Raw genomic sequence first — 144,179 nt, 5'->3', positions numbered from 1 at the left:
GACCCCCACACTTCCAGGAGGCTGCAGGCAAACCTAACAGAGTCTGCTGTGCGACCATTGGGAGACATGTTGGGGCCATGTAGATCCCATTAAGTTCCTGAGACGCCACTAAATTCCAGTGGGCTAAGGGATAATTGTTCTTGAGAAGCTCACTAATGACATCCTGCTGCTGACAGGCAGAATTTTCATCTCAGGCCCTTCAACTTAACTGGAGACAGCTTTCCTGAAGCAGCAAATCCAATGTGGGTACTCCTGCTCAATTCTCCAGCAGCCCCTCCCAACCCCACCATGCCCCTTATAAAGGGCTCAATTAAATTCCACCCACTGTGTCAGGCATTTGCCCTTCAGTAATAATGTCTTCATTGAAAGCTGCCATCTGCTTCAGCCACAAGCAACCACAGAGCAGGGTGAGGAAGGCTTTGCCAGTTGCTGTGAAGGTGACCCTAGCAATGAGCCTTTATGTATTGGTCTCCTTCCCAATCGAGAGCAATGGTTATTTTCAATGCCTCCCAGTTTGTCATCCCCTGTAGTGTTAGGGAGGTTACTAAAGCTCTATATTTAAAGAGAGTTGAATACAATTCATTCTCTATTGCCAGAGAGAAGCAGATAGGGTCAGTGTACAGCTTCTCAATGTACAGACGACCCCATTGACTGCTTTGCAGCTGTTATATGTCAACTTTGAGATGTACTGCAACCAGAAGAGATTCCACTCCCTCAATATGCAGTTGGGATTTAATAGGTCTCGCATGGCTCTCTCGTGCCTCCTCAAGGTAGCCCAGCAAACCTTGTCGGGCTTTCCAGCAGCCTTGAGGCCGGGGGAGTCACTCACTGTCAGGCACTCAGTGTTGAGGGACTCAGCTTCATGAAAGGTGTGGGGGGGGTGGGAAGCAGCTGAAAGCCACCCGCTGCCTCCTCCTCGCTGGTGGCCCCCTCCCATCCAACTCACCTGTATCCAGGAATCCAGTGACAATCTTGGGGCTGGGCCTTGGAGCATTGTTGGCAGTGGCCATCCCTCCCTGTGGTGTTCCTGGTCCAGAGAGCTGCCGGTCTCTGGTTGGCTGGCAGCTTTGGGAGGAGAGAATGTGTCGGTCAGTCAAATGCCTGGTGGATACTTCACGACATTGGGCCACCCCCACAGAAGCGACGCAGGGTTTCCACTCATTCTCCAACTGTTGGGGAGCACCCCCCCACCCCCTTGCTAGTACTAAATACCAGCCACTGTTCTCTGATGGTAAAAGAGTTGCTCGCTGTGTATCATAGTCATAGTCATAGAGTCATAGAGGTCTACAGCACAGAAAAAGGCCCTTTGGCCCATCGAGTCTGCATCAGTCAAACAAGTACCTAACTATTCTAATCCCATTTTCCAGCACTAGGCCCATAGCCTTGTATGCCATGGCATCGCAAGTGCACATCCAAATACTTCTTTAATGTTATGAGGGTTTCTGCCTCTACCACCCTTTCAGGCAGTGAGTTCCAGGTTCCCACCACCCTCTGGGTGAAAAAATTCTTCCTCATATCCTCTAAACCTCCTGCCCCTTACTTAAATCTATGCCCCCTGGTTATTGATCCCTCCACCAAGGGGAAAAGTTCCTTCCTGTCTACCCTATCTATGCCCCTCATTGTTTTATACACCTCAATCATGTCCCCCCTCAATCTCTGCTCCAGGGAAAATAACCTCAGTCTATCCAATCTCTCCTCACAAATAAAACTCTCCAGCCCAGGCAACATCCTGGTAAATCTCCTCGGTTCTCTCTCTAGTGCAATCACATCTTTCCTATAATGCGGATTCCAGAACTGCACGCAATACTCTAGCTGTGGCCTAACCAGTGTTTTATACAGTTCAAGCATAACCTCCCTGCTCTTACATTCTATGCCTCGGCTAACAAAGGCAAGTATCCCATATGCCTTCTTAACCACCTTATCTACTTGTCCTGCTACCTTAAGGGATCGGTGGACATGCACACCAAGGTCCCTATGATCCTCGGTACTTCCCAGGGTCTTACCATTCATTGTGTGTTCCCTGGGTGCAGGTTATGCCTGGTACCTGGCAGAGTTTGCTGTGCCAAGTGTACTTGAGTCACCATGACAAACCAAAGGGTGGCTACTGGGTGACAGGGGCATTCTTGATGGCGATGCGCACAACTCCGGCACACAAACCATGCACAAGTGGGAAACATGCATAATAGGAAAGCCATGCTCCCACAAGGAATGTGTCAGAGCAGAGCAGTGGGGCTGAAACAATGCTTCAAGGGCATGAGCCGCTCTGGAGGAACCCTGCCTACTCAGCAGTGTGTGTTCCAAGATTAGTGGTGGTCTCGTTGCATGCTGCACAATCTTTCCATTATGAGAGCACAGCCCTTGCCACCAGCTGTATGGCGACCAGCTGAGAAAGCGGAGGAGGAAGAAGAGGAAGAGAGAAGGCAACTAACACACCCTTTTCCTGCCAGGATGTTGTGGATGACTCATTTGAGTTGCAATACTTGTAAAAGCAACCCCAATTCCCCATTCACCAACAGCCCTACGACTTATCTTCCCTCTATCATTGACCGTCACAGCTTCCTCTTGGCCACAACGCAAAAATAAAAGCCAACAAAAAATAAGCTTTCCAAACCAAATTTTAAAAAAATCAAACATGCCATATTGCAACTAATCACCCTGCTGCATTCACCTTAAGGGAATTCTCTGTCTTTTATGTCCCTTTATCTGTTTTAGACCCCATACACAGTGCTTGCCCAGCATGGCTGGTAGAAGGCCGTTGAATTTCAGTGGGGGAAAACTTCAAATAGCCTTGGGGGATGATCACAAACAGCCCAGGCCCTAGCAGGTCTGATTTCAGGCTGCATCATTTTGGCATGGGCGGCAATTAGTCTGGGCTGACTGACAGGCAGCAGTACGTGACAGAGTGGCAGTAGTGGGAGGACAAGTGCTGGCTTCTTAAGAGAGGATAGCAGATGCATGCTCCACGGGGCCATAGCCACTCCTCAGGATGGTGCCTCAGCAATTCCAGAAATCTATTGGAGGACAGACTGCGACATTGCAAGCCCCTTTGAGCACTGGTGACCACAGTCATGGTGGCAGCAGTATAAGCTCAACTGGCAGAAAACTGAGCTTCCATGAGAGCAGTCTCAGTCTCCATAGCAGCAAGCTAACCTTGTATTACACAAGTCTGAACTTCTACTGCAGCAACCAACAGTGGGTGGCATTTGCTCGGACTGACATGGTGTATAATTGGAACAGGAGCTGAGACAACAGCCAGAGATGTTGCATTACGGATGAGCCCACAGATGTACTAATGGAATTGGCCGCCATTTCCATGCTGAAAATGATGGGCTCCAAACTCTGTGTAAAGACCTGGGCCAAATTGGTGCTGGACTCCTCCATCAGGCTTCCTGGCAGGCCTCCCAACTCACCAAGCATTTCCATCAGGCTTTTTCTGTACCCTGTCACATCAAAGTCCTCAACCGAGCCCTTAACAGCAGAATTTTAGTGCAACCTCGTCATCCAGGGAACTGGCACCTGCACTGTTCTTTACCCCTCGTCATCTTTTACGCTTTCAGTCCTGATGTTAGCCACAGCCTCAGGCAGCACCATTTCTTCCATGGGCATGAGGATATGCAGCATTGCTTGTTCCCCGCCGGTTAGGTTCTGCTGCCTCTGCTTGTGCACCACCTTGTCTTGCAAGAGAGGGAGAGACATGTATCAGTGGGGTGCAATGTGTCTGGGTAACAGTTGAATAGCTGAAAATGTGTTCCAGATAAGAGATATGTGTGCGAGGCTTGCAGCACTGCTAAGTATGCAAGGATGAGGTGAGGCTATAAATGGTAGGAATGAGTCATGCTTCATAGATAATGCTGGTAGGTGAGTGAATTGCGGTGGTGAATGGGTCAATGTGTGACTCTAGTGGTTCATTTGTAAGGATATGGCACTTGAAGAGGGTTTCACTGACCCTGGCCACTCATATGAGGCAATGCATCCAGGTCCTTGGGATAGACTGCTTGCATTGACAATGATGGTTACCTGTTCCTACTATCCTGAGTATCTGTCACGGGGGCCCTCCTAGTCCTCCTATGGGTATAGGACCTCTCTCCTCCTATCCATCTCCTGCGCTAAGGCCACCAATGTTGTGTCAGAGAACCTTGGAGCATGCTCTCTGTCCCAATGTACTCTTTGCATTGTTTTTGCTGCTCAGGGACTCATTTGCAACCAGTTCCAGTGCCTGCTGCAACCAGAATGCAGCTCCCCTTTACAAAGTGCAGGCTGCCTTTTCATAGTGCAAGTTAACTTGAAGTGGTGCTAAGCTTGCATAAACTTGGGCCCCTGCTGAGGTGTGCAGCCACTCAGCAGCATATTTAGTGCTGCGCTGCATGTTACTATCATTCAAATTAGCAGACAGTACAAAGATTGTATACTACTGCATTGGAAGTGACTAGGGTAGATTAATCGTTCATTGTGATCCCTGTATCTGTTTTTGGACCTTATCCACTTTTCTTCCCCCATCATTTTTTATCTTGGGGACAAAATTGTCAAGATTTTCCATGATATGGTTAAAATGGCCACATTTATGTCCACGGATTCTTGAAGATATTTGATTCACGTTTCATATTAAAAGTGCAAAGTGATGCCATAATGATTGAAATATGAAATCATATTCTTCCTGTCTAAATATCATCAAATTTCCCTCTCAATATTTTTAAAATTAAAAATCAGCATTGCATTTGTTCTTGAGTAATATATACAATATTGTCAAACCATATTTAGAAGAATAAAACATTAAAAAAAAAGCAGCTGAGAGACTTTGAGCCCTTTCCACCTACGCTCCTTATGTCTCCTGAAATGAATCATCCCTGCACAGCATTATTAAGAAAACTGATGTCAGTGGAATGCTGCAGCCTTGTGGAAATATTACCAAGAAAGGGCCTTTAAAAACAATGAACCATTATCTTCCCTGTTGGGTCACATTAACACTTTCCCTCTGTTGTTTTAAAATAACACCAGTTTTAAATTAGCATCTAATTTTGAAGAAAATTCATCACTCAGTTTAATGGATGTGCACAATGTCCAATGTATTTGTTTAATTTGTTATCTCATCTTGTAGTGTCCACCCCTCCTATTGGCAAAACTATAATTTAAGCCAGGTGGCAAAACAAACTGCAGGTGTATCCAGCGCGAGTAAGATTTCAACAAGCTTCAGATCAAACCACTTCATTGCATTAAATCACATTTTAATTAAAGGTGCCATTATTGAATTTCTTTTTATTAAATGGTTATCTCCCTCCCCCTGCTGTGTAGGTGAACAGCCAGTCTCCCGCCAAAGCTGCTCTTGATTGAGTTGCACAGGAGTCAGTCCACCCCCTCTGATTTCCACTCTCCCTTCACATGGAAGAATACTGACACCTGACTCCAATATTGTCCACCATGCACCTGGAGGTGATAGCGCACATCACCTTACCTCCCCTTTTGTTTGTGGGTTTTCACAGACTGCTGGAGTGGTGGGGGAGGCAAAATTTGACAGCTTCCAAAAACAGATGCAGGGATCTGGATGCACAAATAATCTGCACCCGTTACTCGCAAACTTGGTTTCAACCGTAGCTCAGTCAGCATTACTCTCATCTCTGACCCAGAAGGTTGTGGGTACAAGTTCCACTCTCAAGACTTGAGCACAAAAATCCAAGGCTAACAATCCAGTATAGGAGTGCTGCAGTGTCAGAGGCGCCCTCTTCTGGCTGAGGCGTTAAAACTGAGGCCTAATCCGCCATCTCAGACGAATGTGAAAGATTCCGTGGTGGGGGAGTGGCTTTCAGTTGGCACCTCCGCTTCATGAAGCGAGGAACCTCGAGCAAGGGAGTTGTCCCTAGTGGCTTGATTAATATTTATTTCTCAATCAACATCACAAAAACAGATAACCTGGTCATTATCCCTGGAGGATGCGGTTGCACTCAAGTGCTGCTGAAGGGTGCTCGGTTGAGGACTTTGATGTGGCAGGGTACAGAAAAAGCCTGTTGGACAATGAAATGCTTGGTAAGTTGGGAGGCCTGCCAGGAAATCTGATGTACCATCAAGGAGCTTGGAGGAGTCCAGCACCAACTTGGCACAGGTCTTTACACAAAGTTTGGAGCCCATCCTTTTCAGCAAGGAAATGGTGGCCAATTCTATTGGTACATTTGTGGACTCAACCGTAATGCAGCATCTCTGGCTGTTGTCTCAGCTCCCAGCTCAGTTTTCTGCCAATTGAGCTTATACTGCTGCCACCATGACTGCGGTCACCAGTGCTCAAAGGGACTTGCAAGGTCACAGAGCAGTGTTGTTTGGGGGAGTTTGCTGTGTGCAAATTGTCATCTTTCCTCCTTTACAATGGTGGGGAGGTTGAAGGTGATGCCAGGGGGTCGACAGTGATGGGAGAAAGGAAATGGATGACTGGGGAGGAAAAGGATGAGGGAGCCAAGAAAAACTGTAGCACTACCATGCTTGCTAAATCATAATTGAAACGATAGTCGTGGTGGGTGAGAACAGGTGCAATATGGGAGTGTGATCAGTTGGGGTTGGGGGGGAGCGGAGATGCAGGTCAGCTCAGATGGTCAACTGAAAGCGAACCTCAGCAGGCAGCATTGAGATTGCTCACGACATTGAGGCGAGTGTGGTGCAGCAAGTATCCGGGAGCATGGGAGAATGCTTGCATGAGGCTCCAAAAGGCCCCCCCACAAACACACACTTCTCCCTCCTGAATCACTCGTGGGCTGGCTGTGTGCAGCTGAACTGCTAGTTGGTGGGCAGAGGGAGATGCAGTGGGAGGACTCGCAAAGCCTGTCAATGAAGCTTAAAGACACAATTACACATTATTCAGTGAAAGTGAATATATTTTCAGGTTGTAAAGTGACAAAATGTGTTCATCTGTGCAACCAACTGTGATCAGAATTTCTTAACTTTTGAACGCCTTACACTTCCAGGTGCTTCCCTGACATCCGCAGCAGGGGTGGACACAGCATGTGCAATGGTTGGCCCTGTTGCATCTGATGACTTTGGCCGGGGTCCTGTGGAAAGCCAAGGCCTTGGAGGCTCCAGCTTGTTTTGGCTGTCCTCCTGTGGGTCAGCTCCTTTCTTTGCAGTGACAGAGGATGAGGTTGAGGGGGTCACAGGCAAAGGGGACTTGGAGGGAGGGGACAGACTAAGATTCCTGAGTGGATGAGCCAGGGGCGTCAGCTGCTGCTCCTCCTCCCTCCAGGTGTCCAAGGGCCCCGCTCTGACTCCTTGAGCGGAACAAGCACCTAGAGGGGCATTGAGGTGCTTCATTTCGCTTTCATGTTGCCACTGCAGGAACTCATCCACGGTTACCTCAATGCAGTGCAGGTCTGCACACATCTCCGTGTTCTGCTGAACCAGGGTCTCCATGGTGTCTGCCATTGTCCCCATGGAGACCTCCATCCACGCACATGTGGGCACTGCTTCATCAGAGAGCAGGCAGACGCACTTCTCCAGCTCGCGCGCCACTCTGTTGAGGGCTTCTGACAGCTCAGCGTGATGTTCCTCCGCCTTCTGCTGAAACTCCAGGGTAAGTTGGATAGCCAAATCCAGAGGTTCATCATCTGACTCGTACCTCACAGATGCCTCTTCCCCAGCAGTCCTCTGGACACAAGGCACTGTGTGGAATGTTTGTGTGGTGAGTGGAGACATGGATGGGATGAGGATGCGAGCTCCAGAGGATATGAGCCTGAGGAAGATGTGAGGGTGTGTGCAAGAGTTAGTGGTGTTGTCCCTGAGGTGTGAAATCACTGTGGATGTGTGATGAGTTGGAGTGTGTGAGTTGAGAGTGATGATTTAGTTACCCTGGTGGAATGGATGAGACCATTCATCCTGTTGTGGCACAGGGTGACTGTCCTCTTTTGCAGGGCACTGGCACTGAACACCGCTGCCACCACCTCCCATGCTGGATTAGTAATGTTGGTGCCCATTCTGCGCCCGGAGCAGGGGTAGAGGACATCACAGTGGGCCTTCACTGCGTCCAAAAGGCACTCGAGGGATGCATCATTGAACCTGGGGGCTGCAGTCTTCTTGCCTTTTGCGGCCATATCTTCTTTGCAGTAGTCATGAGCTGGAAACATTGAGATTTGTGCGTGTGGCTGCACTTTAAATATGGCACCCAGCATGATGAAGTGGTGAGGTGATGGTGTGGTGGGCGAATAAGAGCCCACCTGCCATCAAAATGGTGTGTTTCCCGGGAATGCATAATTAATGAGGTGGGATTGGGATGATATGGTGTGAAAAGCCACTGTTGCAGATGAAATGTCCTTTTTCCAAAAAGTGCAAAACTGGGGTGATTCTGCCCCTTATGTTTTTCCAGGGTCCAGTATTGGTTGTTCAAAGAGTCTTCCAAGGATACAACTTCTTTGTGTACTTTTTCTGCCTGCTGTTGTGCCTGCCTGTGCAGCTGGTTGAATTTTCCCAAGCTCAACTTCAATTTGCCACCTATGGAATTGAGGATCATTATTTCTCCCTGGTATATTTGTGATGTCTCTGAAGTGTGTTTGTTTAGATCCTGAAATGTTTGGTTCATTGAAGACTTTAGTTTACCATACATTTTCGAAGGCATATACTCATCTCGTATCTTGCCCTTCAAATCTTCCAGTTCAGCTTTGATATGGACATTTTTGAGCCTTATCTAATTTTCCTTCTGTAGGGTTGTTTATTTTGGATTTCATCAGATAGCTTTCCATTATACACAGTCAGCTGCTTGTTCTGCACTATCACCTGTTTTCGTAGCTTTACTGGGGATTTTCTATTCCTTCTTAGAAGGTCTGTGCATCCCAGAACTTGAAAATAAAAAAAATCATCAAAGGCGTTTAATATTTCATTGAAGCTGGTTGAGGAGACATCAATGTATTGCATAAGCATTACTTCATCAGCACGTTCACCAAGCCAGTATTAATCTGGACTTCAGATTTTTTACTGACACTCAATGTTCTCCAGTAGCTTAAAAATTCCATTCCCCAGGACATGCAATTTTTCATTAGGTTTGGCTCTGGGATGAGATTAAACTGATATGGAAAGTTTCATTTTTGATCCACGGTCATTTAATATTTTTCTGCAACCACAGCTTTAAATGGCTGTGCAGTAACCATTTTCTTTCTCTGCTCCCCTTGCAGCGATTCTCCTATTGCACCAACAATAGTCTTTTTTTCAAGCTTTTTTAACTCTGCAGGAAAGTTTCAAAACAAGAAGCTTGTGCTATTGAGGCGTTTTTAAAATTGGTGAACAGTGTTGGAAGGTGATTCCTTGCTCTGCTTTCAGTGATTCTTTTTTGAACTTTCTCTGATGCTTTACCTGGATTTCAACATGCCGTCACCATTGACCGCGAGACAAAGTTATTACCCGCACTTGCCGGTTTTGGCGGCTCTGCAAAATGGCAGTACTGTACCAAGTCCCACATTAAACCTGTATGTCCCAGAACTTTATACTACACTTCCCACCTCATTAGTGCCACCTTCCCCTTCACACCGCTCCCACCCTCCACCAATGTTCCCTCTCAGTTTTTCCATCTGTATGCAGAATGAAATTTGTAATGTGCACCAATATCATGATAATGTGCAGATGTGTGCCACCAGTAGAAGCAAGAAACCCATAAATAATATATATTTTAAATAGTTATTTTTAAAAAGTTACCATAGATATGGAAGAAAGGGATTATTAAAACAAGGGATAATTAACCAGGTGCACCACTGGGGATATTAATTTGATTGAAGTCAGATAAAAAGAAAAATAATATGACAAAATTTTCAATAACCTTTTAGAACCTTATATGTATCTATTCCTTTGAGGCATAAAACAAAATGATCCACTTTCTTGACATAGGAAACAAAATATTTTATCAGCATTGATGCATGAAATAAAATAGATTTTCTGCTTTCATTATGTTTGAAATTACCAACTCCTAATAACTTACCTCCTGCTCACTGCTTCCTGCCTCCAGCTTACCACCTCTCCTGACTTGCCGACTCTCCCTACTTGCCACTTCCCTCCTGCACCCTCCCGCTCGCCGCCTCTCCCACCTTACTTTCGTCCTCAGAGTTCACAATCCTTCTAAATTTTGTGTCATTTGCAAATTTTAAAATTGTGGGTCTTTTACACCCAAGTTTGTTATTAATATAGATCAAGAAAAGCAATGGTCCTAGTCCTGATCCCTGGGAATCCCCTTGTATGGGTTCTTGTGCCCTCAACCATGGCGAGTTTGGGTGGAAGGTGATGGGGGGAGACCCTGCCACCTTCCCATCTCAACCCCAATTATGTCTTAGGCGGGAAGGCCCGTGGACAAATTAATGCTCACTTAAGGTTCTCATCCCACTGCTGCTGTTATCTACCCAGCAGTGGGTGGGGGACCAATAGGCTCCAATGGGAGGGGTGTGGTCCTTCATTCAAAGGCACTCACCGCCTGATTAAGGGACCCCGCATTAGGAAGTGGGGGATGGGGGAGCTGCTGAAAGTCACTTCCGTTCCTCTTACTGCCGACCAAGCTAACCCACCCCCCACTTCAACACCCACCCACAGCCCCTTTCCTGTCATCATTCACCTCTGCCTGGTCCCTCCTCCATCTGAGGCCTCAGGTTGATGTAATACCAGCAGCAGCCACCACCTCCTCAGTGGCACAGCTGAGTACAGAAGAATTGCCTGCCTCTGATTGGTCAGCAGCTCTTGGCGGGTGGGACTTTTACCCAAGGTGTCCTTGATCCCAGGGGAAGGCCCACTGTTGACTTGTTAAGTGCCTGAGTGACGCAAGATGTGGTGGGCCTTGCCAAAAAGGTAATGCGGGGATCCCTCCAGCTCTCCAGCCAGCGGCTGAGACCTTGTTGCCTCCATAAGATTCTGTCCTATACCTTCTTCCAGTGTGAAAGACAAACGTTCGCCACTGCTCTGTTTCCTGTTACCCAGCCAACTTGCTATTCCATGATGTGGCACGTTATCAAGTGCCTTTTGGAAGTCCACATACATGGCATCACTTGTATTACCTTTTTTTTATTCATTGATGGGATGTGGGTTTCACTGGCTGGGCCAGCATCTATTGCCCATCCCTAACTGCCCTTGAGAAGATGATGGAGAGCTGCCTTGTTGAACCGCTGCAGTCCATGTGGTGTAGGTGCACCCACAGTGCTGTTAGGAAGAGAGTTCCAGGATTTTGACCCAGCAGCAGTGAAGGAATGGCGATATATTTCCAAGTCAGGATGATGAGTGACTTGGAGGGGAATGTCCAGGTGGTGGTGTTCCCATCTATCTGCTGCCCATGTCCTCTGTCCTTCTAGATGGTGGTGGTTGTGGGTTTGGAAGGTTCATCAACCCCACAGTACCTCATCAAAAAACTCAAACAACTTATTTAAACATGATATGCCTCTAAGAAATCCTCTGGCTCTCCTTAATTACGTTATATTATCCAAGTGACTGTTAATTTTGTCCTGCGTTATCATTTCTCAAAGTTTGCTAATTACCATGGTTAAATTGACAGGCCTATAATTGCTGTGTCAATCCTTAAACACTTTTATGAACAAGTCAGTAAGGAACAAAACCGGAAGGGCCACCTGACATTACCTTAGGCACTGGAAAAGACAATGTCACTCCCAGTCCTGTCGGCCCTGCAAAGTCCTCCTTACTGATACCTGGGAGCTTGTGCCAAAATTGGGAGAGCTGTTCTACAGACTTGTCAAACAACAGCCTGACAGAGTCATACTTACAGAATCATACTTTACAGCCAATGTCCCAGACACCACCATCACCATCCCTGGGTGTGTCCTGTCCCACTGGCAGGGCAGACCCAGCAGAGGTGGTGGCACTGCAGTACACAATCAGGAGGGAGTTACCCTCGGAGTCCTAAACATCGACTCTGGACCCCAAGAAGTGTCATAGCATCAGATCAAACATGGGCAAGGGAACCTCCTACTGATTGACTACTGCCCTCCCTCAGCTGATGGATCAGTACTCCTCCATGTTGAACAACACTTCGAGGAAGCACTGTATGTGGCAGGGACACAGAATATACTCTGGGTGGAGGACTTGAATATCCATCACCAAGACTGGCTCAATAGCACCACTACTGACCGAGCTGGCTGAGTCCTGAAAGACACATCTGGCAGACTAGGCTTGTGGCAGGCGGTGAAGGAACCAACAAGAAGAAAAAATCTACTATACCTTGTCTGCAGCAATCTACCTGTTGCAGATGCATTTGCTCATGACAGTATAGGTGGGAGCAACCGCTGCACAATCCTTGCGAAGACAAAGTCCCATCTTCACACTGTACCCTCAATTATGTTGTGTGGCATGACCACCGTGCTAAATGTGATAAATTCAGAATAGATCTAGAAGCTCACAACTGGGATCCATGAGGCACTGTGAGCCATCAGCAGCAGAAGAATTAAAGACAACCACAATCTGTTACCTCATGGCCCAGCATATTCCCCCACTCTACCATTACCATCAAGCTAGCTGATCAAACCTGGTTCAGGGAAGGGTACAGGAGGGCATGCCAGGAGCAGCACCAGGCATATCTAAAAAAGAGGTGTCAACCTGGTAAAGCTACAACACAATTACTTATATGCCAATCAGAAGAAGCAGCATGCGATAAACAGAGCTAAGCCATCCCACATGTAATGAATCAGATCAAAGCTCTGCAGTCCTGGCACATCCAGTTGTGAATGGTGGTGAACAACAAAACAACTCACTGGAGGAGGAGGTTCCGCAAATATCCCCATCCTCAATGATGGTGAAGACGAGCACATCAGAACAAAAGGTAAGGCAGAAGCATTTACAACCAGCTTCAGCCAGAAGTGCCATGGGAATTCCATGTCAGCCTCAACCTGAGGCTCCCAGCATCATAGATGCCAGTCTTCAACCAATGCAGTTTACTCCATGTGATATCAAGAAATGGTTGAAGGCACTGGGTACTGCAAAGCCTATGGGCCCATGACAACATTCGGCTATAGTACTGAAAATTTGTGTTCCAGAACTAGCTGCGCTCTTCGCCAAGCTGTTCCAGTACAGCTACAACACTAGTATCTAATTGGCAATGTGGGAAATTGGCCAGGTGTGTTCTATCTACAAAAAGCAAGACAAATCCAATCTGGCCAATTACCGTCCCATCAGCCTCCTCTTAATCATCAGCAAAGTGATGGAAGGTGTCGTCAAGAGTGCTATCAAGAGGCACTTATTCAGCAATAACCTGATCACTGATGCTTAGCTTGGGTTATGCCAGGGCCACTCAGCTCCTGAGCTCATTACAGCCATGGTCCAAACATGGACAAAAGAGCTGAATTCAAGAGGTGAGGTGAAAGTAACTTCCCTTTACATCAAGGCAGTATTTGACTGAGAGAGGCAACAAGGAGTCCCAGCAATATTAAAGTCAATGGGAATCAGGACTAAACTGTCCACTGATTGGAGTCATACCTAGCACAAAGAAAGATGAGTTGTTGGAGACCACTCATCTCAGCCCCAGAACATTGCTGCAGGTCAGTGTTCCAGGCCCAACCATCTTCAGCTGTTTCATGAATGGAAGTCGCTTCATCATAATGTCAGAAATGGGGATGTTTGCTGATGATTGCACATGTTCAGCACCCTTTACAGCTCGTTAGATGCTGAAGCAATCCGTGTCCATGTGCAGCAAGACCTGGACAACATTCAGGCTTGAGCTGATAAGTGGCAAGTAACACAAGTACCAGACAATGACCACCTCCAAGAAGAGAGAATTTAACTATGCCCTTGACATTCAATGGCATAACTATTGTTGTATCTCCCACTGTCAACATCCTGGGGGTTACCGTATGCCAGAAACTGAATAGGACCAGTCATATAAATCCTGTTGCCATAAGGGAAGGTCAGAGCCTGAATTTTGTGGAGCGTAACTCACATACTGACTGCCCTAATCCTGTCCAGCATCTACAAGGCAGAAGTCAGAAGTACAATTGAATTCTCTCCATTTGTCTAGATGAGTGCAGCTCCAACAACATTCAAGAAATTACTGACCATCCAGGACAAAGCAGTCTGCTTAACTGGTACCCCATTCATCAACTTAAACATTCACTCCCTCCACCATAGTCACACAGTGGCAGTAGTAGCATCTACAAGATGCACCACAGCAATTCACCAAGGCTCCTTCGACAGAACCCTCCAAATCTGCGCCCTCTACCACCAGGAAGGTCAAGGACAGCACAAGTGTAGGAACACTACCTGCCAGTTTGCCTCCAAGTTACACACCATCCTGACTTGGAACTATGTCACCATTCCTTCACTGTCACCAGATCAAATTCCTGGAATTCCCTTCCTAACAGCACTGTGGGTGTCCCTACACCAGATGGACTGCAGCGGTTCAAATAGGTTGCTCCCAAGGTTACTTAGTGAAGGGTAACAAATGCTGGCCTTGCCAGCGATGCCTATATCCCATGAAAGAATAAAACAAAATTGCAATTCTTCAGTCCTTTGATATCGGGCAGAATTTTGCCCTCGGTTGGCGGGCGGGCCCCACCAGCTCGGCGGTGGGCAGGCAGCTGAACTCCGCCGCCGAAACGGGGCCTGCCGCCATTTTGAGTGGGTGGGCCAATTAAGGCCCGCCCAGTGGCCTGCCTGACAGGGAACGCTATACGCTTCCTGTGCGGGGGGTGGAGGGATTCCCCTTCTGTCAAAGTACACTCTTTCGTGCGCATGCGCACTGCTCCCTGAGACTAAGTGCTGTCTCAGGGAGATTACTGACAATCTAAAAAACTTTAAAAATAGAAAAATTAAAAAATTATTAACATGTCCCCCTCATGTGACAATGTCACACGAGATGGGACATGTTAATAAATATTACATAAAATTTATTATAGTTTTTAAAAACGGACATGAAACCTCATCCCGCCAGTGGATGAGGTTTCACGTATTATCAGAAGCCCACTGGGGCTCCTGGCCTGACCGTCAGCCTTAAGATTGGACGGGCAGGGTCTTTAGTTATCTTAATTACCCTGTCAATGTCCTCAATTGGCCATTGACAAGTCGGCAGGCGGACAGCTGATTTCGTTGTCCGCCCGCCTTCCTAAAGATTTAAGTGGACCAGGATGACGTTGGGGGTTCCTCTCAACATCATCCTGGTTCATTTTCCCGTCGGCGAGCGGGCCACTCAACCAAATCGCCGATGGGAAAGTTCAGGCCATCACCTCTGTTTCTAGGGAGAATTGGAAGGTTGTGGCCAGTACTCCACAATTTCCACCCTTACTTCCCTCAGTGTTATCAGATGCTTCCCGTCCATTTCTGGTGACTTATCAACTTGAAGCACTGCCAGAATCCTAGTACCTCCGCTTTGTTAATTTTTAGCCCTTCTGGTATCTCAACTACCTCTTCTTTCATAGAAACATAGAAAATAGGAGCAGGAGTAAGCCATTCGGCCCTTCGAGCCTGCTCCATCATTCATTATGATCATGGCTAATCATCCAACTCAATAGCCTGCTCCCGGCTTTCTCCCCATATCCATTGATCCCTTTTGCCCCAAGAGCTATATCTATCTAACTCCTTCTTGAAAACATACAATGTTTTGGCCTCAACTACTTTCTGTGGTAACAAATATCACAGGCTCACCACTCTCTGGGTGAAGAAATTTCTCCTCATCTCAGTCCTAAATGGTCTACCCCATATCCTCAGACTGTGACCCCGGGTTCTGGACTCCACCACCATCAGGAACATCCTTCTTGCATCTACCCTGTCTAGTCCTGTTAGAATTTTATAGGTTTCTATGAGATCCCCCCTCATTCTTCTGAACTCCAGCGAATATAATCCTAACCAACCAATCTCTCCTAATATGTCAGTCCTGCCATCCCAGGAATCAGTCTGGTAAATCTTTGCTGCACTCTCTCTATAGCAAGAACATCCTTCCTCAGATAAGGAAACCAAAACTGCACACAATATTCCAGGTGTGGTCTCACCAAGGCCCTGTATAATTGCAGCAAGACATCCCTGCTCCTGTACTTGAATCCTCTCACTATGAAAGCCAACATACCATTTGCCTTCTTTACCGCCTGCTGCACCTGCATGCTTACCTTCAGCGACTGGTGTACGAGGACACCCAGGTCTCATTGCACATTCCCTTCTCTCAATTTATAACCATTCAGGTAATAATCTGCCTTCCTGTTTTTGCTACCAAAGTGGATAACCTCACATTTATCCACGTTATCCTGCATTGGCCATGAATTTGCCCCCTCACTCAGCTTGTCCAAATCACACTGAAGCATCTCTGCATCCTCCTCACAGCTCACCCTCCCACCCAGCTTTGTGTCATCTGCAAATTTGGAGATATTACATTTAGTTCCCTCATCTAAATCATTAATATATATTGTGAACAGCTGGGGTCCCCGCACCGATCCCTGCAGTACCCCACTAGTCACTGCCTACTATTCGGAAAAGGACCCGTTTATTCCTACTCTTTGTTTTCTGTCTGCCAACCAGCTTTCTATCCATCTCAATACACTACCCCCAAATCCCATGTGCTTTAATTTTACATTTATAATTTTACACTAATTTTAATTATGGCTATTGCAGTATCCTCTTCCCTAGTAGAGACAGATGTAAAGTACTTATTTAGCGCCTCTGCCATGCTCCCTGTCTCCATCCAAAGGTCTCTTTTTTGGTCCCTTATCAGACCCACCCCTCTTCTTACTACCTTTTTATTATTTTATACGCTGATAAAAGACTTTTGGATTCCCCTTCACATTAACTGCCAGTTTCTTCTCATACTTTCTCTTTGCCCCTCTATTTCTTTTACAATTTCCTCTTTGAACTTTCTGAATTCAACCTGGTTCTCACTTGTATTAACAAACTGACAACTCATACGTCCCCTTTTTCACCATCATCTTACTCTATCTCTTGTGCGACCCAGGGAGCTCTGACTTTGGTTGCCCAATTTTTTCCCCTTGTGGGAATCCACCTTAACGGTACCTGAACCAGCTCCTCTTTAAAAGCAGCCCATTGTTCATTACAGTTTTGCCTGCAAATCTTTGATTCTAATTTACATGCGACAGATCTGTTCTCAACCCGCTGAAGTTGGCACTCCTCCAGTTAAGTATTTTTACTCTAAATTGTCCTTTGGTGTTTTCCATAGCTAACCTAAATCTTCTGAATCAAACAGTGCAGCTGCAGTCAGTAGTCAGCAGTCCAACTGCCCTGGATTTTGAACTCCTACCAAAACACAGTCCTTTTGAAATAAATGGCTTCAAAATTCGCTAGCAGCCAAAAACGACTTACCAATGACCTCCCACAATAAAAGCGGAGACTCCTTTAAATAGCTCTGGTTCAGCCAGCTTCCTGACTGTTGTAATCAGGCCTATGAAAGTTTACCAGGCAGTAATTTTGTAATTGGGTCCTAATTACTGCTATTAATACATGTTTATGAGACAAACGTTCATTTCAGGCAATTGCCAGTGGCGTTATTGATGTCTTTATAAATATGGTAGTTTCTACTTTTTATTTTTTCACGCAAAGCCAGCATTTATTGCCCATCCCTAACTGCCCTTGAGAAGGTGCTGGTGAGCTGCCTTCGTGAACTGCTGCAATCCATGTGTTGTAAGAACACCCAAAGTGCTATTAGGGAGGAAGTTCCAGGATTTTGATCCAGCAACAGTGAAGGAATGCAATGTAGTTCCAAGTCAGAATGGTGTGTAACTTGGAGGGGAACTGGCAGATGGTGGTGTACCTTTGCATCTGCTGCCCTTGTCCTTCTAGGTGATAGATGTTCTGAGATGGGTCCTTCTACCTTGGACTCTAGGCATGGGACGTGGTTCTCAGACAGACTGTAGACATACTCTGGTATTTGCGTAATGTTTGTTCATTAGTACTACCTCTAAACAAGTTACAGAGTAGGCATGTTTCCCTAGGCATGATTCCAACCTCTCTCTCTCTCAAGAGTCTAACACATGACTGATTGATGTCAGTCATACATCATCATCTGTCATACATTAGCATATCTCATCTGTTAACCCTTTACATTACGTCTCCCCCCGCCCCCCCACCTTTTAACCTACCTTTTAACAACATGGAATTATGGGCAGAGCTGTCCTAGATTTTCACAAAGTGCAGTAGCAGGTGGGAAAAAGGATGTCTTACCTGCTGGCTGCAAGGGTGGGTTTTCATGCCATGTTGCCCCCTTCCTGGCACATCCCATCTCATTGGTAATGCATTCCTGGGAACCACGCTGGATCGCTAGCAGGATGGCCTCTAATTCGTCTATGCTGCTGTCACCTTGGGTCTTCAGTAATCTGGGCACCATATTTAAAGGGCATGCAGAGTTAGCACTCTCTAGGGATTGGACACTACTGCAAAGTCATGGCTGGCAAAGGGAGGAGACATGCTGCCCCCAAATTTAGCGATGTCTTCCTTCGATGCCTACCAGACACAGTGGAAGTCCTCTACTCCCTCTCTGGGTGAAGACTAGCAAGCAAGGTAACAAATCCAGAACAGGAAGTGGTGGCAGCGGTGGTCAGTGCCAATGCCCTGCAAAAGATGACAGCTATCCAGTGCCAAAAGAGATGAATGATTTCTGTTCCACCAGGGTAAGTCACTCTTCTCATCACTCTCAACTCACATGCCCCCTCAGACATCCACAAGGATCTCACTTACTGCCAGTTCAGGGGACATCACCATTCAGTCCCTCATACACACCTTCATCTGTCCTGTGGATTGTGTCCTCATCCTATCTACGGCACACTCACCATCTACACATGCCAGGCATCCTTTTCATCTGGTCTGGCAGGTGTCCTGCTTACAATCTCTCCATCTGTTTTCATGCAGGACAAGCTGGCACACAACAAAAGGGGCAGGTCGCAGACTGGTGGAGGAATGCCTGACGTCAAGGTCCTCATAGACTTTGAAAATAGAGTCATCCAGCTGGCCGGTGATGATCTGGACCATTCCTGTGCTGATGCTGAGGTTGGTGGTGCTCAACCAAGTGAGGATCCAGCAGTGCAACACCTATCAGACAACCATGCCATGAGTGAGTTCTCTTGTTCCGCAGTCTCCTGCCATGCTCTAATTATCTTTCTTTGCTTTTGCAGACACATCTGGGAAACAGCCAAAGTTTCCATGAGCCAGGTCCTCGACTCCAGCCCTGAAGAAACCTCGGAAGAATAATCTGATGACACCGTAATTGATGACTCATCACAGCGCTCACCCACACCCTGCACCAGTGCAGAAACACACACCTTGGTGGGACCTAGCTCCAGGGTAGTTGCAGGGTCACAATCTGGTGAACACATCACACTGTCTGATTCACAGCAGGCGGTAGCAGGGACTTCCCAGATTTCTGGCACTCGGAGGACTGATGAAGGCCGGAAATCTGCTGAGTCCAAGTCAGTTGAGGAGCCTCTTGACTCAGCCGTACCTCAGTGGCTGGAGCTGCAAAGGCAAGCTCGGAAACATCAGGGATATCCGCTGCACTCCTCAGATTACAAGGCATGATGGAGAAGTCCGTCCACCTTCAGTCTGAGGTGATAGCGTCGGCATGCCAACACACTGAGGTCAACACTGGTAGGATGACGGCGGCCATGGAGTCCTTGGTCCAGGACATTGGTCCTGCACTGTTGCGCAGGCTCAATTCCATCGCTGACACCATAGTTGGCCTACAACAGTCTCAATGCGAGGGGGGTGTGGGGCAGCTCAATCTCACTCCAGCTTTCCCTTCCCCTTAATCTCTCACACTACCCTCAACCCTTAGGAAAGACATCCTGGAGACATGAGGATTTTCTTCTGCGTCCGGTAGAACATCATCATCTGCAGAATAAGACAACACTTTAGCAGCACAGCTGTCGGCATTGCTAGGAAGCAGAGTGTAGCTTTTGGTGGAATTATCCCAAATTTGCACTAAGTGCAGTAGCAGGCAGAAAAAAGAATGTTTTACCCGACAGCCGCAACGGTGGCTTTTCATGCATTATTGTCCCAATCCCACCTCATTAATCATGCATTCCTTGGTTTCGATGGTGGACGTCACCGCTGCTTTCTCACGCCGAGTGCCATATTTAAAGTGCAGCTGCAAGCACACCTCTCAGTGCTTCCAGCCCAGGCCTGTTGCACAGAAGACATGGCCCCCCAAAGGTAAGAAGAGTTCAGCCCCCCGATTCAGTGATGCATCCCTGGAATGCCTTTTGGGTGCCGTGGAGGCCCACCGAATGTTCTCTACCTCCGCTCTAGCCACAGGAAGTCCAGCAATCTTGGTAGGCAATGGCAGTGGTGATCAGTGCCAATGTGCCAATGTTGCACAAAAGAGGTTCGCCATCCAATGTAGAAAGAGGATCAATGCTCTCATTTGTGTCAGCAGGGTAAGGCAGCCATTTCAACACTCTAAACTTATACACTCAAGCCCATCACACATTCATTGCCAGCTCAAGACTCACTCTCTCACACAATCTCCATTTGTCCTTGTCTTCTCTGAGGACTTACCTTCTCATCCCTCATCACCTTGAGGCTACTTGCGTAGATCAACATGTGCCCCCACACACCCTCTGGGATACCCCCCTTCCCCAGTACAGTCCTCACACTGCAGCCTCTTCCGTTGCTTGAGGGCACTTCTCCTCCTTCTCCAAGTAAGCTCTTGCCCTGCAGCCATTGAAAAGCCACCCTTGCCTCATGGCTGGCCTGGTAGGTAGAGACCTGCCCATAAGCCCCCCCTAAAAGTGATGTGGCGCTGCCTGCGAAGCCTGGTGCTGATGGCTGCGAGTGCTGCCTGAAACAAGGTAGGTAAACTTTGAAGTCCCGAGCAAAGTGCAAGTCACCAGGTGTACATCGCTTATGCACAGCTGTGAAACATGTTGGCGTCTGATGACGGGGGAATGATTCTGGCAAGCTGAGCTTATACTGACATGTAGATGTATTACAATGAGGTTCCCGACATCCGACGGCATTTCACAAAGTAGTGAGCCCGATTTTTGCTCACCATATTGTGTGCACTCATGCTGCCAAACATGCCTGCTACCAACTTGCATGGAAAATTCCCACCCTTTCGGGATGACCGAACTGCAAGGACAATGAAGATTTTTCAATGAAAGACTGATCCAAAGTAAAAGACTTAAGAGAATCAACCTTTGGACCCTTTGGGACCAGAAGAGAGGAACTCAGGGCCCTCTAAGGAACTTGTTGCTCCCTCGAAGGACTCTTAGAAGAAGCTGCAGGAGACCAATGATTTTCAACTCCAGGGAAGACTGTCACAGCTATATCATCAACTACTGTATCAAACACTGAAAAAGTATCGAAGATCTGAGATTTCAATTAATTTAGCCAATGAAGGAAGAAAATGACCAACTTCCTGCAAGAATGTCAGGAAAAGAAGAGATGAATTCCCAAGACATTTTGGGAGGACCATCTACTTTCTGTAGGCAATGGTAAGAGAGCCACACCTCTCTCTGTGTGAGGTTGTTCCACTACGGGCAATGGGAAGAATTGCTGAGGATATGGAAACAAGACAGCCTCATCTTCTCTAATAAGATGAATTTCCTGTAAATAATCAAGTCTGGGACAAGGTTGCTATACAGGATTCTGCAGCTTGAGAAGTGCTAAAGATTCTACCTCAGCTCCTGCGCTGACCTCCAGCTCTGGAAGGAAGAAGACTTTCAGCTGGGACTGAAGTATGGCTTTCACCCCTGGAAGGTACCAGCTCTTGAGCAGTATGATCCTCTATAGACTCTGATCTGGACTCAGGCAAAGGATCCCTTGTGGAAGATTCTTCATGAAAAACAGGAGATTAAGTAGGCAATGCATTGGTAGATTCAATGGAACTAATACCTGAATAGTCGTTTTGTAGTATAGAACTTGAGTATCTCTGAATAAAGAGACATATCAAAACATTTTGTCTTGCACTCATCAGGACATTCACAAGAATACCAAATACAAAAGGAACACCCACAACCATCTTCCTTTGTGCTAGATATGACTTCAACCAGTGAAGAGTTTTCCCTGATTCCCATTGACTTCAATTTTGTTAGGGCTCCTTCATGCCACACTCGATTAAATGCTGCCTTGATGTCAAGAGCAGTCACTCTCATCTCACCTCACCTTTGATAGTGGATATGTTTGTTGGATAAACTCAGTTTGTTGAACTGAGAGGATACACTTATCAGCAAAAGCTGAACAGGCTGGGGTTCTTTTCTCTAGAAAAGAGAAGGTTGAGGGGGTGATTTAATAGAGGTCTTTAAAATTATGAAGGACCTTGATAGAGTAGACGTAGAGAAAATGTTTCCACTTGTGGAAAACTAGAACCATGAATATAAGATAGTCACCAATAAATCCAGTCACCAATAAATCCAATAGAGAATTGAAGAGAAACCTTTTCATTCAAAGGATGGTAGGAATGTGGAACATGCTACCACAATGAGTAGTGTCAATGCATTCAAGGGGAAGCTGGATAAGCACATAAGGGAGAAAGGAATAGAAAGGTGTACTAATTGGGTAAGATGAACAAGGATGGAGGAGACTTGTGTGGACCATAGGTGCCAGCATAGTTGGGCTAAATGGCCTATTTCTGTAACTAATTCTATGTAATATCTTCTAATCTATGAATCTCAGTTGTGTTCAGCAGTGGATGTCTTCTCTTTCTAATGGCTGCTGGGATCTAGAATCAAATACTTTTTCAATAGCTTGGTGCAGTTGCAGAATCTTCTTTAAAGCACAAAATTGAAACTAATTACAAGATAGGCTAAAAGGAAGTCTAGTATTGGAAACTGATAACACCACACTGGCTCACTAGTTAAGGCATGCTATTGGAGAAAGGCAAATAGAACTTTACTCTAGATGTAATCCACACACTAGCTAGCCTGGGAGCTTTCACTTTTGACCATGGATTCCAAAGTAGAAAAGTGTTTCGTTCACCATTTTGAATACCTAATGCAAAAGCATCTGCAATAAGTAAGCAGGTCTTCAAAGTTTATAGAGATTGAAAGCTTGCTGTATGAGATCAGTAACAAATATATAATGGGTTTCCTCTGTTGATTATGAACAAAGGTATTAATCCATCAAAAATGATCATGGTAGAAATTGCATGGCACCCGGTTCAGAGCACGGCCCTATTATTATACACGTTGTACATGACTAATATATCGTTAGTGGCAGGACCATAGAAAATTGGGTCTCTGGCCTCATTTGTTGATGACTGGAGAGCCATAGGTATCAGTCACAGACAAAGAGACAGCTTGTAACACAGCTGCTCCTCCAGGCTTCACAATAGGGTAAGAAAAATAAAAATTAGAACACATTTTTCCAGTGGCATCTTACATGTACAAGGATCATTGGTTTGGCAGCCAAATGCTTGAGAACACTGACTGCAGCAAGAAAAGAATAATACATAGAATCATAAAATAATGCAGCAATTAAGGAAGCTATTCAGCCCATCATGCCTATGCCAGTCCTTTGAAAGAGCTATCCAATTAAGCCCATTCCCCTAGTCTTTCCCTATAGCCCTGCAATTTTTTCCACTTCAAATATTTATTTTGAAAGTTGTTATTGAATGTCCTTTCAGGCAGTGCATTCCAAATCACAACCACTCAGTGTTAAATTTGTTTTCTCCTATGCTGCCTCTGTTTTGTTGTCAATCACCTTAAATCTGTGTCCTTTGTTTACTGACCCTTCAACCATGGTGACAGTTTCTCCTTATTCATTCAATCAAATTTCCTCTTAAACTCATCTGCTCTGAGGAGAACAACCCCAGCTTCTCCTCTGTGCAGGTAACTGAAATCTTTTATCTCTTATACCATTGGAATATATCACCCCTGCATTCTCTCTAAGGTCTTGATAGTTTTCATAAGTGCGGGGCCGGTATACTCCATCTGGGGCTTAACTAATACTTTATGTAGGTTTAGCACAACTTCCCTGTCTTTGTACAATATGCCTATGTTTATAAAGCCAGGGATCCCGTATGCCTTTTCAACAGCCTTCTCAACATGTCCTGAACTTTCAAAGACTTGCATATGTCCGTATCCAAGCCTCTCTATTGCTGCTCCTCCTTTGAAGTTGCACCATTTCATTTATATGGCCTCCCTTCATTTTTCCCACTAAAATGAATCACTTCATAATTACTTGCATTAAATTTTATCTGCTATGTGTCCACCCATTTCACATATTTCAACCAGACAGTTTGAAAAACAAGAGCTTCATAAACTGCCGCAATACGCTAGGAATTATGAATTGAGTAAGCCAATACAAATAGGTGATGCCTCTGGTTTCAAGCAAAATATTTCTTTTCACCGTATGGAGTTATTATGACATGACTAATACTCACAAAAGACTAATTACATAAAGGTAGCCAAAGAGCCACACCAGTTACCATGCCCTATAGGGCACTTAAAAATGAAGATTGATACTATAGTTTTACAGCTTTTTGGCATAATCAATTTCTTAAACAAATTTTAGGTTTTTATGATATTAAATAGAAACAGCTGAGAGAGTGGCTGTGAAAATCCACAATGATGGAAGCTTCTTGGAAACTCTCCCTTCTCGTAGTCACTCCACAGCCAAGCGTTTATTCTCTTTAGATAGATTTTAAAGGCATGGTGGACGACTGTATAATGAAAGTATTGTAGCCACTACCCTTGATGACAGGAAGGATCAAATTGCTGTGGGCAGGAACAACAGTATAGTTATGCAGAGATATCCCTTCCTGTGATATCTGGCCCAAGTTTAATGAGTGGAGCCCAAATGGTCACATGGATTATTTCTATAACACTGCACACTTTAGAGGTTTTCCAGCTGCTACAAGATCCTCCTCATTTGTCCACCAATGCTCAGCTTGCGCTCCGCCAAGACCACTCGGCTCCAAAACTTATTATAAACATGGTCCAAACATGGACAAAAGATTTCCAGAGGTGAGGTGAAAGTGACTGCCCTTGGCATCAAGCCAGCATTTGACCAAGTGTGGCATCAAGGAGCCCTCACAAAATTGAACTCAATGGGAATCGGTGGGAAACCTCGCCACTAGTTGGAAGCATTCCTGTCACTAAGGAAGATAGTTGCGGTTATTGGAGGCCAATTATCTCAGCCTCAGCACATTACAGCAGGAATTCGCCGGGGTAGGGTTCTAGGCACAACCATTTTCAGTAGCTTCATAAATGGCCTTCCCTCCATCATAAGGTGAGAAGTGGGGATGTTCGTTGATGGTTGCACAGTGTTCAGCACCATTCACGATCCCTAAGATAAAGAAGCAGCGTATTTTTGCAAGTAACAAGACCTGGATAACATTCAGGCTTTAGTGGAACAAATGTCAAGCAACAGTCGCACCACACAATTGCAAGGTAATGATCATCTCCAACAAAAGAAAATTTAATGATCTCTCCTTGACTTCAATGGCATTACCATCATTGATTCCACCTTCAATATTCTTGGGGTCGCTATTGTTGCGACTGGTCCCCGGGCAAGTTTCCCCCAATTTGTTATGATCCCAGATGAGGTACCTCAAATTGTTATGCTCCTGGGTGAGGAGGGATGAACTGGCTCCCATTCTTTATTCAACCCTCTCTCTTGGGGAGGTCGCAACGAGTTTATTTAAAAAGGATCCCTTCTGTTTGGATACCTTTTCCTAGTCCAAATGTATTTATGTTTTAAAAGGAGCCAATTTAACCAGGCTTTCTTGAGTCAAAGAAAGAGTGAGTTTATTAGTTACCAAAAGGTGAGAAAAAAAAGGAATATAAATGCAACACACATACACATAGATTAGAAATGAGAAATTGAGTCCAAAAATAAAAGTTAAAAAAATATACAGGTCACTCCTTTGGCTTGTCCGTGAGGAGTAGATGGTGAAACTTTGCGGCCGTTAAGTTGGGGTGATTCTGGTAGTGCTGGCTTTGACAGTTGAGCAGTTGATTTGGAGGTTCTTGGTTCTGTAGGTTAGCTGAAAGGAGTTGTCCTGTTTTCTTTTCGATTGTGGCTTTGCTGACTTGCGACTTGCTTCCAGCAACCAGAGAGAGAGTTTTTTTTACCTACATGCACAGGGATGCCCAGTTGGTGTTCTTCAGCTATGATATTTACAGCACACACATACCAAAAACAGAATACCAGACTGGCACACAGAACTTGGGTTGCAGCTGGCTTTTTTAAACCTCTTTCCTTGTGTATTCCTGGAAGGGAAAAAAAAACAAAGTTGTCTTTTGCCCAGATATGTTTTCTTTTCAACTCAGTTCATGTTCACAGTCTGGGATATAACTGAATAGGAGAAGGTTTCAGCCGAGATGGTAATCATTTTCCATTATCTCCACAGTCACAGGAGATTACAGTTCACTTTGCATTGTATCTTTTCATTTAAAGTGCCTATGTCTGAAGTAGGCTATGTCACACATTTTAGGTGCGGCATTCTGTTCTCTCTGAACTAGTTAGTCAAATAATCCACATAGGAATTTTCCAGCAAGTGATTACCTTACAGTCTCAAACAGCTTTTGCTTGTGTGTCCTTATTGAAAAAACGCATGTTTTACTTAAAAGTTCAATATGTCCATAAGCAATTTGGGGCTATGATCCATGGTCATGACACTACTGACCAGAAACTTAACTGTACCAGCCATGGCTGCAGGAACAGGTCAGAGGCTGGAAATTCTGTGGCAAACAACTCACTTGCTGACTCCCTGGGGCATAAGTTAGGAGTGTGATGGAAATTCCCCCATTTGCCTGGATGTGTGCATCTCCAACAACACTCAAGTAGCTCAATACAATCCAGGACAAAGCAGCCTGCTTGATTAGGACCCCATCCACCACCTTAAACATTTACTCCTATCACACCTGCACACAAGGACTGCAATCTGTATCATGTACAAGATGTGTTGCAGCAACTCGGGGATGCTCCTTCAGCAGCACTTTCCAAACTTACAACCTCCACCACCTAGGTGAACAAGGGCAGCAGGTGCATGGGAACACCAACATCTGCAAGTTCCCCTCCAAGCCACACACCACCCTGACTTGGAAGTATATCACCATTCCCTCATTGCCCCTGGGTTCCTAACAACACTGTGCATGTACCTACACCTAAAGGACTGCAATAGTTGAAGAAGACAGCTCACCACCACCTCCTCAATAACATTTATGGATGGAAAAATGTTGGATTTGCTAGCACCACCCGCATCTGATGAACACAAAAAGAGTCAGCTAAAGTTGAAGATCATGGAATTGATGGCAAATTATTGATCTGGCTAGGGAATTGGCTGAGTAATAGGACACCTAGATTGTGAATAATGCATAGGTACTGTAACAGGCAGAATGTGACTAGTGTTATCCTGCAAGAATCTTTGTTGGGATCTCAAATATCATTATATTTATTAACAACTTAGTTGATAGAATAGAGAGCCACATTTTCAATTTTGCCAATAAGACAAAGATAGGCAGTATTGTAAGCAATGCAGATGGAAATATACAGTTAAAAAGAGATATTAATGGATTAAGTGACTGGGTAAAATTGTGGCAAATGGATTTCAATGTAGGCAAATACAAGATCATCCACTTTGGACCTAAAATGGACAGATTAGTGTACTTCCTGGATAATGAAAATCCAGAAGCAGTCTAGGTTCAAAGAGACTTAAGAGTTCCATGTACATAGATCATTAAAATGAAATGGACATGTACAAAGAAATAATCAGAGGATAATGGAATGCTGGCCTTTATACTAGAAGGCCAGAATATAGCTACAGCTATTCAAAGCTTTGACTAGACCACACCTGAAATACTGCAAGCAGTTCTGAGGATACACCTTAGGAAGGATATATTGTCTTTGAAGGATGTACAATGTAGATTTACTAGAGTAATACTAGACTCCAAAGGTTAAATTACATGAAGAGATTACACAAACTGTGGTTGTGTTCCCTGAAGTGTAGCAGGTTAAGGGGTAATTTGATCAAAGGCTGGGATTTTCCTGCCTGCCGGTGTCAGGTGTGTTCAGCGGCATAAGCAGACAATATGATGAGAAGGCCAAAAATTGGTTTCACTACCTCATGAAACCAGTTTGTGATCGTCCGCTCCGCCGGCCGTATTCCTTGCCATCGGACATCAGGAACTTCATTGTAATATATCAGCATATCATTATAAGGCCAGCCTGCCGGACTCATCCTCCACCGCTGGGTCGTTCACTCGTGTCAGCTGGAAAACATGCCGACGCGTTTCACAACAGCATATATAAGGTGTGCATTGGCAGGCTCAGGACTTCAAGATTTGTTTGCCTACTTTGCTTCGGTCAGCACTCAAAGTCATCAGCACCAGGCTTCACAGACAGCACCACATCACTTTTAGGGGGGCTCACGAGTAGGTCTCTACCTACTAGGTCAACCATATGTGGGTGGCTTTTCAACGGCTGCAGGGAAACGTCTTGCTTGGGGAAGGGGAAGAAGTGGCCTCAGGCAAGGGAAGAAGCTGCAGGGTGAGGGCTGTACTGGGGAAGAGGGTATTCCAGGGTGTTGATCTGTGCAAGTGGCCTCAAGATGGTGAGTGCTGAGGAGGCAGTCTCCAGAGGAGATGAGGCCAGATGATCATGTGAGGCTGTGTGTGTGAGAATGGGTGGTGATGTCCCTTGAGCTGGCAGTGAGTGAGATGCCAATGAATGTGTGATAGGTTTGAGTGTGAGTTTAGAGTGATGAGATGGTTGCCATACCCTGGCTGCATGGATGAGATCATTCATCCTCTATCTGTATTGGATGGCCAATCTCTTTTGTGCAACACTGGCACTGATCACCACTGCCATCGCCTACCAAGCTGGAGTGATAATGTAGCTGCCCCTCCTATGGCCAGAGCGGGGATAGAGGACATCACAGCAGGCAAAAGGTGCTTGAGGACTGCAGTCTTCTTGCCTTTCAAGGCCATGTCTTCCTTGCTGCGGTCCTGGGCTGGAAGCCTTGAGCACAGCTGTATTTTAAATGTGGTGCCTGGCGTGATGAAGCGGCGAGGGGATGATGTGGCAGGTGAATTGGAGCCAGCCTGCCATCGAAACAGCGTGTATCCCAGAAGTGCATAATTAATGTGGTGGGTTTGGGACAATACAGCTTGAAAAGCTGCCTTTGCGGCCATGGGGTAAAACTGCACTTAGCGCAAATCTGAGACGATTCTGCCCTAAGTCTTCAAGATATTAAAGGGAACAGGCATGGTTAAATTGAGAGAAACAATTTCCGCCGGTTGAGGAGTCTAGGACTGAGGGGAAAAATTTTGAAAATTACAGCCAAGATATCCAGGAGTGAAGTTAAGAAACAGTTCTATATGCAAAGAGTGGTAGAAGTTTGGAACTCTCTTCCACATGTGGCAGTTAGTGTTAGATCACTTGTTAAGTTGAAATCTGAGACTGATAGATTTTTGTTAACCAAAGGCATGAAGGTAATAGGGTAAAGGTGAGTATATAGAGGTAGGTCCCAGATCCAAAAAGGACATTAACATGATCAAGGGACTAAATGGCCTACTCCTGCTCTATATTTCTAACCACAAATCACCTTGTCCAAACAATAATTTATCCAACTCCACATTTAGCATTTATTTGCCATAAGAGAGATATCTCATTGCTGTCTGTAGAACCTTGTTGTTTACAAATTAGCTGTCAAATTTCCCATATGGCAACAGTGACTGTAAAGCACTTTGGGCATCCATAGGCTTTGGAAGGTACTATCTGAAAGGACGTTCATTATTTCTTTCTTAGGAGGGGTATAATTCCCACAACAAAAAATAATCCTGCAGAAAATGGTTGAAAAAAAAAGTATATCCAGGTCTAAGCCTAATTTTGCTTTTATTTGTTCATGGGATGTGGGTGTTGCTGGTAAGGCCAGCATTTATTGCCCATCCCTAATTGCCCTTGAGAAGGTGGTGGTGAGTTGCCATCTTGAACCGCTGCAGTCCATGTGGTGTAGGTACCGCCCACAGTGCTGTTACAGAGGGATTTCCAGGATTTTGACCCAGCGACAGTGGAGAAGCAATGATATAATTCCAAGCCATGATGGTGTTGACTTAGGGTTAACTTGCATGCGGTTCCCATGCATCTGCTGCTTGTGTTCTTCTATGTGGTGGAGGTCGTGGGCTTGGGAAGTGCTACAGAACCTTGGCAAATTACTGCAATGCATCTTGTAGATGGAACACACTGCTGCCAGTGGTGGAAGTGGTAGAGTTAGTGAATGTTTAATATTTTGAATGGGGTGTCAGTCAAGCTGGCACTGTGTCCTGGGTGGTGTCAAGTTTCTTAAGTGTTGTTGGAGCTCCACTCATCCAGATATGTGGATCATCATATTCCCAGGTCTTCCATTGGACAGTGGCAGCTGGCTAAGCCACAGATGTTTGCCCACTTTAAGCATGCTTCACCCAAAAAATTCTGCTTGGCACAGCAACCCTTACGACATAGCAGTACTGTGTGAGAAGAGATGATGGAGTAGTGGTAATGTCACTGACCTAGTAATCCAGAGACCCAGACTAATGTTCTGGGCTAAAAACAAAAAACTGCGGATGCTGGAAATCTAAAACAAAAACAGAATTACCTGGAAAAACTCAGCAGCATCGGCAGAGAAGAAAAGAGTTGATGTTTTGAGTCCTCATGACCCTTCAACAGAACTGAGTGAATAATATTCACCCTAATATTCACTCAGTTCTGTTGAAGGGTCATGAGGACTCGAAACGTCAACTCTTTTCTTCTCCGCCGATGCTGCCAGACCTGCTGAGTTTTTCCAGGTAATTCTGTTTTTGTAATGTTCTGGGCCATGGGTTCAAATCCCACCATGGCAACTGGTGGAATTCAAATTCAGTTCATAAAATCTACAATATAAAGTTAGTCTCAGCAGTAATGACCATGAAACTATCACTGATTGTTGTAAAAATCCATCTAGTGCATTAATCTACCATCATTACCTGGTCTGGACTCCAGATGTGGTTGACTCTTAAATCTCTGGAATGGCCTAGCAAACCACCCAGTACAAGGGCAATTAAGGATAGGCAACAAATGCTTGCCTTGCCAGCAAGACCCACATCAAAGGAAAGAAAAAATAAATTATCCCCTGGCAATGGGAAGGTGGAGAGCAATTGCAAAGCTCTAGCATAAAACTGTAAAGGTATTTGAGTAAAATAATTTAGTTGAGACAGATTAAAAGGACACTGCCTTTTTAAACTATTCAGGAAGTCTTACAATTTGATTTGAGGAAGGATTTTTTTTTTGCTTATTTCCCAGCTATGTCATTGTGGGTGTTTCTACATGCTAACTACATAGAAACAGAAGGTATTCAAGGGTCTACGTAAAATATGTTTATGTACAATGGATTGGCAGATGGAAAAATGAACTATGAATTTGGAATAAGGTGTCATGTCAGGACTAACAGGATTTAGTTCCAACAATAATAGAAGTTAATAAGTTTTGGTCTGTCTCCTGTACTAACTCTGTACTCAGATTTCTTATGTTGTGTATTAATTTCAATGTACCAGATGCTAACCATTCCCCAACTCCTAAACCTCCTCCAGAAAACAGGTTTAGCAAATGCTAATACATCGACCCAGTGTGGACTTTATTTTTGCTTGAGTGCTTGTTAAGCAGCAATTAATGGGAAATGGGCAAACTTCAGATTTGATTTACATGTGTCGCTTTCATACCAGGCAAAGGCGCAGAAGTGAGCTAGCAGAGTTTGAGGTGTAAACACAGCTGATGATAATCGGTGCACAAGCCAGAAGCATTGCTGCTTCTTCAAATATAGCAACAACTTATCCCTGAATGGCCTCCCAGTCTACAATCTCTGGCATGCCACCCTCTTAGTGAGTGAGGGGATTCACTTACGGCGTGTGCTACCTTCAATCCTCTCTTGGGGCTCTCAGTTGGACGTTGTTTTATTCTGCAAAGCAAAAAATAGTAGTCATTGTATGAGATGGAATTTTACAGAGGTAAAGTAAGGTTGCACACACATTGCTTGGCCAAGCAGAATAGAAAAAAGTCAAATACTTTGCTAGCAGCGGTTAGAAAAGCAGAGAACTATTTTAAGATTTCCTGTTCTTTGCATGCATAAGGATGTTAGTGAACAATCAGCTGCTACTTTGTATGCCTGACTGTTGTACTTCTAACATATCTTTATATCCTCTCTTTTTGTGAATGAATTTGAATTAACGTTATCCTTTTGAGAAATTAGTCCAACATATCAACTGCAACCTGTTTGGATATCCATTTGTGACAATGCAAGATAATTAATAGCTCTGGCTTATATGTAGCAATAGCGTGTTAGCTGTAGTTCAGTGGTAGCACTGTTGTCTCTGAATCAGAAGATCATGGGCTTAAATCCCGCTCCAGAGATGTCAGTAATTAAGTCAGGTGGATACTTCAGTGCAGCATTAAGCCCTTTCTTGCACTGTCGCAAAGGTGACATCTTTTAGATGAAATGTTAAAATGAGTCTGCCCTTTCAGGTGCATGTTAAAGATCCTATATGGGCACTATTTGAAGAAGAACAGAAGCATTCTCCCAGTGTCCTGCCCAATATTTATCCCTCAATCCTCTATCACAAATGGATATCATTAGCACAGATTACCCCGCCATGTATCACATTGCTGTTTGTGGGACCTAGCTACGTGCTAATTGGTTGCTACAGGCAGAGTTTTGAGTTTGCGTTGGGACGCTGACGTCAGGGCCAAACGGTGGGATGGTAATCCTGCACTATATGTGGAACAGTTGTCCAGCAGCGATTTTCCCCAAACTGGCCAATTAGTGGCCAGAGGGCCAGCTCATTGTCCAATTAAGCATGGCAGGCTGGAGGTTCTCCAGCTTAGAAGAAACAACAGCCTGTTTTTTTTAGGTAAGAGGGGTAAGTCTTCATCTTGAGGTGCCTTCCCTCCAACTTTCAAGCTGTTTAGTTAAAAAATGTCCTCAGCAGCTGGGTCATTATTGTGTTGGGAAGCTGTGGGCAGGCAGGTGGGGAAAGTCTAAAAGTCTACTTGGAGCAGCTGGCCTAGTCTCTGAAGCATCATGGGGCCTGGAGGCCAACTGAATGCCAATCAACATCCAACTCTAGGGGCTGAATTTTATCCGAAGGGTGGAGGTCATGGCAGCAGCAGCAAAAGTGGGTGCTATTTCTGTTTGTTCATTAAGCAGTTGGCCATGTGTGATCTCGTGGTGGTTGACCAATGAAGGAATTGGGGTACCGGGGCCACCCAATCCCTGCCCAAAGCAGGAACTCAGGTGGTGCCGTGGCAGGTGCTGGCGCCATATTTAAAGGGCTGCTAGCCTTGCCCCATTGCAGCCTGAACAAATTACCCCACCCTGCAGCGGCTGCCTTGAGTTATCTGCTTCTGCAGCCACTCCCTTCACTGAAGACTCAACCCAACCGAGGAGCTTACTGGAGAGCTACAGCAAAAATGGCAGAAGGAAGACCCCGGTTCAGCAATGCCTCCCTGAAGATTTTCCTCCAGGTTGCAAGGGAAGGTCCTCCTCCTCAGGGATGGGAGGAGGAGAAGGCGCTGCTCAACCAAGCAAGACTGGATAGAGATCACAGAGGAGGTCAGCAGCGCTGGGGTCACTCCCCAAACATGGATCCAGTCCTGCAAGTGTGCCAATTACCTCATTTGGTTTGCCAAGTTCAGTACTCCATACCTCTTTTCCCTCAGATGCTTGCATGTGGTAACACAAAAGGGTACCCTTGGTGCAAAGGGAGTGACCACCCAGTCGCTGACAAGGGGGTCAAGCAGCAGCATATCTTGTCAGAGACAGGGCTGCACCTACATGAGAGACATCCATCTATCTTTGCTAACACATACAATGTCTCTTGAGGGTGGCCACACGCAGGGGGCATTCATGTATCCCTATCATGGGCTACTGGGATCCCAGCAACATAGGTTTTGTGTTTGTCTCCACTGGGGAAACAAACAGTTGTTATGAACTCCGTAGAGACTGATAACCTTTAAAAACGAAATTTGAACTTCCAGTGAGTAGGTGAAAAGATGACATGACAAGATTTCACAGTTTAAGACTTACACTGTGACAAAAAAACACCATTGAGTAAACACTAGTTCAAAAAGCAATTTATACTTTAAACTACAAAACAGAATGATCCCCTTCTACTTTTAGCATAACTAAAAATCCCATTCCACTGTTACATATTACACTGTTCCTTGAGTTGACATTCAATTCTCCCAGATCCTGTCCAAAGTGATTCTTAGCTCTCACTCTGGTAAATTTTAACCCCAGAATGGTCTTTCACAGTGACGGTTTTTCCTGGAGATTCCCCCTCTAGCACAAGCTAGGTGAATCTTCTAGCCTCTTTTCAAATCCTTATGAATTTGGTCTCTCCAATCCAAGCATGAGCACCCACCCCGCATTCTCCCCTACATTTCTCAATCTTAGAACAGTGACTACACGTCAGAAGTACTTCATTAGCTGTAAGGCGCTTTTGGACACCCTGAGGTAATTAAGGTGCTTAACAGGTACAAGTTCTTACCTTTTATTCACTCATTCATGTGTGCTGTGCCCAAAGGCAGGTTCTTGGCTCATTGTCTGTTGACCTTAACCTGTCTTCTTGGCCGTTTTTGTCAGTGGTGGCTCACCATTGCCTTCCACTGTCAAGGGCAGGGTGAGGAGACAGATCCCAACTCTACCTCAGCCAGAACAATAATCAATCTTGTGTTGTTGGCTTTATCCTGAACTACAGGCTAGCCATCTAGCTAATTGAGTTTCTTTACCTTCTTGATAATTTAAATGTTCTTCATTGCTTGCCTTAGCACTTTTCTTCACATCATATGCTGCTTCCATGCACTCTGCCAGGTGCAAAAGGTGACAAATACAACTTCCTCTCCAACACGTTATTACCACTTATCCCTGCCCATGGAGTTCCCCTGAGAATGACACAGGGAATTTTACTTTTCCCATCAAATGTATGCTATTGCATTATGGCCCCCGACAATGAAGCTTGCCTTTCTAGGCCTTGCCTTCTCCATTTGCACCCTGCTACACAACTGAGCTGGTGCAGTCCCGATTAGGAAGGATTACAGGGAATTCAGTAGGGTTAATGCAGGTACAAATAAAAGGAAAAAGAAAAACTAATGGACTCATTAGAAACCTAAAACTGAAACAGAAAATACTGAAAATAAAGAGCAGGTTCACCAATATCCATACAGATGATTGTTTCATGGATACACTTCCATGAGTGAAGCACAAAAAGATGAGCAAACCTCAGGATGAAAAAAAGAAAAGGGGCAGCAAAAGAGATCAGGTCATTGAAAATCAGTGAAAAGTTAATGAGTTTAACGGTGTGCTAAGTTCTGATTGGCTACAGTGTCACATATTAGTTATTACATATCCAACCTCCCCCAACAAAAAAGTACCCTGAGTAAAACTGTGCATTTCTGAGAGTAAATTAAACCCAGTAACTGACAGAACCCAACTGACCAGCTTTTAAAACAAACCTTTCTTATTGTAAACTGCTAAAATTGGAAAGATACCCTTATTCAACTCTAAAGACCAGTATGTGTGTGTTAAATGGTTTGGTCTAATCAGCTGTCACAAGACATGAAGGAAAATCAATACGTGACTACACGAAAGAAATTCATGAGCTGATGGAGGGATGATCAGAGCAAGACTGTAATTTTTATAGACATTCTGTAAAATTCAGATCTCCATCATTTCCATCAAGTCTTCCTGATTTATGCAGTTTTTCTCAAGTTACACAGAAAAATCTGCCACTACTTTATCCATTGCAACCCATGAGGTATTTAATATCAAATTTTGTGACTTGTCTCCTGGCCAATATATATCTATCAATCAACATCATTAATGCAGTTAAGGTAATTAGCCACAATCCACAAAGGACTGTAGGTCTCTCTCTCTCCATTAGGGAGAGACGATTGGTTACATACAACTTGAGGGGCACCACTCCTCAAGCATGGGGCAAGGTGAGAAGGCAGGCATCCATCATCCACCACTGCCAGTATGGGAATTAAACCCTGTTGGCATCCTTCTGCATCACATTCTAGTCATTTAGCCAACTGAACTAACTGACCCCTCTGGCCATTGCTCTTTGTTTGCTCTGCACAAATTGGCTGTCGAGCTTGCTGCACCACAACAGTGATGACACTTCAAAAGAAGCTTTTCATTGACTGTTAGGTGTGTTGGGATGTCCTGAGGCTGTGAAAGGCGCTGAATGAAGGCAAGTCTTTCTTTAAGCGGTTCATGCAAAAAGGAATTTTGCCCTAACTGTTATTGGCGCTTTACTGGTAAAATAATGTGGTGTAAGTTTAAACATGTAAACCAGTGCAACTCAGTGGTAATTATACTTCTATATGCAAAGCAGATTGTGACATTTCTTACCAAACTATTCAAAGTATACTACAATCTGGGATCAGTTTGACTCAAACTGATGGTGTGTGAACCTTATCTGCACTCCTGAAGATAAAACTATTCCTTTTTCATGTTACTTCTACCAAAGTATTGTTTCTGAAGCGTGTCAATGACTTATGTCACATTATTGTACAAATAGGAGGCATGGCACGAATAAAAAAAATCAATTGACCGATTTAGTGAAGATTCTTAAAACTGAAGAGGCACACATACACCAAAGTGTTTAGGAAGGAGATGAAAAGCTAAAGAGAATGTGCTGAGGGCTCTGGTAACTGTGGAACTGAAATATACTCTGCTGAATCCCAAGAAGATCCTTTTTGGTTTCACGAGTAAGTTATTGACCTGTCATGCAAGAAACAAGTTTACCAAGATTAGAAGGATCGCAAGTCCATTGTTGAGTGCGTTGTGAAGGTGAGAAGTCAGCAGAATTTTCAAATGCAGTAAGTGAAATATTTCATCAGCTCACTCCTTTAAAATGCAGAGGGACATTTACTGCTTAAAATTCACTTCAAACATTTCTCAAAATATGTTCCTTTACAGATATAATAGATTTTTTCCCCCCATTCAACTGTATTGGTGGGTCTTTACATTACCACAGGCCCAAAATACTCCATGCACAAATTTGCTCTGTTGTAGATCCCAGTGCCTATAAACCAGAGAAGTAATTCAACCACTGTTGGATGTCTATAGCAGCAGTAATGACAGCTGACTGTGAGGCCTTCTGCATGTTGTCCAAAAACCAGAGCTAGAAGGCATCTATTCCCAAAAATTGTGTGCGGGACCTGAAAATAGACATTTATCTTTTGGGTTCTGTGTGGACTTGTTGCCCTCTCAGCTTTTTCAGTGTGAGCAAAGCTAAGATGTCTTCTGGATGTGTTCTTAATAATTGCTGCTCAATGACGCAGCAGCAAAATGAGCTGGGAGATGTCTTCACATTGCTCCCAGCTCACTTGTCTGGGATTCAAATATTCAGTTCCTGGGAGCAAAGCAGAGGAAGAAGGAGCGGAGACATGGGCTACAGGCTCTCTGTGGGCTGCAGGCTCTCTGCCACCTTCACAGCTGCAACAATTTGAGTCTGTATCCAGTGGAAATTACAGAGATCCTAGGGAAATACAAAGGGTGAAGAAAGAACTTGAACTTATAAGTTGACTTTTATGATCTCAGGATGTCCAAAGAGTTTCAGATTCAATAAAGTTACTGATGAAGTGTCATCACTTTTGTTGCTAATGCAACCAATTTTTACAAAGCAAGGTCTCACTTTCAGCATTGAGATGGGTTTTGCGCATGCTGAGTTGAGAGATAACTATTGACTAGCACGCCTGAAGAACACTGCTGCTCTTTTTTGAACAATCCTGTGGAATCATTCAGATGTACCTGAGCAGGCTGGCAGGGCCTAGATTTAACATCTCATTTGAAAGATAGCATGTCCACTAGTGTGACATCTAGGTGCTGCACTAAATCATATCGTCGCATTGATAGAAAAATAATCATAACGAAGAATTCACAGCTCTGCATATATTGTAAACAGTGACAGATATTACTTGATAGATTTAAGACAAAAACTCCTTTTTGGGGATGAGAATATTCTTGTGGTTTTTGATGTGACCTGAATCTCCATGAATGGATTATTTTTATTTTTGTAGGTGAGGTATAAGCTAACACCTGTCTCGCTCTATCTTTGCTGCAATACTTCAGATGAGATATGAAATTGATGCCCCTTCTGCCCTTTGAGGTGGAAATAAGAGATTGCATGGCACAGAAAAAGAGTAGGAAGTTCTTTTATGAGTTCTTGTTATGCCTGCCTTTTTGTGTGATATGCTGAACATTCCTTCTTCCAGTACTACACAGGTCCCCACCCTCAACTCTTTTTATGGTATATCAGTGACTGCATTGGTGCCTTTTCCTACTCTCATCCCAAACTTTAATAACTTTGCTTCCAATTTCCACCCTTCCGTCCCCTTGACATGGTTCATCTTTGACTTTTCCTTTTAGTTCCTGGACTTGTCTACTTCCATTTCTGAGGCAAAGCTGATGGCCAATATCTACAATAAGCCAATGGGTTCCAATGGCTACCTTCATTTCACTTCTTCCTACGTGCTTCCTGAATGGACCCTATTCCATTTTTTGAGTTTCTCTGTCTCTGTTGCATCTGCTTTGGTGATGTTACCTTCCATACCAGACACAATTGTCTTCCTTTTTCTCCAATCAAGGATTCTTCAAGGATTCTCCTCCACTGTAGCTAGCAAGGGCCTTGACAGTATCTGTCCTATTTCCCACACTTCTGCTCCTGCCCCTTCCCCTTTGTCCCAGAAACACAATTTGGATAGCAGAACACTGGAGTTGAAAAGATTAAATTATGAGGGCAGGTTGCATAGACTAATCTTGTATGTCCTTCAGTATGGAAGATTTAGGAGTGATGTAGCTGAGGTCTTTAAGATGATTAGTGGAGTTGAAAGGGAGAAACTATATCCTCTGGTGGGGAGCTTCTCCCTGAAAGCTTTTCCTTTGCCATTTCTGCCACTTCCAGTGTGATGTCACTATGAAACATACCTTCTCCTCCCCTCCCCTTTCAGAGTTCCAAAGGGACTGTTCCCTTTGCAAGACCCTGGTCCGCTCTTCTATCACTCCCCCAACAACCTCTCTGGGAGGCCAAACGCAGACTGGGTGATACTTTGCAGATCACCTCCGTTCAATCCATAGCAGTGACCCAGATACTTGTTATTTTAATATTCTGCCTCATTCCCTCTAGCCTTGTCCTCCTTCACTTCCCAAAACAGATGTTCTAACTTGCTTTCATGCATTTCCTAAAGAAAGACTTGAAATGGTCAACACTCATAGCACATCCCAAAGCACTTCACGGCTAATGAAGCAATTATTGAAATGTAGTCACCGTGGTAGTGTAGCAAATGCAACAGCCAATTTCTGCACAGCAAGATCCCGCAACCAGCAATGACATAATTATTAATTTAATTTTGAGTGATGTTGGTTAAGGATAAGTATTAGGTTACTGGGAAAGACCATGAGATCTTTTACATCCACCTGATAGGGCAGACAGGGCTTTGGTTTAATGTCTCATCAGAAGGACAGCACCTCTGACGGTGCAGCACTCCCTTGGTACCGAACCGGAGTGTCACCCCAGGCTTTCTGGAATGGGACCTGAACTCACAACCTTCTTAGATGCAAGAGTTCTGCCACTGAGTTATGGTTCACACTTGAAACGCTTAGCCTGGTCTCTTTAATACAACTCCTACACATGTCCCAATGTACAACTGGGGCTGAATTTTACGCTGATCGGGTGGGCGCATGCCCGACCAGATCGGGCGTGGAATTGCGCGTGATGTATTTGGCAAGCATCCCGATGTCATCCTGCGCTTGCACGATATTTTGGTCGGCAGGTGCGTGCAAAAGTTGGAAGTGCGCCCACTGACAATTAAGAAGGCAATTAAGGCATTGGCGCAAATGTCTGTCATTTTACGTAGCCCGTCCAACCTTACAGTTGGCGAATGGATGAATTGGCCAGGTGGCCTTTACATTTTTCATGAAACCTCATCTAAGGGTGGGACGAGGTTTCCATTACCAAATAAAATAAAGATGGAAATCTGTGGACAGCATTTTTATAACCGATACGTTCAGGTGCCTGATTGTGATGCTGGGACAATTTTTTTCCTGATTTTGAAAACTTTATTTCCTGGGTTTTGGGTCTTCAGATCCCTGAGGCAGCTCTCTGCCTTCAAGGAGCTTTCTGTCATTGCCTACCCTCCTCCCGCCCCCACCCTGGCAGCGCTAAGCATTTCAGCATATGCTTCATGCTGGCTGGATGTTAATTGGCCAACCAGTGTGAAATAGTGGCTGGGGGCCGATTGCAGTCGGCAGTCTGTTTCCCGACCACTCCCGGGCCCTCCGATTGCGCCCACCTGCCGAGCTGAAAATTCAGGCCCTGGTCTCTTTAACTCTGCTTCACCTCCTAGCTCTTATCTTGAATTCTGCAACTGTCTGCTTGGAGATGTGAAAAAACAGCCAATTTGACTTGTTGTTTGATTTTCACTCCAACACAATGAAAAATTTCTTTCCTTTTCTTTGCACTTTGCCCCAAAGCTTAACGGGGTTCGGGAAATGATTGTAGATAATGGCTGGAAAAGTGGCATCTATTATTTTGTGTCACAATGAAACACTCTAACTATGCACTGTCCTGTATAAAATAAGGTTGCAAGATAATTGAACTTGAAGCCATACTCAAATGATGCGCATCACATTCCATTTCTTCCCAGATGTGAATTCACTGAAGATTTGTAATATGAACAAAAGTGATTTTGACAGCTTAACAATGAATGAGGAGAAGGCACTGCACAAATTCTGTAGCTTTCCCTTTGTCATCATTTTTAATCATGGACTCTGATCCTAATGAAACCAATAACTAAACAAATGCAGCCAGCCTGAAATGACAGTGTGCTAGTTTGGCAAGGCTATGCTAACATAATCGAGCAACACCAGCTGCGCCAAGCCAATCTAAATCCAATTTCCGCCTTGCTTAGTAAAATGTCTTTTCATAGTCTATCAATAGCTCGATTCTTGTAAACAGCAAGTGTGAAAAGGAAACCTGCTAAAATAAAATTAGCAGTCCATACTGAAATGGCAAGAACTTTGTAAATGCAGCAAGTAGGAAAGTTGTGGCTGAGATGAAAACATGGCCATTGCGAATCACAGAATCAAGATATTTCTTCAAAAAAATAAATGCTTTCTAGGAATTGTATTGTATGTTATTGTTAAATTTGATTGTCCTTCCCATTGTGAAAGAATATTTTTAGAGGCAATATTTTCTTTTTGTAGCCTCTTTGGACAATCCATGCAGCTTACGAGGCAAATGAGACAGAGCATTCAGGAGACTTAGCCAGAAACAAAGTTAAAGATAGTGGAAGCAAGTGGTAAGACATGGAGGAGATCCAGAGAGTGCAGCCAAGACAGCTGAAAATTCTGTCACCAAATCGGGAAGACCAGAAGGGAGGCTGCGTAGGGATGATATGGTGTCTGCAGGAATATAGGGGCTGAAGAAATTTGCAGAGGTAAGATGGGAAGGCCATGGAGGGATTTGAAAATGAGTACAAGGATTTTGAATTTGTTGCGTTGGGAGAAAGGGAGCAAATAATGTTAAGTAGGGCAGGAATGATGAATCAGCAAAACCTAGATCTGAGTAAGATTCAGGCAGTGAAGAGTTGGACAATTAGAGAGCTCCAGAGGCTGGTGCTGAAGCGGAACAAAGAAAATGAATCCTGAAATAACAAAAAGAGATTCAACTGCAGTACATAAACTCCAACATCTGAACAAATCAACATGACTTCTTAAAAAATGTATTCGTTCATGGGATGTGGCTATCACTGGCTAGGCCAGCATTTATTGCTTATCCCTAATTGCCGTTGAGAAGGTGGTGGTGAGCTGCCTTCTTGAACTGCTGCAGTCCATGTGGTGCAGGTACACTCACAGTAGTATTAGGAAGGGAGTTCCAGGATTTCAGCCCAGTGATAGTGGAGGAACGACGATACGGTTCTAAGTCAGAATGCTGTGTGGCTTGGAGGGGCTTTGAAACAGGTTACGAAAGATAATAAAACATTTTCTCGACTGCTGCAATATTCCATGAAAATGGAAGTTATAATCTCTGCAATTCAACTTCTCTTTGTGGTAAATTATGTTCAGTAATGCTGAATTAACAAAATTCAATTACTGAATTCAGTAATCACAGAAGAGGAATGTTTATGAATTTTTAGCATGAAAATCCTTGTAGTTAATTATATCATGACAAAGGCGTTGATAATAAATCTACTCCTTCAACTTCCTGAAGATGCCATCATCTTCTATGAGACCTTTAAAGCAGTTGAATCTGTACTTCTGTTCTAACTCAGCATGGTTTAAGGGAGCTTCATCCCTTCAGTTGACCATGACATATTGGCTTTGTTTTCATGAAGTTAAAAAACAGATCTGATGGCTCAGTTTCAAAGGAGAACTCCTTTGAAGTTTGCCTCAGGTGCGGCGTCAAAACATGAATAAGCTGATTGCCACCCTTGTACACAAGGTATGACACGTTAATTCTGCTTATGCCCTGAAGCAAATGTCACATTGAGAGGTTCTTAATCCAACCTCCGTGAATGTTAGAAGAAGTGGATCAGACAGGATGTTTCCTTCACCATGATCAAAATCAAACGTGTTTGTCAGACTTTGGGCTTCTTTAAGAATATTGTTTTCTTGCCCAATAGGCCTCCAGTATATCTGACCTGTTTAGCTTAGGCACTGTGGTGGTGAAGCATCTGCCTGAGGGCTTCTAGGCAGATCCAGACAAAGGATTAGAACAGGATTTAATGTTAGGGTTAAATAAAGGTTCATGAATGTGTACAGAACAAGGAACTGTTTGATCTCCCCTAGAGTCTAGTGTGAGTTTTTTGACAATGGAAATAAAAAAAAATGCAAAAACTTGATGGTGAATCCATCTCTGTGTTGATATGCTACTGAACATCAGGCTACAATCAAGAACAGAGGACTGGAAATAAGGTGTCAGCTCACTGCTAGAAGTGAAACAAATTGGCAGCATTATTATTGGTGAGAGTGAGGAGAGGTGGACTGGTGACAGTACAAACACCATCAGCTTGAATATATTGTCCATCCCTTGCTACACTGAGAGCATGAAGAGTCAACTGCATTATAGAGGTCTTTTTTTTATTTGTTCACGGGATGTGGGCGCCACTGGCTAGACTAGCATTTATTGCTCATTCCTGTTCAGAGGGCATTTAAGAGCAAACACATTGCTATGTGTCTGGAATCACATGTAGGCCAGACCATATAAGGACAACTAAAGGACCTTAGTGAGCCAGTTGGGTTTTTACAACAATCAGCAATGGTTTGACCATCTGCCATGATAGGATTTGAACCTGGGTCCCCAAAGTATAACCCTGGGTCTCTGGAATATTAATCTAGTGACAATACCACCATGCCACCAGCCCCCCATCTATGGCATGGCATAATTAAGAAGATTAATGGAATGTTGGTCCTTATCTGAAGGGGCTGGGGGGAGGGGGCGTGCTCTGGAATACAAAATATTGGACGTTACATTACAGTTATAGAAAGTTCTGGTTAGACCCCATCTGAAGCACTGAGCTCAGTTCTGGGTACCGTGCCTCCGGTGGGATTCATTGGCCTTGGTGGGGGGGGGGTGCCGTGCAGATTCACCAGAATGATACTGGGTTAAAGGACATAAATTATGACAACAGGTTGGTTGACAAAGCTTATATTTCCTTAAGTATTGAAGATTAAGAGGAGACCTAATTGACGTTTAAGATGATTAAAGGAGCTGGTAGGATGGATAGAAGCTATTTCCTCTGTCCCTCCCCAAAGGATATATATTATCCAGTTGGATTTTTAATGACTATCCGACAGCTCTCATGATCTCTTCTGGTGCCAGCCCACAAATTAACGGATTTAACGAAAACTGCTTCACAAGGTAGTTTGGTGGGAACTGAACTTATGACCTCTGGGCTGCTAGCCCTATATTGTAATCAGAATTCCACTGTATCCAGATCTGGGAAGAGACCTGTATTTCAGCATTCACGTCATGTCCCCACTGGTTCTCCTGCAGGCGATTTTTGTGCCCCAGATGCACCAACCGTCTCCTGAGAGTGTCAGGCCCCTGGTGCGTTTGTTGTGTTTTTCAAGTCGCTTCATGGTCTTGCCTTAGGGTTGGCAGCCCTCCTGGAATGGCTGGGGAGTCCACCAGAATTGGCATCAATCTCTTGGTGGCTGTTGAAAGCAATCCGGGAGATTTTAAAACAATGCTTTACGCAAACGAATGAACACGCACAGCAACTCGTACGCAGAAGCTCACCGCTCGTGGCCGAACAAGCCATCTCGACGGTGCACTGGGCAGCCGGATGACGTAAAACGCCGACGCAGGTGGCGCATGCGTACTGCGTTCGTGTACGTCATCGCCTGTCTGTTCCCGCCAAGTGGGAGCCGCTCGAGGTGAAGGAGCCGGTGCCTCGGAAAAATTATATTTTCAAGCCTAGGAAGGCCCTCCCTCTTTCCGTCGCCGTGACTCGAGGTAAAAGGAGTGCCGATTTTAATCCTAGCTGATATTTTTTTAAAAAAATCAAACTATATTGTGTGGGAGTTTACACGGGAAGTTTTTAGTTGGTTTGGAATGGGCTTTTTGCGGCGGGTTCGGTTAGAGGCCTCGGCGCGTTTTCCCCTCTCGCTCTCCCTCAGAAGCCGCTCGTGCTGCACCACCGGCCCTTCCCTTCCCTTTACTCCCACCAGCGACCGCCGGAATACGTCCAGCCAGACATGCAACCCCACTTTTACCTCCTCAGCCTCTCCAGCTCAAAACCATCCCTCAAATGTTCCTGGCCTCATGCAATAGGTGCAGGAAATATCCTAGGCCATGGGGGAATTTATTTTTAAAAGTTGCACGTTTCAGATGACTTTTTTTTCCGCCTCACGTTCCAAACACATTCATTAAATAGCTACACATTAAACAATCACAACTCCATTCACTGTCATCATATTAGCTCCTTGAGCTGCAGCTACACCTTTTAGTTTCCTGCAGATGCAATGGATTCATTCCAAGTTACACTGCAATTGATATATTTTGTCGACACCTCAAGTCATGGCTTTTTGTTAAACCTGTGACTTCATAATGCAACGACTGCATATTTCTTAGGTAAAGTGCCAAGTCCCATCGTCAGGGTCCAACCGGTTTGCATATTGCAGCCAACTGTAACTAATTTCCGGCAACATAAAAATAAGGAGAACAGTATGCATAGAGGTGGCAGAAAAGGATAGAGGGAAAAGATTCAAACTGGGCGGACTTATGGCAAATTTAATTTAACTTGGATAAAGTGCGATATTTTGGTCAATAAAGCATAGGACATAAGTAATTAAATAATTAAAATATAAGTAATAAGTGAATGAAATTACACAGGTTAATTTAGAAAAGAACCAGAGAGCATGTCAATTTCAATATCCAGATAATTTGGTGAAGAAATTGAAAAGCTAATGATGGGTGATTATAGAGGCAGCTTGGCAATAGACAGACAATAGGCCAAGGGTCTACAATACACTGGTCAGAGAACAATAAGGATATTATCTTCCATTTTAGTTACCATTTCACAAAATGGTGAACATTTGAGCACAGTTTTATGTATTTGATTAAAAGGAAATTAAAGCTATGGAGACCATACAGAATGATACCTGGAAAGAGAATGAGACAAGATTAAGTTTGGACTGCTGAAGCCTAAGCATGATGGATAGTCTGGCTGGAAACCTCTATGGTTTCACTTACAATAAAATGATACAGAGCAGATGAAGAAATCTGAGCCCAAATGGGAAAGGGATGAATTAAGAGGAAAGAATAGTAGTGGTTCAGCCTAAAAGTGATTCATTCATGGGATGTGGCCGTCACAAGCTAGGCCAGCATTTATTACCCATCTCTCGTTGCCCTTGAGAAGGTGGTGGTGAGCTGCCACCTTGAATCGTTGCAGGCCATGTGGTGTACATACACCCACAGTGCTGTAAGGGAGTGGGTTCTAGGATTTTAACCCAGCGACAGTAAAGCTACTGGTGATATATTTCCAAGTCAGGATGATGAGTGGCTTGGAGGGGAACTTCCAGGTGGTGGTGTTCCCATGTGTCTGCTGTCCTTGTCCTTCTAGATGGTAGCAGCCGTGGATTTGGAAGGTGATGTCTAAGGAGCCTTGGGGAGTTCCTGCAGTGCATCTTTTAGACTCTCAGATGTCTACAGCACAGGAGGAGGCCATTTGGCCCATTGTGTCCACGTTGGTCAACAAAGATCTGACTACACTAATCCCATTTTCCAATGCTTGGCCCATAGCTCTGGAGGCTGTGGCAGCGCAAGTGAAATATCTAAATACTTCTTAAATGTTATGAGAGTTTCTGACTCAACCACCTTTTCAAGCAGCTAGTTCCCTCTGGGTGAAAAAAATTTTCCTTAACTCCCTTCTTAGCCTTCTACGTCTTACCTTAAACCTGGTTATTGACCCCTCTACTAAAGGAAACAGTGCCAACCCCATATAATCTTATACACCTCTTTCTGGTCTCCTCAATCATTGTTGCTCCAAGGAAAACAAGCCTAGCCTATCCAATCTTTCCTCATAGCTCAGATCCTCCAGCCCAGGCAACATCCTGGTAACTCTCCTCTGCATCTGTCCAGTGGAATCACATCCTTCCTATAATGTGGTGACCAGAACTGCCCGCAGTAATCCAGTTGTGGCCTAACCAACGTTTTGTAACCCTTGTAGATGGTACACACTCTTGCCAGTGGTGGAGGGAATGAATCAGGCAATCAATTAAGTGAGTCAGTCAAGTGGGCTGCTATGTCCTGGATGGTATTCTTGTGTGTTGTTGGAGCTGCACTCATCCGGGCAAGTGGAAAGTATTTCATCACACTATTGACTTGTGCCTTCTAGATGGTGGACAGGCTTTGGGGAGTCAGGAGGTGAGTTACTTGCTACATGATTCCTAACCTTTGACCTGCTCTGGTAGACAGAGTATTTATATGGCTAGTCCAGTTCGGTTTCTGATCAATGGTAACCCCCAGGACGTTGATAGTGGGGGATTCAGCGATGATAATGCCATTGAATGTCAAGGGGCAATGGTTAGATTCTGTCTTGTTGGAGATGATCATTGCCTGGCACTTGTGTGGTGTGAATGTTATTTGCCACTTGTCAGCCTAAGTCTGGATTATGTCCAGGTCTTGCTGCATTTGGACATGCACTGCTTCTATCTGAGGAGTTGCGAATGTTGCTGAACATTCAGCCTAAAAGTACAGAAAGGACAGGATAGGCAATAAACTTTGTCCTTGCCAGCGACACCTATATCCCAAAAACAAATTTTAAAAAATGGTGGACAACTGGTTTAGACACTCATTGCCAGTACTGGCTGCACAACATAAAGCACTAGGCCCTCCTCTCATCTACTTAAGCTGCTCATTATTCCAGGAAAGGCCTGGAATGCAAATATAACTCTGGCTTATTTTCCCTAATGCAACCCATCTTCTTAAACTCCTCTCACCTATCCCTTCCACCTTCATAGAACCATAGAAAAGTTACAGCACAGTAGGAGGCCATTCGGCCCATCTTGTCCATGCCAGCCCGAAGACACCCAGGTGCCCTTTCTAATTTCACCTCCCTGCACCTGGCCCGTAGCCCTGCAGCTTAAACAATAAGTGTGAGGAACTCATGGACTTCTTTGTCACCAAGATTGGGGCCATCCAATTAGATGTCCCTGCCGTGTCCCTCCATTCTATTGAGCACCAGACCAAATTCCTCTAAATTACTTCCCTGATCTAATGCTGAACTTGAAACTTCTTCTAATTTTTCTCCTATCTTCCCTCATGGCCGCAATGAGCTCACCTTGTCCATGAGAACCACTTTCTGCTTTCTCAATGCTATTCTCAGTAAACTGCTGACCATCTAACTTCCTCACCTGGTCCCTATGTTAGCTAATACTGTAAACTTCAGGTCTTGTCCCTCTCTCCTACTCCTCAAAAAAATAACCCTTCACTCCACTGTCTTTGCAAACTATCTTCCCATCTCCAACCTCCCTTTCCTCTTCAAGGTCCTCAAACATGTTGTTGCCTCCCAAATCCATGTCCATCTATCCTGGAACTCCATATTTGAATCCTTCCAATTAGATTTCCACCCCTGTCACAGTACTGAAAAGGTTCCTATCAAAGTGACAAATAACATGCTATGTGACACTGACAAAGATAAACTATCCCACTTCATCCTCCTTGATCTTTGACACAACTGACCAAACCATCTTCCTTCAACGCCTCATCTAGCTGGCTGGGATTATGCTCGCCTGGTTCTATTCTTATCTATCTAAACCTAACCAGTGACTCACTTGCAATGGTTTTTCTTCTGTTCCCCAAGAATCTATCAGCCATGCCTGTCTTCTGCGGCTAAGAGCTGCTGCCTCTGGTTATGTGCTACCTTGTCCTGAACGATAGAGGGAACTATGTCAGTGAGCGTGGTGCAATATGTTGTGTGATGTGGCTGTCATGGCTGAATACTGGGAATGTGTGAAAGGTCTGTGTGACTGAGAGTTTTCTACCAGTGCTAAGTGTGAAAGTGTTAAGTTTTAACAATGAATCCTGATTAGTAGAGATTGTTGGTAGGATGGGATGTGGTGCATTGAGCAGTTTGTGAGGCTAGGGGTGCAGCTGGTGGGATAAGCCATTTGAAGATGCATTCACCGACCTTGACCATTGGCAGGAGGTCACTGAATTTCTTGTAGCACCGCATCCAGGTCCTCAGTGCCAGAATCCTAGTATTGACTGCCACAGCTTTCTGGTTCCATTGCCGCCTGAGAGTTTGTCTGGAGAGCCTCCTGTGAATAGATGACATCTCTTTCATCAAGGCCTCCAGTGCAACTCAGAAAATATTGGATCCTGCTCCCTGCCTCATTATGCATTTCCCCTGTATTTCCCAGGTCAGAAACAGTTGTAGATTGACTTCCAGCACATAGTCCAACCATGCCTCCCCCTTTAGGAAGTGCAAGCTAGCTTTAAGTCATTGCCAGCCTCACGATTTTACACCCCCTGCTCAGACATGCGGCCACTTAACATAATGCTTTGTGCTGCCTGCAGTCTACAATCATTTAAATGAGCAGGCAGGATGAAAGTTGTGTGCTGTCTGCATCAGAAGAAACGGCTGTGTGGTAATGTCACATCATGAACCCGTTCCCGTTTTTGGGTCGTGTCCATTTGCACGGCCCTACAGTCTTCACCCTAAACCAAGCTTCAGAGTATCATGCACCTGGCTTACATGGTGGAGCTGAACACCAGAAAAGGGTCTGATCAAAATTTAAGGATCTAATTTAAATGGTTATTCTACTCAGCAATAGGCTTAAGAGTCTAGAAACAAGGGTAGGCAATCCAGACCCTCAAGCCTATTCCACCAGGTCATGGTTGATCTGCACTTGATTCCAATTACCCGCTTTGGTTCAGTAACCGTAAGTACACTCGCCTAACAAAAATTTAGTGATCTCAGTTTTGAAACTTTCAACTGACCGAGCTTGAACAGTTTTTGTGGGGAGACAGTTTCATATTTTCACTTTCCTTTGTGTGAAGGGATGGTTAATATACCAGTTTAGCTCTGATTTTGAGCTTATTCCCTCTAGTTCTGGACTCTCCCATCCATTCTTTTATCTCTATATCTACACTATCAACCGCATTTAATTACCTTACAGATTTCACCCCACTCAAGGAAATACAAGTCCAGTGTACTCAACCTGTCTATAATTTAACCCTTCTAGTCCCAGTATTATTCTGGTGAATCCATCTAAATTTTTCTGCCCAAAATTGCCCACCAGAAAATCTCTCATGTTGAAAATCAGCCATGCAAGTTTGGTGTCCAATTCTCTGATTCATGCTCACCTCCAGCATCTCCATGTCACATCAGACAAAGCTTTAGAAAATCATGGATTGCAGCCAAAGGTGGAAAAAATATTCCATTCCCCAAAGTGATCTATAGAATATTTTGCTGGCAAAACATAAATCGAAATAATGGGAACATTCTGTGCAAAAACCAGTATGACCAAATTACAATAATGAGCATTCACAGATTGTAAAGTAGCTAACTGTTCCTTGTCCTTTAATTGACCTGTCAATTCACAATGGCATATATTTTAGCATTGAATAAACGTATTTGTATGCTGCAGAAATGTTCATGGTATTTTCAACAGTGTTTAATAATTGGGTGGGGGATGAATTCAAAGGGTTCAAAATTTTGTCTTAAGTCATTGAGCTTCCCATAAGCAGAGAAAAATGCTGAGAAAGTTAGCCTTATTGAAGAAAAAGCTGGAGGCCACTGTATTTGACAACACAATAGCATGTTTACATGTTATGCAATGAAATAGTTTCAATAAGCAGGAAGAAACAGAACTGTAAGCGTTGATTATTATTTTGCAAGAGGACGTGACTTGCATGGGGAGTAAGCGTTCCTGTCTGTGTGAGGCTGAACCAGCTACAGCAATAGTCATGCTAGCAGACCAAATGGAAAAGATTGAGAGCGACTGTGAAGCATCACAGCATCCATGTAATAATGGTGCATCATCTACCTCATTGAACATTAGAGTTGACAAGAAAGTGATGCGAGTATGGAGGATGACATGGCTTCCCACAGCTTCATCCCTTTTAGGCTATATTTAAACTGCTATTTTTGTACATCTTGTGCCACTGAATCAATTGAAGCATTTAAAAATAACTGTGATTTGAGACTATAAACTCAAAGATGGAGCAGAGTAAAGGCAAAGTCATTCTGAGCACAGAATGGGGGATTACAGGTTTGATGCCCATTGGGCTAAATTCACACCTGCTATGATGAAGCGTGAGGAAAAAGGGAAATTGGTAGGAGTATCATTCTCCAAACCATTTTCAGAGCAACATCCCAGAGGCCGGAAGCCTGTGGACAGCAGATGGGAGGAAAAAAATATAGAAGCTAAAATTTATTCAAAAGCTGCCAGAAGTATTTTTAAGATTTTTTTCCATCTCTGGCAACTGTTGCAGCCTGGTAATTGCTCATCATACATTATTACACTCAATTGCACAAATAACATAATAGAATGAATTTTCCAAGGCACTGAATTTCTCTGTTGAATGACAATGTTCTCTCAACTACAGTAGCAGTTAAGACAGCTTTTCACATCACTAAAAATGTAGCACTGTGTCTTCAGTTCCTACACATGAGGGAAGGGATTTCTTACCTGGGCGAGATTTGGCACCCTCATTCAGCAATTAGTGCCAAGGTGACTAAGTATGACTGATGTGGGAAATGGAGATAACAGCACCATATTGGAGCAGCAAGGCATGCTCTCTGAGTTTAAGTGGGAAGTGAAAGGCTCAGGCAGAGTGAAAGAGCTTTTGCTCTGTGGCTGTGTGTGCTAAACCTGACCTGCAAACACTTGATTCCAAAAAAAGGGGCCTGAATTGGAAAGTGTTTCCATTCTCCAGGTCTGACACTCCTCACTTTGACCACACCAACTTTTATTTAAAGAAGACGTTAAAATAGTACGTCTAGTTTGTGCTTTTTTAAAAAATCAAACTTATCAATTTCTTTTTTGATGCTTAGAGAATTAAATGGCAACCGATTGGAATTTGTTTCTTTGTTACTTTTATTTTGTGACATGTAATTGAGCCTTTTGACCTGAAAGTTCGTGACTTTTTTGGGTAATTTTAGCCTAGAATTAGGACATTTTGGTTGTAAATCGGGACCAAATTTCCACCAGTTTTCTACCCCAAAGTCAGTACCCCCAGGCCCCTCGAGCTATTGGCTCTTCCCTTGATCCATCTGCTAAGACCCATCAAGCTCATTTACATATATTTTAATGCGAGCAAAAGGCACTTTAATAAAACGCCTCATAAATTTGGACACCTTTCCTAAATCTCCCCTTAAGCTTCTCCACCCTGAGAAGGCCATCCCACCTTCTTTATTATCACCACATAACTAAGGTCCCTCATCCCTTTACTATTCTGGTAAACTTCCTTTGCACCTGCTCCAGGACCTTGATGTCCTTTCTAAAGTGTAATGGCGACAATTGGACATAATATGCCAGCTGGGGCCCTAGCCATTGTTTGTAGGCAGCAAAATTCATGCACATGCTGTGGCACTACTGTTAACTGTATGGCCCTCATGGCGTTCTTTGGTGATATGGGCAGATGTAGCAAGGGTTACCAATTATGATTGAATGTATTCCTGGAGGTTTCATCACAAGATTTGCCCCCATGCTCCAGCCATTTGTCGGCCAACAGATCCATCCTTGTGACATACTGCTTGCCTGTGCCAGTTGGAAAGCAAAAAGACTCATTACCCAGTTGGATGATTCTTGACTGTTGGCAAACAGTCTTGTTTCACCCCATTTTCAATATTTTTATATCAGGTAAAGAGAAATGTCAACAAAAACGACAAAAAAACCCACTCTTTTTTAAAATCCCAGATTTTTCTCCAGGGTTGCACACAGCAGTGTCCTGGAAATCAATCTTCAAATCCTGGAGACTCCAGACTAACCCTGGAGGGTTGGGCAACCCAAGATGCAGCTGAGCCCTTGCGTGCATCCAAACATTATGGTTTGGTGCTGTCCTGGTGTCACACAGCCCAACAGGCCAGCACATTAAAATTGAACAAAGCCGGACTTGACACCTGAAAACAAATGCGTTGAGCAGGAATATGGACCCTGCAATAGTGTTATTTAAATGGAAAAGCATCATGATTGTCGGGAAATAAATTTTATGTAACTGTTTTTATTGGTGGGTGTCTGAAAACGCTTTTGAGTGTATCTGAAAGTGTCTTGATCCATTTGCCAGAGAGTATTCCTGCATTCTCAAAGGGAGAGTAGTGGAGTATGTTGTGTTCAATTTTCAATTGTTTGGTGTTTGATTGAGTGTGTCTGTTGACTACTGACTGTGCTGTGTGCTGTTAGTCAACGCAATGCTTACAGAAACAGGAACCTAGCTGTAAGCTTGAGACAGCAAACATTTTAAAAACACTTGTAATAAAGCTCCTGTTCACACATAAAACCTAGTGAGACTGTCATTTCCACATATCTCTGAGGCACAAAGCACGATATTTGGCGACAAAGATGGAGAATGGTTTAAACCTACTGGCTCCAGCACCTTTCCTTTCTTCACAAGGAGATCCACCCATGCCATGGGATTTCAAGGTCCAAGATCTACATGGTCGCGACGGTTATGGATGGTCTGCAGGTAGCAGTAACTCACAAGAAGTCAAAGTAGCTGAAGGCCAGTGAGTATTCGAGTCACTCACAGAAGACACGTCTATATTTGATACCACAGTAAGAGCTCTCGAAAAATAAGGTGGACCAAAGAACAGTGTAATGATCGAATGATATACATTCTGCCAGAGATTCCAGGGAAGTGGTGAGCCCATAAAACAATATGGACAGGATTTTCCACTCTCACCAGAGGCAGGCATCGTGGTGGGTGGGACAGGAAAATTAAGAATGCAGCAAAAAGTCAGTTTCCTGCCAGCGCAAAAATAGTTTGATATTTTCCATCCCCGTGTATCATGGTGGGTTGGGTAGCCCGCTGCGTCATGTTGAGAAATGTATTTGCATGTATTTGAATCTCATGAATATTCATTAAAAACCCAGCTCACAGACATCACACCCCCGCTCCAGATCAGATGAACACACTGGTAGCTAATAAGGCCTGTGTGATTCACAACCGGATTTAACTGACTTGCACCTGGTGAACTGCACTTCACTCATGACCTTGAGGTTTGTACATGCAGTGCTTGCCTACATTTCTCTGTGCTGGGGCCACTGCTGCTCCATCTCCATGCCATGGCTGCTCAAGCAAGACCAGCGGGAAGACAAGGTGGTGTGCTGGAAGGCAAAAGCTTCATGGGGGAGGAGGAGATATTGAGTGGAGCAAGAGGAAAAGGGTGCACAGAGACATATGACTTGGGGGTGGGGGCAAGTAGTCAGGGCCAGAAAGCATAGAAAGTCCTGGGCAAGCACATGGGGTGTAGGGGGTGTGTTTGGCAAACCTGTCCTGGTCCCATTCCAGGGAGAGAGGGGGCCTGTCCAAAGGATTCAGTCTGACAGTGCCTTGACTGAGGCTGATATCGCCTGTCTACACTCATTTAGACATGACCCCCTCTGTGAACATGGCATCATGCCTGAGGTGTTTGTGGGTGTGGGGGAAGGGGTTGCCCTACCAGTAATCCTTAAGGCAGGCTAGGGATGATCTGGGGATGGAATATCTGGATGAGTGCAATCCAAGGGCTTCGTAGTGATTCCCGAGCATTTGAATGCAAGGTGATCATTCCTGTGTAATGATCAGTCACGTCTTTGTCCAATGTTTCTGTGGAGCTGAGCAGGAGTGGATATTGGATGGAGCGGCTAACGTTGTCTTTTTCCTGGCAATCAGTCAACTGAGGAGGAGGAGGAGGCTGGGCAAAGGGAAGAGCCGTGTGCTGAGGAACATGGGCCAGCAAGCCCCCCTCAAGATCCTGAAATTGAGTCTCAGAGACCCATTCCACGGGTGTTTGGCACGACCAAGGTTGTGCCGAAGATGCCTCTCATACATGCAGGTGAGCGAGAGACAGTGCAGTAGACATCTTCTCAAGGGATGTGATGGCTCACATCTGCCACATTCTTTGGGAGGAACTGAAGCCACAGGGTTTGGGAGGCCATCCATCGCCAGTGGCTCTTATGGTGAGCATCGCATTGAACTTTTTTGCGAGTGGCTTGTTCCAGGGTAGGGGAGCTCTGCAGAATATCTCAAGCATCTACACATAAAAGCTTATGAGAGGTTACCGATGCTCTATTTAGTAAGGCACTCAATTACATCTAGTCCGCCCTGGATGAAGCCAGCTAGGTTGCCAGAGCAGTGGGATTTTCAACAATTTCCAGATTCCCATAAGTGTAGGCTTCCATTGACTGCACATGTGACTTTGAGAGCTCTCTGGCAGCAGCCACTATGAAACATCAACAGAAAAGGTTTGCAATCTTCCAGTGTGCAGCTGATCTGTGATCACCAGAAGCAGATTATGCAGGTGTGTGTGAGACACCCTGGGAGTTCCCACACTCATACATCCTGAGTCACTTGCAGGTGCCACAGATCACCGAGGGCCCTCAGCACATCCAGGGTTGGCTCCTTGGAGACAAAGCCTACCCGCAAAAGATTTAGCTAATGATGCCCAATAAGTGGCCACAAAAGTGCTTCAGAGGAGAGGTACAATGTGGCTCATTCGATGACATGCTCCTTGATTGAGCATGTTGAAGTTAAAGTTCAGGTGTCTGGACTGGTCAGGCAGTGCTCTCCAGTACTCTCCCCAGAGGGTCTCCTGCCTCATCATGGCTTGCTGCACTCAACATAACCTGGCCCTACAAAGTGGGGAATGACCTGGCACAACGAGAGATGGAGGAGCTTCACGTCTCCCCCAATAAGGACATCAAGAGGGCTGACCTCAATGAGGGTGATGCAGTTGAGGCTCCAGAGGGGGAGGAGGCCATAACACGGATCAGGCCTGGCAGGCGTGCATGTGAGACTCTTATAGCCAAAAGGTTACAGGACGATGATGAAGACTAGCTCAGGTGAGCCTCTTTCACCTGTGCCCTTAATGCAGACTCAACAATAACACCTTCGTTGCTATCTTCTTCATCTCAATGATGCACATCAATCTCAGAATGAGTTGTTACTATCTCTTGTAATGATGTCCTCATCCTTGGAATGCTAGGTTGCCTTTGAAGCATGTGGCCATTCTGTTATGGGATAATAACTCAACCAGCGCACATTGTGAGCAAAGTAGACATGGTGTAGTCTCTTCAAGCATCTCACAAACATTCCACTGCCTGTGACAGACTTCAAGAGGCAGGAGCAGCACTGCAATCCTCACTGCACTCATGGCAGTATACCGGGAGTGTTGCAAGGCACCTCAAGGGGGACAATCATCTCTCAGTGGATATTGACTTGAAGCCTGGGGTCTAATCTCCATCCACACTGTGACATCTCTTCACAAGCAATCGTTCCTGTAATACTAGTGTTCTGGCCTCCTCATCATATTGAGCCCCCAGGATGAGATCGTTCCTTTGGACTCAGTCATCTGTCATTCACGGTAATGCTTGCGAGTCGGGTCAACTTTCTGTGGACTGTTGAAGCTTTAGCAGCAGCATCGTTTGATCACTGTCAAGCACTCATGACCCTCTAATTATCTGGAGTCTCCCATGTTATTGTTCAGCCTAGCATTTAGGCATTAAAGAGTTAAATTGTTGATAATAAAAAGTACACATCAGATGTAGTGGAGCTTTGCTCCGATTCCACGTGAACCATCCACATTTTCATTTCACCCGTCTCAGATATCAATATGGGAACCAGGCATACTGATGACCACGTAACCATGTTGACTGTCCTTTAGAAAGCTGGCACAAGGTTAATGTCAAAACACACTAGCCAGACGTCCAGCTCAAAAGTAGCATCCTCCCATGTCACAGTCCATCATCTGGGCCCTTGACACACATCTTCGATCTTGCATAGTCGTTGACCTCTGGCAAGAATCTCAAGACTCATAGTTGTAAGCTAGGTCCATAGCTCTTCATCATGCAGGTGGAAAAGTAGGCACTACTATAGGGGTGAAGTGTTGATCTACATGCGGACTTGACATAACGCTGTAGGTCGCCAGCAAAGGAGCCATGAGTATTGGTGGATATGTAACCCTCACTAATGCCTGATGGGCATTAAATGGAGGCCATCGAAAGATGCGTCGACTGAGATTGACTGCTTTGTGCTTGCCATTCAATCCTCTAAGATGCACATTGAGCACTTTTCAGAGCAGGAGCACCAGGAGACTAAACCAGACTGCAGCATCTAAACTCATGAGGCCACATGATATGAACCTCAGACTCAGGTCTCAGAGAATGCATTGCCCAATCACCATGCCCATACATGCAGAGGCTTTGCTCATGTCGCTGCTGTGCAGAGAGCGGCCACACACTATGATGAGATGGTGCGAGAAACCACAGACCTGAAGCATACGATGGGATATATGTAAGGAGGGCGGCATCTGTTATACTTGTATGACCTTGGAGCATTGCATCAGACAGAAGAGATACACACTGGAGGAGAAGTTAGCAGTAACAAGACATATTTACATGTGTGCAAAGTATATAGAGATTGTGAACAACCTTTGTGCTCTTAGTATTTCTTAATTTTTCTTATTTAATTCTTTGTTTAATCTTAATAAAACACCTACCAATACCTTTGGGTGCTTCCCCAACATCCACAGCTGAGGTGAAGGCAGCCTGTTGACTGTTGTCTGTGATGACGTTGGCGGGGGTCCTCTGGAGGACCAAGGCCTGGAGGTCTTGGGTCTCATGCTGTGGAGCAGGTGCGCCTTCCTTGGCCTGAGGAGCTGGAGTTGATGGGGTCACCGGCAGAAGGGACTTGGAGAGGCTGGTCGCCCCAAGAGAGACCTGGGTGGATAGCTTCAGGGTGTCCAGATGACACTGCTCCACACTGGGGGGACTGGAGGGCCTCTCCCTGAATCCTTGAGAAGAAGGGGCTCCTGGAGTGAGATTGAGGTGCCCTACCACCCTCTCGCCGAGCCACTGCTGAAACATTCTCATAGCTGAAGTGAAGGTATGCAAATCCCTGCACATATCCGGCACAAAGTCCTGAACCAAAGTCTCCATGGCGGTTGCCAACCTTCCGATCGTGATCTCGACGTGCTAGAATGTTTGCACAATGACATCAGACTGAACCTGGATAGCCTCCTTCATCCTCCGTTCAAATCTGGTGATGACCTCTGACAATCCTGCCTGATCAGGCTCTGTCTGCCTGAAAATCAAACATCTCTCTAAGGGCTGGGTCCAGAGGCTCGCCATCAGACTTCCACACAGTAGATGTCTGAGCTCCATCAGTCCTCTGAATGTTGGTGACCTTGGCTGTCACTGCCTCTGCCTGCTGTGGACCTGAATCTGTGCCGTGCTCACCAGATGGTGACCCCCAACCCTGCTGTAAAACTACATCCCACCGAGGTGCGTGTCTCTGCACTGGTGGAGTGTGCAGGTGAATGCAGTGACAGCTCTACATCTAGTGGGTCCTCAGGATCCTCATCCAAGGTGGCCTGGACTGGGGCTGATGGGCTGGCTGGAGGTAGCCCTCTTCCTTTTCCTGCTGGTGCCTGTTAAAGAGGGAAAATATTATTAGTGATTGACTGCATAGTAACAAACGTTAAAAAGCACTCTCAGTTTCACCTGGTGACTGAGGAGCTGTTGATCAGCCCTCACTGGCTTGTTGGGTGATGCTGATCTTGCCTTCAGCACAGCCACTGTCCCGGTCCTCACTGGCAAGCTGTGTCATTTGCTCCTCGTAAGGGTTGAATGGCCTGATCTCTGGCATCCCCCCACCTGTCTGAGATCTCTTCATTTGTTGGGGGTGATCTTTTCCTGCATGAAGACAGATGGACAGACTGCGAGTAGCACGAATGGCAAAGTAGCTGATAGCACACACAGAAGTCAGGTGTGCTTAAGTGGACCTCTGTAAGGGCTAAGGACATGACTTGTGCAGGTTGTGAGAAGAGATGAAGATCACAGAATCACAGAGTGCAGAAGAGGACCTTTGGCCCATCGAGTCTGCACCGACACGTGAGAAACACCTGACCTACCTACCTAATCCCATTTACCAGCACTAGGTCCATAGCCTTGAATGTTATGACATGCCAAGTGCTCATCCAGGCACTTTTTAAATGATGTGAGGCAACTCTCCTCCACCACCCTCCCAGGCAGCGCATTCCAGACTGGCACCACCCCCTGGGTAAAAAGTTTTTCCTTACATCTTCCCTAAACCTCCTGCCTCTCACCTTGAACTTACGTCCCCTCGTGACTGACCCTTCAACTAAGGGGAACAGTTGCTCCTATCCACGCCCCTCATCATCTTGTACACCTCAATCAGGTCGCTCCTCAGTCTTCTCTGCTCCAACGAAAACAACCCAAGTCTATCCAACCTCTCTTCATAACTTAAATGTTTCATCCTAGGCAACATCCTGGTGAATCTCCTCTGCACCCTTTCCAGTGCAATTACATCCTTCACATGAGGCAATCAGAACTGCACACAGTGCTCCAGCTGTGGCCTCACCAAGGTTCTATACAACTCCAACATGAGCTCCCTACTTTTGTAATCTATGCCTCAATTCATAAAGGCAAATGTCCCATGTGCCTTTTGACCACCCCACTAATGTGCCCCTCCGCCTTCAGAGATCACATGCCAAGGTCCCTTTGTTCCTCAGAACTTCCTCATGTCTTGCTGTTTATTGAATACTTCCTTGTCAAATTACTCCTTCCAAAGTGTATCACCTCACACTTCTCAGGGTTAAATTCCATCTGCCACTTATCTGCCCATTTGACCATCCTGTCTATATCTTCCTGTAGCCCAAGACACTCAACCTCACTGCTAACCACCCGGCAAATCTTTGTGTCATTTGCAAACTTACTAATCCCACCCACCACATAGTCATCTATGTCATTTACATAAATGACAAATAATAGGAGACCGAGCACAGGTCCTTGTGGTACACCACTGGATACTGGCTTTCAGTCGTGAAAGCATCCTTCTGTCATCACCCCCTGTCTCATACAACTAAGCCAATTTTGAATTCACTTTATCAAATTACCCTGTATCTCATGTGCATTTGTCTTCTTTATAAGTCTCCCATGTGGGACCTTGTCAAAGGCTTTGCTGAAATCCATATAGATTGTATCAACTGCACTACCCTCATCTAGACACCTGGTCACGTCAAAAAATTCAATCAAATTTGTTAAGCATGACCTCCCTCTGACAAAGCCATGACTGTCTCCCTCTGACTATCCCTGATCAAGCCTTGCCTCTCCAAGTGAAGATAGATTCTCTCCTTCAGAATTTTCTCCAATAGTTTCCCCACCACTGACGTGAGATTCACTGGCCTGTAGTCCCCTGACTTATCTCTACAACCCTTTTCAAATAGCGGAACCACATTAGCTGTCCTCCAGTCCTCTAGCACCTCCCCCATGGCCAGAGAGGAATTAAAAATTTGGGCCAGAGCCCCTGCGATTTCCTCCCTTGCCTCCCTCAGCAGTCTGGGACACAAATCATCTGGATCTGGAGATTTGTCCACTTTTAAGCCTGCCAACACCTCCAATACCTTTTCACTCCCTATATCAATTTGCTCAAGAACCTCGCAGTCTCTCTCCCCAAATTCGATACCTGCATCCTCATTCTCTTAAGACCATAAGACGGGAGCAGAAATTAGGCAATTTGGCCCGTCGAGTCTGCTCCGCCATTCAATCATGGCTGATAAGTTTCTCAACCCCATTCTCCCGCTTTCTCCCCATAACCTTTGATCCCCTTACCAATCAAGAACCTATCTTTCTCTGTCTTAGGTACACTCAGTGACCTGGCCTCCACAGCCTTCTGTGGCAATAAATTCCATAGATTCACCACTCTTTGGCTAAAGAAGTTTCTCCTCATCTCTGTTCTAAAAGGTCTTCCCTTTACTCTGAGACTGTGCCCTTGGGTCCTAGTCTTTCCCACTAATGGAAACATCTTCCCCACATCCACTCTATCCAGGCCTTTCAGTATTCTGTAAGTTTCAATCAGATTCCCCCTCATCCTTCTAAACTCCATCGAGTATAGACCCAGAGTCCTCAAACGTTCCTCATATGTTAAGCCTTTCATTCCTGGGATCGTTCTCGTGAACCTCCTCTGGACCCTCTCCAGGGCCAGCACATCCTGAGATATGGGGCCCAACATTGCTCACAAAATTCTAAATGTGGTCTGACCAGAGCCTTATAAAGCCTCAGCAGCACATCCCTGCTTCTATATTCTAGTCCTCTTGAAATAAATGCCAACATTGCATTTGCTTTCCTAACTACCACGTCAGCCTGCAAGTTAACCTTAAGAGAATCCTGGACTAGGACTCCCAAGTCCCTTTACACTCCAGATTTCTGAATTCTCTCCCCATTTAGAAAATAGTCTATGCCTCTATTCTTCCTACCAAAGTGCATGACCTCACACTTCCCCACGTTGTATTCCATCTGCCACTTCTTTGCCCATTCTCCTAACCTGTCCAAATCCTTCTGCAGCCTCCCTGTATCCTCAATACTACCTGTCCCTCCACCTATCTTTGTATCATCTGCAAACTTAGCCAAGATGCCCTCAGTTCCTTCATCTAGATCATTAATGTATAAAGTGAAAAGTTGTGGTCCCAACACTGACCCCTGCGGAACTCCACTAGTCACTGGCCGCCATCCTGAGAAGGTCCTCCTTATCCCCACTCTCTGCCTCCTGCCAGATAGCCAATCTTCTATTCATGCTAGTACCTTGCCTCTAACACCATGGGCTCTTATCTTACTGAGCAGCCTCCTGTGCGGCACCTTGTCACAGACCTTCTGGAAATCCAAGTAGATAACATCCATTGGCCCTCCTTTGTCTAACCTACTCGTTACCTCCTCAAAGAATTCTAACAGATTTGTCAAGCATGACCTCCCCTTGATGAAACCATGCTGACTTTGCCCGATTTTACCATGCACTTCCAAGTATCATCCTTAATAATGGACTCTAAAATCTTACCAACAACCGAGGTCAGGCTAATCGGTCTGTAATTTCCTGTCTTTTGCCTCACTCCCTTCTTAAATGGGGTGTTACATTAGCGATTTTCCAGTCCTCTGAGACCCTCCCTGACTCCAGTGATTCCTGAAAGATCACCATTAACGCCACCACTATCTCTTCAGCTATCTCCTTCAGAACTCTGGGGTGTAATCCATCTGATCCAGGTGATTTATCCACCTTCAGACCTTTCAGTTTTCCTAGCACCTTCTCCTTGGTAATGGCCACCATATTCACCTCTGCCCCCCCCCGACTCTCTTGAACTTTGCAGATGTCACTTGTGTCTTCCGCTGTGAAGAATGACGCAAGGTACCTATTCAGTTCCTCCGCCATTTCTTTGTTCCCCACTACTACTTCTCCAGCATCATTTTCCAGCGGCCCAATGTCCACTTTTGCCTCTCTCTTACCCTTTATATATCTAAAAAAACTCTTGCAATCTTTTATATTACTGGCTAGCTTACCATCATATTTAATCTTCTCCCTCCTTATTTTTTTAGTTGTCCTCTGTTGGTCTTTGTAGGCTTCCCAATCCCCTGGTTTCCTACTGCTCTTTGCCACATTGTATGCTTTCTCTTTAGCTTTTAAGCTGTCCCTGACTTCCCTTGTCAGCCATGGTTGCCTCGTCCTCCCTTTAGTATGCTTCTTCTTCCTAGGGATGAATTTTTGCTGTGTCTCCCAAATTACTCCCAGAAACTCCTGCCATTGCTATTCCACTGTCTTTCCTGCTAGGCTCAAGTCCCAGTCAATTTTGGCCAGCTCCTCCCTCGTGCCTCTGTAGTTGCCTTTATTCAACTGTAATACTGTTACATCTGATTCCAGCTTTTTCCTCTCAAATTGCAGGGTAAATTCTATCATATCATATTCTACCTCTTGGTTGAAGATGGTTGTGAAGTATTCGTTCTACACTCTACCGATGTCTTCTGGCTGCACCCTTAGATTGCCCCCTTGGTCCCGAATGGACCCTACTCTTTCCCTGGTTATCCTCTTCCCATCGATATATTTATAGAATATCTTGGGAATTTTCCCTACTTTTACCAGCCAGACTTTCTCATATCCCCTCTTTCCTCTCCTAATTGCTTTCTTAAGCTCCACCCTGCACTTTCCGTACTTCACTAATGCCTCCACTGGTTTTCCTTGTACTTGCTAAAAGCCTCTTTTCCTTCTCATCATATCCTGAATAAGTCTGATCATCCATGTTTCTCTGGGCTTGTTACTCCTGCCTATCACCCTAGAGGGAACCTGTTGAGTCTGTACCCGCCCCATTTTCTTTTTGAATGCCCCCCACTGTTCCTCTGTAGATTTCCCCACAAGTAGCTGTTCCTAGTCTACCTTGGCCAGATCCTGCCTTATTTTACTATAATCCGCTCTCCCCCAATCCAAAACATTTTTTTGCAACTTGTCTATTTCTTTGTCCATAACAATCTTAAATTGTACCATGTTGTGGTCGCTATCACTAAAATGCTCCTATTTAAACAGCCCGCAGCCCCTATGGCTGCCTGTGAACCTTCTCCTGGGTCAGCTGGCCTGACTCCAGCGTACACCTTGTCAAAATGTTTTTTTACACCTGCCCGCTGGCAATGAGGATCCCACACATGCAGCACTTTCTCCTGAGGCAGGCAGGCCCACGCGACCTACCTCCATGATGAAAATTCAGGCCGGAATCTTTATTTTAAGGGAATGGAATTCGCTATTTTCCCTGTGAAGGAAAGGTGAACAATGCAAAGGAAACTTGGATGTTCCCTATAATGAATGACTGATTCACAAAATCAGTTTTATGCCTGGGCAGCAAGTTGAAAATCTCCCTCACTGAGTCTCATCACACCCAAGTGGATTGGATTCAACCTTTACTAATACAGGATGCTTACCATAATTTATTTGACATGCAATAATTTTAGTGTTTTCTTCAATCACATCAATACAAATTTATGGAAAGTGGCATAGTCCAATAACAAATCCAGCCCTGAAACAGTATCAGTATAAAGAGCAAATATATTTGTAATAGTCAAAGTAACAGATAAAACCACTCTTTGGAATCTTTTAAATTGTTCAAAAATGAAGTCAAAGCAACCCTGTGTGCCTAAAGAAAGCATTTGACAAAGTAAAATGTCACTTTGTTTTTAAATGGAGAAAACCATGGCATGATTTCTGTCAAAATAAATCATCAGATCATGAATATGTTGTGATAAAATAACATGCAGCTATTCAGCCTCTTCGTATTCACCTCCTCCCTACCCAGTCTCGCAAAAAAATGAAAGGAGTTGATGAAGATATTTTTCTTGATGGAAGTGCTATGTTTAATGTCAGCCACGACCAAGCTACAGTTGCTACAGAATGATATAGGATACTTCAGGAGCACTCAGTGTCCCAAAAATAATAAATAACTTTCCAAAAATAACATTAACTGAAAATTACATGCTCATCTTTGACACAACAACAGATCTGGCAGATGTACCAACTGTATAATTCTCGAGGGACTGGGTGTTGCAGTCTGTTGGAATACTATCCTTTCCCCTTTGGGACCTGGCTTTGTATGCAAACCAGATCAACAGGCTGAAATGCTCCCCTCTCTGCCAGGTGTAAGTGGTCCTACACACACAGTCACTGAATGGCAAAAGCAATTCATTACTTACAGTATTTTCAAAGCTCACTGATCTGCAGCTTTCATGGAAAAATACATGGATACATGGAATGCAATCTCTAAGTCAATGGCACAATTCCAGGAGAGGTCTGTAATCTCATGGTATTAAAATGGAATTTTACTTATTTAGTCACCATAAACTGGGCTCTGTGGGCAGGGGTGGGGCGTGGGGTACGGAGCTGTGGCGGCTCAGCTTGTAAACAGATGGAAGCAGAATGTAATCCTCAAAACCTCAGTAAAAATTCCAGAATTACATCTAAAAAAGACAACGTATACTGAAACTGTTTAGTGTAAGATAATGGCCCCTAATGCTTTCTACCCAATGAATAAAGCCTTTTTCATATTATCTTCCAGACCTAGGGTCTACAGAAAGTTGCCTTTATTTCAGTAAAGAGCCAAAGTTCTTCTGTATCCATTAAGCTCCATGTAGACCACCTGAATCTGCTTTCTCAATTACTTTCAAGTATTTCATTCTCCGTTGGTTGAAATGGTTACAGGTATGCTTTCAACTATTACTTTTAATGCATGCTGTCACCATCAAGGCAGGATTCAAATGCAAACTCACATCTTGCTATGCGCTGAAATCTGTACATCTCGTGCATATCATGAATGGGTTAATGAGTTGCAGAATTAAAGATTATACCTTCCTTGATTACACCTGGGAAGATGGATGGGATGCTAATTGTAGTTTCCTCTGCTTCAACAAGAATGACAGACCATTTATCTTGAGGTAAACAACAAAAGATTATTTATTGCAATAAAGGTAACTTTATGCAGAAGCAAAATAAATCAGAAATGCAATACTTAACTTTCACTGATACTTTAAATCCAAAATGACAATGCGTTTCAAAATTCTTATTGTTCAGAGTCCTTTGCATGGATGATTTTCTGTTTGGATTTCCATTTCACCACAGTGATATTGAATTTTGGAAACAGCGTTTATGAAACACCAAATAAGCACACCACACATCTTTCCAAAACCCTGTTGTATTTACCACAGTCTGAGAGGGCTCTGGATATAAAACCGAATTAAGCCAGATCAACAACGATGTGGGTGTTGCTGGTAAGGCCAGCATTTGTTGCCCATCCCTAATTGCCCTTGAAGTGAGTGGCTTGCTCAGAGGGCAGCTAAGAGCCAACCACATTGTTGTTGGCCTGGAGTCACATGTAGGCCAGGTCAGGTAAGGACAGCAGATTTCTTTCCCTAAAGGTCATTAGTGCTGTTCGGGGGAAATTAAAAATGCTAAAAGAGAATACAGTAAGAATTTACTGAAAAACCCTTAAAATTTCCAGGCAGACATGGCTGCTACATTGCACATCCTTGAGAGTCAGACTGGAGACAAAAGCGTGCCATAAATTAGATTAAATGTACTCCACTCTCACATAAGGAAGGGGCAGATGGTTTTAGCTTAGATATGGGAAGACGAACAATGGATAAAGAGGGGGCTTTGATGAAACATAAACAGTCTTGAGTTGTGGGAACCAAGGTCTTTGTGTACGTGTTTTAATTTTGATTGGATAATATAATTATGTATGCACCCTTTAGAATAATTGGTTAGCAAAATTACCTGTTTATATACCCAATAAGATAGAGTTAGCATGGGACTGGTGTGTCGATTATCAATTGGATGTATTATGATAAGAAAAAGTACAAATTTAATGAAATGTAATCAGTCTGGGAGCTGGGTCTTCATTCTTAGGAATGATTGTGGCTCCCTTGCATATGCTTGAATAAAACCAGTCAAAAGGAAGCCTGAGTCTCTGTGGGATTGGAGAGTGTAACTTCTCCTCTTCAGCTGGCCTCTATGGTCGTTGCGGGATCGGAGAGTGTACCATCTTCAGTGAACCCAATGGTTTTTTTACACTTGATGATAGTTGTCATGGTAACCATTAATGAGAATTGCTCTCAATTCCAGATTTATTAATTTGAATTTAAATTCAACCAGCTGTAGTGATGAGATTTGAATCCATGTCCCCAGAACTTTAGCCTGGGCCTCTAGACTACTAGTCTCGTGACATTACCATTATGCCACCATTTCCCAAGTAATCCCGACTGAATGAGCAGTGATATGCAGTGTCTGTGGCCTCAGGAACTTAATGTACTCAGTGCAGACACAGTTTAATATTAATGGGTCATCCATTAAAGATTTTAAATATGGAGCTGAAATTCCTTGGAGTTTCCACTGGTCTGCTGCTGTAACTCCGCTTTTGGGATTTCCAACATGCTTCATTGGAGGATGAACCTTTTACAGGAAAATGTCAGGATGGCACAGCCTGTGCAGAAGACTCCTTATGGCCAAGTTGCCTGAAGGATGGCAGCATTGCTGAATAGGACCATTCACTTAGGGGATTGAGGAGGACATGACTGAGCTTTGGAGAGTCTTGGGTGGCAAGGGCACAAAATGTATTCTGGTTGGGGGACTTCAGTGTTCATCACCAAGAGTGGCTCAGTAGTACCACTACTGACTGAGCTGGCTGAGTGCTAAAGAACATAGCTGCCAGACTGGGTCTGCGGCAGGCGGTGAGGGAACCAACAAGAGGTAAAAGCATACTTGACCTTATCCTTACCAACCTGCCTGCCACAGATGCACCTGTCCATGACAATGTCACTAGGAATGACCACTGCACAAAGCCCCGTCTTCACATTGAGGAAATCCTCAATCGTGCTTTGTGGCACTATCACTGTGCTAAATGGGATAGATTCGAACAGATCTAGCAATTCAAGACTTGGCAGCCGTGAGGCACTGTGGGCCATCAGCAGCAGCAGCAGGAGTGTACCCAACCACAATCTGTTACCTCATGACCTGGCATATTTCCCACTCTACCATTACCACCAAGCAAGGGGACCAACCCTGGTTCAATGAAGGGTGCATGCGGGCATGCCTGGAGCAGCACCAGGCATACCTAAAAATGAGGTGTCAACCTGGTGAAGCTACAACACAGGACTATTTGTATGCTAAACAGCATTAGCAGCAAGTGATAGACAGAACTGAGCAATCCCACAACCAGCAGATCAGATCTAAGCTCTGCAGTCCTGCCACAACCAGTTGTGAATCGTGGTAGACAATTAAACAACTCACTGGAGGAGGATGCTCCATAAGTATCCTCATCCTCAGTGATGGGGTAGCCCAGCACATCAGTGCAAAAGATAAGGCTGAAGTATCTTCAGCCAGAAAGGCCGAGTGGATGATCCATCTCAGCCTTCTCCGGAGGTTCCCAGCATCAAAGATGCCAGCCGTCAGCCAACTCAATTCACTCCACATGATATCAAGAAACTGCTGAAAGCACTGTATACTGCAAAGGCTATGGGCCCTGAAAATATTCTGGCAATAGTACTGAAGACTTGGGCTCCAGAATTTTCCATGCCCCTAGCCAAGCTGTTCCAGTACAGCAACAACATTGGCATCTACCCAGCAATGTGGAAAATTGCCCAGGTATGTCCTGTACTCAAAAAGCAGGACAATTCCAACTTGACCAGTTACTGCCCCATCAGTCTTTGCTCGATCATTGGTAAAGTGATGGAAGGGGTCATCAACAGTTCTATCAAGCGGCACTTGCTTAGCAATAACCTGCTCATTGACACCCAGTTTCGGCTCTGCCAGGACCACTCCGCTCCTGACCTCATTATAGCCTTGGTTCAAACATGGAAAAGAGAGCTGTACTCCCAAGGTGAGGTGAGAGTGACTGACCTTGACAACAAGGCAGCCTTTGACCGAGCGTGGCATTAAGGTGCCCTAGCAAAACTGGAGTCAATGGGAATCAGGGAGGAAACTCTTCACTGGTTGGAGTCATACTAGCACAAGAGAAGATGGGTGTAGTTATTGGAGGTCAGCCATCTCAGTTCTAGGACATCACTGCAAGAGTCCCTCAGGGTAGTGTCCTAGGCCCAACCATCTTCAGCTGCTTCATCAATGACCTTCCTCCCATCATAAGATCAGAATTGGGGATGTCCGCAATGATTGCATATGGTTCAGCACCATTCGTGACTCCTCAGATACTGAAACAGTCCATATCCAAGTGCAGCAAGAGTTTGACAAATCTAGGCTTGGGTTGACAAGTGGCAAGTAGCATTCGTGCCATACAAATGCCAGGCAATGACCATCTCCAACAAGGGAGAATCTAATCTTCGCCCCTTGACATTCAATGTCTTTAACATCACTGAATCCCTCACTAGCAACATTCTGGGGATTAACAGTGACCAGAAACAACTGGACTAGCCATATAAATACAGTGGCTACAAGAGCAGGACAGAGCTAGGGATCCTGCTGTGAGTAATGCAACTCTTGACTCGCCAAAGCCTGTCCACCATCAGGCGTGTGATGGAATACTCTCCACTTGTCTGTATGAGTGCAGCTCCAACAACACTCAAGAATCTTGACACCATCCAGGTCAAAGCAGCAGCCCACTTGATTGGCACCCCATCTACATACATTCACTCTCTCCACCACCAGCGCACAGTGACAGCAGTGTGTACCATCTACAAGATGCACTGCAGGAACTCACCAAGGCTCCTTAGACAGCATCTACCATCTAGAAGGACAAGGTCAGTAGATACATGGGAACACCACCATCTGGAAGTTTCCCTCCAAGCTACTCACCATCCTGACTTGGAAATATATTGCCGTTCCTTCACTGTCGCTGGGTCAAAATCCTGGAACTCCCTCCCCAATAGCACTGTGGGTGTACCAGCACCAAATGGACTGCAGCGGTTCAAGAAGGCAGCTTACCACCACCATCTCAATGGCAATTAGGGATGGGCAATAAATGCTGACCTAGCCAATGATGCCCATACTCCATGAATGAATAAAAAAAAACTTCCCATGCCAGGTTTATACCAGAATTTCTAGCTACAAGAGAGAGGCAGGCATAAGAAATGTGACTATGAAAATCAAATAAGTTTTGGCCCCATGTCTGGGGATCTGCTTTCTTTGATAAGTATCTAACTGAAAAGTGATAGAAGCCTTCATTAATTATGATGGTATCATGGTGGTTGTGTTACTGGAATAGTAATTCTGAGGCCTGGGCTAATGATCCTGAGGCATGAGTTCAAATCCCACCATGGCAGCTGGGAAATTTAAGTTCAGTTAATTAAAATAAATGTGCACTAAAAAGCTAGTATCAATAATGGTGAAGATGAAACTAACTGATTGTCATAAAAGCCCATCTGGTTTAGTAATGCCCTGTGGTTAAGGAAACCTACTGCCCTTACCTGGTCTTACCTGGCCTGGCCTACATGTGACTTAAGACCCACAACAATGTGGCAGACTCTTAGCTGTCCTCTGAAATGGCCTAGCAAAACACTCAGTTGTACAAAAACCTCTGTGAAAAGTTCCAATGGAATGAACAGGATTGACCTAAGCGTTAGAAATGAAAAAGGACACATCCTGCTCAGTCGACCCTGCAGAGTCCTCTTCACTAATGTCTGGGGACTTGTGCCAAAATTGGGATTGCTGTCTGTCTGACATATTCGTAAACAAGCCTGATATAGTCACACTTACACATACACCCAGCAGAGGTACTGTTGTATACAGTCAGGTGGGAGAGGCTTTCTGAGTCCTCAACATTGACACGACTGCCCAAAGTCTCATGGCATCAGGTCTAACATGGGTTAGGCAACCACCTACTGCCCTCCCTCAGCCTATGAATTAGTACTTCTCCATGTTGAACACTTCAAAATAAGTACTGAGCAGCAAGGGCACAGAATGAACTCTGGATGCGGGAATTTCAATGTTCATCACCAAGTCCAGCTCAGTAGCACCACTACTAATGGACCTAGCTGAGTCCTGAAGGAAATATTTGCCAGATTAAATTAGTGGCAAGTAATGAAAGAATCAACGTCAGGGAAAAACGTTCTTGGCCTTGACCTCACCAGCCTATCTATCACAGTTGCATCTATCCATCACAGTATTGGGAGGAGTGAATGCCGCATGATCTTTCTGAAGGCAAAGTTTTGTCTTCACATCGCGGATACCCTCCATTGTGTTGTATGACACTACCATCATGCCAAATGGGATAGATTCAGAACAAATCCAGGAGTTCAAAACTGGGCATGAGATGCTGTGGGCCATCAGCAATGGTAACAAAATTCTATTCAACCATAATCTGTATTCTCATAGTCCAGCATAACCCTTGCTTAACCATCATCATCAAAACAGGGAACCAATCCTCATTCCATGAGGAGTGCAGTAGAACATGCAAGGAGCCTAAAAATGAGGTGCTAACTTGGAGAAGCAGAATGCTATAGACAGAGCTAAGCAATCCCATAATCAATGGATTAAATTGACGCTCTGTGGTCTTGCATATCCAGTCATGAATGCTGATGGCCAATCTTCAAACAATTCAGTTCACTCCACATGGTATCAAGAAACGGCTGAAGGCACTGAGAACATTCTGGCTGCAGCGCTGAAGACATGCCCCGGAACTCGCCGAACCTCTAACCAAACTGTTCCAGTACAGCGACAATGGCATCCAATCGTCAAAATGGAAAATTACCCAGGTATGTCTTATGCACAAAAAACAGTGCACACCAAATCAGCAATTACTGCTCCATCAATCAACTCTCAATCGTTGGCAAAGTGATGGAAGCTGTCGACGACAACTGATACTGAGAATTATTTAGTCACCAACAACCTGCTCGTCAATGCCCAATTTGTGTTCCAGGAGGATTTCTCAGCTTAGACCTCATTACTGCCTTGGTCCAAACATGGACAAAAGAGCTGAATTCTAGGGGTGAGTTAAAAGGCACTACCCTTGACATTAATACAACATATGATAGCTTGGGATCAAGGAGCCCTAACAAAATTAAAGTCATTGGGATAGTTCAGTGATTTAAATGTCCAGGGAAAAGCTCTCCACTGGCTGAAGTCATACCTAGTGAAAAGAAAGATGGCTATACTTGTTGGAAGCCAATCATCTCAGTCCCAGGACATCGGTGCATGAATTCCTCATGGCAGTATCATTGATCTAACCATATAAGTTGCTTCATCAATGACCTTCCCTCCATCGCAAGGTCAGAGGTGGAGATGATCCATGATGATTACACAGTGTTCAGTTCCATTCACCACTATTTAGACAATGAAGCAGTCTGTGCCCGCAAGCAACAAGACCTGGCCAATGTTCAGGTTTGAGTTGATAAGTGGCAAGTAGTATTCATGCCACACATATGCTAGATAGTGACCACCTCCAATAAGTTGGAATTTACCCATCTCCACCTTAAACGTTTTACTCCTTTCACCACCAGCAACAGTATGGCCTGAGTTTTTGCCACCATGGTAAAAATGGTGGGCAGGCCCTGAAATCCTAATTCCCACCCTCAAACATGGCACTTCCTATTTTCACCAGCGTGGAGGTGGAGTTGGGCCGGGTGGTTTAGGGAGGCAGCTGAACATTTAAATCATTGAAATGTCAAAGCTGTCAAGGGATTTAACTCAGCTGGACTTTAAATAAAAAAAAAACTGGAGTTTAAAAAAAAAAATCAGTGCTTGATATTTCATTCTGTCTGTTGACATAAGCCTGAGGGTTATAATTATAGAATTTATGCTGCATGACTGATTTTGCAGCCTAACATTTACAGAGACGGCTGGATATTCAACTCATCAGTTGCCTCCACTGAAATGGGATTTTGGTAGGTCAGAAGTGTGAAACCCAATGTGTATAGATTAGACCAGGTAAGAGCTGGCCTGAACTTGGTGGATTCATTTGGATAGCCAGGGTACCCCTTTGAAGAGGTAAGGTTCCCCTTTTGGATATGGTCCCATAACACCTTTGGAAGAGGTAAATCACCCTTTGGGGTAGGTAAGGCAGTAGACATGATTTTACATAAAAATTGCATAAACTTATTGGAATTGTCAAAGCTGTCAAAGAACTATCAAAAGCTGTCAAAGAACTGTCAAAGCTCATTGGAACTGTCAAAGCTATCAGGGGATTTAACTTTGCCAGGCTTTAAGTATTTAAAAAAGTGTGGAGTTTAAAAAAAATCAGTGTTGGATATTTCATTCTGTCTGTTGACATAAGCCCAAGGGTTATCATTATAGGATTTGTGCTGCATAACTGTTTTTATAACCTACCATTATCACAGTGGGGTGCCTGTTAAGTGAGCAGTTTGATTGACAGCTCCAAGTGGTTATGGAATAGAAATGATTGTTTTCATAAGACATTAAGTCCTTAAGATAAATGTTTGTTTTGATAGGAGATTAGTTGAAGGAATTTCGATGTATTGAATGTTTTTTTTTAATCAATGAGAATATGTTTTATAAAAAATTGTGACATTATCAATAGACACACTGGGCAGAATATTATGGGGTGGGGCAGACAGCTTGCCTACCTCTGGAAGCAAAGTCAGCATGGAGCTGACCTGCATGCTAGCCCACCCGGCAGCCATAATGCACTGTGGGTGAGCTGAATTGGAACAGTGGGGACTTCCACCTCACACTGGAGAGGAAGTCCCACCCTTGGAAGCTGCTAGCCAATCCAATTGGCCAGTATCAAACCCAGCAGTATCAAGAGCACATTAGTGGACACTGCCAAAACTGCAACCAGGAACAAGAAGAAAGAGCAATGGATCCCAGAATCAGGTAAGTCCGGGGTCTTGGGCAGGGAGAGTTTGGGCAGCTTAAGGAAGGGGATGGTGGGGTGGTTGTGTGCTTAATGGAGCAGGTGGGCAGGAAGAAAGGAGGGGTACTATCTTAAGGAGGATGTGTACCTGATTCCCAAAAGATAGTGCCCCCTTCCTTTCCATCCTTTGAAAAAATTTTTAAAAAGCGGCCTGCCCACTCCCACCTGACTGCCCATGCCAGCTGTTTTATATGGGCAGCGTAATATTGGGCTCAATTGGCTTGTTAACAAGCCCAATTAACCCTTGATTATTTAGTTAAACATCGCAGATGGGCTGCTGATCTTTGATGCCTGCCCACTCCCCGTATTATGGGGGGTGAGCTCAGGAGCGAACAAGAAGGTAGTGGGTTGAGCACCCGCCCTACTTTACATGCCCCTCCTGCCAAAAACATGCCTGGCAGGGGTAGTTACAATGCAGCCCACTATTTTATGTCAGCCTGGTTCTTCAAGTTTGGCCACGGTGGATACTAGTTGAGTTGGCATGGAGGAGGTAAGGGTGGTGGGTGGGGGGCATGAGTTGGCACTAGGTTGGTGTACAGGCTATAAAGAGTCATGGGGATGATTGGGGGCATGGATTGGCATAGAGAGTATGAGGAGCCATAGGGGTGGATAGAGGAGCATAGAGTGGCATAGGGGGTGTGCTGGTAGAGGAGCAAAAGGTGACATTAGGATGCGAGGGGCCATGGGAATGGTAGAGGGGAATAAGATGGCATAGAGGGTATAAGGGGCCATGGGGTAGCTGGGGGGCACGAGATGGTACATGTTGGCATGGATGCAGCATGGGCAGAGTGCGGTGTGAGGGGTGAGGACTGGAAGGATGTTCTTTCTTTTAATCATTTTTCTTAATATCTTCAACAAAGTGATGGTGCACAGAGGCAGGCCTTCCAGCCAGTCCGCCTATGCCTCCAGCAGCGTCTGAACTCATTTGGGGGGCAGTGGGCTCTACTTTGAATGCAGCCCACCCCAGGAACAAAAATCTGACCTTCTGGGCCTCTTTTCCCTCGGTGGGTTTGTGGAGCTGGGAAATGTCCTGTCCCTGCGCTTCTGACCCGGGAGCAAAAATCTGGACATATGCATCATCTATGAGATGCACTGCAGCAACTTGTTAAGGCTTCCTTGACAGTTCCTTCCAATACTGTGACCTTTACCACCTAGAAGAACAAGGGCAGTAGGTGCATGGGAACGTCACGACTTGTAAGTTCCCCTCAAAGCCACATACCATGGACTTGGAAACATAGTTCCTCATCATCACTGATTCAAGTTCCTGGAACATCCTTCCTAACAGCACTGTGGGTATACCGACATCACAAGGATTGCAGTTGTTCAAGGAGGCAGTTCACCATCATCTTCTCAAGGACAATTCAGAATGGGCAATAAATACTGGCCTAGCCAGTGATGCTCACATCCCGTTAACAAATTAAAAAAAAGTTAGCTATAGTTCAAAATCTACTTGACCATCCAGAGGTTCACACCAGGAGATAATTTTGATTGCAATTTAACTGATTGCACTGATGAATTTACAGGAAAGCTTAACCTACATAAGATAGATGTTATATTGATGAGGTGAGATAAGGTAAGATGAGTGGAGGCACATGTGGAGCATAAACAGCATGGACATGCTTGGCAAAATGGCTTGTTTTTGTGAAGGGAATACAAGGTGAAGGACAGTGAGTTCAGAGTTCAGTGAGCTCTACACTATACATTTTCAAGACCTAAGATTAATGGGAACTTCTCAGAAACAGCTGTGTTGTTTATCATTAAAAAACCCTAGTGCCCTGGCCTTAAACGAACATATACGGAGGATTTCCTGCCAGAAGTTATGAGGCACATTAATTATATTTTCCATTAACAGGGGCATGCATCTTCAGATTAAATGCAAAAATAAGGAATATGTCATCTAGTGTATTTCCTATCATTTGTGACCTAGTGATGCTGGGCACATTATTGGCACCTGGGGTTGCTGAGGCAACAGGTCAAAGATTTAAAGCGTATAACCATGCAATCAATCGCAGTGCACTCAACTGAACAAACTGGGACTGGAATAAGATGGAAACACTTTAAGATTTTGTACCCAGCCACAGATACCGGCTGTGCTAAACTTGGGCAGAAGCCTCTGCCTGAAGATTTTTATTGCACAGAGCTAAATAAAGAACTTACAGAAAGGCCTAACTGGCCTATTCTCCACGTGGATCTCTTCCCATCTTACTTTATCTCCTCCTATCTGCATATCCTTCTGTTTCTTTATTCCGTGTGCATTAATCCAGCTTCCCCTTAAATGTATCTATAGTAGTTGCCTCAAAAGCTCCATATGGTAGCAAATTCGAGTATGTCAGCACCAAAGTTTCTCTTGTATTCTTTAATGAATATCTTATACCTTCTTGAGTTCTCTGCCCAAAGGCAGGTCCAACCCACAGCACCAAATACAGTAGGGAAGCCAGTCCCCAATCTACCTCAGCCGGAACAGGGAACTGAACCCCATGCTGTTGGTGCCAATCTGATCCACACCAGCCTTGCAGCCGACTGACTCCCCAAGGAGTTCAAATAGCTGTGACAACATACACTTTTACATGCATGTTGCAGCCTGGAGCAATGGTTAGTGATGGCAGAGGCTCTAATCCCTTTCCATCATACGGCTGACGAAGGAATCACTCCAGCTCGTATTGGCTACCATTGATGAGTTAGAAGGATTTGCAGTCTGATACTCAAGCTGTTTGGCCATCAAGTGAACCTGGAGCTTTTGGCTCAGAGGCAGGGATGCTACCCACTGTGCCACAAAACCTCCATCTTATCTCTATGACCCTAAAATTTTGGGCGTCTCACAAGTAGAAACATTTTTTTATTCTTTTATTGGATGTGGGCATCACAGGTAAGGCAGCATTGTTGCTGCCCGTCCCTAATTGCCCTTGATAGGCTTGCTAGGCAATTAAGAGTCAACCACATTGCTGTGGGTGGGTCTGGAGTCACATGTAGGCCAAACCAGGAAAGGATGGTAGATTTCCATTCCCTAAATGGGCATAAGTTTGATAGTGTTATGGTTACCATTACTGATTTTTTAAAAATCAAATTTAAATTCCACCAGCTGCCAGGTGGGATTTGAACCCATATTCCCAGAGCAGTGGCCTAAGCCTCTAACTTACCAGCCCAGTGACATTATCACTATGCTACCATCTCTTATACATCTACCCTAGCAAATTCTTGGAATCCATGATGGCGATGTGAGCCTTGCCAAATTTATTTAAATTATGACAACCTGAGAACATTGGCCAGGATTGGGGGAATTTGAGATTGTGCAAGCCATGTAACAAACTTATTCATGCATTCTAATTAAATTCCTCTGTTATTTTAACAAATTTGTTATCCCAGTTGGCTTAAAATCTCATTTTAAAAAAAAGCAGGCAAAGGAATGTTAAATGAATAGATTAATATGTTCCTAACTGATATTGCACAATGCAATTTCAGCCCATATCATTCATGCAGGATTGGGAACAGTTGATTTGGGAGTCAGATAGCTAGGTCTTAATGTCCATCATTTGGTAGGGAAAGTTTAATTTGTTTTTTTCCCCACAGAGTGCTGTCAAATCACAATGTTCTTCCACTGACCTCATTCATTTAGCATTGTTCTTGTAGCTGAGGATCTATACTCAGAGGTTCTATTTGTAACATGCTCTCTGCCCTCTACGATAAATTATGACTTTTTTTTTATATTAGTTCATAAGGTGTGGGCATCACTATCTAGGTCAGCATTTATTGCCCATCCCTAATTGGCCTTGTTCAGAGGGCATTTAAGAGTCAATCACTTTGTTGTGGGTCTAGAATCACATGTAGGCCAGACCAGGTAAGGACAGTAGATTTCCTTCCCTAAAGGACATTAGTGAACCAGATGGGTTTTTACAACAATTGGCAATGGTTTTATGGTGAATTACAGATGTTTTATTAAAATTCAAACTTCACCAGCTGCTGGGGTGAGATTTGAACCCAGGTCCCTGGATTGTTACCCTGGGTGATCAAGATTACTAGTCCAGTGATAAATACCACTTCACCACCACCTCCCCCAAATGAGTAGTGCAATAAGAAAAAATGTTCAACATAAAACATATTTTTTAAAAATGAAACACATGTGACTCAGTACCCAGAATTTTGTGTGGAACCGGGGCCTTGCTTTCCGGCTGGAGCAAGCCAGCCTCTCTTTGCCTGAGTTGCCCTGCAGACATTTTACTCCGTCAGGCCATTAATTGACTCGAGGCGGGACTTCCGCCTCCATCTGGGAGGAAATGCTGCCTCTGAGAGCTACCAGCCAATCAAATGGCTGGCAGCTGTCCAGTTCCATCAGTGCCACTGCTGAGACTGCAGGCAGTCTTTGAAGAAGAGATGCAGTGGACCCGGACTTAAAGGTAAGCCTGGGGTTTCGGCGGGAACAAATTGGCAGGCACTGGTGAGAGGGTTTGGTGTCAGGGTGGGGGTGGGGGGAGAACTACCTTGCAATGTGCCTATACAGAAATTGCGCCTCAGCTCGCATAAAGGGCATCCTGGTCATCTCCTGCTGTGGATAAAATAGCAGTGGGAGCAGGAAAAGGCCCTTAAGTCGTCAATCATTAACCCATAGATGAGTGGGCCACCTGTTGCCTCCTATGGAATAGATTGATTTCCAGCAGAACCAGGTAGGCAACAGGCATAGCGCTGCGCCATAGTGTGCAATTTTAGGCCCTCACCTGCCTGCCAAGCCTGGTAGGTGAGGTTGTAAAATTCCAGCCAAGTTTTTTTATTACAGCATCATGAAAGACTGTGTCCACTGTAAAATGAAGAGTGCAGGAGGACATGCCAGGAGCAGCACCAGGCATACCTAAAAATGAGGTGTCAACCTGGTGAAGCTATAACACAGGACTACTTGCATTCCAAACAGCATAAGCAGCAAGTGATAGACAGAGCTAAGTGATCCCACAACCAACTGATCAGATCTAAGCTCTGCAGTCGTGCCACATCCAGTTGTGAATGGTGGTGGACAATTAAACAGCTTACTGGAGGAGGGGGCTACGCATATATCCCCATCCTCAATGATGGGGTAGCTCAGAACATCAGTGCAGAAGATAAGCTGAAGTATTTGCTACAATCTTAAGCTAGAAGGGTCGAGTGGACCCATCTCGGCCTCCTCCGGAGGCCCCCAGCATCAAAGATACCAGTCATCAGCCAATTCGATTCACTCCACGTGATATCAAGACACAGCAGAAGGCACTGGATACTGCAAAGGCTATGGACCCTGACAATATTCTGGCAATAGTTCTGAAGACTTGTGCTCCAGAACTTAACTGCGCCCCTAGCCATGCTGTTCCAGTACAGCAACAATACTGGCATCTACCTGGCTATTTGGAAAATTGCCCAGGTATGATCTGACAACAAAAAGCTGGACAAATCCAACCCGGCCAATTACCGTCCTATCAGCCTACTCTTGATCATCAGTAAAGAAAAGGGAGGGGTCATCAGCAGTTCTACCAAGCGGCACTTGCTTAGCAATAACCTGCTCACCGACGCCCAGTTTGGGTTCTGCCAGGACCACTCAGCTCCTGACCTTATTACAGCCTCGGTTCAAACATGGACAAAAGTGCTGAACTCCCAAGGTGAGGTGAAAGTGACTGCTCTTGACATCAACACCACATTTGACCAAGTGTGGCATCAAGGAGCCCTAGCAAAACTGGAGTCAATGGGAATCAGGGGGAAAACTCTCAGCTGGTTGGAATCATACCTAGCACAAAGGAGGATGGTTGAGGTTGTTGGAGGTCAGTCATCTCAGCTTCAGGACATCACTGCTGGAGTTCCTCAGTGTGGTGTCCTAGGCCCAACCATCTTCAGCTACTTCATCAGTGATCTTCCTTCCATCTGTCATAAGGTCAGAAGTGGGGATGTTCGCTGATGATTGCACAATGTTCAGCACCATTCACGACTCCTCAACTACTGAAGCAGTCCATGTCCAAATGCAGCAAGACCCGGACAATATCCAGGTTTGGGCTGAGAAATGGCAAGTAACATTCATGCCACACAAGTGTCAGGCAATGACCATCTCCAACAAGGGAGAATCCAACCATTGCCCCTTGATATTCAATTGTATTACCATCACTGAATCCTCCACTATCAACATTCTGGGGTTACCTTTGACCAGAACCTGAACTGGACTAGCCTTATAAGTACTGTGGCTACAAGAGCAGGTCAGGGGCTAGGAATAGTATGATGAGTAACTCAGCTACTGACTCCTCAGAACCAGTCCACCATCTACGAGGCACAGGTCAAGAGTGTGATGGAATACTCCCCACTTGTCTGGATGAGTGCAGCTCCCACAAGACTCAAGAATCTTAACGCCATCCTGGCCAAAGCAGCCCGCTTGATTGGCATCACATCCACAAACATTCACTCCCTCCACCACCGACGCACAGTGGCAGCAGGGTGTACCATCTACAAGATGTAATGCAGCAATTCACCAAAGCTCCAGTGACAGCACCTTCCACTCCCATGACCACTATCATCTAAAAGGACAAGGGCAGCAAATAGATGGGAACACTACCACCTGGAAATTCCCCTCCAAGCCACTCATCATCCTGACTTGGAAATATATTGCCGTTCCTTCACTGTCGCTGAGTCAAAATCCTACAACTCCCTTTGTAACAGCACTGTGGGTGTAACTACACCACCTGGACTGCAGCGGTTCAAGAAGGCAGCTCACCACCATCTTCTCAAGGGCAACTAGGGATGGTGAATAAACGCTGGCCCAGCCAGCGAAGCCCACATATCTTGAATGAATTAAAAAAAATCATATTCCCATCACAACTACTTCGCATTTATGTAGCACCTTTAACATAATAAAACATTCCAAGGTGCTTCACAGGAACATTATGAAGCAAAGTTTGACAGCAAATTACATAAGGAGATGCTAGTGCAAATGGCAAAAACTTGGTCAAAGAAGTAGATTTTAGGGAGGGTCTTAAAGGAGCAAAGAGAGAGAAGTGGAGAGATCTAGAAAGGGAATTCCAGAGCTTAGGTTCTTGGCTGGTTTAGTGCATTAAAAGCACTAAATAAATGCAAGATGCTGTTGTTCTTTAGTATTTGATAGATTTCAGAATAGTGTGTTCATGAATGTTGCTTAATTCATGAAATGGCAAGTGTGTCTCAGTTGTATGAATAGTGAATGGGACACCTCCTGCTTCCAGTTTTGTATGAGTCACGCAAGATTAATGGAAGTCGCATGCTGACAGAGTCTCAAATTGTGAAGGATAATGCTGCTACAGTGCATAGTTGAGCTGCCCAAATAGGAGGCCTCTATCCCTGCATGTTTTCCACAAACTGGGTTCTTAATCTCACTTGAGACCTGCCGTGGTCTGGTACTGAAGGAAGGAGTGACACTTTACTCTGTGGAAGAGGGGAACTTGGTCACTTACTCAGCTGACATTGATCATACTCACCATTTCCCTATCAAGGGGGCAGGCACAGGACCTGCTTTTAATGCTTCTGCCAATATCATTCATGTGCCAAGATATTCATGTGCCAAGGGCTCCTGGATGAAGTACCCTTCAATTTCTTTTCATCCCTGCTTTGGCTTCCTGTGGTGTCTGTTGGCAGTAAGGCTGAGAATAGTCATTTGCCGCATAACATAGGACAATGTTCATGTGGCAAAAATCAAAAGCATTAGAAAAAACACTTTTCAATCAACATTGCAATGAAGTAGGAAATCTGAGATTACCTAAATGCAAGAATTTCAATTAATTAGCCTGGTTTTGTTGCAACTACAGCTAGATGAGATTTGGATTAAAACTGAAGCTGGGAGAGATTTCTTAACACAGAGGGTGGTTAGTGTGTAATTTGTCAAAATTTATCTTTGAAGCAGAATGCATAAGATATTTCAAAAGAGTATTATATCATTGTTTGTAAAAAAGCACAATTAGATAATTTGTTAAAAATTCATTCACGGGATGTGGGCTTCACTGGTTGGGCCAGCATTTATTGCCCATCCCTAGTTGCCAATGAGAAGGCGGTGGTGAACTGCCTTCTTGAACCCTGCAGTTCATGCGGTCTAGCTAAGCCCATAGTGCTGGTAGGAAAGGAGTTCCAGGATTTTGACCCAGCGACAGTGAAAGAACAGCAATATACTTCCAAGTTAGGATGGTGAGTGACTTGGAGGAGAACTTCCAGGTGGTGTTCCCATCTATCTGCTGCCCTCGTCCTTCTAGATGGTAGTGGTCGTAGATTTGGACGGTGCTGTTGAAGGAGCCTTGGTGAATTCCTGCTCTAATGGAAGAAAGCATGTTGCGGGGGGGGGTGGAGTCGGGGAGGAATGCAGGAAAGCAAAAACGCCTTTTAGATGCCGTGGAGACCCGCTGTGATGTCTATCTGTGCTCTGGCCGCAGGAGGGGCAGCAACGTTACTACTATGGTTAGGTAGGTGATGGCAATGGTGATCAGCGCCAATGCTGCACAGATGAGGCTGGCCATCCAATGCAGATTTCACCCGTGCAGCCAGGGTATGGCAACCATCTCAGCACTCTAAACTCACACACTCAAGCCCATCACACATTCACTGCCAGCTCAAGGGACTGCATTTTGTAGATGGTACACACTGCTGCTACTGTGTGTCGGTGCTGGAGGGAGTGAATGTTTGTAGATGTGCCCGTCAAGCTGGCTGCTTTGTCCTGGACAGTGTCAAGCTTCTTGAGTGTTGTGAGAGCTACACTCATCCAGGCAAGTGCAGAGAATTCCACCACACTTTTGACTTGTGCCTTATAGATGGTGGACAGGCTTTGGGAGTCAAGTGGTGAGTTACTCGTCGCACTATTCCTAGTCTCTGACCTACTCTTGTAGCCACAGTATTTATATGGCTAGTCCAGTTCAGCTTCTGAGCAAGAGATTGGTATTAGGCTAGATGACCCCTGTGGATAAAAGCACTGGGACAGACATATAGGCTGAATGACCAGCTTGTGCTATTTCTATGATTCTAGGTTGAATATTCATGGGGGAAGTAGATTCTTGAAGTGCAATGTAATTTTACTTTGTTGTTGTGCAGGAACATTGATCTCACTTGTTCAGATTTGGCCCAGATTCTGAAGAACATGCCATCCTTATCCCTGTATCTGAACTCTGTAGCTCAGGAGCAGATTATGCCACAGACTGCTGTTCCATATTGTTAAGATAGCAACATGATGATGGCTCATTCTGTGTACTTCCTGCACTGCTAAACCTGATATGTCACATACTTTGTTAAACTAACTATCTTCAGAAGAGGAGGGGACGTGTTTGTTAATTTACCAAATTTAGTCAGATAAGTTTTGATTTATTTGGTGCATTTGTTTAGAGATAAATATGCACATGTACATTAAAACATAAATAGTTGCAATAGTTAATTCTGTTTAATGTTCCCCATGGCCGTTTATTTTCTTTCCACCTCCATCTTCTACTCCTCAAGGCTTGCTGCGCCCGCTTATGTATTGGGCTGCCCCCATCTTATCTATGACCAGTTCTGTAAAATATGAATTGACCAAATGGCTGGGCGAAATGTTACAACTAGTTTTGAGCAGGTTTTCCACATACATGGTGAAAAATTCCTTCACATTTGTGAAGACCATAAAGGACCTGCATATGGATAGCAATGCTCTGTTCATGTGCTGATTTGACATTGCTAGCCTATTCACCAATGTTCCACTTAAGGAAACCTTACATATTTTGCTGCAGCACTATATCATGATGGTCTAGACCTACCACCATTTCTTGAATTGGTATTCTTTGAACTTATGAACTCGGCAACTCATGCAGTTGTGTTCAGTTTTAACGATGCCATTGGTGGAATCGAAGCAGATTTGCACTAACTGTGGTAACGGATGGGTAAAACAACGTTTTACTTGCTGGCTGTGATGGTGGGTTTTCATGCCATACCGTCCCAAACACACCACATTATTTATGCATTCCCGGGAAACACGCCATTTTCATGGCGGGCGGGCTCCGATTTGCCTGGCATGCCGTCACTTCGCCACTTCATCATGCCAGGTACCATATTTAAAGTACAGCTGCCCTCAGTGCTTCCAGCCCAGGATTGCAGCAAAGAAGACATGGCCCCTAAAGGCAAGATGTCTGCAGCCCTCTAACGCCCTTTGGATGCCGTGGAAGCCCACTGTGACATCTTCTATCTCCGCTCTGGCCAGGGCAGCAACGTTACTACCATGGCTAGGTAGATGGCAGTGCTGATCAGCACCAATGCTGCAGAGAAGAGGCTGGCCATCCAATGCAGATTTCATCCATGCAGCCAGGGTGTGGCAACCATCTCAGCACTCAACTCACACACTCAAGGCCTTCACACATTCACTGGCACCTCACTCACTGTTAGCTCAAGGGACATCACCGCCCATTCTCACACATACCCTCGCATGTCCATCTGGCTTCATCTCCTCTGGAGGCTGCCTCCTCAGACATCACCAGCTTTAGGCCTTGTACAGATCAACATGTGACTCCCACCACCACCACCAAACACCTTGTGACTCTCCTTCCCCAGTACAGCCTTTGTCCAGCCTCTTTCCTTGCCTGGCAAGCAAGTCCTAGCCCTGCAGCGATTGAAAAGCCACCCACATATGGCTGATCTGGTAGGTAGACACCTGCTGTGAGCCCCCCGCTAAAAGTGATATGGTGCTGTCTGTGAAGCCTGGCACTGATGATTATGAGTGCTGACTGAAGCAAGGTAGCAAACAAACCTTGATGTCTCAAGTGAAGCGCAGCCTGCCAAGTGCACGTTGCTAATGTGCTGTTGTGAAACATGTTGGTGTGTTTTCCTGCTGACGCACAATCCAGCGGAGGGAGGATGATTCCGGCGGGAAGGCTTAATAATGATATGATGATGTATTACATTGAGGTTCCCGATGTCTGATGACGGGGAATGCAGCCCACCATTGGTGGGCCGAGCGGATGATTGCCAACTAGTTTCGTGCCATTGTGAAACCAATCGTGCCATGTTGTCCACTCACACTACCGAACATACCCGACACTGATGGACATGGAAAATCCCAGCCCATGTATGCCCAAATAGATGGTATTGTCATGGGATCCCCTCTAGGTCCAGCTGTCGCAAACATCTTTGTTGGGTTCCATGAGAAACATGTCTTTGATAGAATGACATCTAACCTCCTATGCCTTGCATATTCCTGATATGTGTATGACACGTTTGTTATATTTAAATCTGCAGCTGCATGTAATAGTTTTCTTGCATGTCTTAATGGGCTCCATTCTGCGCTCAAATTCAATTTTGAAATGGAGCAGTCAAATTAACTCCCTTTCCTTGATGTACTAGTTGAGAAATCTGTCAGGGAGTTCTCTATACCATGGTCTACCACAAGCCTACCTTCACTAGGTAGGAGGTCAGTATACACGTTGGGATTCTTACGGTTCCACACACTAAGATTGGCCTTGTAAAAGGGCCCAATCCACTTGCTTATTATACAAGCTTGATGCTGAAATAGGGTGCATCAAAGGCATCCTGCAGGATAATGGCTACCCTGATCAGATCATTTCGCACTGTATATCATGCAAACTCATGAATGGGCCTAAGTCTGTTGCTTTTTGGTCTGAAAAGTTTCCAGTCTGGAAGGCCAAGATATCTCAAAAATTTGAGCAGCAGGTAAAATTAGCTGTTTCAAGCTACTACTGTGCAGTAGCGACACAAGTGGTATTCACTGCTAACAGGATGCTGCTGTCAAACTAAAAAGATATTCTGCCCATCACATAAATGAGTAATACGGCGTATGAATTTCAGTGCCAGTCTGATGCTAGGTATGTAAGCCATATGTCACAAAGACTGGCGGATGTCCCTTCTGCTGTTTGCAACGGGCAAGGTACATCTTATAGTTTAGTGCTTCTGTCATGGAGTCTCACTTGATGAGCATGCAGACCTGATTCAGACATTGTGGGCTGTGCTCCCGTACTCCTCAATTTTATGGTCATTACAATTGTTATGATGTGGTGGATGATGTGTGCCAGGAGGACCAAATCTACAAGGGAAACTTGGTTGCACTATCACAACGGTTTTGTAATTTGTATTTAATACGAGATGATGTGTGCACTGTATTTAGTAGTAATGAGTCCCCCAATACCTTTAGAGATTTTAAAAGTTAAATTAGAATATTTATTCAGAAAATAAAAGTTTTCAAACACATGCATAAGACTACAATTACTTATTACTATACAACTCCTAAAATTCCTAATTAACCTGACTCTCAGTTACACACCCCCTTTAAGGCAACAATCCAAAATAGATTTTAGATTTAAACAAAACACAGTGCCTGCTTGACAGTGGAATTCCAAATAACTTCTCCTCAACTTCAGTTACATTACATAGCAGACTTATGCACAAATGGCTAGAGACTTCTTGAAGGCTGTTTCACACACTCTTGTTAGATCTTACATGACCCTTACCTCACAAAGACTTTCATTCTCCTTTATAAATGTTCTCTCTCTTTAATATGTAAATTCTACTATTCCACATGTCTTTGAAACTGTATCTTCCTCATAATATAAAAAACTTATATGTTGCCAATATTGTCAATGACCTTTGGGAAGAAAAATAAACACACTCCTTAGCCTTGCTTACCTGGTTAGTTGTAAACAGACTAACATCCCTTTGAAATCCAAACAATCTCTTCATTTACCTAAAGAAAATTCAAATTTCCTTCAACCCTTACATGCTAAGCCAGCATCATGTTTACTTATTTGCATTTCAAGCACGTTTCTACACCTAGCTTCTTTTGATAATTTCAAGTTTGCAGTCTACTTGACTCCAAATGTAATTAAATCACATAGACAGAACCAACTATACTCATACCCATAAACCTACTTCACAATAAACCCAAAAAATATTATGAAAATTCTTATACTTTCATAACACAATGAACAGCTGAAATATCAGAGAATCATGAATGTTGGAGGCCGCCCTCTGTGTTCGTTACTTGAATCAGCTGTTCCCATTGGTGATGGTCCCGCAACAGGAGTGCAAACTCAGCAAATATACCCCTTCTACTTGGTGTGCTTCACACATTATGGATACAGCAGTGCAACAAGTGAACATCATTCAAACAAGTCTTTCATAGTAAGATTTTTTATTACTCTCTATTCATGCTCTCTGGTAACTCAGTAACAGAAAAGAAAACACTCGGAAAACAGAGTGATCCAAAGTATATGATTTAATGATTAGCTACCCACCACATGTATAGCACCAAGATCTAGTCCTTCACACACTCCTCTTTTCTTCTTAAGAACCAGTTATGCTGTATGTACACTTAAAAGAGATTGATAGAAACCACCTGCATGGTTAATTTGAGCAGACATTTTATGAAAGCCTTTTTTAAAGAAAAAAATTCTCTAGCATGAGTAAAAGATGCCATGTTGTTGAGCTACAATTCAACTGAAGTAGTGTTGCCATGAGCTGTATCTGTTGGCGACTGAGATTAAATCAAGGCTATACATTGGTGTAAAAGATATGCCACTTTTAATTGAAGCAAGTACAAAGAATACTGTTTGTAAAGCTATTGTGTTGCCAAGGATCACCAACAGAACTGTAAAATCTGTTATTTTCAACATGGCATTCCAGGCGCAGCTCCAAGTACTAAGTGGAGTGCTTAGTAAAGAAAGACAATGAATAATATATCAAATATTTCAGCTGCAAGTACTGATGTTATCATTTAATATAGTGTAGATAGAGTGATCTCAGTGATTCTTCTCATATTCAAAAAAGTGTTGTTTAACTCAAAAGGGATTTAATAATTATCTGAAGGGAAAATAAAGCAGCCTACAGGGAAAAGGCAGGGGAATAGGACTAGCTGAGTTATTCCTGCAGAAAGCCAGCACGGAGCCTGACCAAATTAAGTGCCTGTCATTAAATGGCCAGCATTGGGCCTTCTCTGGGATTTAGGACCCTGGTGGTAGAAATCCCAGCCCTGCGAGCTGCTGGCCAGTCAGAGGCTGGCAGCTCTGCATTGCCTGTCAGCAGCACCAGGGGCGGTGGCTGCTGCCAGTAATGCACACACCAGAGGCTTAGGATTGACGGGGACCTCAGGCCAGGTGAGTGAGGGCTGGATGGAAGTCATGGGGAGGGTGTTGCCAGTGGGGGGGTGCTCAGAGGTATTGGCAGGGAAGGTGGCTCCCAGCAGAGACCCCACTTCCTGACACCTGTTCCCTCAATCGGGCACTAAGTACCTTTGAAAGAGGGACCTCTCTGGGAGGCCACTGGTAAATCCAACATGATTTGTTGGGTGGCCTTCAGCAAGCATGTGTTGGGTTCCTACAACTGAAAAGAAATTCAATACAGTATATTCAAAACTTTATTTTTGCTGTTTTTTTAAAAACGGACTTTCTGCTGAACCAAAAAAGATGGCTGCTACAAGTCACATGACCACAGGTTTGGCCCTTTGTTCTGGGAGCTACCACCAGCAGTTACAAGAACAAAATAATTCTTTTCTCAGCTTGTGGGATCTCACACCACATTGCACAGACCCCTTGTAATCACGAAACCTGGGGCAGAATTTACAAGTCTGTGTGGGCCTGCGCTCAACCTGCTCGAGCATAAGATAGCACGTGATGATGTCGGTTGAGTGTCCTGGCCTCATCCCGCGCTCACACGATATTTTGGTCAGCGGGTATGCGCAAAATTCAGAACCGGGTCCGCCGATGATTAAGCAGGAAATTAAGCCCATTAAAGTTTTAATTGTCCCTGATTTTCCGTGGTCCATCCAACCTCACAGTTAGTGGACGGGCGTATCGGCCAGGCAGCCTTTTCATTTTTCATGAAACCTCATCCAAGGGCGGGGTGATGTTTCCATTATTAAATAAAAATTAATAAAAATCCATGGACAGAATTTTTATAATGTAAATGTTCAGGTGACTTTGTGATGCTTGGACATTTATGCTCTGATTTTAAAATCTTTATTCAATATTTTTGAAGTCTTCAGCTCCCTGAGGCAGCTTTCTGCCTTCAGGGAGCCTTCATTCAACACTCATCCACACTTGCATCAGCACCTGCCCTCCTCCCACCCCACCCTGGCAGCGCTGAGCATTTCAGTGCGCGCTTCACGCTGGCTGACCATTAATAGGCCAGCTAGCGTGAAATCCCGGTCCGTTCCCTGGCTGCTCTCGGACCCGCCGATCTTGCCTGCCCACCGATCTGAAAATTCTGCCCCAGGAGACTCACACATCGAAACTTGTTATGCCCACAGAGCTGTTGACAGACTCATATCACACCTGGGTTTGTCCAGGTCCATTTCAAAGGGGAACCAAGGGACACCATTTGCATCCGATAAGCTCACCCTTCTAGCTGAGTTAGAGGATCTGCCTAGACAATGGCTTCCTGACACCAGACCGTGAATATGGATGGTAACTCTTTCAACAGTTAATGTCTGGGACATTATCAGCCCTGAAGTCAAAGCGAGTTCCATATACTGCATAAACATCCCCTTTGAAGTCACTGTGGAGAAAGAAGATCACATGACTCAAGTGACCATTTTGTATCTCTATATGCCTTTGAGAACTGAGAAATCCTCAGTCTGCTGTTTAACATCCAACTGGTGAACCCCCCTCAAGAAGCAGACCTCCAAGCAGAATAACTGCCTGCTCCCCAAAGCCTGTCTCTGCTGGAAGTTTTCCTACCATCGCCTGCAGAACCAACCCAGTCTCTGTACCTATTTCATCTTGCGGTATCTGCACCAACTGAAAAGCGAATTCTCCACCTGCAGTCATCAGCCATCTGAATTAGAAATCCTCTGTGAAGAATTCCTCATTGGACTCTGACTCTGGGCCCTGGAAATCACATGAATTAATATTCATTTCTTTGGTTCTTATACTGAAAAATCTATCCCTCCCTTTACTGTGAGTGTGTATTGGAGTGGGAAGTTGTGAACACTCCTCCCCTTGGATTTTGAATGTGAAATAAACTAATCTCCAGAGTTAATAATAATGTAAGTTTGCCATGAATTATTAGTAAATTGGATCACACAAACCTAGGGATTGGGAAAACACGCCACAGCATACTTTAAAATAATTCAAATTACCTTCTTAATATAGACCAGTGGTGAAGGAAATCAGTGCAGCTTGCCTATCTCTCTTGTGTCCGTAACAGATGGGAAACCCATTTGGGAGAATCCCTGAGCCACCACTAAATCCTGGTGGGCTTCGGGGCTTGCTAATGGGCCTAATTAATAATGGCAGGTTCCCTGCATTGGCTCATTTCCATTGCTGACATAATGAGAGTCAGTTTACCTGCAGGCTGTGTGGTCTCCCCTGCAATTATGTGGGCACACACGTCATCTAGCCCGCTATGGCGGCTCCTTTAAATTCAACCTCGTTAATTTATACTTTTCTCTTTAATTGCTTGAACATTTGTTTGGGCTGTTCAAACCATAAACACAAAGATTAATTTTGCAATGGTGTGAGTGGCTTCTATGGCCTTACTCTTAACAGGACTGGACCAGAAAACTGGGCCTCTGACCTTATGCCACGTTCTTTTCAGGTCAAATTTTGCAGAGGCCCTTTTTGCGGGGGGAAAATGGGCTTCAATTTGTCTGTACACTGTGCCTGATTTCGAGGTAAAACGTGTAAATTTGATTCGATGTTGGCTGAAGTTCCATCCACAATGCAAGTTAGGGCGTTGGAACTGAGAGCCATCAGAGAAATGAAGGCTGTCAGAGCATGAAGATTTAACATTGCCGTACAATTCCATCAACCCCAGGGTACATCGGCCACATCAAGCTGTCTACAGTGCACACAAGTAACAGGGAAATGGCAACTGCTATGTTTTCTTAGGACAGCGCCCTCAGCACTTCTCCTGGGGAATAGGAACCATCAGGTAGACAGAACACACACATTTCACAGCAAGATTCTCTCATGAACAAGAAGTCACACAATGAAAGTCAAGGGGGCATCAAGTATTTTCATAAAAATCACATACCTAAGAAAGGGTTGTGCTCAATGAATGTTCTTGTGATATCTGGTCACAGAAATTCTATTGAGGTAACAGCCTGATGCCATCTGTCAGTGCTTGCCCATATGTAAAGGTGTACCAAGTAGAATAACTATAATAAGCTTTTAAAATATATATCCACATATTACTGTTCATCCTACAATAGCTATCCATGGTGAGGCCTGGAATATGGGCGACATTACCTCCTAAACTGTTCATCAGAAGAGATAAGGAATAAATCAATCAAGAAATTGTGAGGGGTGACAATGGTATGAATACGGTTTTGTTACTGATATACTGAGATGAGATAAAACTTCAGTGCTACAGAGAACTTATTGGCATTCATATGCGGAATGTCCAGAATGCAGTGAACAACCTAATACATCAAAGGCCTGCACAGCAAGTGACAGCAGTTAACCTCATCACTAAACAAATTTATGTATCAACCGCATACACAGAATATGACTAATGGTACATCTCTTACATAATGAAACCTTTAAAAGAGACAATACACTGTTGATAGGGGAGATGGTGAGGCAGTGGTAATGTCACTGGACCAGTAATCCAGAAGCCCAGGCTGCTGCTTTGGGGACACAGGTTCAAATCCCACCATTGCAGCAGCTTGAATTTAAAATTCAGTTAATAAATTCTGGAATTAAAAGCTCATCTCAATAATGGTGGTGATCATCAATCTGACATTGATTGTTGTAAAAACCCATCGGGTTCACTAATGTCCTTGCCATCCTTACCTGGTCTGGCCTACATGTGACTCCAGACCCACAGCAATGTGATTGACTCTGAAATGACCTGCAAGTCACTCAGTTCAAGGGCAATTAAGGATGGACAACAAATGCTGGCTTTGCCAGTGATGCCCACATCCAGCGAAAGAATAAATTAGCTTCCAGTGAACTTCAATCAGTCTTGCTGAGGTAGCATAAGCAAGCAAGATGGCATGCATACAATCTATTTAAGATATGCTTGGAATTACAATTTGGTACCTATATTTCATAGACACTGGAAGTATAGAATTCTGTTTTATTATCTCATTGATTTGAATTAATTAAGAGTATTATCTCAAGCATGTATTAGAGATAAAGAAAAAATGTCAATATCATATAATACATAACGGCAGTAGGGACATATGACAATATCCTATATATAATATCCTATATATTCTGGAAAATGGAAACACAGAGTTGGGAAATAACTCTTAAAAGTCCAGGGCTAATTGCACCACATAGTTGTTGATCCAGGGAGATACCCTCCTAACAGTGAGGAGGGCTTCAGGCCTTGGAACTTTTGCATAATTACAATGTATTGTATAACAGGGCATCAAAACTTGTAATTCTTCTATCTTTGCATGTGGAAATTCCCAACTTAGGTTCATGGCATCCTTGATGGACTCCCATAACAGTGAGGAACATGCACAAGTTTTTCAATTTTCAGCCAAGTGCAAGGGACCTGAGAGAGCCTGTCTCATTCAGTGAACCCTTTCCATGCAACTCGATACTGCATTTAATTGGGGTGAACTTCACCAAACAGGATCACCCCAATTCCCAGACCCGACCCTCTTCAGCTTGGGGGACTAATCTTTCCTGCATATCTCCATGGCTTCATTGTGATCAATTACTCCCATTTTTCTGACCCCATAACAACTTTCCTTTTAAAGCCTAGCCTAGCCTTTTGAAAGTTGCTACTGGCTTGGATTTTCTAATGAGCAACCAAGCACGCTGTGAGCTAACTCTCTGGGTAAGCCTTTCCAATACCTCTGACCTACTTAAATTACGAAGAGTGGTTCTCATCAGAAAATCCACCCAAGCTCACCACGGTACAATTAAACTTGCAAACAAGGTCAGTTGCACTTTTCCCATACTTGGAAAGCTGAGGTAAAGCTACAACTGAAGTTCCAACTTGCTTACAAACATATGACAACGTACCCATCTTTCAAAATCATACAATGGAAATTCAATGAAAGGGTAAATAGCTATAGATTGTTTCCACTGCTTGGAGGGGTGGAAGTAAGTAGCCACTGACTCAAGATGATCACTAGAAGAAAATGGGAGAAGGTTGACTCTTTTTCCACAAAGTTAATTATTAGATCTTGATGTGTCTCACCACAAGTGACCATAGAGACAAAGGATGGAACAGAATATAAAATACAATTGTGGAAACATAAATTTTACTTCATGCCGATAATGATGCACACTTCACGCAGTGAAGTTGAAAACATAAAAGAACTTGCCTCTCGTTGTGCATTCCACCACGCATGAAAGCCCCAGTTAAAACTTCAGTAGAAGCTGTGTAATTGGATTTGTAGATTGTACCATAAGAAAGGTTTCTTCTGCCATATCCCAGTGTTGATGATTGCAAACAGAATGGTTGCTCGCAAAGTTATTTTCAGATTAGTGATATGGAGAACTTGCATTGTGAAGAAGGTGTGCGGCTTTATATCCAATACTGATCTGAGATTCAGAATTTTTTTTAAAGAAAACCCTGACCCCACTCTTGGGTATTCATAAGGAAATCGGTGAACATCAGGATTTTTAGAGGGGAGCTTATAATAGTCTTTAAGAACATAATGTTGACTACTCAACTCTGCTGAATCGTAAATCTGGGAATGAGCATTTCCATGGCGATATGAGTATATGTGCCCATGAAGCTCTCTGCACTTTGGATAAGCAGTGTAATGCTTAGTAAGTGAGAGAAATGTAGAGCAATGTGTGGGAGGCCTAAGCATAGCCAGTGTTGGCAAGTACAACATACAAATAATTCCTTAATTAGATTATGATTATTCATGAACAGTATTTTATTCCAGTGGGTGGGCAAGACTAACACTATAATTTGGTAGAAAGTGAAATGCAAGAGGTTGCTTCATAAAAAAACCCCCAAAAATTGCAAGTGCTGGAAATCTCAAACTAAAACAGAAAATGCTGGAAATAATTAACATTGACCAATAACAACTTAAATTTAGCTCCCACATCTTTATAGCCAGACTTACTGGTAATATGGAATAAAAACAGAAAATGCTACAAATGCTCAGTAGGTCAGGCAGCACAGTGTTAGTAGAGAGAGCGAGGAAAGAGTTAATGGGCTGAATTCTGTTGTCGCAGCAGGAGTCTGGATGGACAGACTTCGAAGCTGAGGTCAACTCCACCTTGGCCGTTTCCAGGGCCCCTCGCTGCATTTTTCGGGGGCTAGGCAATTAATTTGTTGTTGTCAGGGCAGCCAAGGATTGTTGTTCATCCCAGAAGCTGCTGGCCAATGAGAGTGCCAGCTCAGCTGGCTTTGCAGCGCCCCCAGGAGAGGTGGCCATTTCTGGCACTGCACCTAGAGGAAAAGGACGTCAGGCAGCCGTCTCAACCAGGTAAGTGAGGTCTGGGGGCACTGAGCTGGTCAGGCAAGCGATAGAGGGTGGCTGGTTGGTGGGGACAAGGGCGAGGTGTTGCCAAGGAGGTGGCCATTGGTACCAGAGGCCCCTCCGTGAGCCATAGAGTGCCCAACTAGGAATCCACCCCCAAGCCTGCAAGGAGTTCACCAGGCTGTCTCCACACATGGTGGAGGAGCCATCTGCTGCAATAAAATGTCAGTGGGGCAGGAAGAAACCCTTAATTCACCACTTAAGTGACTCATTTGGCTTCTGGGCAGGACAGCTGACCTCCACCTTCCTCACCTCTGGCAAAATGGCATAGTAGCAGGAAGACAACGGTTACTCCACCCCTGCCTTCCCTCGCCATTTTATTGCCTCACCAAGTCCCAGCCTGACCGTAGAGTGCTGGTAAAATCCAGCACAACGTTTCAGGTCAATGATCTTTCATCAGGTCATTGACCCAAAATGCTAACTCTCTTTCTATCCTTACAGTTGCTGCCTGACCTGCTGAGTATTTCCAGCATTTTGTGTTTAGATTTCAGATTTCCAGCATCTTCCGTTTTTGCTTTTGTGTTGGTTGCACAGCATGGGCAAGTCAGGATTCTGGGCGAGGGATCAATGCTCTGACTCATTCCTAGAGATCATCTTTAATGCAGTAACGACAAGAGAAGTCCTCTTCCCTGAGGGCAGGGAAAAGAGGAGGTAAGCTAGCCTCACCAAGCAGGCTGCAGAAGTGGTGAGCAGCAGCATGTGGTGCCCCGGATCTGGATCAAGTGGCGAGAAAGATTTAATAGCCTCATGACGTCCGTTGAGGTGAATGTCCTACAACTCTCGGCTGGTAGCCATCATCTTCTCACCTCACTTGCATTCTCCTACACAGCACTCCTCTGATCGCTTGCTATCACATGCAATCTTTCTCCTCCCTACATCTCTATCTCAGACAACACTCACATTCACCCACAATCTGTCGCCTTCCCAAAGCCATTCCTCACAGTCACCCTCCTCAAATGTTCCCCCATCTCCTCAGCGATCTGTTCACTTCTCATACTTATAACTCCCTGCCTTTTCTTATTGCAGGAGAAGAGAGCCCACCATTCCAGGAAGAAGCAGAGAATCGATGTGGCGGGGGTGGGGGGGTGGTGGAACCGGGGAACCTACTGACATGGCCACCCTGGCTGCAATTGAGGACCACACCCTTGAGCTCGGGAGGTTGGCACTAGTACCAATCATTGGTGGTGGAGAGATGGGGGTGGCCCAGAGACCTGCATTAAACAAGGCACTGCGACTTAGCGCTTCCCATGTTGAATTGATGTCACCAATGCATGAGATCTACAGTATGAGTGTGTGCCATATTTCACCTACTTTCAGCAGTAGCTCACATCTGTCACCTCCCACAGGTCCGATCTGGGCCTCGATGGAAGCAGGACCCCAATGAGTCCTCAGAGCAAGACCAGCACTCCGAGACACACAGCTCTCCTGTGCGCCAGCGAAGGACTCCTCCACCAGTGCAGGTTCATGCATTTTGGTGGGACCAGCAGATAGATAGGGTGGAGAACAGGATGGCACAGATTATTCCAGGCTCTGTCAAGCTGGACACAGTCGCTGAGCCAGTTGCTGAAAATGCAATGTGTGAAGCAGGGATGGGAAAGTTGTATGCTACTGTCAGTATTTCCAAAGGAAGTGTGCACCCCTGCGCAAAAAATGGAGGAGCTTGTCTTTAGAATGAGTGAAGTGATGTCTCAGGCATTAATGCTAATGGCCACCTCCATGGAAATTATGGCCACCTGCCTGGAGGATCAGATGTGGCAGGTCACCAAGTACACGCTGTCCCTCAGAAGTTACCTGCACACTATGGCTGCCAGTTTACAGAGGATCAAGCAAAGCATTGCCTTGGTGGCTCACCACCTCCACTGATGTGCAGCCAAGAGCACTCCTGCTCTTGATTAGCAGGGAAGCGCCGATACTCCCTCAGAGGGATGATAGAGAAAAGGGGTATGGAGCGGGTTCGAGAAGAAGCCCCACTTCTCAGCCCTTTCCCTGCCCACCCTCAGGTGGAGCTTCACACACTGCCTCCTGTCCAATTGGTCGAGATTTCCCCTGCACAGATGCAGGTGGGGCAGTCTTTGGCGGGCCCCTATCAGGCTCCACAATCCAAAGGATGCCTGCCACGGGCATCCCATGTGTCAGAGCAGGGGAACAAGCAACCTGCCTCCAGCTCTACCGAAGCCACAGTGGCAGCACCGCATAGAAATAATAGAGTATAAGAGATAGATGTCTTAGTTACACAAAAGGATTTACTTGGATTCATATTACAGTGCCAATGCTCTATTCATGCTCTTTATTTCAATGGAAGTGTGACCTTATATGAGTTTCTCATCCTGATGGCCTCTATTTTGTTGTATTCCCCATTCGCCTTGGTCCTTTTCCTTCTGGCGAATGAAGTGATCAGCCTTGATGAAGAGGAAAGGGTTTGACTATGATGGTTGGCTGGGTGACAAGTAGGTGTGTTTGGGTGGGAGGCGAATGGGCATTGAACAAGGGTTTTGATGGAAAGTATAGATTGTTGTAACAACACTTTACAAGTGAAGCATGCCTGGATAAGTCTTGTGGGCTTCTCTGGCAGGTCTGTGGCTGCAAGCACCAATGCCATATGAGCCATCTCCTCTGAGGATACTGGGCATTCCCTACCTTCTTGCACCAGCTCTACTCCATCATCTATGAAAGGCACAGCTATCCGGGAGATCCTGAAGGATGCCTCCAAATCTGTCAAAGCACTGGAACCTCATGTTGAGCAAGCCAATGGCTAGCCTTATTTGTTACTCCGATGATGACATGGCTCCAGTTGGACCTCTCTTCTGCCTCTGTCATAGGGTTTCTCACTGGTGTCAGCAGCTATAGGTCTCCCAGGAGCCAACAGCTGATATTCTTAGGTGGTGAGAATACCAGCGGTATGTGAGACTGTTGAAGGATGAAGGAGACATGGCAGCTCACTGGATACCTGGGTGCAAACATAGGGCAGAATCATCCCAGATTTGCACAAAGTGTGGTAACGGGCAGGAAAAAGGACTTTTTAACTGTCGGCCAAAAGGCAGGTTTTCACGCCATATCATCCCATTCATGGCGCATGCCACCTCATCAGTAATGCATTCCTGGGAAAACCGTTGGATTGCTGGTGTGGAGGCCTCTGATTTGCCTGCCCTGCTGTCATTTCAGGCCTTCAGTAATCCGGGTGCCATATTTAAAGTGCAGCCCTGCACAGAGCTAGCTCTCTAAGGGATCGGAAGCTGCTGCAAAGTCACGGCTGCCAAAAGGAGGTAACAAGCTGCCCCAGATTTAATGATGCCTCCCTCAAGTGCATACTGGATGCACTGGAGGCCTGCCATGATGTCCTCTACCCCGCTCTGACCGCAGGAGGGGCAGCAGCATCAAGCATGGGAGGCGGTTGCAGTGTTGCGCAGTGCCAACACCCTACAAAGGAGGACAACCACCCAGTGCCGAAAGAGGATGAATGATCTCCTCTGTTCCGCCAGGATAAGTCACTCATCACTCTCAACTCTCACGCTCACAAACCCATCACACATCCACAGGGGTCTTACTCACTGCCAGTTCAAAGGACATCACCATTCACTGTCTCACACACAACTTCATCTGTCCTGCGGATTGTGTCCTCATCCCATCCATGGCACCGCTCACCACCCACACATGCCAGTCATCCTTCTCATCTGGTCTGGTAGGCGTTCTGCTTACACTCTCTCCATCTGTATTCATGCAGAACAAGCTGGTGCTCAACAAAAGGGAGAGGTCGCAGACTGGTGGAGGTCCTCACAGACTTTGAAAATAGAGTCATCCAGCCGGCCGACAATGATCTGGACTGTTGCTGAGCTGACAATGAGGTCGACAGTGCTGAACCAAGTGAGGATCCAGCAGTGCAACACCCATCAGGCAACCATGCTGTGAGTGAGTTCCCCTGACCCGCAGTCTCCTGCCATGAACTAATTATCTCGCCTTGCTTTCTCAGGCACACCTGGGAAGGAACTGAGGGGGTCCACGAACCAGGTCTTGACTCAAGCCCAAAAGACACCTCAGAAGAAGAATCTGATGACATCCTAATTGAAGACCCTTCACAGTGCTCACCCACACCCTCACCAGCACAGAGACACACACCTCAGTGGGACTTAGTTCAAGAGTAGCCCCGGTGTCATAATCTGGTGAGCTCATCGCACTGTTTGATCTACAGCAGGCGGCGGCAGGGACTTCCTGGTTTTCCGATACTTGGAGGACTGTTGGAGGCCAGAAATCTGCTGAGTCCGAGACAGATGACGAGCCTTTGGACTCAGTCATACATCAGTTGCTGGAGCTGCAAAGTTGAGCTCAGGAACATTAGGAAGGGATACCTGCTGCACTCTTCAGATTGCAAGGCATGATGGAGGAGCCTGTCCACCTTCAGGCTGAGGTGATAGCACTGGTATGCCAAGATCAGCACTGGTAGGATGGTGACTGCCATGGAGGTCCAGGACATTGGTCTTGCACTGCTGCATGGGCTGAAATCCATCAATGATGCCATAGTTGGCCTCCAACATTGTCAATGCAAGAAGGGTGCGGGCCAACTCGATCTCACAGGAGTCAGCCAGGGACCCTCGGGCACCCCTAGGGAGGAGGATCAGCAGGTGCACATCCCGGGGGCCATCCACAACAGGTGACTCTGGAAGTGTCCGGCTCATCCGAATCCCTTCTTCTGTGACCCCAGCAGTTCCAGCTCCACAGGCCGAGGAAGGTGTCACTGCCATACAGCAGGATCCTGAATGCAGGCCAGTGCCCTCCAGGTTTCATCCCTCCAGAGGATGCATGCCAAAGTCATCACAGACAGGGCGTAGTAGTCAGCAGGCTGCCTCCACCTCTGCTGTGGATGTCGTGTGAGTACCAAGATGTAGCTGCAGGGTTAGGAAGGTTAAGAAGATGTAGTTGCACAGCCTGGTGTAAATCATTTGTGCTTAATGTTCACTTTTGTGAATAAACTCCCAAGAGTGTCTCCTTGCTTATGGCTCCTTGTTATGCTGAGCCGTGTTACTGTCACTCAGGTATGAAACCTTGGTTTCTGCACAATGTAAAGGCAGGCGTCTCAATCCAGGGCCCCCTCCCTGTGCAATGTGTAACCTTCAGACCAAAGTGATGGTCCAGCTTCACACTCGCTGGACACATTAGTGATGCTTGCCCCTCGATGGTGCTTGTCATTGCTGCCAGAATGTCGTGGGCAGGTGTCACAGAGTTCCATCATTCCCTCTGTGTCCTCTCAGCAACTTTGAGGTGGGGCTGACACCCCGATCTCTTCAGCATCTGTGACCAGTGACGCTGTACTCCTGAAGGGGTCAGGTGCTGAAGGCTGACAAAGGATCAGGTGCATTTAAAGTTTCATGGCTGCGTCTCCATGATATGAGCTGCCTTCAGCCAGACAGGAGTCAGACATTTGCAGAGGCAATGTGAAGATCTATGGAGTGTCCTCACTGCATGTCGTCGTCATCCTCCTGGAATCTAGCAACCACTGGGGCCTCGGCTGTGTCTCCATGACATAAACCTGAGCATTGAGAGTATGTGCGTTGCCATCAGCCACACAGGAGTCAAACGTTCACAGATGCAAGGTGAGGATGTCAGGACTGTCCTCACTGCATCTTGTCATCATTCTCCACGAATCTTGCAGCTATAAGGGCCTCCTGTGCACACCTGCCTCATCTGGCCAGTGACCTTCCCCCGTTGCAGCGCCAGGTTGTGGAGTGCGTAGCAAGTGACAATGATGTGCGGCGCCCTCTGGGCACTGTTTTGCAGTACTCCATTGGACCTGTCGAGGCACCGGAACCTAATTTTCAAAATGCCTATCATTTGATCCACCAATACTCAGGTCGCAGCATGAGCCTTATTATACTGTTTCTCTGTTGCAGTCTGAGGCTCTGCCTGGGCATCAACAGCCATGCCCTTTGTGGGTGGCCCTTGTCCTCGAGGAGTCAACCCTGCAGACTTTCTGGACCCTGGAAGATGTCAGGGATCTGAGACCTGCTAAAGACGTAGGAATCATGGATGCTCCTGGGGATCGTGCGCAGACCTGCACACAAACTGAACATTCAGCTAGTAGAAGCCCTTGCAGTTGACGTAGTTTACTGCATGTTCCCACGGAGAGCTAAGCGCCACGTGAGTGCAGTCGATTGCACCCTCCACCTGTGGAAAACTAGAGATCTGCGCAAATCCCAGTGCTCTTGCTTCCTGGCTTTCCTGATCCTGGGGGAAATGCACAAGATTCCATGTCTTCGCGAAGATGGCATCCGTGACCTCCCAGATACACTTGTGCATGGAGGCTTGCGAGATCCCGCACAGGTCTCCTGTGGAGCCAACTGGTTTAAAAATTGAGCACCGTAGTTACTTTCATGGCCACTGGCAGCGGATGCCTTCCATGTCCCCGTGGACCCATATCCTGCAGCAGGTGGTATAGGTGATTGACCAGTTCCCTAGGTATGCGCAGTTTTTGACGACCTTGGTTCTCAGCCCTCTGCAGGAAAGACAGGTACCATCTATAGACACTGAGCCTAGCAAGGTGCCTATGAGCAACAGCTCCCTGTAGATCTTCAGCTATGTGCACAGCATTCCCTGTTGTCGCTTCATCTTGAGGGAGGTGTTCCTCCCTTTGCCAAGCCAGTCACCTGCACTGCTCTCTTCTCCTTCTCTGGCCTCTGTAAACCATGAGGCAGACTGCTAAATCACCAGGCTCCATGATCCTGATGTTTTTCTTCTGCAGGATCAAAGATAGAGATCCGTGGGTTAGCATGAGTGTTCTAAGAACATCTCTTGGCTAAGTCTGAAGGCCACTTCACACATTCACACAGTGATGGCTAGTGTGTAGAGTGCTCATTGGATGTCCAAAACCCCTCCCACCTCCACCCCACTCTACTTGACCGATTGGCTAGCAACTTCAGCCATAGGACTGCATGTTGTGCTCTCAGCTCAAACACAGGCATTCTCCTGCAAGGCTGCGCTGTTAGTTTGAGCCATAATGGATATTGGTCCAAACTCTAATAAAGACATTGCAAGGGACTGTGAGCACCTCCAATGGTGACTGCACCATGACCATCTTTCGCAAGGGTATTGTACAACTTGCCCAGTCGACCAATTGCTCTGCTGTCCCCTAAAATGCACATTAATTTGCACTCTGTGCTCGACGGATGAAAAGTTCTGGAGCATTTTGTGGCACTTTCATGCTTTTGTATAGCTTGAGTGGGCATAAAAGCTTCAGAAGCCCGAATCCAAACATATCAATGGATATGCAGCTGAACGGTCTCAGCTGTGGAAGAATGTTCACTCTTGACGAGCTTTTCCAAGTGCGTGGCCATTTCTAATACCGACCCCTCCCCCAACCCCCACCCTGCATTTGCTTCAGTATTTCCTTCAGTCTGTCTGTGCTGCCTTGGCCCCCCCCCCCCACCCCTCCCCACTCTCGGCCTGACCCACACTGGAGCCCACCTGAAAGCCAGCTGAGAGAAAGCAACTTGCATGAATGTGTGAAGCCTCTTTCTTGATGTCCTATTGGTGATATTTGCGAGCGCAGTGCAAGGTTGTGTGCTCTCACTGTCTCCCCTCGCCACATTGTTTCCCCCCCTCCCCAAGGCATAATGCCCGACCCCAAAGGGGCTGGAAAATTCCGGCCATAATGTTCTGGCAGTGGTCTCAGACCAGCTGCAATTTAAGAGAATTGAAAGCCACTTTACATTAACAAAAACATCTGGCTGATCTGAAGGCGCCTTCATTGCCACATGAATGTAATTAATCACCCCTGTAAAAATCCTGCGTGTGAACCAAAGCCAGCAGTTGTCTAGTTTTGTCTTGCCTCATTCGTATCAAAGTGGATATCGGTTGCGGCCTTGGCAAACACGGTGTCAGGATCTTGGGGCACAGTTGTGGGCTGCAAATTGTGAAATCCTGCAGAAATGAACTCCATTGGAGAAGTTTGGACTGTTTTCCTTGGAGAAGAGGTGGCTGAGACCAGATTCGATAGAGGTATTCAAAATCATGAATGGACTGGACAGAGTACATAGCGAGAAACTATTCCCACTCGCAAAAGGATCAAGAATGAGAGGACATAGATTTTAAGTAATTTGCAAAAGAAGCAAAAATGATATGAGAAAAAACCTTTTTACACAGCAAGTGATTAAGATCTGGAATGCACTGTCTGAGAGTTTGGCAGATTCAATTGAAGCATTCAAAAGGAAATTAGACTATTATTTGAAGAGGAAGAATGTGCAGGATTATGGGGAGAAGGTGGGAGAATGGCACATAGTGAATTGTTCATTCAGGGAGCCGATGCAGACATAATGGATTGAATGCCTCCTTCTGCACTGTAACAATTCTGTGATTCTTTGATATCACCAGCAGATCACTAGAAGAAGCTGGAAGTGAAAAATTGAGGCTTTTTAAAAATTTGTTGCCTTTGCTGGCAAGACCAGCATTTGTTGTCTATCCCTAATTGCCCTTGAACTGAATGGCTTACCTCACCATTTCAGAGGGCAGTTAAGAGCCAACCACATTGCTGTGGGTCTGGAGTCACATGTCGGCCAGACCAGGTAAGGATGGCAGATTTCCTTACCTAAAGGACATTAGTGAACCAGATAGGTTTTTACAACAATGCAGTGTGTACCGTCTACAAGATGCACTGCAGAAATTCACCAAGGCTCCTTAGACAGCACCTTCCTAACACATGATCGCAAACATCTAGAAGGACAAGGGCAGCAGATATATGGGAACACCACCGCCTGGACATTCCCCTCCAAGTCACTCACCATCTTGACTCGGAGGTATATTGTCATTCCTTCACTGTGGCTGGGTTAAAATCCTGGAACTCCCTTCCTAACAACACTGTGGGTGTACCTACACCATATAGACTGCAGCAGTTCAAGAAGGCAGCTCACCACCACCTTCTCAAGCGCAATTAGGGACGGGCAATAAATGCTGACACAGCCTGCCAAGCCCACATCTCGTGAATGAATTAAAAAAATCAATTGTTTCATGGTCACCATTAGACTAGATTTTAATTCCAGATTTATTAATTGAATTTATATTCCACTAGCTGCCATGGTGGGATTTTAAACCCTTGTTCCCAGATCCTTAACCAGGGCCTCTGGATTGCCAGTCCAGTGACATTACCACTATGCCATCGTCTCCCTTGTGGTCACCTTGAGAGTCACGGGCAATGCATGGCCACCTAGTCCTCTTGGGAGCTTCTGCTTTCAGATGTCTGTGAGAACCTGGGCGTTCTGAGGCACTTTGATTGGACAGGATGAGAAAGTTGACTCTGTGCTATCAACTGGGAGTATGGCCTCCTTTGGGGTGGAGCTCTTTGTCCATACTCTCTGTCCTGCAGAGCTGCATGCGCCTGCAGAGAAGGCAGCAGCTGTTGCCGCTGGAGTTGCTGCCCTGGTTGCTGTTGCTATTGGGTTGGTTAAAGTTGCTGCTCCTCCTCAGAACTCCAAGCTGCATAGGTACCTCCCATATTGCACGGGAATCTCTCAGGCAAGACGTTTTCTATTGCGCTCAATAGATTTCAAGGGACTTGAAAGTTACTGCATTAAGTTGCAATTCCCAAAGTAGTGAATTCAGGCTGAAAGAACTACACTGTGTCAGCACTAGGTTCTCACTGTGTCTAACCACAGGTTGCTTTTTTCAGCCTTTATACTCTTGTTATTAATTGTAGTCAACAATGACTTCCCGCTGTGCACTCACCTCCTCCAATCTGACGAGGGGCATTCACAGCGTGAAACCTGTGCACTGGCAGTGAAAGTTAAAATGCAGGGCTAAAGAAGAACTCCATTGATCTTTTAAGCATCTTAATTAATTTCCCAACAGATCCAAGGGGGTTTCCTGATCAATTTAAAACCAGCCCTGGTGAAATACAGAAAAGTGTGGGATGATGCCAGGAATCCCCATCCAATGTCACTTTTTGGGGATTTAACACCCACCAAAGAGGTCTGAAGAAGAATCATACGGAATCAAAACGTTAACTCTGTTTCTCTCTCCACAGATACTACCAGACCTGAGTTTTTTTCCAGCATTTTCTGTTTTTATTTCAGATATCCAGCTATACTTCTTCAACACCGGTGTTAACTTCACCACTCTCTTTGTGTTATCAGCCTGCTTGTCTGACATCCAGTACTGGATGAACTGAAATTTCGTTCAGTTAAATATTGGGAAAATCAAAGATATTACAATGGCAAATTGTAACTCTGTGCCAGTGAATGGGTTTTGAGTAAATTGAAATTTCCCCCATTTTTAAAAGATTCATTCACGGGATGTGGGTGTCACTGGCTTGGCCAGCATTTATTGCCCATCCCTAAATGCCCTTGAGAAGGTGGAGGTGAGCTGCCTTCTTGAACCGCTGCAGTCCATGTGTTGTAGGAATACCCACAGTGCTGTTAGGGAGGGAGTTCCAGGATTTTGACCCAGCAACAGTGAAGGAACTTCACTGATTTGAAGGGGAACTTGCAGGTAGCAGTGTTCCCATGCATCTGCTGCCCCTGTCCTTCTAAGTGGCAGAGGTCGCAGATTTGGTAGGTGCTGTCAAAGGAGCCTTGGTGAGTTGCTGCAGTGCATCTTGTAAATGGTACACACTGCTGCTACAGTGAATCAGTGGTGGAGGGAGTGAATGTTGAAGGTGGTGGATGAGATGCCAATCAAACTATCCCAACAGCCTTATAGTTTTACTGCTTTGAGATCTTAAATCCCACCTTCTCTCTCTGACACACACACTGAACTCCCTCCCTCTCTCTCTCCATTCCTGTTTTTTATGACTCTTTGTCACTGGATCACTGTCAATAGGCAACAGTAAAGCTTTTTTTCCGTTTTTTTCTTTTGTTTCCCGAACCACAGAACTTCCAATCCCTTTTAACCCATCTCTTTCACTTCAGGGTTGTAAAACTTAAGTGAAAATGTGTATATACAAACAAACCCGAAACCTTTCAGTTACAAGTCTATCCTGACACCCAGGCACCAAGATTCTTAAAACAAAATCTAAATGAAACTGAAACCATTTTTACCTTTCTTAACATGCAAATGTATACATAACTTCAACTTAAAATTATACATTCTTCATTATAATACAAACATACAAATTAGGAGCAGGAGAAGGTCATTTGACCTCTCAGAGCTGCTCCGCCATTCAATAAGATCATGGTTGATTTGATTGTGACCCTTGTTGCCTCAACTCCACTTTCCTGTCTCCCCTGATACCCTTTGACTCCCTTGTTAGTCAAGGGTCTATCTACCTGTGCCTTAAAAATACTCAATGACCTTGTCTCCACCTGGGGGAGAGAATTCCACAGACTCACAACCCTTTGAGAGAATTTTTTTTTTTTCCTCATCTCTGTTTTAAATGGGAGACCCCTTATTTTTAAACTGTGTCCATTAGTTCTAGCCTCCCACAAGGGGAAACAACCTTTCAGCATCCACCCAGTCAAGTCCCCTCAGGATCTTATATGTTTTAGTAAGATTGGCTCTCATTTTTCTAAACTCCAATGGCTGCAGCCCAATCTATCTAACCTTTCCTCATAAGATAAACCACCCCCACCCCCCCCCGCCCCCACCCCCGCCCCACCCACCAACCATCCCTTATTCCCCCATTCCAGGAATCAGTAATGTAAATTAACTTATACCTTCACTTGCACCAACTCCAATTCACCCATTACCCTTGTGCCCACTGACCTACATTGGCTCGCGATCTGTCAATGCCTCAGATTTAAATTTCTCATCCTTGTTTTCAAATTTCTCCATTGCCTTGCCACTCCCTATCTCTTAAACCTCCTCCAGCCCTACAACATGATGTGCATTATGCATACCTCCAACTCTGGCTTCTGGTGGTTCATTCTCTCCCTTTGCTCTGCCATTGGCAGCTGTGCCTTAAGCCATTTGGGCCCTAAGTTCTGGAATGTTTATATTCTTTCTCTAAATCCTCACATAAATTGTCCAATCTGCACCATACTGCCAGAGAGCACGGCAGTTTGGATGAGCTGCTACCCTGGACACATCATCTTAATTCAGCACAAAAGTGATGTAGCTTGAGGCCTGTGGGCAGTTGACCTATGATCTCAGCCAAGGATTTAGGCACCTAAGCCTTTGTAACAGATGAGATTTGCATGGAAAACCTCTGCATTGCAATCACCACACATTCAGTGAATAATGAACTGCGTTCAATTCACTTTCCTTTATATACATCACCGAGACCGGATGAGATGCCTCCAAGGATATTGAAGGAAGTGAGAGTAGAAATTACAGAGGCACTGGCCATAATTTTTTAGTCCCCCCTGGACTCAGGGGAGGTGCCAGACGACTGGAGAATTGCAAACATTACACCCTTGTTCAAATAAGGTTGTAAGGATAGGCCCAGCAATTCCAGACCAGTCAGTTTAACTTCAGTGGTGGGCAAGATTCCAGAAACAGTTATTCAGGATAGAATTCGTAGTCACATGGAAAAATATGGATTGATAAGAAAGAGATAGCATGGATTTCTAAAGGGGAAATCATGTTTAACTAACTTGCTGGAGTTTTTTGAAGTAACAGAAAAGGTCGATAAGGGTAAATGCTGTTGATGTGGTGTACGTGGACTTTCAAAAGGCATTTGATACAGTGCTATATAACAGACCTGTGAGGAAAGTTGTTGCTCATGGAATAAAAGGGACAGTAGCAACGTGGATACAAAATTGGCTGAAAAGTAGATCAATGGATACTTTTGGAGCTGGAGGAAGATTTTTAGTGGAGTTCCCCAGGGGAAGAATTTTCCCGTCGGTGAGCGGGGGTGGGGTCTGTTTGCCGACGCATAAAATTATGTGCGGTGATGTTGGGCCTGCGCCCTGATGTCACCGCGTCATTTAGATTTTCAGTTTGGCTGCGCGCCCGCCGAAATGTCAAAGGCTTATTAAGACCATTTAAAACCTAATTAATTCAATTCAATGAGCTGCCCTTCCAACTGTAAGGTTGGCGGGCAAGCGAAAAGCCCAGGCAGCCTTTGCGTTTTTCAAGAAACCTCATCTATGGGCGGGATGAGGTTTCATGAAGTGTTTTAAAACCTAATAATGTGATAGTGTCACATGAGGGGACATGTTTTATAAGTATTAAAAACCTTTATTTAAAACTTTAGCACTGAAACAAATCTCCCTGAGGCACCTCCGTGCCTTGGGGAGCTCTTTACGCTGCGCACAAAAGAGCACAGGGAACCTCTCAGGGAATCTTCGTCCGCACACGGAGTGCTCAGTGCTTCTGGGCGAGCGTCACGCTGGGCGGGCTTAATTGGCCCGCCTATGTAACTTGTTAGCGTGTCCCTGATCGGGGGGGAACCGATCGGATTTGCGCCAGCCTCCGTCTGCCCCCGCACAACCCCCCCGATGGGGAGAAATTTCTGACTCAGGGGTCGGTATTGGGACTCTTGCTTTTCCTGAAAAATATTAATGATCTAGATCTTGATGTGCAGGGGACAATTCCTAAGTTTGTGGATGGTACAAAACTTGGGAGTGTTGTAAACTGCAAGGAGGACAGTGTAGAACTTCAAAAGGACATAGGCAAGCCGGTGGAGTGAGCAGATAGGTGGCAGATGAAGATCAATGCGGAGAAGTGTAAGGTGAAGCATTTTGGTAGGAAGAACATGGACAGACAATATAAAATAAGGGGTGAAATTTTGAAGGGGGTGCAGGAGCAGAAAGACCTGAGTATATATATGCATAGATCATTGAAGGTAGCAGGACAGGTAGTTAATAAAGCATATAGTATCCTGGGCTTTATCAGTAGGAGCACAGAGTACAAGAGCAATGAGGTTATGCTGAATTTATATAAGACACTTGTTAGACCTCAGCTGGAGTATTGTGTACTGTGTACAGGGCCACATTATAGGAAGGATGTGAACATATTAGAGAGTGTGCAGAGAGGTTTACAAGTGGTTCCAGAGATGAGAAACTTCGGCTATGAGGATAGATTAGAGAGGTTGGGACTGTTCTCTTTGGAGAGAAGAAGGCTAAGAGGAGATTTGACAGAGATGTTCAAAATCATGAGGCGGCTGCACAGAGTAGATAGGGAGAAGCTGTTCCCGCTTGTAAAAGGATAAAGAACAAGAGGACACAGATTTAAAGTGATTTGCAAAAGAAGTAAATAAGATGTGACCAAAAACTTTTTCACACTAGTGGTTCAGGTCTAGAATGCACTGCCTGGAAATGTGGTGGAAGCAGGTTCAATCAAGGCATTCAAGAGTGCATTAGATGATTATGTGAATAGAAACAATGAGCAGGGATACAGGGGAAAGGCAGGGCAATGGCACTAGGTCATAATGCTCATTTGGAGAGCCTGAGTCATTTGGACACGATGGGTTGAATGACTTCCTTCTGTGCCGTTAAAATTCTATGATTCTGTGATTATGGACACTGCTACTAAACAATGTTCCCTGACCCACACTGACAAGTGATAGTTAGCTGAGCGACTGCACATGAACAATGGCCCTCCACTCTCGGAAGAAACCAGATCATCTGGGCTATAATTCCCTCTACTAATTTTAGTAACAAAAGTGCAAGTAAGTATGAATTGTCCATCCTTTTGCTAAAATCAGCAAGGAAAATATGCTCCCTACTTATGTGTATGTGCTTCAACTAAATATGCCCAATTTTAATCTACTCGATGGAGGGTAATAAAAGGCTGCTGTACCTATGTTCTAAGCAGCTTGACAGATAATACGAAAATTTGCAGTGTGGTTGATAGTAAGGGACAAAATTGTGGATGAGGAAGATGTCAGTGGACTGGTCAGGTTGTAAAAAAGTGGCAAAATGGAGATCAATCCAGAGAAGCACGAGGGGAAGACAAACAAGGTAAGGGAATACACAATAAATGATAAGATTCTGAAAAGTGTAGAGGAACAGGCGGACCTTGGAGTCTATGTCTACAGATCCCTGAAAGTGGCAGGGCGGCTGGATAAGGTGGTTTGAGAAGGCATACAGGATTATTCCCTTTTTTTCTCTATGTCTTGTGGGCATTGTTGGCAAAACCAGCATTTGTTGCCCATTCCTAATTGCCTTTGAACTGAACATTTTAGAAGGTAGATAAGAGTCAACCACATTGCTGTGGGTTTGGAGTAAGGCCAGTTAAGGATGGCAGATTTCCTTCCCTAAGGGACATTAATGAACCAGGTGAGTTTTTACAACAATCAATGATAGCTTCATTACTGAAATGAGCTTTATATTCCAAATTTATTAAATTCCACCAGCTAGCATGTTGGGATTTGAACCCATGTCCCCAAAGCTTTAGCCTGGGCCTCTGGATGATTAGGCCAGTGGCATTGCCACTACTTCAACATCTTCCCTATAAATCAGCTGAGGCCTAGAATAAAAGAGTATGGAGGTTATGCTAAAACTGTATAAAACACTAGTTAGACCACAACTGGAGTACTGCATACAGTACTGGTCACCCCATTGCAGGAAGGATGTGATCATACTTAGAAAAGGTACAAGGGAGATTTATGAGGATGTTGCTAGGAATGAAGAATTTTAGCTATATGGAAAGACTGGATAGGCTGAAGTTGTTTTCTTTGGAACAGTTGGCTAAGTAGAGATTTAATTGAGGTATATATAAGTTATGAGGGGCCTACACAAAGTGGATAGGAAGGACCTCTTTCCATTAATAAAGAGGCCAATAATCATAGATGTAAAGTAACTAGTGGAAGAAGGAGAGGGAAGTTCAGGAATAAATTTTTCACTCACGAAATGGTTGGGGCCTGGAGCTCACTGCCTGAAAGTATGGTCGAGGCAGAAACACACATTGCATTTAAAAAACACTTGGATACGCAGTGGAAATGCTGCAACCTACAGGGCTATGGACCAAGAGCTGGGCGGTAGGATTAGATCAGATAGATCTTTTAGGGCCAGCATGGAGACAATGGGCGAAATGATCTCCTCTGCCTGCAGATCTCTCTATGCTCCTATCTGTCTCACTGTAAGAAAAGATGGCTCAGATTTTGCAGTCAGCGGCAAAATGAAGGTGTACACCCCTGTCTGCTTTTCAAATTACCTTCTTACTTTTCTCATCGGCCGTAGCAGGAACCTGCTCTGTCAGTTTCAGCGTGGAGCCATCGGTGAGGTAAGTCAGGAAGCATAGTGCCGAGGTGCAATTCGAGCGAAGCTATGCCTCTTTTGATGTCACAAGCTGAACTTATGCTCTTCAGGTCTGCTGTCAGTTCATTGACAGGTAAGTTTTTAGAAGTGTTTTAAATATGTTTTCTAATCATTTTAAATGTTTTCTCTATTCAACTTTTACTTCTAGCTTATCCCCACGGTAACTCTGGCTCCTTCCCAGCCCTAGCACACCCGAATCTGCTTACCTCACCTTCTCCACCATGCGTCACACCACTCCCCGCCCCTCCCAGCTCATTTCCACCTTGCCTCTGGCCAACCTCTCCCTCTATCACCCCTGGCTGTGCAACGCCTTGCCCTCCCCCATCACCATGGCTCTGCTCCACCACCCTACCATCATCCATGCTCATGCCCCAGTAATTCTTGGCTTCATTCCCCGTACCCCCTACCCATCATGCTTGGTTATGCTTCCTCCTCCGCCATCATCCCCAGCCATGCTCACACTCCCATAATTCCTGGCTCTGCACCCCAACCATGTAACCCCCAGCTATGCTCTCGGAGCCAGGGATGCCGGGGAGGGTGATGGGGAAAGATTTGTGAGCAGAGCCAGAGGTGCCAGGTGAGAGGGGGAGGTGAGCAGAGCTAGGGTTCTGGTGGGGAGGGGGGTTTCTAGGGATACCAGAAGATGCTGGAGTGTTCTGACACCCAGCTGATTTAATGGGCTGAGCTCCTTGAGTATGCTTTTTCCAGCTACAAACAGTTCCAAATAAGCCAGTGTAAATATCAGTGTAAGTGCCAGGCTATCAGCCCAAATTTACACACTGTAAGGCCATGGAGGAACCATCGACATAGGCTCCCACAGAGCCCTTTCTGGCCAACTGCAACATTCGGATTCGAGCATAACTGAACTCCCTGGTAGCTGCGGTTCTGGTGAGGCCCTCAAAAGTGGCGAACACCTCAGTGTTCACCACTATTGGGGCTGCAAGATCTGGACTAATGTTTTTATTAATGAAAAATGTTTCAGCTCTTCCTCCAGTTTGCTTTTTCCCCTTCATTCCCTCCTCTGCCTCCCCCGCTGCCTCCAGGTTCTGACATTTCACAGCATGTAGATAATGTCAGTGTGAAAGCAAGTAAAATAAATTGGGCATTTATGCACGCAGAGACATACTTGAAGTTTACATAAGATTTAGCTGAAACTACTTGAGTTGCAGTGTGTGCTCTCACTGAAGTGTTGATAATATTAATCACTCTTAATGTCAATTAAGAAATAGCAGGCTTAACATTACTGTTCATTTACAGTATGCCATAAAGGCAAGCTGTATTTTCTAACACAGATTAGAAACATTTTGCACAAAGGGAGATGGTTGTGGTTGTTGGAGGTCAATCATCTCAGCCCCAGGACATTGCTGCAGGAGTTCCTCAGGGTGGTGACCTATGTCCAAACACCTTCAGCTGCTTCATCAATGACCTTCCCGCCATCTTAAGGTCAGAAGTGAGTTGTTTGCTGATGATTGCACAATGTTCAGCACCATTCGCGACTCCTCAGATAATGAAGCAGTCCAAGTCCAAATGCAGCAAGAGTTAGATAATGTTAAGACTTAGGCTGTTAAGTGGCAAATAATGTTCATGCCACACAAGTGCCTGACAATGACCAACCCAACAAGCGAGAATCTAACCATCTCCCCTTGACATTCAATGGCATTACCAACACTGAACCCCCTCACTAACAACATCCTGGGAGTTACCATTGACCAGAAACTGAAATGGACCAGCCATATAGATACTGTGGCTATAAGAGCAGGTCAGAGGCTGGGAATTCTGTGGTGACTATCTCGCCTCCTCACTCCCCAAAGCCTGTCCGTCATCTACAAGGTACACTCAAGAGTGTGATATAATACTCTTCACTTGCCTGGTTGAATACAGCTCCAACAACACTCAAGAAGCTCAACAGCATCCAGGACAATGCAGTCAGCTTAATTGGCACCCCATTCACAACTTTAAACATTTACTCCCTCCATCACATACACTGGTAGTAGTGTACCACCTACAAGATGCATCGCAGGAATTCACCAAAGCTCCTTCAAAAGCGCCTTCCAAACCTGTGACCTCTACCACCCAGAAGGACAAAGGCAGCAGATGCATGGTAACACTACCACCTGCAAGTTCCTCTCCAAGCCACTCACCATACTGACTTGGAAATATATCGCCATGCCTTCACTGACGCTGGCCAAAATCCTGGAACTCCCTCCCTAACAGCACTATGGGTGTTCCCATACCACATGGATTGCAGTGGTTCAAGAAGGCAGCTCACCACCACTTTCTCAAGGACAATTAGGGTAGGGCAATAAATTCTGGCCTAGCCAGCAGCCCCCACATCGCATGAACGAATAATTTTTTAAAAAAAATTAAGCTGCTTTTAGACAATTATTGTTATTGGACTTAAATCCAATGATGGGGAGATAACGTCAATGATTGTGCCAATGTTAGATCTTGAGAACGCCTAAAAGCACCTGTAATACCCACATATAGAGCTAGGTTTAATAACTCTATAGGGCAAAGCTCACCAATTTGGAAGAGTGTTAATACTATGTGCAGTTTGAATGCGCTTGTTCGAGAGAGAACAGAAGAAAATGTTGATGTAATGTTGAAGAAACAAGAAATTCAGAAGTAGGCCTTTTCCCTGGGAGAAAGTATTAATTTCCCCAATTAATTTCAAAAGTGGCATATTAAAAGATTCAAATTCAACATGGAGGGGAGCAAATAGTTGAGAAAAACAAAGAAAAATGATAAATGGTCCCTAGTATGCCTGACAAAGTCAGCTTATCACACTAATGCAAAGCAGTAACATTTATTGGCAGGATATTATAATATATCAGCATAATTTATGATTTTGACAGTTTAATACTTATATTAATAGTTCTCAAGATTACATATTGTATTCATGCTGTAAACAGAGAAATCATTTGATATTGACTTACCAGACTCGGCCATGGTGTCTCCCATTTCAGCTTCAATCATTTTCTCTGTGTTTCTGAGATTATGGTAAATTTCCTGATTTGCACACTGTTGCATGGAGCTTTGCCCAAAAGGAGCACACATCAGGAAATTATCGATGTGACCAGCCTACAAATTTCAATCTATTAATGTGCAGTGCACAGAATTTCTCAGCATGCACTGCTGGCAGGGAAGCCTCAATGACATGAGCATGCAATTGTACAGTCTATTCAGCTGGTGTCAAGCTGCAGGCGTCACTCTCCTATTGAAGTTGTTGCTTAGTGTTTGTAATCTGCTGCTTGCCTGCTTTTTGAACATTGCAAAAACATTTTCTTACATTGACAGTTGTGTCTGTTTGCTGCAATTCCAGTCAGTCACCTTCTCTGAATTCTTCCCTGCGCCTGAGATTCTGGTGCTTGATCCCAGGTCTAACTAAATTCCCACTCTCAAGTACGACTGATCAATTTCCCCTCTACTGTTTCCCTCCATGGGTGAATTTAAAACCATGGGGGCACAGTTTCAAAATAAGGTGTCTTCCATGTGAGATGGAGATGAGGAGGAATTTCTTCTCTCAGAGGGCATTGTGCTTGGAATTCTCTCCCCCAGTGAGCAGTGGAGGCTGAGCCATTGAATATATTGAAGGCTGAGTTGGACAGATTTTTGACTGACAAGGGAGTCAAGGGTTATGGGGGACAGGCAGAAAATGGAGTTGAAACCCACAGTCAGATCAGCCATGATCTTACTGAATGGTAGAGCAGGCTGGATGGAACAAATGGACTACTCCTGCTCCTATTTCTTATGTTCTTAGGTTCACCATGTACACTTTATGTTCTCTCAACCTGAGCTTTTTTTCCTTCCAGGAAGCACACCTTTTTAAGCTCTCCTATGAGTGTTCCTACTTGCTTGCTTTTAGGAATCAAGGTCACTTCCACTCATCCAGATTCTTAGGTGGATTATTTCTCGTCTCTTATCATGGTGACGAGCCCAGCAGATCAGACAGCATCCCTGGAAAAGGAGACAAGAGCTAACATTTCAGAGCTGTGAACTTTCATCAAAACTGGGAAAAATTAGAAATGTAACAGATTTTGGGCAAATGAAAGGTGGGGGGAGGATGGGCAAAAAAGGGAAGGTCTGTGATGGGGTGAGGTCAGGAGAGATTGAATGATAAAGACAAAGGGAGTGATAATAGGACAAGTAAAGAAACAAAAGATGTGTCCAGATGAGGTGTGAATGACAGGATAGCAGCTGCCCAAATGCAAAATAAAAGGATTAAGAAAGAAACAAGAGAAAAAACTGAACCAGCACAAAAAAAGAAACAAAATGGGGGCAGATGATCTATGATCTATAATTGTTGAACTCAATGTTGAATATTGTTGTGCATTGCAAAAGCTGCAGCTCTGACCAAACTGGTCAGAGAGTGTGGAACAACAGCAACCTGACAAAGAACGCCACATTGTGAGTGTACCAAGCCTGTGTCCTCAGTGCATCCTCTACAGTGGTGAGACCTGATAACATGTGCTAGGCAGGAGAAAAGGCTGAACAGTTTCCACCTTCACCGTCTCAGACATATCCTTGGAATTTCTGGGCAGGACAAGTCACCAACTCAGAGATCCTGGAGCGTGCCAGTTCCACTTGCATGCACTTATTATCAAGCCAATGCTGTCTGTGCTGACTCGGCCATGTTCATCGGATGGATGATGGCCAAATTCCCAAAGTGGCCACTAAATAAAAACCTGCCAGGTGTTCACACCACCACTAAACAAGGGAGGTATGAAGTTGGTGGGCTTCAATACAAACAACTGGGAGACAGTTGCCGATGGCTGTGACTGCTGGAGACTGACTTTGTGGAGGGGCATTGGAAGAAGTGAGGAGAAATGGAGAGTTCAACTGACCAAGAGAGGGCCCAGAGAAAAGATAGACCAGCATATCCTTCACCTTCTCAGCTCACTGTCTTCAACTACAGCAAATGCAGCAGTGACTGCTATGCCAGAGTGGGTCTCCTGAGCCATAGAAGGCGATGTTTAACAAGGAGTTGACCGTCACAGCACAAAGCATCATCTTACAAGATAGAAGGCTGCCAAACTTAATGTTGAGTCCAGAAGGCCATAAAGTGCCCAGTCAAAAGATGAGGTGCTTTCTTTTGTCTTCTTAGAGTTGACAGTGGCAGGGTTGGGGAACAGAGTGAAACTAATTTCCTTACAAGTACAGATTGCATAAACACTTAATTAGAACTTCAAAGTGACCCTGCAGCTGCTAAAAAGCAAGGTCAACTTTATAAGCTGGGAATTAAAGCTCCTGATGCTTTTCCTGGAGGAGTTGCTTTCTTCATGGCCCATTTGTTAACTGTATTAGTAATGATGTAACATGAGCTGCTTGACAACCATTATTAAGGGAGTGAATGGAATGGAATCCCTGAGGAGGGAACTGATTGGGGCGAGGAGGTCAGATTTCTGAACTGGTGTCAGGAGAAAGACATCCATGGTCATAGACACTCTGAATGCCATGTTATCAAAGATGGTATAATCTGATGGCAGCCACTTCTGTCTGAAGAGCGCGTTCTAGTCAAAACATACTCGCTATATAGAGGTCATCCACAAATCAATAGGTGACCAGCAGAAGCCAGTCCCTGAAGTAACTTCTTGATTTTAATTTATCTTTTTCTGCAATTAGTCGTGATTTTATTTTATTTTCTTTATTCACAGGATGCAGGGGTCACTGGCAAGGCATTTATGGCCTATCCCTGTTTGCCCTGGATGGAATGGCTTACTGTTTCAGGAGCAGTCAGGAGTCAATCACCTTGCTCCCGATCTGGCATCATATTTAGGCCAAACCAGCTAAGGAACCACATTTTATTTCCCTAAATGATATTAGTGAACTAAATGTGCTTTTGCAACAATTACCGGTACTGGCTTTTTAATTCCAGATTTATTTAATTAACAGCTGCCATGGTAGGATTTGAACTCATGTCACTGGATCATTAGTAAAGGCCTCTGTTTGCTAGCATGACCTCTGCTACCATCCCCTCTATAATCATGAAATTAATACCCATCCTATTGCATTTTCAAATTTTTAGAAGTTTGACATGATTAAACAGTATGCATTTAATAATTTTGTAAAATAATTTGTTTTTTTGAACAGAATTGCTTGCTTTGTAATAAATTGTGGAAAAGAGATGGAATCATAAAGAGTGCAGCTAAACTTCTGAAAGTCCTGCAAAAATTCCAATTGATTCCTAAATGGTTCATTTTGCAGCCAATATTAACATTATATGTTCAAGGGCAAACATCTGGAGTACAAGTGAATTAATGACCTTTCTAGGAGATGCTGCTCTCATAGTCTGTGAACAAGGAACCAGTAATACACATCTGTATGTTTAACCTTCACTATATTGTTAAAACTAATTGGAAAGAGCAGAAAGTTCTTATGGACAGCTTGGGAGAGAATTTGGTCTACAATGAGAGATTTTCTGCTAAGAATGAAATCTTCCTCTCCGGAGTCATCATTAGGACCAGACAGCAGAGCTGACAGACGAAGCTAACAAGGTTGCTGTGGTAGAAAGAGGACCTTGGGGAAGACAAGAGCACTGATACGAAACACTGTCTTCCTAATCCTCATTACAAGTCGGGGATAGCAGGCACAGTGCTGGTGCATGCACAATCATATCTGAAATGAGAGCTAATTAGTGTTTTCTTCCTGATAACTGCTCTTGATTGCGTTGAAAAGAACTTTATCTGTCACTTATTTTAGCCTCGGGCCAACCTAAACACTTTCAAGGTCTCATCTTCCTCCTTCATGTCCTTCGGAAGTCCTTGCAAATGCTATGAGGAGGTCAACAGTCAAAATTATCTTCCACCTGTCAGTTTGGTTCAGTGGCATCATTCTAATCCTTCAAGTCAGAAGATTGTGAGCTCACATCCAACTATAGCTTTGGGCACATAATCCAGGGTAACCCTTTGGGACAGTACAGAGGGAGGGCTACATTGTCAGGGGTGCTGTTTTTTGAACGAGGCCTTCAATCACAGAGACCAAATTTTGTCCAAGCTCTCTAATAGAGCAGTTGGCTTTTCCAATTAGTTCCACACAAGCGACATTAATAAAAATGGAAACACAAGGAATTGAAGGTAATCGTTTGGCATGAGTAGGAAATTGGCTAGAAGGTAGGACTTAGGACTATTAGGCATGTAAGTCAATTGGAAGAATGTGACACAAGATCGTAAGAAATAGGAACAGGAGTAGACCATTCAGCCCCTTGAGCCTGTTCCGCCATTCAATAAGATCATGGCTGATCTTGTATTTTGAATTCCACATTCTCATCTAACCCTGATAACCTTTGATTCCCTTGCCTAACAAGGATCTATCTATCTCTGCTTTAAAAATATTCTATGTCCCTGCCTCCACCACCTTTGGAGGCAGAGAATTCCAAAGTCGCACAACCCTCTGAGAGAAAAAAATTCTCCCCATCTCTGTCCTAAAAGGGTGACCCCTAATTTTAAAACAGTGCCCCCTAGTTCTGGACTCACCCACCAGAGGAAACATCCTTTCGATGTCCACCTTGTCAAGGACGTTCAAGATCTTGCATACGTCAATAAAATCACCCTTCACTCTTCTAAACTCCAGTGGAAACAAGCCCAGTTGTCCAACCTCTCCTCATAAGACAACCCGCTCGCTCCAGGTATCAATCTAGTAAACCACCTTTGAACCGCCTCCAATGCATTTACATCCTTCCTTAAATAAGGAGACCAAACCTGCACACAGTATTCAAGGTACAGTCTCACTAATGCCCTGCGTAACTGAAGCACAGCATCCTTACTTATATGTTCAATCCCTCTCGTAATAAAGGATAGCATTCCACTAGTTTTCTTAATTACTTGCTGCACTTGCATACTAACTTTTTGTGACTCATGTACTAGAATACCTAGATCCCTCTGCACCTCAGAATTATGCAGCCATTTTCCATTTAAGTAATACTCTGCTTTTTTGTTCTTCCTGCCAAAGTGAACAATTTCACACTTTGCCACATTAAACTCCATTTGCCAGATCTTTGCCCACTCACACAACACATCCATATCCATCTGTAACCTCCTCATGTCCTCTTCACAACATACCTTCCTATCTATCTTTGTGTCATCTGCAAATTTAGCTACCATGTCTTCATTCCCTCATCTAAGTCATTGAGGTAAATTGTAAAAAGTTGAGACCCTAGTACAGACCCCTGTGGGACTCTACTTGTCACATGGTGCCAGTCAGCAAAAAGACCCATTTATGCATACTCTCTGCTTTCTGTCAGCCAGCCAATCTTCTATCTATGCCAATATGTTACTCACTACACCATGAGCTTTTATTTTCTGTAATAATCTTTGATAACCTTATCAAATGCCTTCTGGAATTCCAAGTACAGTACATCTATAGGCTCCCCATTAACTACTGCGCAAGTTACTCCTTCAAAAAACTCCAACAAATTGGTTAAACATGATTTTCCTTTCACAAAACCATGTTGACTCTTCCCTATTCCTTGAGTTCTTCTAAGTGCCCAGCTATAACCTCCTTAATGATCGATTCTAATAATTTCCCTACGACAGACATCAAGCTAACTGGCCTATAGTTTCCTGTTTTCTGCCTCCCTCCCTCCCTTGAATAGAGGGGTTATATTTGCTACTTTCCAATTTGATGGAACTTTTCCAGAATCTAGTGAATTTTAGAAAATTAACACCGCATCAACTACCTCATTAGCCACGTCTTTTAAGACCCTAGGATATAGTCCATCGGGACCCAGAGACTTGTCATCCTGCAACTCCATCAATTTGCTCAGTACCGTTTCCCTAGTGATTTCAGTTTCACCAAGTTCCTTTCTCCCATTCACCTCCTGATTTGCAGCTGTTACTGGGATTTTTTAAATCCTCTATAGTGAACACAAATAGTTGTTAATTTCTTCTGCTATTTCCTTATTATCTACTATTAACTCTCCAGTGTCACTCTCTAGAGGACCAATACTCACTTTACTTACTCATTTCCTTTTTAAATACCTGTAGAAACTTTTGCTATCCATTTTTACATTTCTAGCTAGCTTCTTCTCATACTCTATTTTCTTTCTCCTGACTCGAGATGCCTTGCAGTGGAGGATCAGTAATGTGACAGCAGCTTTTCATTGTTTATCAAAGCATCGATGAAGGAATAATAAACCATATATTCAACTTTATTAATGACACCAAGTTAGGTGGCACAGTAAGTAGATGGAAGCAAAAAGTTGCAAACAGACATTGATGGATTAAATGAGAGAGCACAACTGTGGCAAAATGGAGTTCAATGAAGAGGAATGTGAGCTTATCCACTTTGGACCTAAGAAAGGTAGATCAAAATACTTTTATCTGATGAGAATCCAGGAACTGTTGGGGAGTGAAGAGATTTAGGGGCCCAAATACAGAAATCACTAAAAACTAGTAGACAAGTGCAAAAAAAAATTACAGGGCTAATAGAATGTAGTCATTGTCGAAGGATTGGAATACAAAGGGGGAGAAAGTTATGTTACAGTTGTATAAAGCTCTCGTTAGACCACAGTTAGACTACAACAATCATATCTGGGCACCGCACCTCAGGAAGGATACATTAGCTTTGTAGGGGGACAGGCAGCTTCACCAGATTGACACAGAGGTTTAGGAGGTTAAATTATCAGGATTGCAAAGACTAGGTTTGCATTTCCTCAACTATGGAAGATTAACGGGTAATATAATTGAGGTATTTAAGGTGATTAAAGGATATGATTAAAGCATAATTCTCCAATAAAAGTTAATGCTTTCCTTACCTTGGCAGATTCTGCAACTATTCCATGATAGCACAATGTGACCAAGAATATTCAAGTGAGGAGGATAATAAAGAGGCTGTGAAGAGATATGGACAGTTAAGTGGGTAGCAAGAAGATGGCAGATGGAGTATAATGTGGGGAAGTGTGATGAGGATATTCACTTCGGTAGTAAGAATAGAAAAGCAAAATATTTTTAAAAGGTATGAAACTTTTAAATGTTGAGGTTCAGAGAGACTTGGTTATACTTGTACAGTGAACACAAAGTAACATGCAGGTACAGCAAGAAATTAGGAAGACAAATAGTGTGGTGGCCTTTACTTTATGGGGATGGGAGTACAAGGGTAAGGAAATCTTGCAACTATTTTTCAGGGTTTTGGTGAGACAAAACCTGGAATACTGTGCAGCTCTGGTCTTGGTACAATAAAAGTTCATTTGATTGGTTCCAGGGATGAGAAGGTTGTCCTTTGATGGGAGGCTGAGTGAATTGGGTCTATTGTGGAGTTTAAAAGAATGAGAAGTGATCTCATTGAAACATAGTGAAAAACTATTTCCCCTGGTGACAGAGTCCAGATCAAGGGACATAAGGTTAAAATTTGACCTAGGCCATTCAAGGTTGATGTCACAAGCACTTCTTTGCACAAAGGGTAGAGGAAACCTGGAACCCTCTCTTCCAAGAAACTGCTGAGTCTCAGGTCAATTAACGATTTCAAAACTGAATCAATAGACTTTTGCTAGGCAAGAGTATTAATGTTTATGGATCCAGGATGGCTAATGGAGTTGTTACAGAATAGCCATGATCTAATTAAATGGCATAGCAGGCTCGAGGGGTTAAATAGCCAATTTTTGTAACCATCTTCATATGTTCCTAAACCAAAACCCCATCTGCCTGTTCAGGTTGGTGTAAAATATTCCTCTGTATTTTTTCAAAGAAAGATTTCCTGAAGTCTATCCAATATTCAACAAACAACACCAAAAACAGATCATCATGGTCAATCATTTCATTGTTATTTGTGGGACCTTCCTGTGCACTATTTGGCTGTGAGTATCACAGAATAGGGCTTGCCGAGGTAGGGGAAGTATTAACCTTTATTTGAGAACTGTCTTACAGTGGCTTGAGCTTGCCCTGAGGTCTTAAAGAGAAGGCAAGATCATGAGACATTGCATCACTTCCTATGATGACATATGTGTCTCATTAGCATATTACACAGAGCATTAGCCTCTTATACTACATCTCCCCCAAGTCTTGATTCTACCCATTACAGTACATCTCTAAAGTCTCTGATTCTATTGATTATACTACATCTAACCCAAATCCCTGATTCTACCCATTATACTATATCTCTCCCCATGTCTCTGACTTCAATTCTTTTTATAGGGACAACCGCTGTGGTGGTTTTACTAGTCTACCTGAGTGGGTCCTAGGCTCCCTTGGAGAAGAAGAAAAGAGTTGACGTTTCGAGTCCTCATGATCCTTCGACAGAATTTGAGTTCGAATCCAAGAAAGAGTTGAAATATAAGCCTGGCTTATATTTCAACTCTTTCTTGGACTCGAACTCAAGTTCTGTCGAAGGGTCATGAGGACTCGAAATGTCAACTCTTTTCTTCTCCGCCGATGCTGCCAGACCTGCTGAGTTTTTCCAGGTAATTCTGTTTTTGTTTTGAATTTCTAGCATCCGCAGTTTTTTTGTTTTTATCCCTTGGAGAAGATTTGGAATTCGAGTCCTCCTTGTGGTCTCTCATGCTCTGCTTTTAAATTTAACAAACTCCACTGAGTCTGTTGTTTATGGGATATGGTTCTCCCTGTCACCCCAAATCACCGAATCATTTTGCTTCTGACCTCAGCTTGTCTGCTCCGTTGAATTGTCTTTGTCAATGTTAAATCATCCACTGACTGCAAATGGTCAGACAATGGCTGGAATTTTGCACCCCGCCAGTGGCGGGATTCAAGGCAAATGGGGGTGGAGAATACAATGGGATGAAAAGAATCAGGTTCCCGGTGGTGGGAAATGATGGCAGGAACTTGTGGTCCCGGCCATCATGGCGGGATAATGGCAGGTCACCATTCCCGCTGAACCCGCTTAGCATCTCATTAACAGGATTTAAATAAACGCCTAACCAGAATTCCCTGCTCCTGACATACCATCTGCCCCGCCAGCGAGTGCTGAGGCTGGTCCAAAACATGTCTGGATAAACATCGTGTTGAGATGGCGAGGACTTACGAGGAAAGTGCAGCCTGCTCCACTTGGAAGATGCACGGCGACTGGGGGGGCGCAGGGTTGGGAGTGGGGGGTGCTGCTGGAGCATGACACGGGGGAGGGCAGCCAAGACAGGGGCTGCTGGAACACGATGGGGGGAGGGTATACAAGATAGTGGGGAGTCTGGTGGGAAGGCCGGGGAGTGTGATAGATGAAACTATAGTGCCTTGCAGGAAGGAGTATGGGGGAAGGGACCTGGGAGCAGTATACTTGGCCATGGGAAATCAGGGGACAGTAAGGGGGTGTGGGGACAGTGAGGGGGGGGGAGGTGGGGGGAAGGTTCAGATGGAGGTGTCTGTGTTGTCAGTTTGGGAATCTTGGGGGAGATAACCAAGGGAACTGGTAAAAGGAGGACACTGTGAATATTAGAGGGGGCACTGGAATGCAGTAGGGTGGGAGCATGAAAGGTCGGTTTTGGTCGTTGAAGGGGGCACAGAGGTGAACACGGATCCTAGGGGTGGGCAGGATCAGGGTGAGCATGGGGACCGTGAAAGGTGTAGGCTCATTGGACGGAAGGCGTGTGAAGGGTAATGGTGAAGGGCTGAAGGGTGATGGGGATGTTCAACGGTGACAGATGGAAGGGTGAAGGTAATACGGTGGGTCAATGGTGATGGGGAGGAGGGTGTGGGTTACAGGAAGAGGGTAGAAGGTGTTGGATATGGTCTGAAAGCTCACGCATACCATCCTGATGATAAACACCACACTGAGTCCATACCTTTAACGTCAAGCTGAAGAAATGCTGATTGGGAGGAGGGTCATCAGGTGGGTGGAGCTGAAGGTCAGCTCAATTGGACAACTGAAGGGGAAACCTAATAAACTGTCCCAACAAGGGAGATGTCTTTCTATAGACTCAAGGACAGTGGAGGTAACAGTGTGCTTCAGAGGCTTCTCACACATGGTTTGGAAGGTTTTTGGCAAAGAGCGATGTCTCCATGCGCAGGCATGATTCCACCTGATGCTCCCCCTTTTTTGGGTGCTTGAGGGTCCCTCCCTGACTCCTTGAGGGGAAGGGCCACCTGGAGGGTGCCCAATCCCCTATTCATGTAGCCACTGCAAGACCTCATCCATGGCTACAGTGATGGACTGCAGGTCTGAGCGCAACTCTGGTCAAAACTGGGCATGCTGCTGAACCAGGGTCTCCATGTTGTCTGCCATCCTCCACATGGAGACCTCTATGCACTCTAAAGTTGTTGAACTCAGTATTCAGTCCGGAAGGCTGTAAAGTGCCTAGTCGGAAGATGAGGTGCTGTTCCTCCAGTTTGCGTTGAGCTGCACTGGAACAATGCAGCAAGCCAAGGACGGACATGTGGGCATTAGAGCAGGGTGGAGTGTTGAAATGGCAAGCGACAGGGAGGTCTGGGTAATGCTTGCGGACAGACCGAAGGTGTTAGATTTTAGATCATAAATTCTCTCCTCCATCCCCACCCCCTTTCCGATCTGCTCTTTTTTCCCATTAATTTATATAGATTTTTCTTTTCCCACCTATTTCCATTATTTTTAAATGTATTTCCTTTCCATTGTTTTATCTCTACCATTTAGCCTTTTTTGATTCCTTCACCCCACCCCCACTAGGGCTATCTGTACCTTGCTTGTCCTGCATTCTACCCTTAATTATCACATTCCTTAGATAATGTTACCACCTTCAACACCTCTTTGTCCTTTTGTCTGTGACATCTTTTGGTTATCTCCACCTATCACTGGACCTCTATCCAGCTCTACCTGTCCCACCCACCCTTAAACCAGCTTATATTTCACCTCTCTTCTATTTTTACTTAGTTCTGTTGAAGGGTCATTCGGACTCGAAACGTTAACTGTGCTCCTCTCCGCTGATGCTGCTAGACCTGCTGAGTTTTTCCAGGTATTTTTGTTTTTGTTTTGGATTTCCAGCATCCGCAGTTTTTTGCTTTTTACTTTCACTCCACATTGCTGTCTGCTGCTCACATTTCCATTACTCTTTACTGCAGTTGTGTGCCAGGTGTCCTAGTGCCGCTGCAGCTATTCTTTTCCAGAGCCACATCTTGAAAACCTGCTACCCTCGTGAAAACCCAATTTCTTCCTTTCAATATTCAAAGCTAAATATGCCAAAGACTTAAGTAGAAGCTGCTCCTCCTGCTCTGGTTGCTCATCTCAAGAGCCATCGCTCTTAGCAAGGCTTCAGGAGATAGAAGCAGCAAGCAGAAGAATTTAAAAAAACAATGGATTAGAACACCCCTAGCCTGGAAATTCTGCAATGTTGGGACCTGAATTTTCATAGCTCTGGCTTCAGTACAGACCTGGATTGGGATTTTGAATGGGAATACAGGTTCAGGAGAGGGAAGTGGCAAGCAGGAGAGTCAGGGCGAGAGGGTGAGTCAGAGACCGGGAGAGGCCACAGGTCAGCAGCAAGAGGGTGGGTTAGGGAGCAGGACAGGCTGTGAATTGGAGGGTTGACAAAAGGGGATGAGTTAGTAAGTGGGAAAGGCCACAAGTCAGAGGGCCAGTGAGAAGAAGGGTCCGCAGCAACCAGGAGGGTTAGGGAATGAGAGGTGTGGTGAGCATAAGGTTCAGGAATTAGGATCAGCAGCAAGTGAGAGATAAGTAGAAAGTTACCGTATTTCTTTTATATTTTAAAATTTATTTTATTTTTAAAATTATTTCATTTAGCAATATAGGAATTTTGCAATGTAAAGTATTTCAGCTTACAGAGTATAATGTTGTAATGCTTTTTTTCTGATGAAGGTCCAATAGGACCTAACTATAGCTTTTACATTGGTTTTAAAGGGAAAATGTGATTTGCTTAAAGTTGTTTCACTTAAACTCACGATTTTTAGAAACGTTACTATAACTTTAAGTGAGAACTTACTGTAGCTCCTTGGTTAATCTCGATTTCAGGTAAGTAATTTGTGTTTCCTATTGTAAATACAGATGCAAAATATTTATTTAATGTTTCTGCCATTTCCTCATTCCTATGATATTTTCTCCTGTCTGCCTCTAAGGGAGAAACATTTACTTTAGCTACTCTCCTCCCTTATTCATACTTGTAAAGACTCTCATAACCTGTTTTTATATTTCTGATTTACTCTCATTCTATTTCTGAAATATTATAAGCCCCTTATATTAATCTAATACTGTACTCAACTTCCCTGGTAAGCCATGGATAGATCTTCCTCCCCGAGTTTTTGTTTTCTCAATAGAATGTATTTTTGTTGAACATTTTGAATAATTTATTTCAGTATTTCTCACTATTGATTTGCCGCCATACCTTTTAATCGAATTTCCCTATCAACCTTTGCCAGTTGTCCCTCATACCTATGCAATTGGCTTTGTTTAAGTTTAAGGTTCTTGTTTGAGACTGGAATATGTTGCTCTCAAAACGAAATTCGGTTGTATTATGAACACTTTCTCAGAGGATCCTTTATTAAAAGATTACTAATTAACCCTGCTTCATTACACAATGCTAGAACTAAAATAGCATTAACCTGACTTGGTTCCACAATCTACTGTTCCAGGAAACTTCTGTGAAAGCATTCTACAAACTTATCTTCCAGATTACCTTTGCCAATTTGAGTTCATTTAAGGTGTCATCACCAGGAGTGCCCTCATAGTTCCTTTCAGAAATCAGAGGAAAAAATGACTGATATTCATCAGTTCTTCAGAAGAATACTAAATTCTTCAAATAATCCTATTACCCATAAAAGATTGCATAATGATTATAAATACTTTCCTCGTTCTTAATTTGTTATAAAGAGCAGTACCAAATACACAGGTAGCCAGAATTTTAGACTGAGATGGTAGCCTTGCCCACCAGCTGAAAAGTTGGGAGGGGGGGGGTGCCCTGCCTCCTCCACTTGACTGGGCCCGTTAGCATCGATTGGCTCTGACCCATCTGGGAGGAGGTGCCACATCTAAGGGATGTCAGCCAATCAGATGGCTGGCAACTCTAACCCAGCAGCCCGACTGGGAGTGATGGCCACTGCTGGGACTGAAGGGAGCTCCCTGTGATGATTGTTGATGGAGCTGGACTGAAAGATAAGGGGCGGTCTGGCATGCCCTGGTGAGTTGAAGTTGGAGGACTGGGTTTGGGAGGATGGGTTGGGGAAATATATGGGGGCATCAATAGAGTGGGGCCATGGGCTGCCCGAACAGGAGGGACACCCCCTCAGCCTGCAAAAGGTCCACCTGGTGGCCTCGCCATGTGGCATAGGCAACCTTGGGAAGAGATCCTTAAGTGGCCATTAATTGGCCACCTTAAGGGTGTCAATTGACCCAAGGGTTGGCAGCCTGCCTGATGCCTCCCAGTGAAGGCGCATTAAATTCTGTCCACTAAATGACACTTTGGTTCAGCAGAATATGATTCACAGGTATTGCTCAACAACTGGAGCTTTAGTAATTCTCATCAATCCACTGCAGCATACAATTAAATTCCTTCTTTCAATTTTCCGTTCATTATTATTTTCAAAGTCGCTTATTTGTGAATACAGTGACCGGCTTCATCTTGCATCTACAGTTCCACAATGTTTCCTGTAGTTACAAGATATCGCCTTGTCCCACTGCACTCCTGCTGCTTCTGTATGCGGAGAGCAGGTTTAGCATCCTGAGTGCAGCCGTTCTATCACACGGGGGAAAGGAAAAAAATGGCAGTTGATGACAAAGGGTGAAAGGAAGTAAAAACAATCGAGACTGCATATTCAGAGGTTCTAATATCTAAGTCTCATGAATAGAGACAGTTTAGGCCAGTTTGAGATGGTCGCTGCATGCTGTTACATCTAAAACAAGTATAACCTCAATTGTTTGGGAAAACTGAATAGCTATGTTGAAACCAAATGCCAAACTAATGGCTGTCATGGAATCCTCACTGACTCATGGATACAGCAACATAGGGCAGAATTGAACTCTGATCAGTTAACAGGCTACATTACTAGAGACCAGTGTAGAGGAAATTAAAGTCATTTTCAAGGGAGAGTTTGGTCAAGGCTACGGACGTCATTCAACACTCTCTACAGAAGTACAAAAGGAGGACATTCAGCCAGTTGTGTCTGTACCGGCTTTCCAAATGAGAAATTTACCTAGTGCCATTCTCCCACCTTCCCCCTGTAACCCTGCACAATTTTCTTTTTCAGATAACAGTCTAATTCTCTTTGGAATGCTTTAATTGAACCTGCCTTCACCACTCTCAGGCAGTGCATTCCAGATTTTAACTACTCGCTGCCTGAATAAGTTTTTCCTCATATCACTTTCCCTTCTTTTGCCAATTACTTTAAATCTGTGCCTTCTCATTCTCAATCCTTTCATCAATGGGAGCAGTTTCTCCCTATTTACTTTGTCCAGACTTCTCAGGATTTTGAACACCACTATCAAATCTCCACTTAGCCTTCTCTTCTCCAAGGAAAACAGCACTAACTTCTCCAATCTATCTTCATGCTTGAATTTCCTCATTCTTGGAACCATTCCCGTGCTTTTTTTCTTGAACCCTCTGCAATGCCTTCACATTCTTCCTTAAATGTGGTGCCCAGAACTGGATGCAGTGCTCCAGCTGAGGTCAAACTAGTGTCTTAACATAAGTTCAACATAACTCCCTTGCTCTTGTACTCTATGCCCCTATTAATAAAGCCTAGGATGCTGTATGCTTTATTAACTGCACTCGCAACCTGTCCTGCCACCTTCATTGACTTATGCACATATAAACCCTCTGCTCCTGCACCCCCTATAGAGTTGTAACATTTATTTTATATTGCCTCTCCATGAATGTCCTCACATTTCTCTGCATTGAACTTCACCTGTCACCTGTCCACACAATCCACAACTTGTCTATGTTCCTTTGAAGTTCTACACTATGCTCTTCACAGTTCACAATGCTTCCAGTTTTGTATCATCCACAAATTTTGAAATTGTGAAAAGCAATTGGCTTTTCAAAGTTTAAGAAGTGTCCAGCAAGGGAAATTGACAGGGTTACACAAGTTATACTTCAATGCAAGGAGTATTACAAACAAGGTAGATGAGTTAAGGGCACAGGTAGACACATGGCAGCAGGATGTCATTGCTATAATGGAGACCAGGCTAAAGGAGGGACAAAAATGGCAGCTAAATATCCCTGGCTAGAGAGTCTTCAGACACGATAGAGTAGGAGATAAAAAAGGAGGGGGGGGGGTGGTGGTTGGTAGCACTAATGGTAAAAGAATCAATTCCAGTTGTGAGAAGGGATGATATACTAAATGGGTCAGTAAACAAGGCTTTATGGATTGAGTTTAGAAATAAAAAAGGGGCAGTCACACTACTGGGAGTATACCACAGACCCCCAAATAGTGAAAGGGAGATAGAAGAACAACTATGTTGGCAAATTTCTGCTTGTAAGAGCAAGAGGACAATAATAGTAGGAGCCTTCAGCTATCCTTATATCAACTGGGATTCAAACAATATAAGGGGCACTGGGGGAGAAAAATTCATGCAGTGTGTCCAGGAAAATATTTTCAACCAATTATTGACAAACCCAATGAGAGGAGATGCAATTCTAGATCTAGTCTTGTGGAACGAAGAAGGGCAAGTGGGTGAAGTGACAGTTGGCGACCATATCAAGGACAGTAATCACAATTCAGTTAGATTTAGCATTCACGGAAAAGTCTTGAAGTGGGGGAAGGCAAATTTTGCAGAAATGAGAAGGGACTTGACTGAGGTGGACTGGACAGCACTGCTGGAAGATAAAACCAGTGGGAAGCACTAAAAAGCGAGATCCTAATTGTACAAAGTAGATATGTCCCCTTCAAAAATAAGAGTGGTACTGCCAAATCTAGACCTCCCTGGTTGTCTAGAGGAATACAGGGGAAGATCAAACAGAAAAAAAAAGCGTAGGCACAAAAAACTAAGCACTGCAGATAGCCTAGACGAATATAGGAAGTGCAGGGACGAAGTAAGAAAGGAAATAAGAAATTCAAAGAGAGAGCATGAAAAAAGATTAGCAAGTAAAGTTAAAGATAACCCAAACATGTTAAAAGGTTAGTTAAGGAAAAAGTGGGACCTACGAGAGATGAAGTTGGAAACTTGTGTGTAGATGCAGAGGCTGTGGGAAGGGTTTTGAATGAATATTTTGTCTCCGTGTTTACAAAGGAAAGGGAGGATGTAGATATAGTAGTCCAGGAGGAACACTGCGAGATATTGGACGGGATAGTCATAGAGAGGAAGTACTTGAAGGGTTGAAATCCTTGAAAGTTAATAAGTCACCAGGGCCAGATGGATTGTTTCCAAGGCTGCTGAAGGAAGTCAGGGAGGAGATAGCAGATGCTCTGAGGATGATTTTCCAATCTTCACTAGATACAGGGGAGGTACCGGAGGACTGGAGAAATGTAAACATAGTTCCATTGTTTAAAAAGGGATCGAAGGAAATGCCAAACAATTATAGGCCAGTTAGTCTCACATTGGTGGTGAGCAAATTAGAAGATTCAATCTTGAGAGATAGGATTAACTGTCAGGTGGAAAGGCATGGACTATCAGGGATGGTCAGCATGGATTTATTAAAGGAAGGTCTTGCCTCACAAATTTGATTAGTGCAGTGGATGTAATGTACATGAATTTTAGCAAGGCATTTGACAAGGTCCCACATGGCAAATTGGTCAGAAGGTTAAGTGGGTGAAGCAGTTGGCGACCATATCAGGGACAGTGATCACAATTCAGTTAGATTTAGCATTACCACGGAAAAGTCTTGAACTGGGGGAAGGCAAATTTTGCAGAAGTGAGAAGGGACTTGGCTGAGGTGGACTGGACAACACTGCTGGAAGATAAAACCAGTGGGAAGCACTAAAAAGTGAGATCCTAATTGTACAAAGTAGACATGTCCCCTTCAAAAATAAGAGTGGTACTGCCAAATCTAGACCTCCTTGGTTGTCTAGAGGAATACAGGGGAAGATCAAACAGAAAAAGAAAGCGTATGATAGGCACAAAAAACTAAGCACTGCAGACAGCCTAGACGAATATAGGAAGTGCAAGTAAAAAAGGAAATAAGAAATTCAAAGAGAGGGCATGAAAAAAGATTAGCAAGTAAAGTTCATGGGATTAAGGGTAATGTGGCAAACTGGATAAAAGGTTGGCTTTGTAACAGGAAACAAAGGGTAATGGTCGATAGATGCCCTTGCAAGTGGAAGGTTGTCTCAAGTGGTGTTCCACAGGGCTCGGTGTTGGGACCCTTGCTGTTTGTGTTATGTATTAACGATTTGGACGTGAACATGGGGGGCATGATTGGGAAATTTGCAGATGACGCAAAGATTGGCTGAGTCGTGGATAGTGTAGAGGATAGCCATAATCTCCAAAACGATATAGATGGGTTGGTGGAGTGGGCGGTAAAGTGGCAGGTGGATTTTAACAGAGAAGTGTGAGGTCATACATTTGGGGAGGTCAAACAGTTACAAGGATTACAAAATATATGGGAATATACTAAGAAGGGTGGATGAAGTGAGAAATCTTGGCGTACAAGTACACAGGTCCCTGAAGGCAGCAGTTCAAGTAGACAAGGTTGTAAAGAAGGCATATGGAATGCTCTCCTTCATTGGCAGAGGTATAGAATATAAAAGTAAGGATATAATGTTGGAATAGTATAAAACACTGGTGAGGCCACAACTGGAGTATTGTGTGCAGTTCTGGTCACCCACATTACAGGAAAGATGTAATAGCTCTGGAGAGAGTGCAGAGGAGATTTACAAGAATATTGCCAGGGTTGGAAAAGAGTAGCTACGAGGAGAGATTGGATAGGTTAGGGTTATTTTCCTTAGCACAAAGAAGGCTAACAGGTGACTTGCTTGAGCTGTACAAAATTATGAGGGAAATAGAGTGGACAGGATAAAATTGTTTCCCTCGGTGGAGAATTCTAAAACCAGGGGACATAGATTCAAGATAAGTGGCAGAAGGTGTAGGGGGGACATGAGGAAGAACTTTTTTACGCAGATGGTAGTGGGCGTCTGGAATTCGCTGCCCAAGTTGGTGGGAGGCAGATACTTTAAACTTTTTTAAAAAGTATCTGGATCTGCACCTAAAGTGCTGTAAGCTGCAAGGCTATGGGCCAGGTGCAGGAAGGTGGGATTAGAAAGGGCACCTGGGTGTCCTCAGGCTGGTATGGACAAGATGGGCCAAATGGCCTCCTTCTGTGCTGTAACTTTTCTATGGTTCTAAAAGCACGGGTCCCAACACTGACCCCTGGAGAACTCCTCTCCAGCCTGAAAAACATCCTTTAACCACTACTGCCTGTTTCCTGTCACTCAGTTAATTTCCAATCCACGTTGCCGCTGTCCATTTTATTCCATGAGCTGTAACTTTGGTCACAAGTCTGTTGTGTGGCACTATCAAATGCCTTTTGGAAGTCCATGTACACTGCAGTAACAGCATTGTCGTCATCAACCCTCTCTGTTGTCACTTCAAAAAACCTCTAGTAAATTAGTTAAGCACAATTTTCCCTTAAGAAATCTATGCTAGCTCTCCTTAATTAACCCACATTTGTCCATGTGACTGGAATGCCCCTTTCTGGAAGTTTCCCCACCATTGAAGTTGAACTGACTGGCCTGTAGTTGCTGGGCTTATCTTTACACCCTTTGTTGAACAAGGTGTAACATTTGTAATTCCCTAGTCCTCTGGCACTAACCCTGAGTTTAAGGAAGACTGAAAGTTATGGCTAGTGCCTCCGGAATTCCAACTGTCACTTTCCTCAGTATCCTTGGATGCAACCCATCCAGTTCTGGTGATATTCAACTTCAAGTACAGACAGCCTATCCAATACCATCAGCTGATCAATTTTAAACACTTCTCATGTCTGAATTACATCCCCTTTCTCCATGGCATGGGTAGCACCTTCTTCTTTGGTAAAGACAGATGTAAAGTATTCATTTAATATCCCAACTATGCCATTTGCTTCAATGCATAAATCCCCTTTTGGTTCCTAATTGGCCCTACTCCTCCTTTTACCATCTTTTTATTATTTATATGCCTATAGAAGACTTTGGGATCCCTTTTTATGTTAGCTGCCAGTCTCTTTTCATACTCCCTCTTTGCTTCTCTTACTTGCTTTTTCATCTTCCCTCTGAACCTTCCATGTTCTGCCTGGTTCTCAATTGTATTTTCTACCTGACATCTATTTTAAGCACACTTTTTTCTTAATTTCTGGATACCTTGTCTTGTGAAGAAAGGTTGGGCAGGCTAGGCTTGTATCCACTGGAGTTTAGTAGGGCAAGAGGCAACTTGAGTGAAACATATAAGATTCTGAGGGGTCTTGACAGGGCCGACGTGGAAAGGATGTTTCCTCTTGCAGGAGAATCTAGAACTAGGGTCATTGTTTAAAAATGAGGGGGTCATCCATTTCTCTGAGGGTGCTGAGTCTTTAGAACTCACTCCCTGAAACGGTGTTGGAAGCAGAGGGCAGAATTTTGCTGTTGGTGGGCAGGGTGATGCATGAAATGATGCAGGATGACATTGGGTGGAACCCCCGATCTCATCCCTCCCCATTTAAATTTTCAGAAATGCGGGCCCGCAGCAAAATCAGCTGTCCGCCCACTAACCTGTCAATGGCCAATTGAGGCCATTGACAGGATCATTGAAACAATTAAAGGACCTGCCCGTTCAACATTAAGGTTGGTGGGCAGGCCAGGAGCCCCGACGGGGAATAGAAAAAAACATGAAACCTCATCCACCAGCGGGATGAGGTTTCATGCAGGGTTTTAAACAGTTTAATAAAGTTTTATTGTAATTTATGAACATGTCCTATCTCATGTGACATTGTCACATGAGAGTGACATGTTAAGGATTTTTAAAATTTCTATTTTTAATCTTTTTAAAAGTGCCTACGACCTCCCTGAGGCAGCACTTAGCCTCAGGGAGATGTGCGCTCTTTCGTGCACTTAAGTGAATGACCGCACTCTTGCTTTTGGAGAATCCCCCCTGCCCGGACGTCACGCTGGGCGGGCCTCAATTGGCCCACCCATGTAAAATAGCAGCGGGGCCCACTTCTCCGCGGGGATCGGCTCCCCGCCCGCTGGAGATTGGGTCGGGCCCACCCGCCCGACAGGCAGAAAACTCTGCCCAGAGTGTTTGAACATTTTTAAGGCAGGGCTAGATAGATTCTTGGTAAGCAAGAGGGTGAAAGATTATCAGGGGTCATGGGAGTGTGGAAATGAAATTGCAATCAGATCAGCCATGATCTTATTGAATGGCGGAGCAGGTTCGAGGGGCCAAGTGGCCTACTCCTGCCCCAATTCATATTCTCATATATTCTATCTCTTTTGTCGTACTAAGTCTGCATTGACAGGACATTGGTTCTGAGGATCAGGGAGAATGACGGTGATGAAGATACAGAGCCCAAACAACATGTTTTTTTTTCTCCAGGGTACATGAAACTCTGCACTGGGAATGTAAAAGCCATTATGTGCTCCATTGTTGAGACATCACAGTGTATGGCTGAGTTGCTTTGATCACTGCCACACACACAACTGCACATTTGATGTGAGTTCTTTCCCCAGAGCATCAGCTAGATGCACAAATGAACTGTATCTACAACACTTGAGCTGCTGTATTCTTTCCTGGCACTAGGCCTGGTGCTGGCACTTCCCTCCTCATCCACTGTGATATGACCCTTTCCTTCTATTCCTTCTCCAACAAAATAAATGCAAATACAGTTGCGGTGAGATCATCACTTTTGGCTTCAAAACAGTCAGCCTTTGGTCCAATGGTAACATTAAATCTCTGACTAAGTCTAATTTATCACACAGGTGTTGCAAGGAATAGCAGCCAAAAACGGAGCACTTAACAAATTGAACTGGATTCACACAAGTGGTGTTTTTTTTTAAATTCTCTCCTGGTAACTACAATAATGTGACTTGGCTTTAAAATGGCAAAACTGAGATTTAATTCCCAGGTCTGTACTTTGCAATCAATCTTAAACTGATTAATATTTGGAAAATATATTTACCGGCACAAACTTGGTACAAAGTCAAATAAAGTCTGGTCGGCACTGCATTCTTAAAGGATAACGACAATCAAAGGTAGGACGTTTTGCCAAAGCGCTGCCTTAGTCATTCTCTGAGTTGTAACAAAACCTTTCCCACATATTTCAGACTTTTCTGCCTTCCGAGCTGCTGCAGTGTTGTTAGTGAAGGCAAAGAGTGTCTATTTCCCAGAGCAATCAAATCATCTCAACCGTACATCTGTGTAGCATTTTGCAGGCTGCGGCACATCACTACATCAAGCTGGTGACGGATCCATTTTTTTAGGAGACCAAATGTCCCAGCGATGAAGCCAGCCAGGCCTAGAGAGGAGGAGGGTTTGGTTGCATCATGGGATTCCCCAAACCACAGGGAGTGATAGACTGCAAACATGTGGCCATTATGGCTCCGATGGGCCAGCTAGGGGCATTGGAGAACCGCAAGGGGTTTCATTCTCTGAATGTAAAACTTGTATGTGATTCCTGCCAGAGGATCAGGCAGGACTGCATGCTATCCTGAAATTTGGCACAATGCCCACATCCTCAGGCACTCCCAGGTAGCACAGCCATTTTTTTAAAAATTCTTTCATGGAATGTGGGTGTCACTGGCTAGCCCAGCATTTATTGCCCAGCCCTAATTGCGCTTGAGAAGATGATGGTGAGCTGCCACCTTGAACCATTGCAGTCCATGTGGCGTAGGTACACCAACAGTGCTGTTAAGAAGGGAGTTCCAGGACTTCAGCGACAGTGAAGGAACAGCGATATAGTTCAAGTCAGGATGGTGTGTGTCTTGGAGGGAAAGTTCCAGCTGGTGTTCCCATGCATTTGCTACCCTTGTCCTAGCTGGTAGAGGTAGCGGGTTTAGAACGTGCTGTCGAAGGAGCCTTGGCAAGTTGCTGCAGTGTATCTTGTAGATGGTACACACTGCTGCCACTGTGTAAAGGGAGTGAATGTTTAAGATGGTGGATGAGGTGCCAGTTAAGTGGGCTGCATTATCCTGGACAGTGTCAAGCTTCTGGAGTGCTTTTGGACAGTAAGGCAAGTGGAGGGTATTCAATCACATTCCTGACTTGTGCCTTGTGAATGGTGTACAGGCTTTGGGGAATCAGGAGGTGAATTGATTGCTGCAGTATTCCCAGCCTCTGACCTGCTCTTATAGCCACAGTATTTATATTGCTGGTCTAGTTCAGTTTCTGGTCAATGGTAACCCGCAAGATGTTAATATTGGGGGATTCAGTGATGGTAATGTCATTGAATGTCAAGGGGAGATAGTTAGATTCTCTCTTGTTTTAGATTTGTGCAGCATGATTGTTACTTGCCACTTATCAGTCCAAGCCTGAAGGCTGCCCAGGTCTTAGTTCATATGGACACAAACTGATTCAGTGTCTGAGGAGTCATGATTGGTGCTGAACATTGTGCACCCCACTCCTGACCTTATGATGGAGGGAAGGTCATTGATGAAGCAGCTGAAGGTGGCTGGGACTAGGACACTACCCTGAGGAACGTGCGGCAGGGACAGCAGTGCAGAGTTTGCATCAAAGGGTACAGTCTTCTCCAAGCTCTGTTTAGCTGGACACAGATGCTGAACTCTGAGGCCTAACGTTAAGAAGGACAATGCTGATGTGCATCAGCAACTTGGCCAGGTACTGACAAACGTGTAACACATACTCTCCACAATAATGGAGAGGATGGAGGTGTCCAACATGATTATTAGTAGGTCATTGGTGCAGGGAATTATGAGAATGAAGAGTGATCCTGGTAGTAGGAACAGACCGCAGGATTTTGTTTCCTATGTTTTACTCTAGGTGAATGTTATGATATTAGGATATCTCTGGCATCTGGGCAACAATGTTAGTGGCTGGTCTGGCAATGAATTTGCCATTTTTACCCTTCTCCTCTTGCTTCTCTTTCTCTTCCTCCTCCTCCTCCTCCATGTTTTCCTCTTCTGAGGATGAGGGATGAGACTTTTAACCAGTCAGCACCTTTTTCCTGTCGTGTAAATTAGTGTGATTGTTTGAAATTTAGCATTCTTGCATTTGTCCCGATGAGTGCAAGATGAAAAGCTTCAACAACATGTCTCTCTTTTCAGCAATATTCCAGTTCTGTACTACTAAGCGACTAATGAGACTTCTTGTTTTCTTCCACCTGCAGTACTGCCTGCTGTGCAATGTTGTGCAGAACTGAGCACATTCTGGACACCCTCCCTGGTGAATACTGAAGGTTGCCTGCAGACTATGTAGGCACCAGAAGCGCATCTTCAACAGTTTGGATGGCTTATCCTATGACAAATCTGGTGGTTCCTGTAGTGCCACTCCTGTGCCTTAATGGTAGAGTTGCCTCACGTGTGTCATGAGGCAATTTGAAGGGGGTATCCTTGTTTCCTGCAAGCCAGCCCTTAATTCTGCTTCCTGGAACAAAAAAGTCTGCAATATTGGACTGCCGCAGTATGAAGGCATCATGACAGCTCCCAGGGAATCAGCCCTAAGCCTGTGTGAACCTATGTGGTTGCACACCAACATATTGATGGACGAATATTCGTTGTAGTTAATAAAAACTCTTGGTTGCTGTGGCGGTGCTCGCATTGCCATCTTTGAGCAGTCAATGGCACTCTGTACTTGAGGGTATCCAATCAGAGACTTGAATTCGAGTATCTGCTTATTCCAGAAATTGTCATCACAGGGGAAATTTACATAACTCCCAGTTAAGTCCCCTGTTAAACAATCCATCAGTCACCCGCCTCATGCACATATCTCCATCAGTTCTCTGGAAGGAAACAGAAGAGAAAAGGATTGAGGGCGGTGCTGCCCCTTACACTCAATGATAATGCAGGTCCATCCAGTAGATGGCAGGTCTTCTTGGAGGCACCAGATGTCAAGGAACAGCTGATATGACAACCTCTGCTTAAAGGTGAAGAAAACTGAGCCACGTCTGTAAATATTGTGTCATGAATAATGCCTCCTATGATCTTGGCCCCTCTCCTATGTACCTCTCAACTGTGCAATACCCTCTTGTGCACCTCATACCTGAGCATCTATGTCCTGTGGGCCTCTCGCCATGCTACTTTCAGCTGTACATCTCTCATGTGTACTTGCTGATGCCACCACAGCATACTGTCCCTTGTATGGGTGATGATGATCTTCCTTTCTTGATGTGCTATCAAACGCATTTAATACACCTTACATTCCGATCTTGTGGATTTGAAAGTCTCCAAAGTTGAGACAAACCTGTACCTACACAAAGAATCTTTGGCAAACCTTTGCCAGAGGGAACTGTATCTTTCCCAGGTCAGTTTGCCAAGCCCCAGGAAACCCATGCAAGGGACATCAAATTTAAGCCCAAGTTAAATTCAATTTTAAAAAACTCATTGAAGTATTTGAAGGATATTGATTTTATTGCTATCCATTCATGGGATGTGGGCATTGCTGGTTAGACCAGCATTTATTGTTCCTGAGAAGGTGGTGGTGAGCTGCCTTCTTGAACTGTGCAGTTCATTTGGTGAACCAAGATATCCACAGTGACGTTGGGAAGGGATGATGAAGGAAGGCGATATATTTCCAAGTAAGGATGGTTTGTGACTTGGAGGGGGACTTGGAAGTGGTGATGTTCCCATGCATCTGCTTACTTTGTCCTTCCAGGTGGCAGAGGTCGCTGGTTTGGAATATGCTGCAGCCTTGGTGAGTAGCTGCTCTATATCATGTAGATGGTACACACTGTAGTCAAATGCTCCAGTGGTGGATGGAGTGAATGTTTAAGCTGGTGGATGGGATGATGGATTGCGCCAGTTAGTACCCGCCTGCCATAATAATTAAAGGCCCGACTTCGGTGGGTAGTTTACTCACAGATATCCAAAAGCGCCCCCATTAAACTTGAAAATAGAAGCTGTGTTGCAGTCACGTTTGAATGATCGTTAATTTTTAACTCCGTGTCCATCCCGAACCCACCCATTCTTGAGGGTTAAAATTTCTCCCTTTGTATTGTACATGTTTTATGTTAACCAGATTTACTTGGGATCATTAGCGTGAGATGGCTGTACTGACACATCAGGGCAGGTACTGTAATGAGACCAGCTTTGCTTTTACCTTATAAAGTGCTTTTTAAAAAAATCTACTTTCTTCTCTTTAAGTCTCCCAGCAACATAGCTATACTGCATTGAGATTTGGTTTAATGACCATCTCCTCAGTAATGTGATTCAAGAAAGCTATCTTCTGCTCCCTGGAGGAGGTAGGTCCCTTTACTGACTTAATTATTTTGATGTATGAATGAATAAAGTAAAGCAAAAAATGAATGGCATTAATATCACACTCACAGATAAGTGCAAAGAATTGACAGATGGACACTGTGCAAATCAATCTTATTGTTGATGACAACTTGGAAAAGGAATTGTAAATTTAATTTAATCCATAAGAAGGAAGAGATATTAAAACAACTGCTGAGATATGGTAATTGACCTCTGCCTTTGTGGCTTTGTAACGGATTGCTGCAAGGGTGTGTGACCTTGGTACGACTCTCCTCTTCCACCCTGTCGAATGGCTCCTGCACTTGTCACATGAGGACATAGCTGAGATTAGGAACTCACTGCGCTTGGAACTAGAGGCATGATGACAAATCCTATTGCTGTATGTCACAGTTTATAAGAGTTTCAATGTGCCACGTAACTGGACTGCCCCAGGGACAGCTTTCATGATGTGACTGAAACGGACATTTTTACAAGTACATAATGTAAGTCAGAACTGTAATAGTGTATCTTGACAGCAAGGGAACAATAATAGTTTTTTTTATTAAAACTGTGATTTAATACTGATATATTTGCAATGTCTTTAGAAACACACATCCAAAACTTCTAATTTAGAGTGAAAAATGGTACCAGGAATATCTGTTATTGTGCTAAAGAAAGAAAAAAACATACATTTTCCTGCATCTTTAAGGACTTCGGGATGCAGCAAAACGCTGTAAAGACAATTAAGTATATTTGAAGCATAGTCATTTTTGCAGCATACGAAACACAGCAAAACTTCCACAAACAGAAATGTGATGATGGCCAGATAATCTGTTTTTGTGAGGGGTTGGCTGATGGATAAATATTGGCCAGGTCAGAAAACACTCCTGTTCTTTTAAATAGTGTAGGGGAATCTTTTACATCCACCTGAGAGGGCAGGTGATGTTGTATGACCTTTTATGTGCCTGCATACCATTATAATGTAAAGGTGCTTGGCAGGGCAAGGGTTAATGTGGGACTGGAGAATAGCACCACCCACAGTATGATGTACAGAGCCACATGATAATAGACTCAGAGAGGACTTTCTAGAGAGAACATTCTGGAAACACCCTACCAGCATGGCAACAACACCATGCATGACAATATTTGGAATCTAAATAATTAAAAATCAACAATAGAGGGTTCGTGTTTAAATATACAACTCTGCAGGATCTCATCACCAAGCCACCACAGCTGGCACCATATTACAACATGGTTGGCAGCGGTGGCAGCTCCTAAAAGATAACACATTAGTGATGATATGAAAGGTGGCATTTTAAACGATAAACCCATAATAGGATCCGAAGGTATGAGAAGCTAAAAGCAGCGGAAGCCTGGCCAGAGACACATACACCTAAGAAGAAAATTTGAAGCAACAATTGAAGAAACTTTGCTACAGACTCAGAAGTTGAGGAATCCACCAAAGTGAGTGGAAGTCCATTGCAGGATCCCTGAGTGACATGGAGTGAAAAACCTGGTCAGATCACAAAGACAAGTGAACACAAATACCAAAAATTGCAAGACCTTGAGTGATACTGAGTTAAGAAGCTTTGTTAATTTACAAGATGGTGAGTAAAACTATAAAAGTTGCAAGATCCTGAGTGACAGAGTGTCAAAGGACCTGGTTCGATCATGAGACAGTGAGCAAAAATATAAAAAGAATCTGTACTTACATTATAGAATAAGTGGCAGTCCCAGGGCTCAGCATATCCATAGAGAAACTGAAAGACAGCTGCAGTATAAAAAAAAATTAAAAAGGCAGCCAGAGCAGAGAAAAAACTGCAGGGTACAGTTGAATAAAAGGAAAAAGCCAGTAGAATTTAAAAAAAAAGAATTGAAGATTTAACAAAAATGGCAAGCAGAGCAAATGGAAAGAAGCGCTGTAGCTGTAAGTTCAATGAAGAAGTGTGCCTGCCGAAACACCCCATGCGCAAAGTTCAAAGAGCCTGCAGCATTTAAAAAAAACTAAAGAATCGCCCAGGAAAGTGTTGCTGCAGCTCTAAAAGGTTTGAAAAGTTCAAAAGCAAAAAGAAAGCTATGATTGCTGGGGAGCCCACTAATACCCGTAAAAGTGCGGGAAACTCACAACAAAGAACACTGACAGCTGCAGGCAGCCTGAAATGAAAAAAATGGATATGTGCTGACAGCCTTAGAGGGGCAACAACATTTAAAGCTGTAACTACGAGAAAAACCAAACAGTCATGGGCAGAAAATGAGAAGAGCCAGGCACATTTTGGATAAGAAGAGGACAACAAAAGACCTCAGAGAGAGAGCCACTCCAAATAAAGTGCCAGGAGCAACAAGAGGCCCCATATAGAGGGCCACCCCCAAAAAAGCATTGAGGGGCAACAAGAAACCCCAGAGAGGGGGCAACTCCCGATAAAGTGCTGAAGGCAACAAGAGACCCCAAAGGGGGACAACAAGAGACCCCAAAGGGAGAGCAACAAAAGACCCTAGAGCAAGGGAGCCAAAAGATCCCAAAGGGAGACAGAAGACCCCAGAGTGAGGGAGACAATATTCAAGTAAACCACAAGAAGGTTGCCGACCATGCCAGTGTAATGAAATGAACGAGCTGAAGAGTTTAGCGCAGAAGAAAGAAATGACTGAGAAGCAGCCAAACGGCTCAAAATAGAGTTTCTTCAAACTATTGACATAATACCCAAACTGCAGTAGCAGATGGCAATTGTGGAGTGTGCAGATGGCTATGAATGAAGGAAAGCTATCTGAGGTAACTCAAAAGAAGCAAAACATGCAAAAAGTAAATAAAGCTGTTCTACAGAAAATGTTCGCATCTCAGCTGAACTGGAAGATTTGTAGTGCAAGATTCAAGCTGAGTCAGTGAGATGATGCACTGACACCCAGAGTGAGTTGGCAAGAGGTCAACAAGAAAATAAACAGTTGAATGCACAGTTGATTGTCCTGCAAGATCAAATGCAAAAGGAATGTGTGACCATTCAGCAACATGGGGCAGGTTTTTCCAGTCGGTGAGTGGGGGTGGGGCCCACTTGCTGACATGTCACATGATGCGGGGATACATCAGGCATGTGTCCCAACATTACCCCGCGTCATTTAGACTTTCAGTTCGGCGGGTGCGCAGCTGAATCGGCTGCATGTGCGCCGAACTTTCAACGGCCTACTAAAGCCATTAAAAAACTAATTAACATGATTAATGGACCTGCCTGCCCAACCTTAGGGTTGGCGGGCAGGCCGGGAGTCCAAGCGGGCCTTGGAAAAAGCATGAAACCTCATCCACAGGCGGGATGAGGTTTCATGAGGGATTTTAAATGTTTATCGAATGCTTAAATAATAGTTAAGGACATGTCCCAACTCATGTGACAGTGTCACATGAAGGGACATTTCAGAATTTTTTTTTATTAACTTTCTGTCAACTTTTGAATTGGAGCCAATCTCCCTGAGGCAGCACCTTGCCTCAGGGAGATCTGTGTGCTCTTCCACGCGCTTGAGCGAAAGAGCACACTCCCAGCTGAGGGAATCCCCCGCCCGCACAGAGAGAGCATAACGCTTCCTGGCGGATGTTATGCTGGGCGGGCCAATTAAAGCCTGCCCACATTAAGCGGCAGTTCCCCCCCAACCAGGGGCACCGATCAGAAGGCCAGCCACCGGCGCCCGCTCCCGCACTCCCCCCCCGCCCCGCAACGGGGGGAAAATGTTCCCCCATGAAGAAATGAAAACTGTCTTAAACAGCAGATGGCAGTGTGGAATGCACAGATGGCTGTGAATGAAGGAAAGCTATCTGAGGTAACTCAAAAGAAGCAAAACGTGCAAACAACAGAAAAAAAACTCAAGGAGACTATGCTGAGTTACAGAAAATCTCAAGATGAAGCAAGTGATCTTCTCAAAGAAAGAGAAAACCTGTTGAAAGACCTTCACACGCTGAGAATCCCTTTGGTTCAAGTTTATTCCTCTGGAAAATTATTAAGAGAAGCAAAATGAATGTAATATCACTGAACAAACTGAAGGAACAGTTGACAGAGACAGGCTTGGCCAACAGTGAAACCAAAATGAAGGACAAAGTTCTGTCGTAGACAGAGAAAGAAAAGACAGAAATGAGATTGGAAAATGTAAATCCGACACTGAAGCACAAGGAATTAGAAGAACAAAAAGCTGAGCTGAATGAAAGGGTTCATAAGCTTGCAAAACAATTGGAAAATAAATCTGCGAACAAATGTGTAGCTGAAATTGTGAATGAAGTGGAAATGAAGGATCCATTTGTGGAACATATATGTCTAACAAGATCATGATGGACACCATGGAAAAAGAAAATCAGAGTCCACTCTAGGAGTGAGAGGATTGCACGTTCCCTTTGGAAGGAACAGGACAAACCCACACTGTCCGAAAAAAGCAGACAAGTTGTTAATAAAGGGAAACACAACTCAAAAGGAGTGCAAAAAGCAAATCAAATGGAGATAACTAAGTACCAGAAACCTAGAGTACTACTAACATTCCTCAAACATGACAGATCAAGATTGGAAGAACTGTCAGGCCTCAAGACAATCTGAATTTATAAAGTCAGAGACTTGAGGTGGACGAGAAGGGATAGCAAGTAAAGATTGTATTGTAAACACTTATACTCCACTTGGAGGGAGGAAAATTTTCTTTGGGGAAGAAAGGAGGATGTGGTTAGATGTTGTATGTGCCTGTATGACATTGTGATATAAAGGTACTCGGCAGAGACTGGAGAATAGCACTGCCCATGGTATGATGTATAGAGTCACATAGTAATAGACTCAGAGAGTACAGTCTAGAGAGAATACACTGGAAGCAGCCTACCTGCATGTCAACAGCACCCTGTACAACAATATCTGGGATCTGAAAATAGGTAAAGATTAACAATAAAATATTAATGTTTAAATATACAAGTCTTAAGGCCTTCTCATCAAATGACACCACAGCCAACATCATACTACAACAGGTGGGGAGCCTCAGTTTAACGCCTCATCCAGAAGACAGTACCATCTGACAAACCAGCACTTCCTCAGTACTACACTAGAATATCAGCATTGATTTTGTGCTCAAACCCCTAGAGCAAGACTTGAATCCATGATCTTCTGAGTCAGAGGTGAGAGGATAATCACATAACCCCAGGTGACATTGCTGGTATTAGGATAAATCTTCACTTTTGTGCGATGATGTAAAATGGGTGGTAGCAGGGCTATGGCCTGTTATTTATTTCTTCCAGCTTTTATTTCCACTGAAGTCAACAGAAATAAAAATTTCAAGAGATTTAAAACAAGCTGCCGATTTGGTATCACCTGTTTCCCACTTGAGCATGATGTCAAAACCTGCCCCATTTTCTTTTGAAATTACCGTTGGTTTTTTTTAAAAAAGTAAAACATCAATGGAGTGCAGTTTTCATCAAAATATATTTGAAATATTGCATAATTTTTATACTTGTCTGGTTCTGGGCTACATAAAGAGTTACTATCAGGTGACCTGTGACGAGAATTGATTGTGGGTGATGGGTGAGGCTAGGACTGATCTCGGTTCACTTGACTGTTGGTAATGATTCTGGTATTATCATTAACACGTCTCTACATACATCTTTTGTCTCTTCAGTTGTCTCATTACCATTGACTTTTACTTTGTCGTTTAATTTCTCCTTATCGTAGACCTTCCGCTTTGTCCTTTCTTCCCAGTCTCCCCTTTCACTGCCACAGGATTTGCTTAAAACTTGTTGCATCGCTAACTTTTTCCAGTCCTGACGATAGGTCATCGACTCGAAATGTTGGGCAAGGCTTTCCCTGCGTGCTTAAGGCCCTGCCATCTGACTAAATGGGGGTCAGAAGCCCGCACTGTGTAGAGAACAGTCACCCAGCTGTGATTTCCCCTAATTGCTTGATTAATGCCCAGAAGGCAAGCTCGCCATCTAATTAAGTTCAGTGGGTGGGTTCTCGAAACTGAAGTCCCGCCAGCATTGAAGTGAAAGAGAAGGCTTCACGATGGTGGCGTCAGTCCCCAACCTTTTTGACATAAATTTAAAAATACTCTTAGTATCTGGGCCGCAATTGTGGAGGGAGAACCCTAGGACCCGCAGAGTGGCCTGCAGCTGCAGCTAACACCAGGCCGGCTAGAAGGATCTCACTCAACTCCTGCCTGGACCACTGGCTCCCAGGTCTGACACCATAAGTCCACCTACAAGCAGTACTGTTTCCTGACATCTCTGGTTATCTGAAGACCAAGTGGAAAATTTCAGTCAGCTTCTCACAACAGGCCTGTTTCGGGCAGATAATTTTATGGCACCTCCCCGCCATCCTGCCTCATGGAAAATGGCCCTGGGGAGGCGGATGAAGCTGGAAAACAGGCACACTTGCTGAAAGTGTGAAGTTTGGTGCCTACCCATCTTCGTGGTCACCCTGTTAGGGCTTAAAAATTCAGCCCAGTAACCGTGTTTCTCTCTTCACTGAGGTTGCCAGACTGTTGAGTATTTCTAGCATTTTCTGAATTTATTTCAGATTTACAGCTTCTATAGTATTTCATCGCAGGTGGGGGGAGTGAGTGAAGATTGGTGCTGATCAAGCTTCTTGAGTGTTTTCAGGGCTGTGCTCATCCTGGCAATTGGAGAATGTTCCATCACAATCCTGACTTGTGCCTTGTGGATGATAGGGCAGGCTTTGGGGAGCTCTGAATCCCACTTTAGGCCTTAAGTGTGTGATCCAGACTGACACTTTCGTGGAGCACTGTTGGAGTGCTGCAGTGTATGATATGCTCTTGCTTTCCAACGGGAATGTTACACTGAGGCCCTCTTTGTCTGGACATAATAAATCCCATGGCATAACAAGAAGAAAAGCAAAGACTTCTCCAGACACC

Source organism: Carcharodon carcharias, chromosome 20 (genome assembly GCF_017639515.1).
Source record: "Carcharodon carcharias isolate sCarCar2 chromosome 20, sCarCar2.pri, whole genome shotgun sequence".
NCBI classification, from domain to species: Eukaryota; Metazoa; Chordata; class Chondrichthyes; order Lamniformes; family Lamnidae; genus Carcharodon; species Carcharodon carcharias.
The sequence above is the reverse complement of the archived record's forward strand: the minus strand, read 5'-3'. Positions refer to the sequence as shown.